At 36.5% G+C, this 144,179-nt stretch overlaps 3 protein-coding genes across 10 annotated transcripts; 2 read left to right on the forward strand and 1 right to left on the reverse strand.

Moving 5' to 3' along the window:
• The first annotated feature begins 24,986 nt into the window (after positions 1-24,986).
• WDR17 (WD repeat domain 17) lies at positions 24,987-66,534 on the forward strand. 5 transcript variants are annotated; one of them, XM_065736077.1, is made up of 30 exons: positions 24,987-25,099; positions 32,867-32,995; positions 33,993-34,176; positions 35,818-36,048; positions 38,888-39,139; positions 39,834-39,956; positions 40,309-40,496; positions 42,766-42,934; positions 44,680-44,771; positions 45,906-45,988; positions 47,239-47,325; positions 48,593-48,757; positions 49,037-49,239; positions 49,322-49,471; positions 49,578-49,708; positions 51,240-51,365; positions 52,849-53,004; positions 53,264-53,328; positions 53,721-53,853; positions 55,341-55,432; positions 56,216-56,315; positions 58,002-58,141; positions 60,051-60,071; positions 61,112-61,250; positions 61,882-62,023; positions 62,106-62,208; positions 62,860-62,961; positions 64,234-64,329; positions 64,513-64,696; positions 66,316-66,534. In XM_065736077.1, the coding sequence occupies exons 1-30, from the start codon at positions 25,034-25,036 to the stop codon at positions 66,433-66,435; spliced, it is 3,972 nt and encodes a 1,323-aa protein (XP_065592149.1). In that variant the 5' UTR covers positions 24,987-25,033; the 3' UTR covers positions 66,436-66,534. The 5 variants fall into 5 exon arrangements, with proteins under 5 accessions (XP_065592149.1, XP_065592150.1, XP_065592151.1 ...); XM_065736078.1 differs by having other exon boundaries at positions 61,139-61,250; XM_065736079.1 differs by lacking the exons at positions 24,987-25,099; positions 60,051-60,071 and having other exon boundaries at positions 32,873-32,995; positions 61,139-61,250.
• Positions 66,535-73,285: 6,751 nt separating this feature from the next.
• Positions 73,286-98,412, reverse strand: ASB5 (ankyrin repeat and SOCS box containing 5). Of its 4 annotated transcripts, none has more exons than XM_065736598.1 (8): positions 98,309-98,412; positions 95,830-96,122; positions 79,373-79,452; positions 78,160-78,267; positions 76,793-76,943; positions 76,546-76,680; positions 74,604-74,795; positions 73,286-73,525 (listed from the first exon to the last, which is right to left on the reverse strand). In XM_065736598.1, the coding sequence occupies exons 2-8, from the start codon at positions 96,023-96,025 to the stop codon at positions 73,398-73,400; spliced, it is 990 nt and encodes a 329-aa protein (XP_065592670.1). In that variant the 5' UTR covers positions 96,026-96,122; positions 98,309-98,412; the 3' UTR covers positions 73,286-73,397. The 4 variants fall into 4 exon arrangements, with proteins under 4 accessions (XP_065592670.1, XP_065592673.1, XP_065592674.1 ...); XM_065736601.1 differs by lacking the exon at positions 98,309-98,412 and adding an exon at positions 81,659-81,726 and having other exon boundaries at positions 95,830-95,914; XM_065736602.1 differs by lacking the exons at positions 95,830-96,122; positions 98,309-98,412 and adding exons at positions 81,659-81,726; positions 85,485-85,569.
• Positions 98,413-103,839: 5,427 nt separating this feature from the next.
• SPCS3 (signal peptidase complex subunit 3) lies at positions 103,840-110,853 on the forward strand. The gene is made up of 5 exons (XM_065736605.1): positions 103,840-103,985; positions 106,047-106,120; positions 108,723-108,799; positions 109,906-110,021; positions 110,414-110,853. Exons 1-5 carry the CDS (start codon positions 103,843-103,845, stop codon positions 110,544-110,546), a joined length of 543 nt encoding a protein of 180 aa, XP_065592677.1. The 5' UTR covers positions 103,840-103,842; the 3' UTR covers positions 110,547-110,853.
• The last annotated feature ends 33,326 nt before the right edge of the window (positions 110,854-144,179 follow it).

The raw sequence follows: 144,179 nt of genomic DNA on the forward strand, positions 1-144,179 counted from the left end.
GATTTATGAGAAAGTGGAACCGACATGAAACAGTCTTAGGGATGTCTCAATATTATATCATATGGCTAGAAACTAAATTTCACAAGAGAAAACATGGTACCCTACCCTCAAGGGAAAAGAAATAATCGTAATTTTAGGCAAAAATGAAACATCTGGAGAGAAACAAACTTAGTGAGAAGGCTGCCTGTAAAGGCAAAGGGACCAATGCAAAGTGGAAAGGACCTCTGGAGAGTTTCAAGTCCAATTCCCATGTTAAAGCAGGCTCCCTACTACAGGTTACACAGCAAACTGTCCAGTCAGGTTTTGCACATCATGAGAAGGAGATTCCATATTCCCTTCTGGACAGCCTGTTCCAGTGCTTTGTAACCCTCAAAGTATACAAGTTTATCCTCATGTTCAAATGGTAAACTTCCTATGTACTGGTTTCTGCTCACTGATCTTTGTTCTGACACTGAGTACCACTGGAAAGAGCCTTGTTCCATCCATTAAGCATTGATAAGACCTCCTCTCAGTCTTTTCCTTTCCAGGCTGAACACCCCCAGATCTCATAACCTTTCTGAACACAGTACTCCAGACTTAGCCTCACCAGGGCAGATGAGAGGGTGAGGATAACCCTCCTTTGACTGTATAGCGGAACTCTTTTACACCCCAGGATGCCACTGGCTTTTTCATGAGGCAGCATGAACCTCAGCAGACCACACTGCTTTACTTCCTCACCACTGCCATCCTTTTTTTTTTTTTAATTTAACCTCCACTACTGAATGCCTATCAGCAACCAGTGCCTTTTTCCAACATCTCTTGCAAGTAGCAGTTAGTGTCAGATTCATGTACTCCTGAGTTTAAAACATCCTGACCAAATACAGCTAGTAATTGCAACAGAGCAAAGCCTGAAGGTTCCATCTCCTGGCAACAGGCTGCCAAACCCATATAACCCCATTAAACTCCAAAATCTGGGCTTTTGACACTCAAATCATACATGCAGAAGGACTTCTGACAAAAATCTTAAGTTCTCAGATCATCCTGTTCAGAATTCTTAGCACAAATATAAAAGTGACATAAACAGATGACATTTGTAGTTCTAACAGGTACAGCACCCAGAAAAGTTCTCCATCAAGGAATGATTAACTTTTGCCAATATTCATGTCAGTCTCTACATCAAAGCATTTGTAACAGATACTTAAAACAGGAAAGTGTGTTGTCACATATTTCCCAACATACATCTATTATTCTTTTAAATCAATGAAGACATATATTAAATGCATATATACAGATACTATAGGATGAAATGCTACATGCTAAAACAATATGGTCTTCTCTGCTAAAACTAGCACAAATATACATGCTTATAAAATACATAAAACCATTTTCAAATATTAGATGATACCCTAAATGTAGTAGAGAGTAAAACTCTTCGCAGACTTGCTTAGGAATCAGAATGCAATGGCAGTAGCAATTAAAATATAGATTCATTATGAAAGAACAACATTATTTTAGATTGCTTGGAAGTAAACATATATTACACTTATAAATCAAAAATAAATTCTATTTTATTCCTGGAATAAACTCAGCAGACTCACTACTTAAAACTAACATGCCTATTCTTCTGAGGCAAGAAGTTTCTGAAGTAGAATTTCTACTGTAAATGCAATTTCAATTAAACAGTTCATGAATTTCACTCAAAGTGAAACAAAACATCTGTAGTTTGAGGCATTCAAAGCAATATACAAATAAGCATACCACTTTAACTTGGAAATTAAACCAACATTTTGACATACACTTTTATTTCCCTTTTATATACTGTAGAAAAGTACATAATATTTAAGAACATTTCCCTGCACATAATAAACCAAAAGAACTCCATTTAGTAACTTAAAAGCAACTCTTGCATTCACAGTCACTTGGCAATATGACTGTATACTAGTAATTAATATTATCAAAAACTTTCTTAAAGAATGAACTGAGACTTTTAAAATCCTCATTAGTCTTAAAAGAAAAAGGTTCATCTGGAAAGAATTCTAGAAAGTCATATTGCTGTTACAATCTTTTCTTTAACTGTCATATTTATACTTGTAACTACTGCCTACACTCCCCTCAAAGTACCCAAACCCTAAGGCGCAGGGGAATTAGACACTGAGAACAGTATCCTTATGAAATGTGGTAGAAAGCATGCCAATGACAGCATAGCAGCAAGGTCGCAGGCTACAGCAAATAATGATTTGCTCAAATCCAACAGCAGGCACAGAAATAAAGAAGCCACTTACCTTCAGAAGGCCTCAGATACCAGTGATCTCCATGGAGATAACCTCCCCTTAAATGAGGACTGGCTGCATCCCTTCCACTCACTCAGGTACATTGCATGCACCTGAGCTCCCCTGGGTTGGCCCTGCCTTCCACCCAGGTTTAAGTTGTGACTTAGTTCAATCCAGAAATACTCACTTGAAAAGGAACCTTCCTTTTTACTACAACTATTTAGAATCAAAACTAGCAATGTTTTTTCTTGTAGACTTGTAAGTCTTTCATGACTGCTGCCAAGCTCATTATGCAAACTATGAGAGATCACCTGAAGTACCATAAAGAGACACATGCTGGGAACAATGATGCAGTATGAATTAATTAACAAGGGGCACATTTTGCAAAAACCTAGACATTTTTTCTGGCCTAACTTTTAATTGCATCTTCCAATACCTAGAATACCACTCATGAACAGAAAGCCTTGTTGAAATTCCACCACTATAGTAAAACAAAGCCACTTAAAACAGTACCAGTAGATCAAACCACAATACTTTACTAGGCCCATAACCCAGCTTTCAAACAGGCTCACTACTGGACACTTTTTAGAAGTAAAATGAAGAATGCATCTTTTATCCAATGCTCAATGTCCTTCAGGCTAAATTTGCTTGTTTTAAGAAATCACCAGAATTTTTCTTGCCCCTGATAACATCAGTGATTTTAATAATGATAACTATAAGTGATACTATTGCATGTATCACTTAAAGTACCAAGGCTAGTTTAAGTTCTAGATGAAACAACACAGCTACCAATTAGTCAATTCCAGGTTTCTTTCAGTATTCTCAGATTAATTCTATTTGATTCTTGTAATTGGTTACTGATTAAACATTTCTTCTACTATATGCAGTGTTCTAGGTCTGGGCCCTATTAGGGTTTTTCTCATCTATACTGAGAAGAAGTTCAGTAGATAATGATCATAATAATTTAGCTTTAAGTCTTATGGTTCTATTTTTCCTGAATTCAGATTTTATACCTCAGTAGTCTATCAGTTTCCACTATGGTAGTATCCTTATGACTTAAGCAAGTTTGTTAAGCAAGTTCATACACATAGGAACTTGCTGCTCTTCTCTCTTATCTTTTGACTTAAAAAAATAATATTCCTGAGCTTTTGTGCTTTTCTCTATCTAGATGCACTGTTTTTGAGAGTGAAAATAGTACTCTACTTCCAACAGGAACCTACTTAGGACTCCTCAACCTTTTGCCCCCCCCGACCCCCCCCCCCCCATGATTATCTTAAAATCATCAGGATGATTTAATTTGGAGAAAACTTCTAAGATCATGAAGTCCAACCATCTACCTACCACCAATGTTGTTCACTGAACTATGTTCCCAAGTACCACATGTACCTTGACCTAACCACATAAGGAAAGACTATTCTGGATTCCTGACAGCCCAGATCATAGATTATTAAAAGATAAAAAGAAAGACATTTCAGTTAAGCAGATTGCTATGAGGCAAAAACTCCAACAGTTCTGATTCTTCTCATCCTACTTTACTTTGCAGGAACATATTTAGGAAAATAATGTTTTAATGTAGCCAGGGCTTGGGAAGGAGAAGAGAGTTGAATAAGGAAATAAAATGTAATTCATTTGAATAATAACATAAGATTGTACACCCATAAGGTTAAATAATAACTGCTTTATTTAATAACTAAAAAACAACAAGTTCTGGCATGGCTTTTGACAGTACTGACCATCAGCTGCCACAAACTTCCCCATTGTTTGTTTAGCATTTCATGCAAAATTCATCATTTAGTTTTGACCTACCTGCAATCACTGAGCTAGTTTCTCACTGAAGTTCACAGCTATTTCACCTGCACTCTGTTGTGGAACCTGAGTCCTGCATATCTTCAGACAGAAGGTATTTGTAATCTGTTCTGTCATTCTGTTAAAAAAAACATGTATTCAAAGAATGCATAGTACAGACTTCACATTGACTAAAAACTTTCAAAACAAGATAGACTGTAATGGATGCTCAGTATTGCAGTATGAAATTAATATATTAGCCTTGGATACAATAAATTCTTTCATCAAATACACTCCTTAGACACAGATCAAAGCAGGCATATATTTAAAGACTTATTTCTAATAAAATTGAACAACTCAAATATGATGTGCTAATGTGCTACTTCTGAATGTGTGGTAATAGAATGCCAAAGAACAAGCTGCAAGCTGTTTGTTACTTAAGATACTCAAAGAATTAATTTTATGCTGGCATATACTGTAATTAGAAATAGCTCTGTGCATCATGATTAAACTAGTAGCCATGGAAACCAAGGCACACTAGAATAAACGTAAAAGGAGAATACTGAATATACCAATCATAACTCTTTTTTTCATCTTTGTCATAACACAAATTGGAACACTAAGGATAGATACTACTTTGTTTTTTCATATCCTTTTTATGTTTGGGTTGAATATTGCTTCTTATCAAACAGATTCTGTTTTCACATTAGTTCCTTAGTCCACACAGCCTTAGATGTTAAAAGCAGATAATTTTAATAAACCATTTTTTATTCTCCAAACTGTCTCTCTCCAACTTGGCTACAAAAGTGCTATGAGAACTCATGTCAAAATACCTTAATTAAGTCAAGATAAACTTCATGCACTTCTCCCCCTTCATCCAGAGACAGCTCCTTCATCACAAAATGTAATCAGGTTAGTCAGGCATGATTTGCTTCTGATAATCCATGCTGGCTGCTCTCAATTACCTTCTCTACTTCCTTGTGCCTGAGAATGGCTTCCAGGAAGAGCTATTCCATAATCTTCCCAGGAATTGAGGCTGGCTTTTACACTGTTCCCCAGGTTTCCTTCCCAACCTTTTTGAAGGTGGTTATGGTATTTGCTTTATCCCTTTGACAGAGAACTCTCATAATGATTACATGCTTTCAGAAAAAAATGGAAAATAGCCTCTCACAATAACAGAAACTTTGAATGCAACTCCAGTAGTCCCATGTTGGTTACATGAATTGCAGCTCACTACTCCATTATAGTTAATACTTTCCTCCCCTAAGCTATCACACAAAGTACAGAGGTTTACTGACCTGAGGCCTAAAGATAACATTTTAACATTTCCAAATCCTATAATGGAAAACCAGTAGGCATATTACAGAATTGCAAATTGTATCTACCTTTTCAGAAGGCCTAATGACAATATATTATATTTTTAGGCCACTAACATATAGAACTAGTAGATTTCTTCAGAGGACAACTAGCCCAAATATATGCTTTTCCCTGGGCTGTTGCAAATGATAAATAAATTTAGACATGCTTATTAATTTGACACTAAAACAGGTATCTGGTAAGAAAAACTGGGCATACAGATAGTCAAAAAAATTCCTTGTTGATAAGGATTATTTTTTAAAATGAAAAAACCTCAATATTTTTTTCTGACCACCAATACATAACCAGTGAATTCCTTACAATTTCAAGTCTTTCCAAGAAAGCAATTTGTTTCTTCACTCTCCAAAAGTGTCTTACAGTGTTTTCCTGGGCTGTTCCATATCTGCCTTTCTTCATTAGAGCAAATATTCATAAAACAAAGTACACAGAGCAACACTTCAAAGGACACAGCCTTTTTATTTTTCCTGTTCCTTCTGCCTGTGTTTTCAGCTTCAACAAGTGCCTGTCCAAATACCAAAACTCCCCTCTACTGTAGGACCTAACATCACTGCATGTCTGTGCCAGAGGGTAGACATATAGCTGAACCCGCAGCTTAAACAAGACCTCATCAACATTCATCACAATGATAGCACTTCAGGATCATATTTTTCCTTACACAACTTTGAATTCAATCTCCATGACCTATACGGTGACTACGTTGAACATTTTTCTGCATTTGAAGTCACACATTCGTCAGTAACAGTAGTTAATCACTTCACAGACTTGCAGGGGTTGGAAGGAACCCCAAGAAACCATCAAGTCCAACCCCCATGCTAAAGCAGACTCCCTATAACAGTTCACACAGGTAAGCATCCAGACGGGTCTTGAATATCACCAGAAAAGGAGACTCCACAGCCTCTGTCACTTTTACTGTAAAGAAGTTCTTCCACACACTTGTATGAAACTTCTTATGTTCAAATTTTCAGTCACTGCTCCTTTTCCTATCACTACACACCACTGAGAAGTGCCTGGCTTCATCCATTCTATGATTTGCCTCCCACCACTCTTTAGATATTTATAAAGCTTATTAGATCCCCTTCCAGTCTTATTTTTCAAAGAATAGACACATGTTCATTTCCAGCAGGTCTTCCCCTAACCTTTCTTATGTATTTATACACGCTATTATTCCTCCCAGGTTCAATACTATGCTTGCTTTTGATAAACCTCATCAGGTTCTTCTCTGTCCAGCTCTCCAGTCATCTTAATTCGGAGGATGGTTAGAAACAAAACTCATTTTGGTTTTGTAACAGTATGCTGACAACTGAGGAAAAATCAAAAGGCTGTGCAAACTTCAGCCACATATTTCTTACAGCTTATGCGGCATCTGCACTGAAAGATGGGAAAACTCCTAAATCACTAACTTTTTTAATGATATTGGAATTATTTCAGTTTTAGCCAGTTGAAAAGGTTTGGTTTTCAGAGCTCAGGTTTGTTGCTACTGAATTTTAAGTGCAGGAAGGAAACAAATGAATCACTAAAATGTATTAGTATCCAAGATAAAGAAAACGCATTTAGCTAAGATACCTTTAAAATTTTAGCATCTTGGTTATCAAAAGCAAGAACTCCTAAACATAAACATCACTAGCAAAATATTCACTTTCTTCCTACACAAGTATCTGTACCTTCATTCATTCATGTTTTTAATCATCCTATCATTCCCCACAGCTACAAGTCCAATACTGATACTGAATGAGACAGCTCAGGCAAAGAAAATCTGACTATTTTCTGACCTGTTTCAATATTAGCAACAGATTCCTCAACAGGGGGAAAAGAATATACCACAAAAATGTTTTTTTGTCACACTCTGGTCATAAATGATATTTTCAGAGATAACTGAAGTGCCGCATAATCCACAAGCAATATTATGGAACCACTCTCCTCCAACACACTCCCTCTAAAATGCTACTAGTAAGATATGCTTTTAAATGCATATATTATTATGCTTGTTGCAAGTCTGTTGAGCTACTGCTTACTCACCTTAGCATCTGAAGCAACTGTTGCACTGCTTCACACATTCGGAAAAACATCCACCAGAACTGAAAAAAACATCTTGGCAAGAATCAGGGTACCTTGGCATAATGCCACTGGCTCCTGCTATCAGTCAGTACTACTTACCTCCAGCAAGATCTGGACCACAACAGCCAACATTAACACTGATGTTTGAGCTCTCATGCCACAGTTCTGCCTCTACTGAGCATAGCTCATACTGCATAGTGGCAGTTTAAAATGAGCTCCTATAATGGATTTATCACTCTATATGCAGAGTACAATGACTGATAATAGAAATATGTACATATTAATGGAACTATGTTCAAGTTCAAAGCACTACACAAATCACCTTTGTATTTTTCAGTCCTGCTTCAACCAAACAGAGCATACATTAGCATTTTGCAGCTTTCAATGCATGATGACTGGCAGCAGCAGAAGCTGACCTACATGAGAGAAATAATTCCATGTAGACTGAGAAGCACAGAATACAGCATGAGGAGATTGTTCTTGAAACTGGAAAGAGCCCAGATATGACATCAGTAACACATTTGCATTTCTGTTATTACAAGGAAAGGATTTTGGAAGATGAAAAACAAGCATGAGAACATTTAAGCTGTTATTCTTAGGGTTCTGTTCATGGAAGCGACAGCTACAGTACCTCAAATCAACACTACAACTAAGAGGAGTCTCTCACAGCTACACCAGATTGCATTATTATATTAATGACTTTCAAGTGCACAGATACTAGAAGTTGATGAAAAAAATTGAGTACTTGAGGTTCTCTACATACTTGACATTGACAAATCACAAATACTTCAATTAAAAAACATACAAAAATACATGATTAATGAGCTTAACTTGTGTTTTTCATCTGGGAATGGCTCATTCTATATTTAAAATAGAACCACTGATATGCATTGTAAGAACAATATTGTAATTACAGTTGCTAAGATTTTTCTAATGACTACATTTTTACTGCAGAACAGTGTGAGAAAACTAATTCATGTCTTCTGAATGTTAAGAGAACAATCTCACAGGCTACATTTAAAAATAATTCCTATAGAAGTGACTTGGAAAGTTAGATATTTTACTTTATTGAGGAGTTGAAGATAAACCTACTTAAAAATTTTCAACAATATGCACATCTAATAATGAATAACAGAGCTGACTGATAAGCTACTAGTCTGTAAAAACTGTGACTCTTCCACAGTTGAAGATAGAAAAGTCCCCAGCTACTACTAATTTAATGCCCTGTTATGCAGTATTTTCTTTACAAAACTAGGGTTTGATGGATCTGACAAACAGGAAATTAGATTTTTCACTGTCTTATACAGGCATATGTATGAGCTAGTCCTCAATAACACAACAGACTACAGTTCCCCAACTCCAAGGGACTGGGGTCAGCAGTACTTTGATTGAAGAAACATCATTAAAATGAGTGAAGATCTCTTGCAATGTATCAGAACTTGGTCTTTTTTACCCAAGTTGATTATCACATTGCAATCAGCACACAGTCTCATATTACATCACAGTTAAAATCTCCTGTAGTAAAAAGGATGTAGCATAGATTCATTATTATTTTTTAATGCCAGCTATGACACTGTAAAGCTTTCCTAAACCTGTATCTGCATATAAGCTTGCTGACCAAAGGACCATGGGAAAAAAGCAATCCATCCCTGAGGTTTTTGGAGAGACTGAGACTGAGAATCTAAAGCACTTGAGAAGACTTGCTGGGAACTAAGGGAAGCTGAATAGAAGAAGCACATAAGATCTTGTCTTATCAAGACAAAACTCCAAATATTGTGAAGTGGACTATTTGCATAACCAAGCTACTTCAGGTCAGCAGTTAACACAAAGCTTCAGTTTGTAGAAGTTTCTCAAAGTTGCTTTTTATAAACAACTCCATAATGTGCTCTCCATGAGATTTTTCTTATCCTCCAGCTCTTCACCAGTTGACAGGCAGGTGCATGCACATGCAGCACGTCCCAAGAAAAACATGATCATCCTGACTTCACTCTTCTCCTCACAGAAAAAAAAGGATTTCCACTCACCTAAAAACCAGATGATATAGTCACTGGTGTTTTGCTTGGGTTTTTGTTTCTTTTTTTTTAAATAGTAACTACCATAAGCTAAAGGAAAATGAAAGAAAAGTAATGAAAAAGCTAGATGGTAAAAAACAAATATCCTAGATAATGTCGCCATTTTCATTTTGTTCTGTTTTTAAATGCTATCTAGAAAATTACACAGTTTATTGTGAATTCTCAGTGAGAGAAAGCTCCCCTTAATTAAGGGGTGACACGAATTAACACGAAACTGAAAGTGTGTGCTATGGATCCGAAGGGCAGGCTTCCAACCCTGGAGCAGAGGGTTCGCAGCGGCTCGCATTGCCCTCTACTGGGTGTGCTGCCCGCTGAGGCTCTGGGAAGCCTGAGCCACAGTCACAGTCTCCTGGAAACAGGCGACGATAACACTGGGATTTGCAGGATGTAGGTGTTTCCTTATTGGTGCTTTAAATATAAAGTCAGCTGTTAAAGAGAAAATAGAGTTGCTTTTGTGGGGATTTTTTTTTTTGTGGTAATGGTTGGATTTTTTTAATTTCTTAATGATGCATGGCTTCGAAGAGCCACACTTAATTTTTGCCAGCTCCTGCTGTAAAAGGGGAGCTTGACATGAGCCTACTAGCCACGCTTCCCTGCTGCTCTACAGGATATCAAAATAGACAGTTCTTAAGACCAGAGAACCCCATCTGTCCTCTTGAGTTCACTACAGAAATGGAGGAGTCTCAAAATCTTAGAGGGACAGACAGCAGCATTTGCAGCATTCCCCTGCTCTCAGGGCCTGTTTCCTTTCCTCAGCTTTACACTGCAGTCACAGCACAGAAGCTTTCATCAGCTAACTTCCATAATGATCAACTGCTTCAGCAAACTTAATCTTTTTGTACAGGTATGAAAAAGCTGCTCAGAAAAAAAAACTGTGTTATTCTCCATTCCATGCTACAGAACCTTACAAAACTGTAAAGAAATCTGAAAGAAATCCTCCACACTGGGCAACAGCCCAATAAATGAACAAGCCTGAACAAGGAATAAATGCACTCATATGCAGCCAGTAATACCACCATTCTTATATGTTTTTATGGGACCAGCTATATCCTGCTGCATAGGCAACAGACAAGTTAAGAAAAACAAAACATATCAAGAAAAACAAACAAACAAATAAAGCAGAACCAGCAAATAGTTCTTGCTGGTGCACTGATTCCTCTGAGAATCAGAGTAAGTCAGAAATTTATGTTCAAGATTCCCAAGGCACTGAAAAAGCACTTCTCCATCCCCCAAATTAATCTTGCTCTCTGCTACATTTCTCAGTAGTGCTGAATGAAGTAGCTAGCCTCAGCAAGCAGAGTTGAAAAGGTTGGGAGATGGGATTTCCCAACAGCAAGGCAAATGCTTTGAATCTGCTTCTGGAAAACAATGTTCCAAAAGCTGCAAGATTCACAGTCCAAGAGGAAAACTCTTCCAGAGCTACAAGTAGAAAAGAGAGCAAAAAAAGGAAAAAAAAAAATGGAGATAGGAAAGGAGGAAGGAAGAAATGGATGGAAAAAAGGAGGGAAAAAGAATAGGGAAACAAAAATACACAAACTGACAATTGCACTAATACCAGTCAATAAATAAGACTGAGTTTGTCAATATGATTAGGAAGAGACAATACTTAAGATCTCTGGATTCTTGGTTTCATGTTAAAGATTGTCCAAATAAAAGCAACATTTCCTTGCAATAGCACAGAAGTCTAAAAGCAGATACATTATTTCTACTCTTAAAAAAACTTTACATACATGAAGGGAGCTATTCTTCCTATGCTTTTGAATGTTTCAGATTTTTTTGTAAGAGCTAGTGGGAAGCTAGCAGCTGATCTTTAACACTAACGATTAACACATCAATCCTAAAATTCATCTTTTATTTCACTTCTGCTTTTTATTTAAGTAATTTAGAATCATACTCTCCAGTGGTTTGGTTTTTTTAACTGCAGTTAAAAAATCAACAACTTGTGATGAGTATATAGAGAAAATTAATATAGCTACATAAAACAATATATTAGCTATTCTTCTAGGTTTGCCATACACAAATGAGGATGTGCTTGTGCACAAATGAATGCTTTCAAAAGGTAAGAAACTGAGCACACAAATAATGTAACAAGCTTATGTCAAACAAATTTTGAACAAATCTTGCTTTTTTCTTGCCTTGCTTTTGTTAAGATATGAAAACTTACATGACATAAATGAGATAAAACCAGTGATACAACAGCAATACATTTGTCTAGATTATTGCAAACCCAAGCTACTGTGATAGTTCTCAAAAGTTGAGTTCATTAATTAGAGCTCAAAAACACGTTTATCTACCACAGTAGTTTTGTCATGCTTCCCTAACAGTATATTTGAGGTTTCAGTAAACCTTGAAGTCACAGTGCCTTCAAAACTGACCTTGCTATTCACTTCCGTGTTTCAATCACCTTCAAGTGAAACCCTGTCCCCATTAAAAATGACAAAAGTTTTGTTTGATGTAATGAAAGGCAGAAATCATTAAGCCAATATCTAAAAACAATTTCTAAAAGGCAAGATTTTATGTACATTGCCTCTATAAAAGCTTTTAGAGTACACTTTATTTAATGTAAATATACCTTTTCCAATTTGAAAGCAACAGTATCTTAGTTCTGGAACTTATTCAAGTTCTGTTTACATTCACTACATTGTTCACCTGAAAAACACTGACTTAGCCTCCAGAAATGAGGAAGCAAGCATGAAGAAATTACACCTGCATGAAAGCACTTGACAAGAAATATAATATCCTATTTTATTCAATGAGTACTGAAGTATTTGAGTGGCACTGAGGTGATGATCCTGACTATCATAGGATAGAGAGCAAGAAAGCAGTTGGAAAGAGGTGTGAATCAAGTGAGACTGTTCTTCAGTATTTCGCTCTCTGTGTGAAGGATTAGTACTTAAAACATTGCACTACACTGAGCTCCAGCTCCTTTTCTGACTCTTCCACAAAACTGTCATAACCTGATACTGCATTACTTGGGGTTGAACGTTATTCCATGCTCCCAAGCTACCAGCTTTTAACCTGTGATCAAGAGAATACATACAATAGAAGGGCAAAAAAAAAAAAAAAAAAAAAAAGTAAGATAACTCCTGCCAAAGAAGGGCCTCAATAAGGTAACAATGGAAAAAGCACAGGAAGGCAAGAGGGCTGGAAACCAATAATTAGCTATGCCCCTGGTCCTTGAAAGACTATTCAAAACAAACAGAAGAGGGCAGGAAAGAAGTAGCAAGTAAACAGAACAGTATGAGATGACTGAAATACAAGGACAGACATGGAATAGTAAAGAGATGATTTCACAGTTGCAGGACAAAGATCACATTCTAGTTCTCTCATGATCTAACATTAGTCAGTGAACTCACAGGGCTACCTCAAAAATAAAGCTCTAGAACAAATGGAAAGTAGACTCCAGCCAACTTCCAGTCTCATTCTCACTAAAGCAGGGAGACTTACCCCTACACGTACCACTAACTGCAATAGAAGAATGGAGCACCACTACACGTCCCCTGCACACTGTATTCCCCAGGAAACTAGAGCCCAGACATGCATCAGTGTTAGCTACAGCAGTGAATCTGAACTCACTAAATGCACCCTGTTGGGATCCAGTTGGGGTTGTTAAAACACAACAGAAAGACTTCATTAAGTAAAGTAGTAACTTTAGTCTTTACGTCTCCAAACTGATGGATCTGGACCTCAGTAGTATTATTACATCCCAGGACATTCTTGACATTAAAACACTTGCAGCTGCAGCCATTAAAAACACATATAAAGAAGCACTAGAAAATGACTGAAATATGAACGCGTGATACAAGCAAGATAGCAAACACAAACAAGTACCTCCATAGTATTTTTAATAACAGGCAGACATTCTATCTTGAGATGAAAACTGATTTTGAGCAAAAGCTATCTTACCACCATACAAGCTGTGGCCTTCAGCAGCCCTCTGAGGGTAGCCATGGTTACAGACAGTAAGGGCATACCCATGCTTGCTCTCTCTTCTCCAAGTCTTTTATAGCAGTGCTGGAACTCTTCATACTTCACTGTATTTTACTACACTTCATACCACCCTGTGGTATCTCACCCTGTCTCATGGCACCTCAAACCTCATTTCTTGTGATCTCAGCATGGGGTTACCCAAGTTCACCATAAGTGAGAAGCATTTGCATCTCAAACAAGAAGAGATTTAAGCCAAGGCATAACAAACATAGCAGAGCTAACAATATTTTCTTCGAACTTCCTAGTAAAAACAAACTACTGAAAGTAAACAAAAAAGAGTATTAATCACAGAAAAGAGTATTGATCAAGACCAAAGATTATTCCTGTTGCCGGCCATTATTGAAAACCAAACAAATCTAAATCAGTAATAACAACAAAAGCAATACAATGAAAAAATGGTACAAAAAATGAAAACAAAAACTCACCTCTCTAAGGACCTAGCCTAGCAAGGAAAAACTCCACAAAAAAAGACACCAGTAAGAGAAACTTCTACAGTTGCAGTCAGCCCTTAAATGAGGTCTAAGAGGAGTGGAGCCAGGCCGAATTGCCTTCACCTGTATTCCCAGGGCTGACCAAGTCTTTTCTCCAGGTGCTCAATCAGTGGTTCAGGCTATGACTCAGCAGTTCCCATACAAGGTCTTAAGCATTATAAAATATAAGCAACTCAGAAAAAGAGCTTCTGATTCAATGTATGCTTTGTAAGTTTCTTTTTCTGTGAATTCACATTAGTGCCAAGCCAGGAAAAAAGAAATTGAGCTTGCAGAGTTTAATTTAATGCTAAACATAAACTGAGAATACTTACCTCAAGTTTAATTTAGAATACATGAAATAAACCATTTGAGAGAAAAGATGATTGATGCCTATGAAATAGGAAATGTTTTTGGTGAAGTTGAGTGGCAGAAAAGTTAATACCTATCTCTCTCACTTTCTTCTTGCAAGCATTAGAAAAAGAAAACAATAAAACAATATTTTTCTATGCTTGGAAAAATCTAGGGCCTTACAATTATTAGTCTGTTTACCTGCAATTTTTAGTGTAACAAAAGTGAAAATGTTTCTTCTAATCTAACTAATCTATTTATCTTTTGTCTTTCTTTCAGAGTACTGGTACATGATGTGGACTTTTCTAATAGTAGTACATGATGTAACAAGATGCTTTAGAAGCAGGTGCTTGCAAGAGCCATCTATGGTTAGCATGGAGATTTGTGTTCTGTGTATGCTTGATTATTTTTTGGATACTTTTCCACATTCTGATTCTGAAGCCTGTAGAACGTGGATAGAAGGCTACAGAAGTTAACAATTGTAGCAGAAATGCTCAGTCATGGCTTGAAGCAGTGATTGAGCACCTGGTGGAAGGCAGGGCCAACCTAGGGGAGCTCATGTGCATGCAATCCACCTGAGTGACCAGAAGAAATGGAGCCAAGATCCACCTCTTCCCAGACTTTATTTAAAGGTTGGCCAGGGAGGGGGAAGGATGTCTTGTTGGGGGTTTCTACGCACCTGAGGCTTTTCAAGGGTAAGCAGATTCTTTCCTTTTTTTCTGTATCTATGGCTGTGATGTTTGGGTATATCCTTGTTCTAGCCTAGAACTTCTATACTGTTATGACTGAGCTTTACAGTGGCTAATATTTCAGATTTCCCAATGACTTGTGAGTCAGTAGTAAGGTTCTTTCTGGATCTCAGTGAGAAATGTAGCTAACGTATATAGAGGATCATATGTTATTTACTGAATAATTAGAAAGTGAGAGTAATGAGTGAATTCTAAGTCCCTTCAGGTATTAAGATGGCAGGTGTGCCAACAACAGATAAGCCTCTTCAAGGAAGCTATGCTATGGAGCACAGAGTTCCAGTTAGAGAGGTTAAGCACACCTTGTTGCTTGCCATACTCTTGTATCCTTTTTCCTTGCCATAAACCATATATTTCTCATCTAAAGATCATCTTGTTCCTTGTGATACAACTGTTAATTTGTTATCTAAAATATGCCAAGTGTCTACAAAGGGCAAGACAAAACATCAGATAGGGCTATCTGTACATCTTTCACAATAACTGTGAGTTAGTGTAACGAGACATGGTGGGAGTTGTTCAGCAGCTACTTAGCTTAATATATGAATGCTAGCTAGGGAGGCTTATTAGTTGGGTCAGCATACCTGCCTTAACTGGAGAAGGGAACAAAATTACCCTTGGCACATTTTAGATTTTAAGGTATTTGTTTTAGTTAGCATCAAGTTATCTTTAAAGTTGTTTTTTTCTTGTAGTAGGCTAAGAATTCCACATATTTCTGAGCAATAAATAACAGTTAAAGAAAAAAAAGAGTGGTGTTTTACAGCCTGGTAAGAGCTACCTGAGGAGTCTGTAAAGTATAGTTAAAAGGTTGTTTATTAGAGATAACAAAATAAATAATAGTATGGACAATCTTATCTCACCTTAGACACTAGGAATCCCAAGTTCCATTAAATGGATCTTTGTCAGCAAGGCAGTACGCTGTACAGAGCCTGTCTGTAGAAAGCTTCTTCATGTTACCACCTGGTGATAAGGTCTTACTACAAGCTGTCTGATCAAGGGGAGGCTGCTGATGAGGCCTTGCTGCAGGAGGTGTTGCACTCACAGGCACTCATCCTGGTGAGGAATCAGGATATATGTATAAAGACTGGAGGAAGAACTCCTTGAGAGTAGTCCTGTGGGGAAGGAGTTGGGGGTCCTGGTGGATGGGAAACCGAACATGAGCCAGCAGTGTATTCTTGCAGCTTGGAAGGCTAATGGTATCCTGAGCTCCATGAGAAGAGGGGTTGTCAACAGGGATTGGGAGGTGATTGTTCCTCTCTACTCTGTCCTTGAGGCCCCATCAAGTATTTTCATTTTTTGACACCTTTCTGTATGAACTTCTCAGCAGTAGTAGAGAAAAATAGTCATCAGCCTGACTCCCATATTAAATACTTTGCATTCAATAATTAACATGAGGAAGAAAAATGCACAATCGCTGCCAGGCAGCAGAATAACAATGTCATATAATCACTTATAGAAATAGAACATTCCTAGTGGAAAACTAAAATAAAATCATGTTTGCTTACTCTCACCAGAGGTCAGTCACATCACAGGAATGGAAGTCACCAAAGTTTTAAGTACTCATTGATTGTAGCATCACGGTGGAAAATGACTCTCCATTTTTGACTCAATTTTATTTCTACTACTTTTATTGTATTATTTGTATCTAGGGTGAGTATTTTGTGTTCTGATTAAACAACACAGGGGAAGGAGAAAATTCAGAGCTCTGGTAAGAGAAAGTATAAGCTGGGGTCTTTTTCAACCTTGGTGATTCTATGAATGAAGCTGTAGTTCCATGATTGGTGGGCTACTGCCTCACTGTTTGTATTGCAGTAATATAAATGACTGTAATGGTGATACGCAAATTGGATCAGGAAACGGTTTGGTCTGAAAGTAATTCAAGGAAAAGCAGTTGTTCAGTTAACAAGTTTGTCAAGTCGCCATCCAATTGCACAAACTGAAGAGTGTTGAGAGTAGAAAACAAGCAGGTGTAAATAAATGTGTCTAGTAAAGATCTGTGGTTTAACAGCTCCTGAGAAATATCTGATAATGGAAGGGTCCAGCAGAGCAAATTTTGTGACTTGCAGATGGGATTATTCTGCGTGTAACGTGGTATCCACAAAGGAAGCGTGGACAGAACTCAATGGCTCGAGATTCCTGTCACCATACAAATGAACGCCTGCAGGTTCCTTCACCTAAAGGCGCGGGGCCTTGGCTCCCGTGAGGTCTCGTTCCCCTGCCGACGCTCGCAGCGCCATGACAGAGCAGCGGAAAGCCGCCTCCCGAGCTCCGAAGCCACCGACCTGAGGCGGCACCCCGCGCTGTGCCGGCCGCGGCTCCAATCGGCGCGCGGCGGGGCGGGCCCGTCGGGTTGCCCGGGCGACGGGGTTGCTTTGCCCCCGCGCTGCGGGAAGGCAGGTGAGGGCTGGCGGCCGTCGGCCGGGTCCTCGTCTCGGTTGTCCGCGAACGGTGTTCCGTTGTCTGCGTGCGGGCTCGCCGGGCTGCTGTCGGAGGTGCGTGGGGTCGCGCTGGGGGGCGGTGGCTGGCAGAGTTCTGTTTTATGTGTGTCGTTCTCGCGTGGATAGGGGCGCTAAAAGCGATGTAAGGGGGTAGCAGTAGAAGTAGTACACCTGGGAAGTATTCGTCCTTTGCAGGCGGAGAGAGCTTTGGGTTTGTGCTTCAGATGCTTAGCGTGCTGGGTGAGGGGGAGCAAAAACAAGTGCAGAGAATTGTGGAATCTTAGAATGCTTTGGGTTGGAAGGGACACTTAAGATCACCTAGTTCCAGCCCCTTGCTATAGGCAGGGACATCTCCCTCTAGTCCAGGCTGCTCACAGCCCCATCCGGCCTGGTCTTGAATGCTTCCAGGAGAGAGCCATCACAGCATCTCTGGGAAACCTGTTCTAGCACCTCACCACCCTCACAGTAAAGCATTTCTTCCTAATATCTAGTCTAGACCTACTGTAACCATTTTTTCAAGTACAAAGGCAATGAACAAACAAGCTCATGAAGATAAGCTCGAGGTAGTTGACACTGTGGGGGGAAAGAAGTATTTGAAGTTAGTTCTGTTAAATAAATTCCTTTAAAGTCTTACGGGTGCTGCTTTATGTAGAAATGGTTGTGTATACAGTTTGTGAGACTGCTTTGGAAGGCTTGGAAATAGCAAGTGTAGAATCTAAATCTGAGGGAGCTCCCGGGTTTCTTGGAGTGCAGTCCTAAGCCTCATAAAACTGGATTTTAAAATCAGTAAGGAGCTTAATAAAACTGTTCTTAATAGTTGTCTAACTACAGCATTATATAAAACATAAATAACTGAAAACTTATTTTCAGCTCCAAGACCAGGTGTTTGAAGAATATATTTTTGAATGTCATCAATTTGGTCTTAAAATACATCACAAAGAATCCATTGTGTCTCTTTATAATTACATGTAAGGTTTAAGTATCTTCTCTGTTACAAGTGTAGAGCTTTCTGGTTATGAATACCTCAGTTAAAAATTTTGTCATGACATCCTGCAGTTTCCTTCTATTTGCAGAGGCATTCAAGGTGAAGAATTCTGACAATGAGCATGTATGGTAAACAATCAGATGTTCTTCCTAACTTAGCATGGTATTATTTTGCCTGTTATTCAGGATAAGTTACAATTCCCATTGTCTTAAATTAAAGTTGGTGACCTTTGCACTTCCTAATTTTGATAGTACTAAAATAATGGAAATACCATTAGGTTGTGGCATGTGCAAATATATTTTCACCTATGTCTTTCTTTCCTGATTAAAGGTGTAGCTGTATAGGTTACAGATATATTCAAAGGTCTGTGTTAGAGAACAAATGTCTTGCATGAATCAGTTGTTAACTTTTGTGTTTGTTTATGTTTTGCAAGTCAGAACTGTTAAAAAATGTCAAGGCCATAGTCAACTCTGGCCAATTATTGTAATCCATCTGGGGGCAGGATGATGTAAAGAACTTGTGAAGAAACATAAGTAATATAAAACATTAATATAACTTGCAGACATTGTCTAACTTACTGATGTATTGCTAAAGTATGTCATGGTTGCTCTCCTTGATGAAGTTGTAGAATCATAGACTGGCTTGAAAAGGGACCCAAGTATCATCTAGTTCCAACCCCTCTTCTGGGTGTAGAGTTGGCAACCACTAGATCAATCTGCCTACGGCCCCATTCAGCCTGGCCTTGAGTACCTCCGGGGCAGAACGTACACAACTTCTGTCCCTTCCTACAACATCTGAATGTTTCTTGAAGGCTTTCAGGAGTGGTGTCTCAACCACCTCCCTGAGCTGCCCATTCCAGTGCCTGACCACTCTTTCAGAGAAGTTTTTCCTAATATCCTACCTGAAACTAACCTCTGCTTGCAGTTTGTTTCTGGAGATGGAGTTTATCCCATCCTTTTGATTTAAGATCCTTAATTTTATTTCTGTCTTGGGTGTAACTGTTTGCATTACTTGCTCATTTTAGACAACATGTGTCTTATACAGTAGCCTCTTAATGAGACGTGAACTATCTCACTGGTAGCCTGGGCCCTAATCTTTCTTTTCTTCAGTTCCTTTTTTAGTTGCTACCAAATCTCTGAAAATATCTTCTTCCATTCCATCCACCGTAAATAAGTGAGATTTCAGAGATAAATTTCATAAATTCACATGCTTAGCTATAAAAAATTAAGATTTACTATATTCGAGTGTGAAGTTAGAGTTGAGCAGAGCTCCAGAATCATTTATTAACCTGTCCCTTTTTTTTGTTCGTAACTTGCTGGTTTTGAACATGCACATAGTTGAATGTCATTCAGCTTTCCAGATAATGGAGTGCAATCTTGTTGCAGATGAAGTGTTTTCTTTTCTGATGATAGGGTTGTTTTGAGGATTTCATGTAGATTGTGGTCATTAAGAGCATGTGGCCCCTTTTGTAAGCTGTTAACTCTGCAAACAAAAAGTTCTGTAAAAATTCTTAGAGCAGAAAGTTTCTATGTTTTAGAAGATGATGGAGGAGATGGGTGCCCCAGTGTTCAGCTGTTTTCCTGATAAAATCACTTTAATATTTTTCTAGCTTTACCTAATTTTCCAAATTTGGTTTATCAATTAGCCATCCATATGTTTTCAACTTAACCTTGCTCAGATAACCGGAATCTCATAACAGCGGTGATGATGAACTGCACAGGGACATTGCTGAACTCTGAGGGCTTTAAAATACTTGCCTTGAGTTTCACTAGTAGACAGGGTTCTTTCTTTTAGTTGTGGCTTTATTTCCAACATGTAAGGGATATTCTGTGTATACTTATTCGTGCTGCTGATGCTGAAAATTGTTTGTTTTTTGCTACATTCTCAATGTGTTGAGATAAATATACTGAGGAAATATTTTTGTTTCTAATTTATATTTCAGTACATTTATATGACAGATATAAACTAAGAAGTACAATTGTCCTAATGTCCAAATCAGAAAAATATAGTTTAAAAAAATGATTTAAATATTTTCTTTCAAAGATGTTCATTATCACTTCACATATTTGCATTTTTATAGTCTGAACTGTTTTGTTGATGTTTTTCTTTGAGAAATGTATTAGAATTGAATATCTTGAATGCTGTCTAGACCATAACAAATCCTATGGGTGTGGTACAACAAATATACATACCATATTTATTTCCATAATGTCAATTTTCTGATAGTCAGAAACAGGGATACTTCAGCTTTGATTACATCCAGATTTGATTTGTGTAGTGATAGAGACTAATACATCAGCATATAATTAGCTTTGGGTAAGGTTATAATTTTTCTCCACACATAAGCGGTGTGCCTTCCTATTTTTGTTTTATTAAGTAACTTAAAAATCAAAGGTATGTAATTTTCCTTTTTCTTTGATGTTGTAACTATTCTTCATTGAATTTGAATAGAAATGTCTGCTAAATTGTAGTAACAGTGATACTGCATATATAATTATGCTCATTTTATATTTTTTTCGTAATAGATGTTGAAGTTACTTTTTTAGAAATATTCAATGAAAATTTCAGTTACTTATTTTTCAAGATTGAATTATGGAATAGCCTTAGGAAGATGTGTGATCAAGTCCAATCCGCTGCTATTGTTGGCAGCTAGAGCCTAATCTCCTTCATAACCTGATAAAGCTTAGTCCTAAAATTAGCTACATTTTTGTCCTTGTACTCTTAGAGAAAGGTTGTTCTAAAGTCTCATGCCAGTGCAGTTCTAGTGGTGATGATGGCATTTCATGGCTGTTACTAATAGTTTGTTCTGATCCAGGTGGCCTGGCTAATCCTGTATGTTATCTTGTCTTGATAAATCCATATAACTTGTTGGAAAGAGCAAATGAGGGTGAGAAGGGAAGGAGAGACAACCTGCTTGCGTTTGTCATCAGTAGTGTGGGAGGAGCGACGGAGAAAGACCTAATTCCTGACTGACCTCATATGACATAGGCTCCCTGAGACCTAGGTGGGTTATGGCTTATTGTACAGCCTTACTGTAGGCATTATATTTTTGGATTTATTTTAGGATATTTACAATCATTACATGCTTCATATTATCACTGTAAGGGTTATTAAAGCATGAATTAGTAAGTAAAACCAGAGGCGTGTTTTTTTACTATAGATACTGATCAAATGAGTTTAAGTAGTCATACATATTACAAAAGAAAAACAGTGGGTTTCTACTTAAAATCCTTAGTTACTATAGTATTTTGTCCTTTAGTGTTTTTTTTCTTTTTTGTCATAGAGACCTCATTAATTGCTATCATGAATTTTGTGGTTTCAAAATATGTGGAAAGAGCTAATATCAACTCATAGTTTATCTTTAAAATGTTGCTAGTTAATAATTTATAGTAATATTATGGACTATATTATTAAATAATACCTATAACTTTGACAGAATAATTCTGTGAGAAAATTCTGAGTGGACTGGGAGATGGACTTAGTAAAATACCAATTTCTGAAGACTAGTTATTTGAAAATTGTTCTTAATTTCAAAATCTGTTGATTAAAGGCAAGACTACATTGAAGTTGCCTGTATTGTTTCTTAAATAGTCAAACATCTAAATACTTCAGAGTAAGATTTTTAAACAGGAAACAAGCAGTTATTAGAAGTCCAGTGGGGAGGGGAAAGAAATAGAAGTAAATAGTTGCTTTGAGTTAAAATTTGGTCACAAGTGATTAATCAAGATAGGGAAGTTGTAACTGCTCATCTGTTCTTGAAGTTATTTTGTCAGAGATGGAATGAATTGCTGACTTCAGAAGTTGTCAGATAATAGGGGAGAGCAGTTTCAGCTTGTTAATTTCAGTATCATTTAGATCTTGATTTTCAGATGTAATCTTCTGTCCTGTGTGCTTTCGATAAAGTGTACATATATGTTATATTTAGGGATATGTTTTAGTGTTTAGAAATTGAGGCCACAACAATCTTCAGTTTATCCTTTCAGGTTCTTTTGAGGTTATGTCTTTGTAAAGAACATAATCTCATAGTGACAAGTTACCTGCAATAAAGTGTCAAAGAAAGATCGATTTTAATATCACAAATACAAGAAAAACATTAGTTTTGTAAATCTTGAGTTTTGTAGCTCTAAACTTCAATGACACATTAGTGTTTTTATGTTAAGATCACAATTTAGTATTGCTTCTATTTATGTCTTTGCTGTTTTTTCTTTTTGTATTTATGTCTAGTCGATTAGACTTTGGGGCCAGTCATTCATCTCCAGTAATGCAAATAAAGCACTTTATATATGCCTTAAAGACATCTATTCTGGTCTAATCTACTCAAATGTCTTATTAATGTCCAAAGCTGTAGCTTTTCTTGTCCTTAAGAGAGAAAATGAAGGAAAAATTGCAGTATGTGTGTAGAGGAAATGCTCAGTCATGGCTTGAAGCAGTGATTGAGCACCTGGTGGAAAGGCAGGGCCAACCCAGAGGACTACAGGTGCATGCCATGTACCTGAGTGATCAGAAGGAGTAGATCCAGGCTCCACCCCTTCCCAGACCTCATCTAAGGGTTGGCAGGGGGGGGCAAGGGTATCTTGCTGGAGATCTCTGCATATCTGAGGCTTTCCATGGGTTAGCAGTTTCTTTCCTTTGTTTCTTTGTCCGTGACTGCTGTGTTTGGGCATATCCTCACTTGCGGCAGTCTGAGGCTTTGCTACCCTGCTATCACTGGTGTGCTTTTCATTGCATTATGATGTACCAAGTGGATTTTTGGTTGACTGTGTGTTATGCTAACATATGAAACATAACTGGAGTAGGCTTTGAACAGCAGCATATCTGTTACTGTTGAACTACATATATAGCTATGTATTATATGGATTCTTGAGCAATGTGCCCTTATCTAGAAGCAGGGAAACCTCAAAAATGTGCTAGTATTAATATAATTTAAGCTGTGGTTTTTAGGTTGTGAAAAGCAGTAATAATGTGCGTAAGTTTATTTTAGTGCATTCTAAAATTTGTTTCCAGGAGTGATACAGCAGCGACTTATTTTTCATTTAGGCATAGACCAACGGTATTGTTAAGAGTTTCTTCAGTTGTCTGAATGAAGCCTGTATTTCTGACATAGCTTGATGTTGCACTGAATTACATGCTTTAGCTTGCTTATGGTTGAGGCAAAGTCTTTTAAGACTGGAAGAGTTTCAGCAGAGTATGGTGGGAGGTTCCTTTTTGTTCTTGTATCTGTTGATCAGGAGAGCTAGGATGGAACTATAGAACAGCAAGGATTTCTTTTTGTTAGGCAGGGAATGTTACTTCCTTTAAATGTACTGTGTATCTCAATTTGATTTTTTTTGTGATTTGATGCTTTTCCCTTGGGTGTCATAGTTCCCAAGTAAGAGGTTGGAAAGTATAAGTATTGTTGCTTCTCTTCTCTGCTGTGTATCTGAACAATTATCTGGTTGCCTTAATGAAAACTGTGTGCTGGAGTAGAACTTGTAATAATACTGGGTTGCATACTGGTGTTAGGAGAGAATTGAGCTTTTTTGAGACAACAGATAATGCTTACCACCAACTCCAGGATAATATTTGGCACTTCAGGCTGTTAATTGTTCTATTAGAAAAAGAAAAGTTATAGCTTTTGCAGTTATTCTGTTAATGGCTTTGGAGAAACAGTTCAGGCTGGAAAGGAATAAGTAAGTTGTCTGGGTTCTGGATTTCTTAAGAAATTGGGATTGTGCAGTTCTCAAGGACCTCTTAATAATGCAAATAATACAGTTTATTTTTTTCCTGTAAGAGTTAAACTGTGTAGTAAAGTCTGACATGAAATATATCTGACTATTCCTTCTGCAGTAAATGAAGCTATCCTGAGGGAGAGGAAAGAAGCAGATGTGTTCTGATGAATTTCTGAAAATTAGGCTTCCTAAATTTCCCAGCCACTGCTGGTGGCTGTAGTTGAGCCCTTCAGGCTCTGCACACTGCAGTGAAGATGCAGTGTTTGCTTTGTTTTAATGTTAAGATATTCAGCATTTGCAATCGTTGTGGCCACTCCTCCCTCTGCTGGCTGAAAGCACTCCCTACGTAACCAAAGCACATCACACCACATGATTCTGGAAGTAATTTATATTTTAATACTAGCTTTTGTGCTTGGAACTACTCTTCTTACAGACCGAATATCTGGGAGGGAAAAAGACAAATTGTTATTGGAGATGAATAAGAATGATTCAAAGAGCACCTCATTTTCAGAGCACCCTAAAATCAAGCTTGAAGCACTAACCTACTTTAATTTAAAATTCTGGAATACACAATCTAATGGTGCTGGTTTCTGTATTTCAGCTCAGAGTCCAATTTATGGGTAGCATTTATGTAGTCTGAAATACTTTTAGCAGCAATATATTTATGAATTTAAAGCTGTACTATTGTGGGACTATGTGACAGCGTTCAGATCTGATCTTTAGTTAGCTTGTAGTTTTCAGTAAATTTTAGCACAGAACTCATTGTACTTGCAGGTATTCAGATTCTGTATTTTTTAATTTCCACATTCAATTATGGCCTGGATGACTTACATTTCCCACTGGTTTCATGAAGATGATTGGTATGAAGGACAGCAACGAGTAAGAATTGTTTAAATTAATATTTTCTCTCTTTAGTTTTATTTCTCTTCCTTAAGCTTCTTCTTATTACATAACTAGTATCAATGTTTCCATGGTGGTGTGAGTTTAAATGGTATTTTATATGATATATAATATCTAAACTGATTTTATTTGAAAATTAATATTTATAGGGGCATAATGATAGTAGAATTTTAGACAGCTATTTATGGTTTTAGTTTGCATAGTTTTCTAGAATTCTTTAATATTTTGAGATGTTTGAATGCTTGATTTCTTTGTTGTATTACAAGGGATTGATATACTGTGCATGGAGTACACTAATTAGAGATGTTAATTGAATAAAACAACAAAACGTTGGGAGATAGGAAATTCACCTGAGGTCATTTCCAAGTTTTACCTTGGATATCTATGCTTTTTTTTTACTAATGTTTTCTGAAGAGGAGGTGTGGTTACTATAGCAACATCTGCTTGGTAGCTTGATTTTTTTTTTTTTTTTTTGTAACTGCATGCCTTGGGCAAGCTTGATCTACATTTACTTTCATAGATTTAGGATGAGAAATGAATATCGAATTTCTTTCACTGTTATTGAGTTGTTTTACATAGCTGTGTGTAATTTCTATTTATTTTAATAGTGTGTTCTCAGATACTGAATCAGAATGTAGGTGATGCTACTGAAACACAAAGGCCAGCAGGTTTTAAAATCATGTTATCACGTATCACATGGTAATGTCATTTATATACTCATGAATATTTAAAAAAATGGCCAATTCTAATTCTATTTGCTCTATTCTAATACTACATCTGACTCTTGGCTTAGAATGTCTCAGATGTGGAATAATCTTTTAATAGCTGCTCATCAGGGACTCAAAGGTGAGATGTATTTAGAGGTAACATTTTATCAAGCAGTTATCCAGCATGAAAGCAATCTTTAGTGATTTTTTGGAAACTTTAGATTGCAAGATGAGAAAAAGTTCTCATGGAAGATGTTAAATGCTTAATACTGAGGTTATATGAAGAAATGCATGTGACAGTGTGTTATAATGTACCAGAAAAATCAAGCTCTGGTACTAGATGAATAATCAATGCCTCTAGTTTTGTTAGCAGTCATGTATGTTAGCTCAGGTTTATTGTATGTCCTTGAAGGTTTTTGGTGACAAATTGTTAGAAGTATGGGACTTAGTCTGTTTCAAACTGTAGTATTTATATTTAGATTGTCTCATCAAAGTTGCATTTTAAAAGATAGTCATCATGTTAAATGTTTTTTAATTTAGCCACCTTGACTGTTTATGAAATGCAGCAACTTCTGTATTGTAATTTTTAATTTCTGAATGCTTTGCCTTGAAATTAGCATTCTGTTACTATAGGTTACTTTGAGTATCATTATGTACCTATGAAGAGAAGCATTTGATTATAAATCTTCAACGTTTATTTTTTTGTTTACTGCATTTCCTTAGAATCATGTCATCTGAGATGGACAAAAATACCAGCCTGCAGAAGGATAATTGTAACAAATTATACACATTATTATGTAATAACCTATAAACGAGGGGCTAGGGGAGCAGGTGAATGGAAGAATCTCCATGTATTTGCTGAGCTGGCACCATTAAGGACCGTAACTTTTTTTCATTCCTCCCTGCCTGGTATGCTGTTTTCCAGGAAGTGGAAATGAGATTTGTGGGGAGGCTTGGATGGTTGGTTCTGTCTTTAAATGGGGTTTCTGATTCCCTTGTTTTATCTTCTAAAGTCACTGCTTGTACCATAGAATCCAATGTTATGAGGCAAAATATGCTTTCAGACTGATTTACATCCAGACTTAACCTGCATCTCAGCCTGAGATGCAGAACATTTCTACGACTTCTTCCCTTAAGAAGTCAGATGCGCTGTAGTTAAATCAGGTCTGCTAGTACTTCAGCTGAGGCTTTTTTGTGGTGGATTAATATAGCTATGAAAACTAGTAGAACATTGTTCTTTTTTTTTCCTCTGTAAGCATTCTTTTGTGAGTCAGTGTCCAGATAATCAAATGCACTCATTTTAAACTTGTTAGTTAATCGTAAGTTAGAAAACTTGCAGTCAGCACTTGTAGATGGTGAGTCTAGCCAGGAGTTCCTGCTGTTCCTGAGAAATGGTGCTGAAATTCAAAGCCTGTCTCAACTGTGGTGCACTGAAACTGGCACTCTATTTGCCTCTGGTTATTCTCCTGATACTACAGGAGCAGCACACGATGTGTGTACACGAATTGTGTACAGAAGTGGAAAGAAACTTGTTTACTTTGTTTACATAGAGAAGCATACAAACTGTCTATGCTGGTTAGTGGTAAGCTAGCAACCAACCTGATACTTCAAGTAGTAGTAGACTAGCTAGGTTAAATCCTGCTGGGAAGTATGAAATGCTTAACTTTTTTTTTTAACATCAGTACATGCATGAAACTACATAATTATTCTGCTTTGTCTCTGTTGAGATTTATGTAGGCAGTTTTAGCTCATCTTTTGCTGAGAAGCATTTACTTTGAAGCAGTGCACGTACATCTTCAGTAAGACTACTTAGAGGCCTACATTAGCAAATGCAGTTTGATTGTAGCAAGAATTAAATGTTCTATAGGATTTTATGGTACTCTCTGAAAAGGAGGAAGGATTTTTGTTTGAAGGTAATAGCTCAACTGATATCAGTTCTGATCTTAAGAACTTACAACTGATAAATAATATTGGCCTCTATTCTTTGTTTTTGACTTTTCCTGTGGGTCTACCGAAATCCATGGAAGGTGATCTTTGATAATATTTATCAATTTTTCATTTTCATAGTGTATGATTTCTTCTACGATCTTTCTTTACATTTGAAAACCTTCACAAGTAATAAATTAACAAACACAACTACACTATAATATTTGGTATATTAAGCTGTAAAATGCTGATGAATGCAGGTAAACACTCACATTTTCCTGCTTAATGAACATAGTATAAAATTGAGAATGTACTAGCTTCTTAAGTGTCCTTTCTGAAACATTAAAGTTCTGGGGAGACTTCATTGTTGTATTTAGTCTTAAATTTAATTTGTCTGACGTTTAAGTTGCATGTGTAATGCAATATTTCAAATTGTTTTATTTGATGGGTCTGGGCAGATTAATAGCCATAACTTAATTGCTTAACATGGCTAGAATTTCCTTGGTATTTTCCAGCCCCTTTGGAGGAGTGCTGGTTAATATTAAGGCAAGCACACATAGGAAGTAGTCGGGTTTCTGCTGTGTCTGCAGACATATGAAGTTATTGTTTTCAAAATCTCCACATTTTTAACCAGAATTCTTTCTGTTCTCTGATGCCTCAAACTGATCTGATCAAATAGGGCATTAGAAGTTAAGCTGTAAGGCTCATGGATCACATTTTCATCTCTAATGTTGTTTTTCTTTCCCACAAATATGCCCAATGTTCCGAAGGAGACTTTTTTTTTCTATCACTAAAGTACATCTTTAATTATTTTGTTGTTGTTGTTGAACTAGGAGCAATAGTATGGATGAAAGACAATACCTGTATTATCAAACCTACAGCTTTGGCAGCAAACTTTTCTCATAAGAAAATGTATGAACTTCACTGGGAGACAGTAACAACAGAAGCAGGAGACACCTAAGACTTTAGTATATATAGCTGTTGAGAAGAAAAGGCTTTTGATATATACAGAAATACATTGGTTAGCATAAAATATTGTATATCTCTGTGTGCATACCACATTGTAAATATACAGCTGCGAATGGTATTGGTGTAGATAGTGGTTGGTGCATGATGGTTATGTGTTTGGGAATACTTAAAACATGCCAGTGCACGTAATAATTAAAGGGTGCTAAATGGCTATTATTAAATAAATATTATGCTACAATCAGGAAAACAGTGAAATAAACTGAGTAGCTGAAGGAGAGAAAAAGAGGTTATGCTGAAATTAAATCTGTGCCTGTTAAAGACCTGCAGTTGCTAGGCTACTGACACTGCCATTGTGTGAGTGTTGTGCAGCACAGTGCTCAGTCTTTGCTCCTGAATTCTTTAACTGCATTGTTACCTGAACATCAATGTTTAATTCCTTCATGGTCAAGTTGAAGTTATTTTATTCTACAACCAGAACAAGATTTTACATTTTGGAAGCAGCAAGGTCTTGGAAGTTCTTAAATGGTTTACAAAATATGTTTCTTAGGCTAAGCTAGGAATTGCTAAGCATTTGTAACTAAGATATTGATATATAGCCATGTCTATGTATTTACTCCATCTGAAGGTTATTTTTAAACATTAATTCTATGATGAGCAGAATTTCAATTTAGTGTTGTTTTTTTTTTTCCCCCTATATTTAGCAACTTAAAATGTTGCTGCTGCTCATGCCAATTGGGAGGAGAAAAAAAGGTTTTTGTTGTTCTTCCTCTTTCCTTCATCTCCTTGGAAACTGAGGGCATCCTTTATTAGATTTCCCAGGGCAGTATGGTTTTTTTTACATGCACAGGTTTTTTAGTGTATACTTGAAAGTCCAATATAACTACTTGTATATCATTTTTATACAAAATGTATTTTTAACAAAGGATACATATTTTCCATTGTTCAAAAAAGCATCATGTGAGAAGTAATATATATATTCATTTAAGTTGCATTTAGTAGTTTTTACCAAATTGCTAAGGAGAATGTTGTTTTTTTTTCCCTCTTGTATTATAAGCTCATTCAGCAGAAATATCTAGTGTCTGAAAATCAATCTCTAGTAAACTGCTTTGGTTCATGATGCTTGTGAGAGACATAGCAGTCAGTGTCACAATTGCAATTTCTTCTTCCAAATACAAAAGCAAAAAAAAAGAAAAATAGTAAGGAACATGTGCTTTGAGAAGTGTAACTGTAAAGGATTATGGAATTAGTTACAAGGTGTTTAAGTGCTTTCTATGACACATCTTAAAACATATGTAATGTAGTTTGTTTTTCTGTGGATTGATATTTTTATATAACTAGGAAAAAAACTGTACCAGGAATCAAGTTTACTAATGCTTCTTAGACATGAACTGTGAAATAATATCAGAAAATAACATTCTTCATTTGCATGGTAATCCTATTTAGCTCTTGTTTGCATATCAGACCTTAAGAAAAAAGTATATGATTGTTCATATGTGAGATGCTCCAGTCACTTAGTCATTTTCATAGCACTATGTCCAGGCCTCTCTTGAACTGGGGAGCTTGGGACTGAATACAGTACTCAAGATGCGTGGCCTCACCAGTGCTGAGTGGAGGGGAAGGATCACCTCTTTTGAGCTGTTGGCAGCACTTCTGATACAGCCTAGGACACCTTTTAGCCTCCTTTGCCACAATGTCCCTTTAACAGTCTTAATATTGATTCACTTCATTGATTGTATGTACAAGAAGAGCTCTAAAATTCTGTTGATATGTAAAATAGTTATACCTTAAGTGAGTATCTCCTTAGTGATATATCTTGATCTATTTGAAGTGTTTTGATTTTATTCTTGTGAACAAGTAGTTGTGTTTAATAAATAATAACAACATTTGTGCCCAAATTATTTCATGTTTCTTTCATATCTAGTAAAAGAAAACTTTGGAATTTTTGCATCATAATGACTATTTACTCCCTGTTTGCTTTCATCTGTAAAGGTAATTGTGGTTGAAATTATGACAGAAAGCAGTTCATCTAGTACCTCGTACCTTCCCTATTGATAACTGTAGCCCAGCTATCCATAGATGGGTGCAAGTGAAGCTTTTAAATAACTGGCTAGGTTTTGTTTTCCATGAGAAAAACAACCACAAGCCCAAATTTATTTTCTAAGCAAGATAATTAAGTCTTGATGAAGAATGTCTATTGATAGGAAATCTTTCCTAATATGTTGTGTCTTTTGTTGGAAGTGTTTATATCACTTCGTTATATTTCATCTTAGTGGTACTTAATACACTGAATGTAATGATGAAAAAGTTTTTGTTTAAAGTTAGTGCTGCGCTTTGTTAACAATCTGTACTCTTACAAGTGAGAATAAAATGGATTATAATGTAAAATTCAGAATAACTATACATTAAAATAATTTACAGGGAGGAGTAAATTTTAGCAAATAATACCTTTGCAGATGTTTGCGTTCTTGGTATGTAAATGGTAATAGATAAATGACCAGGCTCATGCTCTGTCTAGGCAGCCTTTTGATACAATAGCTCAGTATTTGATTAATTATTATATATAGTTGATCTGGCCCTGTACAGTGTTCCTTGTGTTTTTATGTTAGAGACAGTTATCCTTTCATTCTGAACAGAGCAAGTAGTTTGGGATTCCCTTTGTAACATTGTTTCTCATATATTTTTTTTCCTCTAGTATTTTTCTTATTATGCCATTCTTTCAAGGGCCTCTTCTGTTACAGTTTTTACATTTCCTGCAAATGACTATTTCCCTCATATACAGTAGAAAAAATGTGCAGTTTGAGTGATTTTATATGGACTTTTAATGCTGTTAGCAGAGGTGATCTAAGGGAAAATCTTGTGTAAGATACTGGAGTCATAGGTTGTCAGACAGTGATACAGTAACACTAGTAAACTTGCTTTTTCTTTTCCACAACTCACTTCAAATTTTGTTACATGGTAGTTAAGAAAACTTAAACTTCTCCTGAAAGGATGGTGGTGATAAGTAATTCATAGTTGTACTAAGTTAGTGGTATAGAATCATGCAGGTTGGAAAAGACCTCTAAGGTCATCTAGTCTAATCTTGAGTGCATCACCCATGCCCACTAAACCATGTCCTTCAGGGCCACAAGTACACATTTCTTGAATGCCTGTCTGGGCAGCTTGTTCCAATGAATCACCGTGCTTTCTGAGAAGATTTTTTTCCTAATATCCAACCTGATCCTCCCCTGGAACAACTTAAGGCTATTACCTCTTGTCCTATCTGTAGTTATGTGGGATAAGAGGCCAACCTCCATTCAGGAAGTTGTAGAGAGCAATACGGCTTCTCTTGAGCCTCCTTTCTCACTAAGACTAAGTAATTCCAGTTCCCTCACCCACTCCCTGTAAGACTTGTGCTCCAGACACCTCACTGCTGCATTGCCCTTTTCTGGACACCCTGGAGAAGGCCCATGTGTCTTTCTTGTAATGAGGCACCCAAAACTGTACACTGTAGGTGTTCAGTTCAAGTGTTCAAGGTGCAGCCTCACCAATGCTGTGTACAGGGGGTGATTACTTCCCTGCTCCTGCTGGCAGTGCTATTTCTGATATAAGCCAGGGTGTAGTTGGCCTTCTTGGCCACCTGAGCACACTGCTGAGCACACTGCTGGCTCGTGTTCAGCTGGCTGTCAACACCCCCAGATCATTTTCCTCTGTTTGTTGGCATGTTGTTTGACGTACTTAACATGTAAGTACTGCATGTGGTTTTGTCCAGATGCCTTGGTGGAGAATGAAAAGAAGAGGACACAGAAGACATTACATTCTGAATTAGAAAATGTTAAAATCTGACTAAAGAAGACAGTGAAGAACAGCTTCAGCTAGTGCAAATCGAGAACAATTTGGTGGTTTCCTACCTTCCCACATCCCACAGCTCTGAGAGACTATTTTGAGTGATATGAAAGTCTCCTTCTTTTGTAATGCTGATGAAGCCTGTGAACATTCTTCTGGCTTTACTTGTGTTACGTTTACTTATACCTCATAAATACAAGATTGTTTAAAACAAAAGCTAGCTGTATTTTTAAATGAATAAATTTATAGAAACAAAAAGGTAGTGTTCTGTTCTTTAATGTTGCTTTTTCATGTTGCATTTTAATAATTTTCTGTCTTAAAGGCAAAAATGTCACAGGTTAGACAAGTGGGTCTTTTAGCTGCTGGATGTCAGCCATGGAACAAAGATGTTTGCGCTGCTAGCGGGGACAGATTTGCTTACTGTGCTACCCTTGCTATTTATATTTACCAGGTAAGGTTGTTTTTAAGACTAGCTTTTGTTCGTTTTTTACGTTACTGCCTATATCACTTCAAGCCCTTTCAGTATACTTTTTTTTTTGATGTACGATTACTGCTGAGAAGGTAACTATGTAGTACTTAATTCTGAAAAGGTATCCTGAATGGAAGATTATTTTCATCTAGTTAAAATACATGCAAAAAGTTGACATAAACATTGTATTTAAAGTTGTGTGTGTCCAGAAATATTTGCATAAAATATCAGGCTCTCAATCCAGAAAATACCTGAAATGAATGAAGTGCAGTAATAGAACAGGTTTTGGGAGGGAAATAAAGCAATTACAAGATTTCACTTGAAATGTAGAAGTAATCTTTTAAGGCAGCTTTAACCCATTCTGGGGAACTTTGGTCATGGATTTACAGAGTTGTGAACTCATTAACCCACCTTTCTTTTGTTTGGAATGAACTATTACATTCATTGTTTCTGAACTGCAGAGCAGTTGCTGTACACCAACAAATAAATGTAAATGCTGTTATGTGGGATGTTCAGAGTGAGGAATATTGCAGGAAATAAAGGTTAAACTTATTTTAACTGCACAAGCTATACTCTTAATGGGATTTGAATAAAACTGAGTTGAGTTTAGGGATTTTTTAATTCATCTAAGAAAAATAAGAAATGAGAACAATTTCATACTCTTTTTTTGTCAATTGTAGATCACCTATGAAGGATGTAACTTATCCTTATGTGAAAATTGTCTGAGTGCAGTTATTAAATAAATATAATTGTGTATAATTTAAAATAACATACATTAATACTGTTTGAATTGATTGAATACTTGACAACTTTTCAGTGTAAGTTAAAAACATAATTTACTGAGATATCAGGTAGTTAGAACTATTTAAATCCATCACAGTTCTTTCTATAACCATGAACTGTTCCACCACTCAACAGTATTTAAGGTGAATTTTCAAAGTATTTATTTCTAAAATGAATTTTTACTTTTTTTGTTTAGCTGGATTACCAATACAATGAATTCAAGCTCCAAGCTATTATGTCTGAACATAAGAAGACAATCACAGCCATATCTTGGTGTCCACACAATCCTGACATGTTTGCGAGTGCCAGTGCAGATAGTTTAGTAATTGTTTGGAATGTGACTGAACAGAAAGTTGTGGCCAAGCTGGATGATACAAAAGGTATTTCAGACATGGGGATCTGTTTGTTCTGTACAGCTTTGATCATGTTCAGCTATCAGATATTGATATATAGTAAACTTGTAGTGATTAGCGTGCCAGGGGTGTAACAGTTACACAACATGGTATCTATAGTTGTAGTTAATTTTAGAAGATGATGGTAGTCTATTCCAGTAAATTGCTCCAAACTATCCAGTAATTAGTGAACAAGTATAAAGGAAAGAATCAAGTACTTGACCAATTCAGGAGTTTATGTTGCCATTGATTTCTTGTTGAGCAGAAACATTTTTATCATTATAAAAAAGGATAAATAATTAAGATTTAAACCTTGGATCATGCATTTTCATTGTAACCTTATGAAAATGAAAGCAAGCAATGTAGCATCCAGCAGATCCAAGCAGAAAATATCTATGAACTTGAAAAATAGTTTTTACTGAAATATTCTAATGTTTGCCCAACTGGGTAATATCTCAGGACTTAAAACTACTGGATAGGAGACTGCAGTAGAGAATCTAGGGTGTTAAATGTCTATACCTTTCACTTTGGTTCATTCAGTCAAAAACAGCAGGTATACTTCTGTTCTTAAATGGAAAATAGACGCAGCCTGTGAACGGTCCATATCTCAGGTTCTTCTAGGATATTTTGGCATTTGCTACTCTACAGAAGAAAGTATCTAGGATAGCTCTGAATATCTTGTATGTCTTGCTTATGCTGCAAAAGGGAATAAATAAGGAATTGCACAATTATTCAATTTAATCCAAACAGAATGTTGGCTCCAGCTATGCAGTAATGTGAAAATTGATTCTTGGTTTTCAGTGTCACTTGTTACTTCATATGTATTTGTGTTAAAGCAGTTTTTTCAAACATTTTTTTCTGATTATGAACTTATTTTTAAAAATAACTTTATTTCTAGGATTATCTATTTAAGCCTCCTGATTATGCGGCAGTATCAAAGATAGCAAAAGTAGCATTCAGATGTCTGAATTGGGACAGTTACGAATTTTCAGCTCAAGTAGTTTGTCTTCTTGTTCATCCCGTTTATTAAATTACAAGGATAATTAGTGTTGAAGTCTGCAGGTTAAGGATTCAGCCTTAGCAACCCTGAAGATAGATGTTACACAGCTGAATTAAAACTGTCAGATGTCCAGAGATAAACTATCAAGGATCTGCTTTAATTTCCGAACTTTCCAGTTTTCTCACAAATGTCTGTTATGATTATCTCTAAATTTCATTGTGATCTGCAAAAATAGAAATTGTAAGCTAGTATTTACTAATATTACTATTAACTATTGCAAATAGCTTATAAAACGTACTAGTAAATGGAGATGTGAATAAATGAAAGGAATGTTTTACAGGATCAAGCTTGTATTTTGTGTCTGATTGTCCTTGGCACCAATGGAATCAATTACAGCTATCATGAATTGCAGCCTGTCAAGTTATCTTAATGCTAATTTGAGACATTCCTATTTTCTGGATATATATAGTTTACTTTCACACTGTAAAATATTGATATAGTTCTCTAAATTTCAGTCTAATCATTTTTGTGTGTAAGAATAACTGTTCCTACAGGCATTCAAGACAATTGGTGATACTGGACCTGGCAGTAATGCACTGAATTTCAAATCCTTATTCTGTATGTTTCAGGAATTCCTGTGTCACTTAGCTGGTGCTGGAATGAAGCTGACACAGTTGCATTTGTGTCTCACAGAGGTCCCTTGTACATTTGGACTATCTCAGGACCTTTCAGTGTGGTAACTGCACATAAGGGAGCACACAGTTTCTTGTCGGATATCTGTCTATTTAGATGGCATCCAAAAAAGAAAGGAAAAGTAGTCTTTGGGCATACTGATGGAAGTCTGTCTATTTTTCAGCCAGGTAAAAACTTATATGGTAAAACATATACGTGTCTTTCTATTGTTGACAATCTTTGTATATGTATGTAGTTCTGCACCTTTTTTGTTAGATTACACCTATTCAAAATTTATAGTATGTCTACTCCTTGTATATCACAAAAATTACTTAGATGAAAAGCACAGAGCATTTTCTTTGTTGCTTCTTACTTTGGTGGTAACAGTGAAATTTTTGACAAGGATAACAAAGTTTACAGAATGATAACAGCCACAAAATTCTACTGAGCTGTGTTTATTTTCTTATTCTGCGTAGATCAGCTTGAATTTTTCAGTAGTCTCTTACTTCTGTATTGTTCTAGAGTCTTTTTGTCAGGCTTTCTATAAGCCCAATCTTGAAAATTCTCTTTTCTCAGACTGTTTGGGGAAGAATTTCTCTTTGTCTGTAATTCACCCTACACAACTATGCCTATTTATACATAGTCCAGTGATCTGCCAGTAAAAGTGCCTTGTTGAATAAGGACCTGTCTTTCTAAGATAAAATGTAGGTCAATATTTTTCTCTGAAGACAGGTATCTGTATGCAATAGTCAATTTGATTTTTTTTTCCTAGCTGCTACTTTTTCCTCCACTGAAAACTGATTTTTCAACTTTGAAGAAAATTGTTCTTTAAACGATGTATTGATTTTTTTCACACAGTGTTATACTCCAACAACTGCTGGGAATAAAAAACATTCTCTTTCAGTTCACTGTACTAAATGTCACTTGCTTCAGCTGTTCTTTACTGAGTCAGGACTGGCATAGAGAAATGAGTCTTGTAATATTACATCTAAATGTGTATTGGACTGAGACTGAGTTTTTTTTTCTATATTTCAATATGAAAATAGAGAAGCAAATAAAAATAATTGCAAAAGAGGTTTTTGTCATACAGAGGGAGCACTGGCACTGATGGAGATCAGTGACAAGTGATTTCCCCCAGGGGTCAGTGGTGGCACTGATCCTCTTCAGTATATTCATCAATTACATTGACAGTGGGATTGAGTTTCATTTATTCAGAGAGTAAGTACAGCCTACTTAAATCACCTTTGAGTCAATCCTATGATTCACAGTACTGATGCCTTCTTTTACTGGAAAGTAGAACTAAACAGTTAGGTTTTCCATTAGCTTTGTTCCTATACTTTTTTTTATAGCAGAGATAAAACTGAATACCTCCTAAGTGTCAGTACTCCCTAATCAGTTGGTTGTGCTTCCTATAAACTCAGGTGCTTGAACATGACTGGCATTGTTCATTCAAGAGGGCTTTTGGTGGGAATCTTGAAGTCCTGATTAATTGAAGTCAGTCATTTAATGATATTTTTGAAGATGTTCCTGATGCTTTAGAAGAGACAACTGCACCTTTGTAGTTTTCCTATTTACAAACATAAGTGGAATGAAGGAGTCAATTTATGCAGCTGTGAGTTGTACTGCAGTTTTAAATTCATTGCCCCATTTCTGGTAATTGATTTATGAAGTTAACACCAGATACAAGGTGAAATAAAATAATTATTTTTCTAGTGAAAATTCTATTAATATTAAAGATGTTCTCCAGTAAACAGGATATTTTTCTGCATTTTTTGTACTGATTTGGGTAGGCATATTCTACATCAGTCATTAAGTACACTTAAGTCTGTTTGTCAGAATTCAATATTTCTCATTATCAAATGAAAAACAGATTAAAAATTGAGTAACTGAAAATTTTAATAATGGCTAAAAAGTGATTTAAAACTACTTCTGTAGGTTTTTTTCTTAGTACAAGGGCACAACTTCAAGAATACAGATTTCTTTTTGTTCATTCTTCAGGACTGTTATAAACCCAAGAGCCAGCTCTCCATGTAACAACACATGGGAAGTAGACATGATGTTACTGAGAGCCACCATTTTTAATATGGATTATTAAGTGAAATAGGCAATCTGTTTAATTAGATATTTAATCACAGGATTGTAGGGGTTGGAAGGGAACTATAGAGATCATCAAATAAAAACCTGCTGATAAAGCATGTTTCCTAGAGTAGATTGCACAGGAAGTTGTTTATAACCTTTCTGGGCAACCTGTTCAGTGCCGTGTCACTGACAGTAAAGAAGTACTTTCATATGTTTGTATGGAAGTTCCCGTGTTCCAGTTTTACTTGTTGACGCTTGATCAATTGCTGCATACCACCGAAAAGAGTCTGCTCCTATCCACTTGACTCCTGTCCTTTATTTATTAACTGTGATAAGATCCCTTCTCACCCTTCTCTGAACTGAAGAGTCCCTCAACCTTTCCTCATAAGGGAGATGTTCCAGACCCCTAATCATCGTTGTGGCCCTAATGAGCTGTTTTGTCTTCAAAATCTATAAGAGTATTTGATAGTTGTACATACAGTTTTGGAGAGTAAAAATTTCAGGTGGCAGTTGTTTTGTAACAGTTGCTTTGACTGCTACAAACTTTCTCTTGTTCATATTGCTTTTTTTCTGTATTTTGTGTTGTGTACTGACTTTTTAGTAAAGTAACTTGTATCTTCAGCTGTGATGAATACCTCTTTACTCATGGGAGTTATTGGGACAATTTGTATTTTTTTCCATTATGAATTGGTTAATCAAGCTGACAGCTATTTCTGTTTTCTGCTGTATTAGAAAATAGTCATCTGTAGGGACTACTTTAGATCAAATATTGTAAAGTCAGCTTCCTTGAAATCCTTGAAATCCTTGAATCCTTGAAATTCCTTGGAAAAAAATAGAAGAGCAGTCTACAAACAATTTCAGGGAGAGACAAAAGTGAGATCTGAAAAACTATTCAGAGGATATATTTGATATCACTTTAAAATAATCTGTATTCTCATGCTCTTGAAGGTTCTAAAAATCAGAAACATGTCTTAAGACCAGAGTCTCTTAAAGGAACAGATGAAGAAGATCCAGTTACAGCACTGGAGTGGGACCCTTTGTCAACTGACTACCTTCTTGTTGCCAATTTACATAATGGCATTCAACTAGTAGATTCAGAATCTCTGTCATGTATCACAAAGTTTACTTTTCCAAGTGCAGCAGCATCTGTTCAGTGTTTAGCCTGGGTTCATAGTGCACCTGGAATGTTCATAACTGGAGGTAAGCATTTTATTTCCTGGTTTATGGAAAATTGATAAATAATAGTGTTTAGTCTTCAAAATTGATTTCGAAAGTTTGATCTCAGTTTCTTAACACTTCTATAAATGGAAGTATATATGCCCTGTATGAATAAAGCCCCTCAAACCTTTGTGTGGAAAAGACCAGAAAATGACATTGAACAGTTTTACATATTTATATGAAAATGGCATCTAACTATCTTTGCTAGGTAATGTTTTCCTTATGCAGACTTCTTCAATGATATTGAAGTTAACTTGGGAATGAGAAATGTTGTGCTAGTGCGTACCACTTGCTCCTCCACTTTCTCTTTTTTTGGGGAGTTTATCATTTTTAAAACCATTTCCTGCCTCTTTCTTACACCTTAGATATTAGTGTCAAGGTTGGCGAACCAGTGAACAAGGAAAGTTAGACTTTGAGACCATTTTATAACAGGAATTCTGTAGAGTATATTTGCTGAATTTTAAATAACTAATATGGTTAATTACTGTTCTTAATAGTTAAATTACTGTGGAGGTGTCTGTGCTTGCCTATAAGGTCTTATAGGGTTCTAAGTTTTAATTCCTTGGGTTGTCTTTGGTTTGTTTGGTTGTTTTTTTTTGCATCTTTTAGTCCTTGAATAGTATATGTGTAGTAAAACAGAGTAATTAAAAACATGTTTTTATATTTGTAACTTCAGATTCTCAAGCTGGTGTGTTGCGTATTTGGAATGTATCACATACAACACCTGTAGATAATATTAAGTTGAAGAATTCTGGTTTCCATAGTTTGCATGTGCTAAGTTCTCCTCCAAAGAAAAAGTGTAAGTGTACTTCTGATTGTTATTCGTTACAATGCATGCAAGTTAAATGAATATATTTTTCAATCTTGGTATAGTCAGTTCTATCTCTGAAAACTTGTGTTTGCTCTGTGGTTCTTAATCAGTGTCCTCTGGTGCCAGTGAATGAATGTGTAAGGAATCAAGTCCTTTATAACATCCTTTTTTAGTAGGCCAGGTTTTGTACTCCCCTTTTTGTGTGTGTGTGTTTGTGTGTATATAAACAAACTGTCTGGAATACAAAGCATTTTTCTCAATGTAACTGTTCTTATCATATAAACTGTTATTATATAGTATCTTAAAAATTATCATTTGTCTCTATTTTTCTTCTATTAAGCATTTTCATTTTCGTCTCCTATTAAATATCCTCATACATCTTCAACAAGTGAGGCTGTTCCTCCTCCAACTTTAACACAAAAACAAGCATTTTCTCTTCCTCCTGGCCATGTTGTCTGTTGTTTCATGGATGGTGGTGTTGGGCTTTATGACATGGGAGCCAAGAAGTGGGATTTCCTCAGAGATTTGGTAGGTCTTTTCTTTTTTCCTGTTTTGGAATTAGTTTGGCTTATTCAGCTTTTTCTTCCAACAATAAGTCTGTTGTCATTCAGAAATAAAGATTTAAGAGTTTTCTGGTTGATGGTGATGAGGTTTTTTTTTTTTTTCTTTTAACTGAAATTTTATTGATTCTTCATGGTCTTCTAAGAAATGCTACCTGGATTGTTTTTCATAATCTGGAATGAAAGCTGTGATTTAATGAGGGAGGAGAAATGTGCCACTCCAAGTGGTGACATTCTCTCACTTCAAAATGACAAAGACTAAATTCTATAGGTAACTCTAAAAGTAATGCCTCCTATTTATTTCCACAAAAACTGCATGAGATGCAACAAGCAGTAAAGCTATTTGATAGAGCAAGTTCTCAGCTACAAATTATTCTTTTTCAACATTGACACCACTATTACCTTATGTGTTTTTGTGGGCAGTAAACAAGAGCCCGTGTGCTATGCTTATAAAAATGCACACCAGCAGATGTGATCTACTGTTCCACAGTCTTCAAACTTGCATGAAGCTTGGCATTACCATGTTGCAAGACAAAAGTTGTCATCTTTTCTGGCCTGTTTCTGAAAGTTTGAGTCTTCTGCTTAGTTAGAAATGCTATGTAGTGGTCCTTGTTGATGGTTTCTCCAGTTTTTAGAAAATCCAGAACAATCATGCCTATTCTATCCCAAAATACAGTGCACATCACTTTACCTACTGAGAGCTGCTTTTGGAACTTTTTCTTTGAGGGGGAAATTTGTCACCACTCTGTGGATGTGGACTTCCGTTTTCAAGTTTCAGTTCTTCCTGTTCAAAGTGGGGACACTGCATCTCATTTTTGGCTATTATGTGATCCAGAAAGCTTTAACCTTCAGACCTGTATTGGTTCAGTAGGTCCTGACAAACTTGCATGTAGTATTCTTTCATTTCCACTGTGAGCATTCATGGGACCCACCTGGTGTTATTCCAATGTTGCCACCACTGTTTCCAACACACTGAAGCTGGTATTCAGTTCCACACTTGTTGTAATCCACTGATTTGAGTGGATAAGCTGATTGAGGTGCTCTTCGTTTTGTGGTGAGGCAGCTGTGTGTGGCTGTCTGGAACTTGGCATGTCTTTCATGTTGCTGTCACCACAGCTGAAACACACCACCCACTGCCTCGCTGTGCTTCTATGTCTCTGTAAATGTTCTGCAAGTGTCAGTGAATTTTAGCAGGTATAACTTTTTTTTATACATGGAGGAATGCAGTGTCTCACCTTTACTTTGTAAACACTCCTATGTCAGGTGTCATTTTGTCAGTGTCCTTTTGTTGAAGTCTCTCATGCAGCAATAAAATGTCACAGAATATTGTTGGGATGGTTCAACCTCTGCTGCCATACTACCAACATCCACCTCTAACACTGTAGGCCTTGGTAATAAAATAGGAGGCATTACTTTCGGAGCATCCCTTGTATTAGCTTGTTTTGAGACAGGAGTTCATAATTGGGTTTATCACATATTAAGTGAGCCTGCCTGTTGGTTATTCAAAAGGGCTTTTCTTCTTTCTCTACTCCATTTTCCTTGAGAAGCTTAAAATAGTTCACAGGTATACTCCAGTATGCGTTTGAGTAGAGGTTTATGTTCTGTTTTCATTTTTAATTGATCTTTTTCTGTAAATCAACTGAAATTAAAAAAAAAAAAATTCTTGCATATTGCTTGTAATTCAAGTTCTTGTTAAATTTAATTCCACAAGACTGTTTTGATCAATTAGGATGGGAAAGTTCTGAATGGTTGAAGTATAAATTGCAATATAGCAGAAAGTGGTTTTAGCACACAGAAAAAACTTACAGGAATATTAGAAGATGTTTCAGAATATAATCAACAGGGCTTTATTTCAGTCAGATACTTTTTAACCTAAAAGGTGTTTTACTGTTTTCTTTTTCTTGCTTTTGTTTAGATTTTTATATTTTTTATTATATTGTCATCTGAACTCCAATGGGCGATGCTAAGGTATCCCTGGTATTATATCATCCTGTTGTTTTATGGCAGCATTTTTCTGTTTAAAAATGTTCTTAAAAGGATGAAGTGTTATAGTCCAAGCTGTTTTAATACCTTTTGATTTTTGACTGAATAGTCATAATGTTCAGGGCTTTTTGAACTCATAATTTATCTAAATAGCTTTTAATAGAGCAGATTTTAGAGTTTACCTACAGCTGGACTTCTGGAGGAAAGAAACTTTAAATGTAATAAAAATTGATTTAATTTTTTTTCCCTTTAAGGGGCATGTTGAGACCATCTTTGACTGTGAATTCAAACCTGATAACCCTGATCTTCTTGCTACAGCATCATTTGATGGCACGATAAAAGTTTGGGACATAAATACTTTAACAGCAGTTTACACATCTCCTGGTAATGAGGGGGTTATTTATTCCATTTCTTGGGCTCCAGGTAAGAATATTTTGCCTCAGGTGCATGTGTTCTTGAGTCAGTGTTGACTAGCAGCACTTTGTTATAAAAGTATTCATTTTAGACAGAAGGTTGTCTTAGAAGTTAGTAAACGTAACTGAACTAATCCCTTAATTCTTATACAGTCCAGTGTTTTAGCATCTGTTGAGACTTATGCTTGTGAGGAATATCTGTATTTCATATTAAGTCTCGAGGAAGGAAACTCTCAAGTTTTTCTGGCATTACATGACAGAGACGATGAAAAAGCTTTCTTTGCATAGGAATTCAAATCCACACTCTATTTTATGCAAAAGGTGGAATATGTGTGTTTGGTTCTGGCTCATCCTTATTTGTTTGGTACTGTAATCACAGAGCTCTATGTTTCTCAGAATACAGCCTATCTTCATTACAATGTACATACACTTAGAAAAGGCACCAAAGTTGGTGGGAAATTTTCTGGTTGGAACTGTTCTGCAGCCCATTTAGCTAAACTTGAGAACACATTTATGGTAAAATTACTATTGTCAGTACTTGTTAAGTAGGGTTCTTGCGGCTGAGTTCTTTGCATTGCAGATATGATTTTACTCCTTTTATTTCCTCAAGTCTAAATTCAACTGATTGACTTTCCTGTGATTGTCTCTTGCAATTCTATGAGTGTCTTCTTCATAGATTATTTGTATTGCTCTGTGGAAATTATGACAATATGAAAAATGATGTTTCATCTTTTGGATTGTTTTGAAATTCAAACTGTATTAATATCTTACATTAAGAAAATAACTTGTTTGTGAGGAGGAGGAGAATTGGTGTCTCAAGACTTCAATTCTGAATTTTTAAAAAAGTAAACTATTAAATTTATGCAAATTGAAAGCATGTCCTCTAGACTGTGTACTCTTAACTTCAGTTCCTTATACTTCATTGTTGTTCATCCCAGACTGAACTTTTCTTCTTTCACATCCCTTACTCCCAGCAAGTTTCTCTCAAACTCTGTGCAATTGTTCAGCTTCATTCATAAAATGTACACTGATATTTGTTGTCATTTGGATTTGGACTCAAAAGAACTCTCTTTTTACATCTTTGTCCCACCAGAATCTCCTTCCGTTCTGTATGTGTACCTTTTATCTACAGTCCCCTTGTACATGTTGCCTTTTTTGGACTAATCACAATATAAAATAATGGTACACACATCTGTGCCATATGGTTGTTAAAGAAAATTGTAGCTACGTTGGGTGCAGACAGTCACTGCAATGAGAAGAATCTTGATTTTTGCATTCTCACACTAGAGTCCTATGTTATTATTTCTCACTTTGTAGAGTATAATTACAGACTCAAGTATGTTCTTGTTAGCTCAGGTGTTGCCTGGTGCAAGATTTAGGAAAAGCAAAAAACTGTAGCATTCTGCCTGGTTTGTATTGGTATACGGGGAACTTTAACAGCAAGTGATTGACTTCAAGCTTGAAGCACTGAAGTTGTATGTGTTTCTCAGTTTGAGTCATGTGCAAAATTAACATTATTTTCTTGTAACTTTAACTGGAAAACTTTAGCAGGCATTGAGAATACTTCTTTCAACTATATAGTTTTAGTTCACTCTTTGTACAAAATAGGAATGTAGGAAAATGGATGAAACTGTTATTTAACACTTAATATCGAATGCTGGCCTTAAACTGTGAAAAACTGCTGTTTTTGTACCACTGTTGACTTCTGTTCATATTGCATTTGCTGTGATAGCTTAAAAATGTCTTTCTCTAAAGGAGATCTGAACTGCATAGCAGGTGCAACATCCAGAAATGGTGGCTTCATCTGGGATGTCCCTAGAGGCAAAATAATAACCCGATTCAGTGAGGTAAGATGAGATTTTCTTTTTTGTCTATCGTATGTAAACTAGCTGTTCCCTCTGGTACAAAATAAATGTAGCATTAAAAAAAAAAAAAGACAACATGTGAACAATGACCTATAACAATCTATAGGAAGAAAAGTATGAGTGCTAGTTTATCTGTGAGACAGATGGAGTATTTTTTTTTACTTCCTCTGAGGTTTGCAACCTGAGAATAGTGAAGAACCAGCTAGTTTCCAATATCTTAAAAGTGGTTCTGTATTGATGCACAACAAAAGCAAAATTGTTTATTTCTTACAAGTGTAAATATATATATGGATGTAGACTCCAAAACTGAGGATCAAAACATAAAATATGTTTGAAAATAGGGGACATAATTTCACTAAGACCTAGGAAAGAACTTCATTCTCTGAAGTCTAGACCAAAAAAGCTGTCTTTTGCAGCATGCTAAAACACGTGGTTTATTTAGAATCTTGCCTTACAGCACCAGTAATCTGTGCAGACTTCTGCATGTACTAGGATGGTAGCATAATTATTATTGACGGTAGGAGCATGCATGCAGGCAGCATGCATGGTTTTGTAGTATTCTCTATGTATTCTCAATACTTACCTTTAGACTTCGTGTTACTCATAGTTACATGTGGCTACAACTGTATCAGGGGAAGAGGCTGCTCTTTAATACAGATATAGAGAAGAATCTCTTTAATAAAATAAAGCAAGAAAACACCCATCCATGAGTTCTAATGCATCAGAAGGTTGGCACATTGCTACTAATAAAAATCTAGTTTTGACCATTGGTCCTGATGCACATCTCACTTAAGTTTTCACAGTTACTCATTCTCACTAATTTCATTATTTGATCAAGTAGCTACCATTTATTAAAGCTTCAGATTCATGAGTTGCTTATTGTTCCTCTTAATCCAGTTTTGTCTCGTATTCGGGAGACTATGGCAGTTTTACTACTGTCTGTGTCCCTCATTACAACTTTACACTCCTGGGACCTCATTTGGTTTTGTCCATTATACTTTACTGGGATAAAAGGGCTGAAGCCTATAGGAGAAGAAAAAAACACAGAAGAGTCAATAGATAAGAGAAAAAGGGGTGAGTTATTTCTTATTGATAGGTATTTTGCATTTTTTGAAGCATGGAAAGAATGGAATCTTCTGCATTGCCTGGAGTCATAAAGATTCCAAAAGAATAGCAACCTGCAGCGATGATGGATTTTGGTGAGTGTTACTGGAAGAAAAAAAAAAAAAAAAACAGCAAATGCACATCTCAAGCCAGTAGACTTTGACAGCACCATCAGTGATTAATTTTAAAACCATGCTCACTGGACAAAATTTGGAATATAATAATCTTCTGTATTTGCTAGGATATATTTTTCATGATTTATAAAATAATAATAAAGGAACTGTTTCCAAAAGGAATAGTCTTTATGGCATACTGATATTGAAAGCTGTTCATAAATTTTATTTAGCAGAAAATATTCTTTTTTGCTTTTTTTTATCTGTAGACAGAGCAGACAATGTTCAAAATCTATTTCTCTTTAATTGTCTTCAGTATTTTGTGTTTTGGTGTGTTTGGCTTCTGTCATGGTTTTGAGGTTTTTGTTGTGTTGTTGATATTCCACATCATAACATCATGTGGTATGTTAGGTGTTGAAGAGTTAATGCTCCAGCTGGATTCTGGGTGTACATGACCGGGAATCAAACCCGGGCTGTGGCAGTGAGAGTGCTGGCTCCTAACCACTAGCTCGAGCATTAGCTTTCAAAAACAGCACTAGAAAGATAAAAAAAAAAAAAACCTGTCTGTGGTCACAGGACTGTGCCTCTTCCCTTCAGGTTTGAGCTCAGCAGTGGGTGTTTGTTGCAGCCATCCACCTTCAGCATTTCAGATCCCAACACACCACATGATGTCATGATGTGAAATATCAGCAACACAACAAAAACCACAAAACCATGACAGTTTCCTGTTGGGAATTACTATTATAGAACAAAATAGTATTTCCAATTTTCTTAATATAGAAGGATAATAGTTTGTTTGAAAAAATTATCAAATAACAAGGAAGAATTTTGTGTGTAGTGTGTTTCAGTACCTTTAAAAAATCTTTTTCCTTTCAGCTCTTTCAAGTGTTTTTCTTTCAATTAGAGGAGGAATTTTATACTCAAGACAAAAATAAAACAAATTTTGTTTAGAAATCTGTTCCTATTCTATCATCATGACTTAGATTTTTGGGCTGTAAGAATTCTTTAGGGAGGAAGGTACTGCAGTGTAAACATTTTACAGCTCCTCTGGAGGAATGATTTATAGATGAGTCCAATTAAATGTTTTGCTGGTAAATACATAGTACTATAGCTAAGTGTTAGGAATAAAGGCTTCTTTCTGTATATTTTTGTTGCTGTCTAGCTTATTTGTATAAAATAAAGCTTGACTTTTGGATAGCCTGCCCATAATATTCTATTGTAATTGGTTTCAGTATTATTCGAACCATCGATGGCAAGATTCTTCACAAGTACAAACATCCAGCTGCAGTGTTTGGTTGTGACTGGAGTCAAAACAACAAGTGAGTGAAAAATAACCCTAATTAATGTTATATGCTGTTGTAATGGTTTCCCAGCAGCTCTACATTCATGGAAAGCTTCTATGATATTGCATTATATAGTAGAATCGTGCTGTTAGACTATTAAATCCTTCTCACAAAAATGTTAATATAACAAATTTAATGCACTTCTAATACGTGTCTAATTCTTGCCAGTTGTCCAGTTCTGAGAATACTTTAAGCTACTTTGATAGTGATAAATAGTCTTAAGTAGCTATGATGAAATTTGCATCTAGAGAAAGAGAAGTGGCCATTCTTTAAAGCCTCATTAGAAGGAGCCCAATATGTGTCTGCACTTTGAGGAATAGTTGATAATGATTCTTTGACTCTATAAATAATAAATATAGTTGAATAAGAGCCATATAAATATATATTAGGGTTCTTAAATTATTCTATTACTTAACATATTCAATTTGAACACAACTGCCTGAAGATGAATCAAAGCATAATGTGAAGGAACTCTAAAATTTTAAATGTTTGTACATCAGATAATCTTATCAACTGATAATAAGCATTGAAAAACAATGTATGGCAGTATTTTTCCCTAATGACAAAAGAAAACAATATCTGAAAAACTGAATATGTTACTATGAGACTTTAAAATGACTTTGTAAAAAGTTCTTTGTGAGTAGCCAAGATTCTAATAAATGTTGGAATTTGCATGAATGATTCCTAAAATAATGCCATAGTCAGGCTGTTCTTCACCTCTCCCCTGAATTTTGCCAGCTTGTGAGTTTACTAACATGTAGTTTGTTCTAATAGTGTCTATGAAATCTGAAAAGAGACAAAAAAAAGGTTCTGTTTTAGGCCTTACCCTCTTTGAATACTTGTTTCACTCTCCTATAGTTTATATGTAGAAATAAAACGTTGAAACCTGGGTATCGAGATAAATATAAACTCATAGTCTGTAGATATTTCACATTTTCTTTTTTTCTCTATTTCATTAAATCATAAAACAGTAGTAATTCAGACTAGTAACAGTACTGCTGAGTTGAATTTTGAATATTCAGAAATGCTTGATTAGGCTCCAGTACAAACACTATTCTTCATCCTTTTTTTCTCTTGATTTCACCTATTTCATGTGGTTATTGATAAAGATAATATGAAGACAAATACAAGCAAAATTATTTTTCAAATAAGTTGCAAAGTATGAATCATTTATTTTTAAACTCCAAAACCATAAGTACTTATGATGATTCCAGTGACTAATTGTTTACTCTTTATTTTGTAGAGATATGATAGCTACCGGTTGTGAGGATAAAAATGTGCGTGTTTATTACTTGGCAACTAGCTCTGATCAGCCACTGAAAGTTTTTACTGGACATACTGCAAAGGTGTTTCATGTACGGTGGTCTCCTCTGAGAGAAGGAATCCTCTGCAGTGGCTCTGATGATGGGTGTGTATTTCTGAATTTATAGAAGATCCCAAGCCACTGGGCTATTAGAGTGACTTTTGAGATCTGTACTCTTACTGCCACTGGCTCTTTAATAATACAGTAATACAGTCATTCAAATCCCTATGTAGGTCAGATTCAGAATGCTGGGCATTGGCTCCAGCCTCTTTTATAGTTACTTTTGTAAACATATTACAAATAAATATTCTGAAGCTTATAATATTGCTAAAGTAGACTCCATAGGTGATTTAATGAACACAGGTATTTTGTATCCTGTTTCAGTACTGTTCGAATATGGGATTATACACAGGATGCTTGTATAAATATTCTTAGTGGACATAGAGCTCCAGTACGAGGACTGATGTGGAATCCTGAAATTCCATACCTTCTGGTATCTGGCAGTTGGGATTATTCAATTCAAGTCTGGGACACAAGAGATGGAACTTGCTTGGACACTGTTTATGATCATGGTGCAGATGTATATGGTAATATTTAAAATATATTTTATTTCTGTATTAAAATGAATTATAAATATTTGACCACACTTTTAAATTCCATCTCTGCTAGGGTTAACATGTCATCCCAGTCGACCATTTACTATGGCATCTTGCTCTCGTGACTCTACTGTGAGACTTTGGTCATTGACACCACTTATAAATCCTCTACCGATAAATATACTGGCAGACAGATGTTGGGATGAGGTTATTGGTAATATAGGTAAGTAAATGGCATATGTAGTTTTGAGTTTTTATGTGTTACTATACTTCAAAAAAAAAAAAACTTCTGTATGCATATATAATTTCTAAATGCTTTTGGGTTTTAGATCGTGCTGTAGAATCTGGAGCTCCGCCTTTGCTGTGTGGTAAAGTTTCCAGAGATATTAAGCAAGAAGTGGAAAAAATGATAGAAAATCCTCGAGGAGAAAAACTAAGGTGGTTTTCAGAATGTTTTTCAGTAAGTATTCTCCAAAAAAGGGTCATTGTGACACCTTAAGGATGTTAGACAACATTAAGTTGACAGTTTGTCCTGCTTTCTCCTTGGAAGTCAACATCCAAAACATTTTTTTCTTCTACTATTCTTTTCTCTTTTGAAGGGGAACTAAAAAAAAAAAAATATGCAGAGGTGAAATCTTAACAATTCTGTATGTAAAAATGTCTGTGACTGTACTGTTTGTCAGTTGAGAAGACCAAGTTTTCTTAAAGGGAAATAGGTGGAATAGCTTGATTTTTTTTTTTTTTTTTCATAAGGATAGAGATTAGGATTTTCTATTGAAGAAAATGTTTTATGTCAAATGACATTGAATTTTCTTATTTTAATCTGTCAGAGGCTTACTGGATAAAGTTTAAACTACCCAAGTGTCTATGTAATAACAAACTGCTGTATTGCCTCCTGGCAGCTGTAGAAGTGGGACTACTTTTGTTCCAGTGTCTGTCTGTTGACTTTTTTTTTTTTGCTGCAAAGTAAGATTTCTTTTAAATCACTGCAGCTTTTTGGTGCAGTTGAGTTAAAATTATCAACTCTCTGATCCCTATGAGTGCTCTCCTGGAGTCCAAATCCTCAAATTTCCTGACTGTTCCTTTACACTGTTCTTATGCAATTCCTCATTTTATGAAAGTGCTACATTTTGATGTTCTATGTTAATTTTAGAGTACAACTATTACAAAACATTAGAATTTTGAGAGAACAAATTTTTCTCATCAGCTGTGTTCGGTGCTTTTTGAGTCCAGCACCTCCTTAAACTATTGTGAGTAGATTTTTCTGCTTTTTACCAGCTCAGAAATAACTGGGTTTCTAAACGTGCCATTTTGTTATTCTTAGAAAAGTTCTTTCAGGTCAGAGGCTTAATGATTTTTTTTATAAGCCTTTAATTACTTTAATTCCCTTCAGGAACTAATTGAATGTTAAGCCATCATTCTCCCTTTTACAGAGGGAAAGATTCAGATACTAGACCAGTGTAAATGCTTAAAATTTTAGAAACACCCACAAAATATCACTGCATCCTCTAGTATCTGTACTGATAACACCATATGTGTCTCAAAGGATTTTAGTGAGATTTAATGTAGTAAACTGGATTTTCTATTGAACTTTAATTTTTTTAACCTGACTCATGCCTTTCTTGACAAAAGACAGTAAACAACTTCTAGGATAGCTGTTGCAACCCAACACATTGTTTTATGCCTGCACTAACTGCAAAATAGCTTGTATGCACTTGGGAGCAAAAGGGGAAGCTCTAATGGTGAACCTTCAACTATGGCTACACATAAGCAAATACTTAAGAAACAGTAAAATTCATGAATCTAAGTCTTCAGAAATAGAGTGCTATTATCTTGAGTGTTGTCTTTATAGTAAATTGTCTAATATTCAAATGGTCTGCAATTTTATTTCTAGGAATTAACTGACAAGCGTTTTCTGAGGTCTTTACAAGTTTCATTTCTCTTGAATGTTATTGTAATACAACTTTCTTTTTCATCCATAACAATTTCAGCCTCCAGGAGGCAGCAAAAATTTGTGGGATTTAGTTGCTGTAATAAAAGGACAGGATGATAGTCTGCTTCCACAAAATTACTGCAAAGGAATTATGCATATCAAACATCTTGTTAGATTTAGAATGGTAAGTGAAACTAAATGTTATTGTGAAAATTGTTAATAATCTATTTATTTTACTCCTTTAAAAATAGCAAGTAATGTTTTATGAATGAGTCACAGCTTAGTGTTTGAAAAATTTGTGCTATATCAGCTCACTATGTAATACTGATGTTAGAACAATGGCTTCTGAGTCTGTAATGATAAATACTATATTAGAATTCTGTTGTGTATGTATATTTTATAGTCAGGAAAATAAAAATATTTTGTTATATAAACCTAAAGTTTGTAATTGTGTCCAGATAAGGGACAGGGGTATTCATGTGTGAAAATGGAGAAAAAACAGCAGAAATATGCTGTCTGGAAGGAGTGGAAAAGCAAGAACCTATTATTAATGGAGATACACAGCTTTAGACTGACTCAGAGATGAATGTGAAATTCTGGAACCAGGCCACAAATTTTATTTGTAGGTACATATATGAATATGCAATCAGAATGTGCTATTTTTACAGCATATGTAGATATATGGCTCTTTGAGGGACTTCTCAGGGTAACTAAACAATCTCATGTTCTAATGACTGAGATGGAAATTAGAGGGAAGTGACGTATTGGTGTGAATCTGGTCATGCTTAACTGCCATCTCAAAGGACTAAATACCTACTGGGTGTTATGTGACATTAGCTATTGTTGCTGTCTCTTTTGCATAAGTCACAAGACTCTTATTAAAGAGTTGCCTTACATATCTTATGGCTCTTTGGTGATAGATTTTTCTTATTGAAGATATTATCTGTAGTTATAGCAGCTACATAATAACAAAAAGATTGTTTGGTTTCGAAACAGAACAACAAACAAATAGTTGGCCTTTCTCAGCAGATGACATTACCACAGTAAACTGCAATGTAGACAAAGAGCTGCAACTGCAAAGGATGTTCAGAGTTCATTCAATACTGTATATGTTGAATTATGAACATATAAAGAGCACTCGTGCATTTCTGGTAGGAAGAGTTTAAGAACTGAGAATTAATGAAATGTGAAGTTTTTTTTTGTTTGTTTTAATATTAGATGTGATCCTTTTGCAGCTCGTTTCTCAGACTGCCAGGTGGAGAAGTTTGTTCATACTTAAACTAATGTAGAAATTGCAGTTGTTAGAAATATGAGTTACTTGTTTATCATATGGTCAGTGGGGTATGACAGAACATTAAGCCTACTGTCTTTATTCTTTCACTAGAAGAGTAATAAGTATAATTTCCAGGGATGTTTTAGTTTCAAATGTGGAGAGATTTTTATAATGGCCCTTTTGGGTGAATATGAGAGAATGGTTGAGAAGAAAACAAAAATATGGAAGAGATTAAAGGAGACAACAAGGAAAATCTACTATTCTGAGAAGGATTTCTATCTGAATTTATATTTTTTTATTCTATTGTAATGCTTAACTATAATCCATTCTTAAAAGTTGTTTTTGTCGTAGCAAGCTAACTGGATTTTTCTTTTTCTCTAATTTTTTTAATCAGTCTGAAGCACACGAACTGACAGCAGTAAAAATGTCCAAGTTTGGAGGTGGTATTGGTGCACCAAGTAAAAAGGAAAGACTTAAAGAAGCTGCAGAAATACATTTAAGATTAGGACAAATTCAGCGATATTGTGAACTGATGGTAGAGCTTGGAGAGGTAAAATATTAGAACATAGCTGAAAAAAATTAAATACAGAGGATTATGAAAACCAGGTGGTATAACAACAACAGGAAAAATAAATGTAAAGTGATCTTGCTCCAGTTATGTTGCTTTTAATACACAAAGACTAATCAATTGCTTGTTAATATTTTTTAAGTTTTGACAGATTTATTTTTATGAGAGAAATATGTAAGTAATATACAGCTCTTTTTGAAAGTAAAATCATCAGGAAAAACATATTGTTGCTTTCTTCTAGTGGGATAAAGCTCTCTCAGTTGCACCTGGTGTATCGATGAAATACTGGAGGAAGTTAATGCAAAGGTAAAGTGCTAAAATACAGTACTGAGTTGTAGCTTTCGTTCATAAAGTAACACAAACAAGTAGTAAGATTAATTACTTGTATCAATAGTAATTGGCTTTGCTTACAGCACTCCATCAGTGTTGCATTTTTGTCAGTTAGCTTTGGCCTGAAACTGGGTTTCAATAACAAATGTGGATGTGGAAATAAACTTAAACAGTTAAGCATAAAGTACAAGTTTAACTGGAAGCTTTGTCTGGTAGAGTGCAGTATCCTTAAAGCTTGCATCTTCTGAGACTTGGAAATGCAGATGGGTTTCAGTGGACTTCATATAGCTTCATCTAGCACCTATACCATAAAGTTTAGTGGTCAATTATGTATGTAGATCTTTCTTGTTATTCGTTTGTTTAATTAGGAGAGCTGATCAGTTAATTCAGGAAGAAAATGATGATGTCATCCCATACTGTATAGCTATTGGAGATGTGAAGAAACTAGTTTCATTCTTTACTTCAAGAGGCCAGCTTAAAGAGGCTCTGCTTGTTGCGCAGGTATTATTATGTATACCCCTGTACGTAATAACATTTAGCTATCCATTTCTGACTCTGAAGATGACTAGCATATTTAAAAGGCTACTCCTGTTCAATTTTGCAGAATTGCTACATAATGAAGCTCTACTGTCATTCTCTATTGGTCGATATTTACTAAGAAATCGTAAAAATATATCTCATAGTGATTTTAAGCCTGATTCTTCTAAATTGTTATGAGACCATTATAATAAAAATCAATTATTATTGCGAGGTTAAAGTAAAAAAACAAACAAACAAAAAAAAACAGCCATTACCTGATTTTATCAGTCTGGTTTTTTTTTTTGTTGTTGTTGTTTTTAAGTTTTTAGAATTTCTCATGTTTTCCTATCAAAGCTGTAGTTATACTTCCTCCAGAATCTTTGGGTGAAATTGTTCAGCTGCAGTAGTAATAAATATAGGAAATGAGCACTTGTACTGCTTTACTGCAATAATTTAAAAGCTTACCTGAAGAGGCATACAAGTATGTGTGTATATGGAAGACAGAGGATATGCAAAACATGCAAGACTGGTTATTAATTTCCCTTTCTCCCTTATTTTGAGTAATTTTTGCCTGCTTAATACCGCTTCTCAAACTGTCAACATTCATCCCTGTTCCATCTTCTCATACCTGCCTAACCTCAAATGTTTAATTGGTTCATACTTGTGAACTTGAATGTGTATAAGTTGGTCCTTTGAAAAGCGTCTATCTGAATGTTGTTAAATTTAACAAATTATACTGTATGACCCTTAAAGCACCTTAAAACTTTAGAAAAATCTTCTCTTTTTTTGTAAGAGAGCATTATAAATGTTGCATTTGTTAGAATTAGTTGTCTTTGTCTCAAAAGTTTAAACACATAAAAGGAAAAATATACCGTGACATTTTTACTTTATTTTTTTAATATTAACTTGTCTCAGCTGCATCCTAAAGGATAGAAAATTTCATTTTGAGAGACATTGGTCTCTATATTTAATGTTTTCTTATTGTCAAATGTCAATAATGAATAATTAAAAAAAAAAAAAAGAAATACTTTGACCAAAACAAGAGACTTTTTTTTTATGCTGCTTTGGCTTTATTAGATTTGCTGGTACACCTACTATAGTATATACATGGAGTTCAGTCTCCAGTTACAGCCACTTGGTCTTCTAGGTCTTCTTGGTCTACTTCCTAGGGGAGTAAGAAATGAAGCTTGCAGCTCTCACTGTCCATTTGAAGCTGATTTAAAAGGCTGAAAAAATTTTCTACAAACTCATAGGAAGTAAGACATCTCTTGCTTCTGTAGAATTTCATATGTAGCTGAATAAAAACAGGCTAAAATTTAGCTATGATTAGCTTTGTTCATTTAAACATTTCTTTTGCTATATGTGGGCTTTAGAAGAATTTCTAGAGATCTCAGATTTGTTCTTATTGAACATCACATTATTGCTTATGAATGACATTTTAATGAATCTGTCACTTTATTCTCTTCTAGGCAGCTTGTGAGGGAAATATACAAACATCATCGCTCTCCACCGTGAGTGGATCTTCAAATTCTGATTTAAACAATACAGATGATTATAATATGTAAGTTGTTCTAGTTTATTACTAAAAACGTCAAGGGGAATAAACCTTAGTAGTTTAATTTGGAACCAGCAGTGAAGAATTTGACAACAAAAATATTACATCTTGTACTTATCTCATGGAGCCAGTTGTCCACTAACTGAGGCTACGCTGTATAACCTCCCCCATATTGCACTTTTCTGGCATTTTTTTGTTGTTATATACATGTATTACAATTGCAAGGAGCATTCTTATGTGCTTAAATACATCTTTAAGTATTTAGCTTTATTTCATTAGAACTTTTGTAAAGTGTAGAGTAAGCTTTATCATTAAGTAGTAAATAAGAGAGACCATATGTTTCATGCTTCTTCTGAAATCTTTGGTGTTTTTCCTTAGAAGCCATGTATTTTTCCTTTATCACATTATCAAGTGATATGTTTATTAACTAAGGTAGCTTGAAGTCTGTATAGTTACTTCACATACATTCATAGGTTTTGAGCAATTGGAGATAAACTTATGCAGTGTTCAGAGGCACAGAAGGAATATCATGCATTTTATTTCTTTCCTCAGTCTGAGCTGTTTCCATACTAGTGCAGATTTTTTGAAACTGATCCACTTGAACATGCATTAGCAGAGATGGATTTGGTTCAAACCAGTAGTGTTTTTTTACTACAGTGTCATTATTTGTAATTCAAATATAGAAATTTCAGGATTTAGAAGCAAACTTGGAGAGTTGTATTTAAATTCAGAGCCAAATGACTCTGACCTTAAAGTGATTTTACTGAGTTCACATGTTGTTAACTGTAGGCTTCTTCAGAAGGTCAATGAAGAACTGGCAGAATGGTATTTCCAAGATGGACGTGCAGTGCTTGCCGCATGTTGCCATCTGGCTATTGAAAACATAGAGGTAACTTATTTCTTCTTTCTGTTTTTAATTTTAACTCTGTATTTGTAGAAAGGCCAGCGTTGACTTCCTTCTCATATCACTGCATTAATGATTTGGATTATGTTTTTCCAAATGTGTGTGCCACATTTGAAATTCTACTAGATAAATTTGGTTTTTGCTTTGTATTTCTTTATATGCAGAGCTTGATCTTTATAATATTGAAGGTGGTGTCAAAATTCCCTGTTAATTTTTTTATTCAAGATTTCTCTCATGAACACAAAGGTTGCTCCAAAAGTAATGCTTCCTGTTTATTTCCGTGGAAACAACAACAGATACAAAGAACACAGTAACACTGTTTGATAAGAGCACATTCTCAGCTACAGAATGCTTTTTGTTGCTACCACTAGCTATGCATTTTCTCCGGTGATTAACAAGAACCTGCATGCCATGCTTGTAACAGTCTGTGCTAGTGGAGGTGAGCTGCTGTTTCCACTGCTTCAAAGCCCCACCCAGCTCCTCACTGTGCTAATATCTGCTGTCTGATCTTCAAAAACATGCAGCAAGCATCAGTGAATGTCATTGGGTGTGCTTTTTTCCACATGGATGAATTAAATGGCACATATTTGCTTCATATGAAATTCCATGTCAAATGCCATTTTATCAGACTACCTCCATGCTGCCATCTGTTACACAGAAATAACATTTAATGCGATACTGGTAGGAACATCGAGCCTCTACTGTTGTATCACCAATATGTGCCTCTGACGTCATAGGGCAATGTAATAAAATAGGTGACATTGCTTTAAGAGCAGCCCTCATAGTAAGTTGATGTTTAATTGAATTTTAATAAAGGCAGTGTATTTTTATAACAGGGAATACGCTGTACCTCGATATCTTGCATATATACATATTCACAGCATTATTGTTTACCATTTTTGTGACCCAAAATTCTTACTCAGAATTGGAGCTTCATTATACTGTGAAGAATGTAATCTCCACCAACTTTGAGATACAAACAAAGTCAATAGAAAAAAAAACTCCCGTTGGCCCCCCAAAATTGTACAATTTTCATTTTGTTTGTAGTTTTTATGAATTACTGATTTTTCCTTGTTCTCTTTGGTCTTTGTTGTTTCTGATCCAACATGTTCTTATGTTTCTGTTCCCATGAATGAGTAAAATTCAATCTTTACTTCTTTCTCTGAAGAGCAGAGTATCAGTTAATATCTACATTTCAAAATGTACATGTTTGAAGTTTTGTACAGTCTTAACTGTTTAATGTTCTACTATCCCTATCAGCAACTCCAGTTACCCAGAAAATATGTACGGGAGAGACATCCCTGTTTTTGAGTCCCATTTCACCAAAAAAGAGGGTGAAATATTTATTCCAAATACTACTGTTCTTGCCTAGGACTTAAGGAATCACTACCATGTTTATTTATGTATTAAGATTAATCTCTTTAAAGAAATTAAGGAAGTATCTGCAAAAGGAATGTATTAGATTATTTGAAAACCAATTAACACATGGTACACAATTATTGACTTGTTCAGGAGGCCTAAATTTTATATAGAAAGTTTATTTAATTGATGCGTATTTTTTAAATATCTGTTTGTAAAAAGGCATCTTGTAAATGAATGTCATGTGCTGAACATGGTGAATCCACAAAAATGATTGTGTCCTTTAATGATACAATTTTTTCATTGAGCAAGCTTGCAATGGCAAACCTGATTCGTGGAAATGAACTGGAGTTGGCAATCAGTGTGGGTACTGTCTTAGGAGAAAGTGCAGCGCAAGCAACACATTATGCCCTAGAATTACTAGCAAGAAAATGTATGACAATAACAACATGGTAAGAATTTTTTACTCCAAAGAAGATTTATTCCCCTCCCTTGAAAAAATAATGGTGTGTCTCATACTGAAACTTATGTACACCAGGCCTTGTGAGTAGGTAGATTTCTGCTTGAATAAAAATTACATCTATGACATCTATGAAGCAAAGGGAAATGTGATCATTCTACTTTAACCTCAAAATATTTTATATGTGAACTTTAAGTGAGACACAAATCATTGTCATTTAGAGTATGAAATGCACTGAAAAAACTAGGTATCTATTTGGCTACTAATTAGCATAGTAAGTCCTAGTCTGTACTGAGTAAATGTGACTGCTTTGGACAGAGTAAGGCTAATATTGAATTATAAAGTCAAAATGCACCAAAGTTTAAGCAGGATCTGCAAAGTGATTTTAAGTTCTTACTTGACAATTTACAATTACAAGAGATTGAGGAATTACCTTATACTGGCGTTGGGTATACAGGTTAGCTTACGAGATTTAAAGATGAAACAGGATTTCTGTTTAATGCTGGAGGAGTAGGTTATTTCTCTGTTGCATACTGGGGGAACTTCATCTCTGCTAGATTTTTCTTCTCCCTTATAGGGGCTTTACTTTGAAAGATGTGGTTTTGATTTGTTCTCTACCAATAAAAAAAAAATGTTGCCAAGATATATTTGGCAGCTGTATGGTATTTTAGAATTAACTTTCAATAGTCCATGTACTTAAACAGATGTGATTGGGCCTTAGTTTTGCTTCTAAACTTAGTATTTGTTTAAGCAAATAAAAAGTTAGAGAGTAATGAGTCTTTTCATATTTCCTATATTTCATATTTTCATATATTTTTCTATTTCATGTAGAGATATTGACAGCATAGCATAGGATCCATTTGGTTTTCTGTATTCATGTGATCATGCATAGGGAAGCTTAAAAGCCTCTCAGCTTATTTGAAGGACTCACTTCTTTATACAGATTCTTGTTCTAAAAGATATCCACCAACTGTGAACATCTCATTGCAGAGACCTCAAGGAAAATGTAAAGGTTGATTAATGAAATAAATTTCTTACAGAATGTTTTACAGAAATACTTGAGAATATGAAGTACAAATAAAAACAACAAAACTAGACATGCATTCCTTTTCCCAATTCACAGTCCAAGAAGAATATCCAAGTGTTTGGAGAAAGAGTGACAGCTTATTAACACCATTTTTATTTTGTGTTTAGCACCTAAATACTGCTAAAATGAACTTTAGAAGGCTAGTGATACTTCAATACTGAATTCTCCATAGCTTGATTCAGCCACCTTTTTTCTTCATACTAAATATTTTTTTCTATTTGATTCTTAAAAAACATTGTGTATAACACCATTTGAGGTGATTACATGGCTGTTTCTTTGAATTTTTTAATTAACTGATTTCAGTTATCAGCTGAGCAGTTTCTAATCGCTTAAAAAAAAAATAATTGCTTGTAAAGGTGATTAATTTTCCCAACTGCCCTGCTGCAGGCAGGGTTGTCACACACTAGGTTAGGCTGCCCAAGGTCCCATTTAACCCAGCCCTTGAATGCCTACAGGGATGGGGCATCCACAGCTTCTTTGAGCAACCTGTTCCAGTGCCTCACCACCCTCTGAGATCTAAAATTTGTGGAATATACTATATTCTCACAGAGTCTTTTTGTATCCTGGAAAGGTGGCTATTTCATAGTAATAGTATTTCATTTTCCAAAGATCTTTTGGTATTAGGTTTGTCAGGTTTGTCAAAAAGGTGTTGGAAATTTTTTTTGTTATTCAAGTAGGCTTACCTGGGTCTTGGATTTGCTGCTGTTGTTTAGTTTTTTTTTTTATTAGAAATTTCCTCTGTATTTGAAGTAAGAATACAAAACAAAAATTTGTTCAAGATATGTTCATCACTATTTCAATGTCTTCCTTTTAGCTTTCCATCACTTGGATACAGGTATTTTGCTTCTTTCTAGAAAGAGAGATAAGTGTGTAAGTTTACTGATGGTGAAAATAAGTCCCATGGTCCTCATTACTTAATCATAGTCCACTCTGGAATCTGGGATAAGAAGCAATTATAAGTATTGGACAGGAACTTAACATTTTTAAGCCAAGGACTGCATTCTGAAAAACCAAGGGAGCTCAGTGAGAGTTTGTCTTACAGTCAGTCTTTGGGTTACAGGAGAAATGATGTTTGCATGAACAAGAGAGCCACAGAACAACCAGAATAATCAGCTCAGTCTAATATTTTTTCAAAGTAATTGATAAATATCTTTTTACGTGCTCCTTCCTGTTGTTTCTTGTTAGAATCTACAAGAAGTAGAGACCGTGTTAGAAGTGTTAGCATCCAGTTCCTTTGTTGCATCATCTCTTTAACACTGCAGAAGCTGTAGCCATTCCAAATGACTGAGTGATGCTTTATGCTGATGTCATGGTGCTCTAGAAGGTTTTTATCCTTCTAACTTTGCAAAGCTTGACAAAGGATGTTTTTTCATGACAAAGCAATGCTAACATCTTTTTTAAAAACTGGAATGATCCTACTCTCCCTTCCCATCCCTGCTCATGAATTTCTGCATCTCAGTTTGAGGTGGTTTTGACACAGGTGTTAAATTCAACCAACTAAAGAATAATATATGCCTTCTCCCCAAAAAGTGAATAGACATTTATTTATTGCAAAGCAGTGACCTGAATCTTCCTATCTTCTGGTGATAAGAGTATCAGAGGAAGGGGTGATGGTCACGTGAGAGACAGGAAATCAGGAGCAGAAAGATAAAGGAATGGGAAGGGAGATGGAAGGGAAGGAAGAAGTAGAACCTGCCTTTTTAGTATCCTTTTTAGTATGTTGCTGATTGGAATCTTAAGCCTCATTTATTGCACCGAAAATAGACTTAATTGCTTTGTTGCTTCTGCCCTCATTTGAAAGTAGCTGTATTTTTTGTTTCCTTCCATAAACTAGGAAGAACGTGAAAGAGAAAAGTTTCCACAAATCATTAGGAGTAACTGTATGCTGTCTTGTTTCTGCAGGGACTTAGCAGCTGATCTGCTTATGATGATTCCTGATAATAAACTGCAGCTGGTAAAACTTTGTGCTTTTTATCCTGGATGCATAGCTGAAAGAAATGACCTACATGAAAAGGTATGGTGAAAAAGAATTCATCTGAATGCTAACAAGAACTTATGTATTGATTTGTTTCTTTATTTGAGAACAAATAAGGCCAATGCTGAATAAATATGTAAGATGATTTTGTCACTGACAGTCTTAAGTTATACACTTAATCTTTTTTCTATTTTTTGTGGCATTTCTATGGCACTAATTACTTCCACAAGTAGTTTATGATCATCAGAATTACTTGTCTGTAGGATTTGTAACCTCCTCACCACTTGTGTAGTGTAACCAGATCTTGGTAGAGCATGTTTACCTACTACCCTAAATTGTTTTATATCTTACATAAGTAATTTCCTTAAACCCCTCCTTTCCCTCTTTTCAGCAGCAAATGCATCAGCTCCACTAACTCCCTTAATATTTGACATCTATTAAGCAGTAGTAACTTTTATAAAACCATTATCAACAGAAACAGATACTGATTAAAGAACCATCTCTGTTGTTCTCTGGTCTAAGTGGCTTTGTTAATGCCCAGTGCATGGAGGCATAACTTTTCAAACAACAATTCTTTAGAGAGAGTTTGATCTTAATGTTATGTATTTCTGTGCATCTTAGATAATTCTTTGAGTTTATAATAATCTTCAGCAAAATCATTATTTTCCAGTGTAACCTTCCCAATGTAGAAGAATGTATGAGATTGGCAGAGACAACTGAGGCAGATGGGGATATATTTGAAACTATAAAGTACTATCTGCTAAGCAGTGAACCAGAAAAAGCTCTCCCTATTGGCATTCAGTATGTGAAAGGTACTTAAATGAAGAAACTTTTTTAAGCGCAATTAATTTGTATAGCTTATCTCTTCAGTTAATTATTTCTATTTTTCAACAGAACAACTCTGTGGTTCAGACTGGACTTTAGATTCAGTCTGTCCATACCTTGACCTTCTAAGCTACATTCGCACTGAACAATTAATGTTGAATAACTGTACACAGTGAGTATGTTTTCCAATTTTATAACAGTAGAAGTTTCACTAAAGGAAACGTTTGGAATTAAAAAAAACAAAAAACTATAGGTGCCAACTGTTGGTATCATTTTTGTTGACCAAAAGAATGGTACAAACAGATGGTAACCAGTAGGTTAATTCCCAACATGGAGAACTGAATGTGGGATTTTCCTAAATGTTATAGGTTTAGCAAAAATAAAAAAAAAATATTTTCCTGCTATAGATTTTCTCAGGAATTTACAATGGGGGAGTCAGTACTGCTCTTTCTGGAGAAGCTCACTTTGATTCATTCTTGTTTTAATTTCTCGAAGAAAAAAGAGCAGTAATACCACGCACTGTGTTCACGTCAAAGTGTTAAGGAAATTCAAGCTGTCAGTCATAAATTTAACTCTAAGATACTTGGATTGCTGTTTTCCAGCCTTGGTCATTCTATGATTCTGTGATTCTGTATCAGTATAAAGCAGATGAAATGTAGTAACAATTACATACACAAAGTAAACATAAATAGCAGACATGTATTCCCCACAAAAGATGGACTGATAAGATTTTAGAATTATTTATTTGAATGTGAGTTTAATGATTTAGTTTTCAAATGCTTGAAATTGTTACTGTTCAGGATTAATACTTGTTCATTTATAGGTTTCGGAATGAGTTGCTAATTTTGTGTGGTTACATTGGTGCTTTACTTGCTATCAGAAGACAGTACAATAGCATTGTACCTGCACTTTATGAATATACAAGGTAATATACTTTTAGTAACACTTTGAAATCTCAGTTCTTTTTACGGTATGTGCTATAGGTAGACCACATTTCTCTGTAAAAAAATGAGGTCACTGTTCTGTGATAAAGGTATAGCGGTGTACCTGTACCTGCTGTGCAGCCTTCTTTACTTTTCTTGTGCATTACAAAAATACAGATTTCAGTTAGTTAACTAAGTTCTGAATTAATAATTTCAGTCAAGCACTTTGTTGTGTAAGAAAAAAACAGTTTTTAGATGACCATTCAGCTTTACTTCCACACATGATTGTATGTTGTTCTAACTTTGTATCTGTGTAGACCTCTTGTGCAGACTTGCTCAGTAGCATTGATGACTGTGTGACTTTAGAGCTTGTGACTTGTGTGCTTGCACCCTTTCCCACCATGAAACTTTCTGGTAGCCAGTGAGCTAATATTCCCAACCTGCAAGTTTTCTGCATGGTCTAGCCTACTTGACTCCGCTTGGCCCTGATCAACCCAGCCATGATTTAGCCTTTCCTGCTGTTCTTGACCTCATCAAGTTGACCTGAGTTGACTTGGTGCACTTGATCTGATATGACTTGGACTGAACCACTTAACCCATTCCAAGTTGTCTTTACTTGACTCGCTTGAATTTGACTGAATTAAGCCAATCCACTTGACTTGAATGGGTTGAGATCAATAATCTCTGTTAATCTGCTAAATAAAATGCTTATATTCAGAACTTCAATACTCCTTCAAAATATAACCGCTTTCACTTAGTCTTCCTCTCTGCCACCCCGTTAACTAGTTGCCATTTATAGCAATAACATCTCCCTCATAATTTGGTGCACTCAAATTCTTGTTGATTTTATTTTTGCTGGGTAACAAAGCCAGGTCCAGGATGTCACTGATTCTGTAATGCCATTTGCTTTGCCATTACTCCAGATGATATTGCTTTACATCAGTTATATATGTGCACTTAGTTTTAGTCAACTTGTCATTACTTGGAAATAAAAGCCTTAAAGTGCAGAAGGGCCTCTTAAAGAGAGGGGGAAAAAATGAAGGTAATTATAGATAAGCTTAAATAAGATATAAATTAGGATAACTGAAGACGAGTTTAAAGGAAAAAGTGTATCTTACACATCTAGTAACAATATTTCTGTGGCTTCATTCTGGTGACGATCGTGATGGACCAACTGCTGAAGCTGTATCAGAAGTAGTTTATTATGTCTTTTTTCTTTCAAGAAAATATTCATTGTTAGAATTAATTTGGACTTCATTTTCTTTCATTTTCAGTCAGCTTTTAAAAAGACGGAAAGTGTCCGTACCACTGAAAATTGAACAGCTCTCTGAGGAATTAGGTGCATGGAGAGCCTTCACTCAATTAACCAGGTAGGTTAAAATACGAAATTAGTATGAAGGGTCTGCTAGCATTTAATATTTTGTTATGAATACTGTGTTTATCTCATTTATAAGATCAGTCTATGAATGTTTTTAAAAAGTAGTATTTTCTGGATGATAGTTTCTAAAACAAATTATGATGTGTGGCCAGAAAGTGTTGTTTTTTTCCCACAGATCTACCAATGAATTGCCATGCACCCCACCATCTGAGTCACAGAAAAAGATGTATTCGATACTGGTATCACGAATACAAGAGGAGCCTCTAAAAGGAATGATTGGGCCTGACTATGTCACTGGATCTAATCTTCCTAGTCATTCAGATGTTCATGTCTCTTGTTTGACAGGGCTAAGGATACAGGTACAGTTCCAGAGAGCCGAGGTAACCAGTCTTGGTGTTAGCACTGAATATTGATGAGGTTACCATAAGTCTGAGGTCTGTACCATCATGTAGAAAGAATGTCTTCCCTATCATCTCAGTAGCAGAGTTTAAAGATAAGGACAAATGCTGACATTTGCTATATAAATAAGGCCATATAACAAATTGTCCAGCCAAATAATTGCCCAGTTTACCAATCCAGAACTTCTTAGTTTTTATGGAAAAAAACACACCTTTATTTGCCTAATGTTCTGTCTTCCTACATATTTATTTTACCTTCAACTCTGTCTCCTTACAGCTTGAGTAAAAAAAAACAAAAACAAAAACATCATGTCCTGCCACATCCTGACATGATTCTGTTTTTATTATTAACTGTGATGGAAACACATAGTGTAAAACTTAATTAATGAAAGAAAGATATTAAAAATTCAAATATTTTTTTTTTCATTTGCATATGGTTTTAAGATCAAAATATGCTCGCCCTCACAATACATTTTCTTTTATTTTTGGGAAAAAAATCTGATGGGGCCTGAAAACACTTTGGGTGCTTTCTCCAACTACTGCCTCAGTGTGAAATTATGCTCTTATATGAGGCTATCTGTTTTCTCTGTCCAGTGCCAGATGCCACCCTAAAGAGTAACAGGGTTGTTCAGGGATTAAGAGGGATAGTTTTGCATTGGAAACTGGAGATCACAAAATACTAGTAAGATCCTTAAGGTAAACAAAATTAACAACAGCCAAGTCTAAAGGACTTGCTGCCAGTATTTCTGCATGAGACCAGTGATCTTTGTTGTGGCTTAGTGGAAAACACGTGCCACGTGTTAGTGGTTGCTAACAGACACAGAAAGCTGCTGTTGTTACACTGTTTGACAAGAACAGCAAATGTGTCACCAGTCTGTCATCTACAATATCTTAATCCCTGGATTAGAGAATAATATGCTAATCCCTGGATTAGTGAATATTAGGAGTCTTTACTTTAGGCATGCAGATCAGCTCAGACATCAATGAGTAAGTGCTAAGGTATAATAACCTAATTGCTTGGTCTTACAGTTTTAAGTGGCAAGTTCAGAGAACGTGCCATTGTAAAAAATACACTTAAAATTGAGTTACAGCTTTGAGACTGTATTTCATCAAATGAAAATAATTGGAAGATACCTTTTCTCTCATTATATAAATCAGTGCTTTGTCCTTTAAGTTTTCATAGTGAGCAGTGGATATTGTTTGAAAACATGGGAGTCTACTGAGCTATTCATGGAGTCCCATTTTGTTTGGTTTTTAAGGTGGAGACATCCAAAACATTGCATCATGCAAAATTTAAGTCTCAAATAACTGAGAAGCATACAGAATACAACGATTATTAAAATTTTCTAAAAACTGACGGCCATGAAACTTTGAGCCTCCAGATTTTAGAAACTGTTCACTTAACAGCTTCATATTATTAAAGGTTTGAGTTGACTAAGTAATATTTTCACATGAGTTTAGATGATGGATACACAAAAATTCAGTTTTCATATCCTTCTCAGATATAACAAAATGTGGTAGTATTTACACAATACATGTGTATTGTCTTTTTCTTTCTCTCTCCAAATATGTTGTTCCAGGGTCCAGTGTTCTTCCTTGAAGATGGGAAATCTGCGATTTCATTGAATGATGCTTTGATGTGGGCCAAAGTGAATCCCTTTTCACCACTAGGAACAGGAATACGACTTAACCCATTTTGATGTGGTATTTTCCTCTTAAAATAACTGATTGTTAAAGGACAAAAAGATGGCAGTCAAACTCTCTAGGGAGGCAATTACATGGACTTATAAAGTTGTAAAATGAGAACAAAAAAGACTTTTCCAAGAAATGTTTGTTGATTATCCAAAGAAGAAATTATTTGAGAATCCAAAGAAAAAAAAACTAATTTAATTGACAGCCATGTATTTTTTTAATTATTGTCAGACAGTGCAGACGTATTTCAGCTAAATTTGTGTAAACAAATGCCTTTTAAAGTGTGTAGGCCCTACGAATCATCAAAATGCAGATAAACTGTGAAATCCATAAACACACTTTCAAATACATAGGATTAATGACTTTATGAACAGCTACTGCAATGTGTTTTTAGAATTGCTGGAATCCTGCAGCTGTTTCACACAATGAACACTTTTTCAATTTTAACTAGTTTTTACACAGGATTCTAAAGCAAAAGTAACATTTCAGAAGTGCATAGATGACTTCTGCATTTATTAGTTATGTGTTTCATTAGCAGCAGTACAAAGATGCTCGTTAATGTTTTGTTTAGATAGATTTGAATGTCTAGATTGTTATAGTCTGTTTTCTAATACGTTCATCTTTGGCACCTTGTCCCCCATATACTCACTGAAAGCTAAAGATGTATTAAGTTTTTTTTAACAAAGGCTTTGTAAGGAGCAAACAGAAAACATAATGAAGTTATTAAAATACTTTGTGTACATTTAAAATGCTTTCTTTCTACATTTTATATTCGTTATAAATGTATACATAGTATGGTGGACCAGAAACAAACACTTGTGCTTGGATTTTTATTTACTGACTGTCATGGCTTTGTGGTTTATTGGTATCCCACATCGTAAAATGATGCGGTGCACTGGGAGTTAAAGAGTTAATGCTGCAGCTCCAGTTTTGGAAGAGAAGAATGAACCACAATTCCCACATAACTGTTTGGTTTTTTTATTTCTTTTCCATTAAGAGGGAAAGATAAAACTGACTATAAGTCACTACACTGTCCTTCTTTTTCCCTGCCTTGGTTCTGTGAGCTTGCTGGCCATCTTGCCCGCAGCTTCAGAGAAGGGGCTTTAGTTTGTAGACACTCTTGTTTATTTATTAACTTCAATTCCAATTATATTGTATTATCTTGCATTCCATTATCATATTTAGTAAATCAGCTTTCTCCTTTAACTTGATGCCACTGTTATTTTTTTATTTTTCCCAACTAGGCCCATTTCCATACTGTTTCCTTACCCTCCTTCTCTTTTTTTCTAGAGCATGGCCCATGGGTCTCTCCCCCCTATTAGTCACAGAATTCCCAGTTCCCAGACTGGAATCATGGCACTAATTCTGTGCTCAAGTGTAAAGTTATGGCAGTAGAATACTAGTATTTAAAGATTAAAATTGTGTATAGTATGCAATTTAGCCATAGAAGAAATCCTATGACTGGAATTACTAATCTGTAGGGAAGATGCTTTGGTTATATTCTTTCTTTAGCTTGATGGCACACAAGCAGAAAATCTACCTGACCTTTCTTTTAGCACATTAATCATACAACTTTGATTATAATATCTGTTTGTACAAAATTGGTGAGTGAAACTAAAATTTGCAGCCCCATATCTGATGACAGGAGCTGAAGAACTGGCTCAACTGACACTCTGCTATATTACCAATTTTTTGCTATGTTTTAAGGATTTTTATTGATTTTTCGTAACTTAAGTATCTTAACAATATGTAGTTTAATTGCATCAATTTGTTGCAAGTAAGTTGTGCCTTAACACATAATCTTAGGTATATTTTATTCCCTCTTCAAACTAGAGAGGGAGGGTTAATTATTGTTTCATTGTTGAAATAAAATAAGTCATTGTGAATAAAATGGTTGTTTTCTTTACTGCAATTGTAACCTCATGTGGTGACAGAAGGGAATGTGCAAAAAAAGTTCTTCATTATCCAGCACAGCTAGTCAAATACAGGTATTTTCCCTTAATATTTAAGAATCCTTGGTCTTCAAGTCGCTGTTTAATTCTTCTGTAATAATGAGCACTTGCTTGACTGAATGAAGTTAGAAAGCTCTGTAATAGTGTTTTTTAATTACTATTAAATATCAGAATAGCTTAGATGTTAATGTCATTTTATCCTTACAATATCAAACTCATCTGTTTGAAAGAATCTGATCATTACATTGTTAAATCCAGAATTACAGCAATTTAACATTACATTAATGCAAGAAAGTACTTGCCTTCTCTAAAGAGTGAAGTTAAGTTACTAAGTGTGTAAACACCTTTTTCAGATAAGTTTTTTTTATTTTAATTTGAAGCTTTTACCATTATGTAGAAATAAAAATCCAGAATCTTTGCTCTTGATTAAAAAGGCAGAAAAAAAGGAAGAAAAAAAGGCACTTGTGAAGACTTGGTCTTTCTGTGGTTGGAAGGGGCCTCCCAGAGATCATGGAGTCCAACCCCCTGCCACAGCAGCTCCCTAGCCCAGGTTGCACAGGTAGGTGTCCAGGCGGGTCTGGAACGTCTCCAGAGAAGGAGACTCCACCACCTCTCTGTGCAGCTGTGCCACTGCTCCGTCACTGCACTGGGAAGAAGTTTTTGTGCACATTTGTGTGAATCTTCCTATGCAACAGTTTGTGGCCATTTCCCCTCGCCTTATCAGCAAAGTTGAAATGGATGCTTGGCAATATTGTATGAACAAATAAATTATAGTACTGTAGAAATAAATAACAATCTATATTGTAGAGCGTGTAAAACATGATGATATAAAATAGACTTTTTATTTATTTGGTTTTAAGTGAATTAATGCCTAAATAACAGTAAACTTAGATTTGTTATTAATTATGCAGTCAACAGAATTCTAATTGAGACGGGTTTATATTTAAAGTTCCATATCTCTCTGGTTAATCCTTTCAGCATTATCTAAGAAGGTTCCAAGTATCTGTTGTGAGAGAAGAGCTGTCAGCTATTTTCTCCTGAAGTTCTTTAGAATGAACATATTTTGTCTGTGGTTTCTGATGAATCTATATGCAAAGAGGTAGGAAAAAAAATCATGACATTATTTAAAGAAATGTTTTAATAATATTTAAATTAGGATGAGACTTTTATGGTTAAACTCTGAAATGAGTGTCTCATCTTCCCTTGTGAAGAAACCATTTTAGCCTGCATATAAAGACAGTGCAGTGTCATTTTTGACGGTGCTACTATTTAAACCAACACAGATTCACCTTGATGGTGAAAATGGAAGAAATACAACTAAGATGAAAGTTAATTAATCAGATCAATTTGTAGCTGTTGCCATCAGTGCCTAAAAGAGCCAAACAGAATTCCAGTGTAGAGAATGTACCTGAATTAAATCAAAGTGCTGAGAAAGGTAAGGAAAGAATTTTTAACTATTAGAATAATTGCTGCAAAAAAAAAAAAAAAAAAGAAACAAAAAAAACCCACTCAAATCAATCTGATCTTAAAAGATGAATTAACACTGCTGACCCTCTCCAAGTCTACTATTTTGTAAGAAGGCATAGCTTCAAAGTTTTTAAACACATCTCTTGGTTGTCTGTATAGAAAAAGTAAAAATGTTTAACACCTACATGATCCAAGAAGCAAACTTATGTGGGGTAACAGCAGGATACAATAAACTCACAGGAGTGCAGCAGCAGGCTCCAAAAAGAAAACAAACCAGAGAAAACTCAGTTTAAATCTGGACACCACAGTGGTGTGGTCAAGGTGTTTTTTACTGGAAATGGAGCATCGTCCATAAAAGGGCACGCTGAAGTTAACATTGGTTACAAAGCTGAATGTAAGGGAATTCAAGTGAAATAAGGTGGATCAAAGCACTGAGGAGATCTGAGTAGACAAGCTAATGATCTGTACAGACTGAAAAGCATGTGAACTGGCTGTAGTGGGACTGATTCATGAGAAAACATCTGCCTGCAAGACTGGGGGAATTTTAAATGTCATAGTATGCCTTGTGTTAAAATGAACAGAAGTATAATCATTGATTTAATGTCTATCACTCTAAGATCGTGTGATAGTATCAGTGAGAGAGGACAACTGATCCAACTCCTAATACTCAAGTAAGTTAATTTAACCTAATAAGTAAAGGAAGTGATCAGCTTTTATGTTGTCCCTTCACCTTATTTTCTTAAAGCAGAAGCAACCTGGTTCTTTTCCACTGCTCATACATCACATATACCAGCCCTCTTGCCACCTCGGTGGCCCTTCCGCCATTGTGTTAATGTGCGTTTGTAGTGGGTAGTTCAAAACAAGAGTATTCCAGATGTAGTCTCTAAATTGCCATAACGGGGCTAAAAGCATCACTTCCAAGAGCTGGTGCAGTATTGTGTGAACGCCAACTCACAATGCTGCTGGCTGCCTCTGCTGCAAGCAGAGGTCTGGAACAACCTACAGCATTTCTGCAGCTCTCTGCCGCTCCGGGCTTACTTGGCGCAGAAGGAAGAAAGCAATCACAATCGGAAGGCCGGGGAAGGTGGACGGGCCGTGCGGGGCCAGAGCCGGGCCGCCACGGCGGACCCGCGGTAGTTCCGGGCTTCCACCCGAGCAGGGGGCGACGCAGCGCCATAGCGCCGCCGGGCTCCGCTCGCCGCTTCCCGGCACGGCCGCCATGAGGCAGCGGGCGGGGCCGGGCTCGGGGCCTGCGCTCGGCTCCCGCGCTGTGTCAGCGAGCCTGCGTGGTGTCACACTTGGGAGTTCAGGGCGGAATTGAGATGTTGCGCAGTGTATTTTAGAAGCTGTAAGCTGCTCTAAAAGTAACTTTCTTCTGTTGGTGAACGTCAGTGGGTGCCGTTTTTTTTCTGCGTGGTGGAATTTATGGACGTGCTTCTGCTTCACTTGCATAGCAGACCTCATATCGGAGTGGCCCTCTGGTGCTGTCTGTCACACAGCAGCAGTGTGTCATTGGATGTTGGTTTGTAGGTTCAGCCTCTACTGCTGTACCACCAACATCCATGAGCCAAAATTATGGAATTGTAGGGGTTGGAAGGGACCTCTAGAGATCATGGAGTCCAACCCCCTGCCAGCGCAGCTCCCTAGCCCAGGCTGCACAGGTAGGCGTCCAGGTCTCCAGAGAAGGAGACTCCGCCACCTCTCTGTGCAGCAGTGCCAGTGCTCCGTCACTGCACTGTGAAGAAGTTTTTGTGCACATTTATGCAGAACTTCCTATGCTTCAGTTTGTGGCCATTTCTCCACATTCTATTGCCACACTTTGCTGAGAAGAGTCCAGCCTCATCACTTGCCTACCTCTCCTTAGGTGTTTATAGGTGTGGAATCAGATCCCCTCTGGGTCTTCTTTTCTCAAGGCTGAACAGACCCAAGTCTCAGCATTTCCTCATAAGGGAGGTGTTCCACAGCCTTTATCATCTTTGTAGCCCTCTGCTGGACTCTTTCCAAGAGATCTCTGACTTTTTTGTACCCAGGAGCCCATAAATAGGAGGCACTGCTTTCAGAGCATTCTTTCTGCGAGAACCCCATTGTATCAACACACAGTGAGACCAAAACCAGGCCTGTTTTATTAAATTTCTGACTAAGCAAGGCATCATGCTTTTTGGAAGAACTTTACCAAAAACGTCACCTATGTTGTTAGCACATACTTTTGGTACATGGCATGAGAATGGGCTGATCTGCACAATGTAATCCTGCCACAGCAACAGCCTACATTCCTGATTTTGTTTGTTCCCATCCAACCTCCCTCAGTTTGCTGAAGGGATTCTATTTTCATATTATCTTCTGTTAGCAGAAGATTTAAGATTTAGAAGTGAGTATTACCCGAGGTTGAAGTCACAAAAATACCACTGCAAGCTGGATCTGGGTTAATCTGCTTGTCTACTGCTCCTTAGAATTAAGGAGAAAGTAGCACCCAGTAGCTTGCATCACTTAAGAGGATCTTGTTTGCTCTTTAGGTGACTTCTGGAATCAGCAGGGATAGTGCAAGTGCATGACAGTGCAAATCCACCTGGATGATGACAGACAGCAGGGACTCTAAAGCCAAACCAACATCCTCTTTGTTTGTTTTTTTTTGTCATGCAGCTTTGCCCAAGTCAAGTTTGGAAAGCACTGTGCACAGTGTGATTCAATGGTATGATGCAGTAGCCTTCAAAAACCTTGCAGGTATCATGCAGTAATTTATGTCTTTCTCTGAGGCAGATAATTAATATGTCCCTAAGTTACAACACAGCACCGTTATGAAAACATAAGGAAAGAGTCCAAAGAATAATCTTTACAAGAAGGCGTCAGAAAGTATATAATCATTAAGGCTTCTGAGGAATATTTCCCTATAATTTCTAAACTTGAATCTCTATCAATTGTAACTTTTTAAATTAGAACATCTGCACAGTGGGTATGGCTGAAAAAAAGAAAAGCTCGAAGCACAAAAGTCCAGTTCACAGCGCAGGCAGTGAGGAAGAGTAAAGGAAGTTTCTCACTGTCATTAATTGAATGTATAAAGAAAAGGAAGAAAAATGGCTGTTTAATTTTTATTGTTTTTTTTTAATCAGTGTCTATAGTGCACCTACCACCAAGTATTTTTAGGTACACAAACAACGGAAATTTAAAAACACATAAAATAATGACTCCAAATGGACAAACTTAACAAATAAAAATGAAGAAACGCTACAGTTCCCATGTGCCAAACAGATTTCAAAGTATAAATACAAATAAAATTAACAGCACAAAAGCTAATTAGTAAATGTTAAGCTAAACCTACGCAATAATTTCCCAGAGTATCAGCTCTCTTATTCAATTCAGCCTTGTTAGCACCTTGGTACCAGTTGCTGAATGGCTCCCAGTTATGATTACATACCAACAAAGGGTGTCAAAGATTGGTGGGTTTTGTTAAAGTAATACACAAAAGGCTTTATTCTCCGCCCAGCAGTTCTTCAGGTAAAATTTACAATAAACAGAAGACTTGTTATTCAGCTTTCTAAAGGCTAATTACTACGTTATCTATACTGTAAGAAATTCTTCAGTATTGTTGGCAACTGGAGTTGTGGGACAAGATGCAGTCTTGCTCTTCCTATGTAATTTCGGATACGTAGTCGGCAGAGCTGACAAAGGGAAGATGGTGTGGCTGCAAAAGAAAAAGAACCACGGGAGTTTAATTACATAAGAGAGTTTTTCCTGCCAATAAAAAAAGATTTTGGCATATTTCCTATGGCCTCTAAAAATCCTTCAGCTTTTGATGGCCTCTGTATAGCCAGTTGAGACAACCAGTTGGTTTTTATGTGGGTTTTTCATTTTCTCTTGTTTGTTTTTATGGCAGACAGTTTTTGGAGAACACATTGAAATAGTGTCAGTTCACCTCTAACGAGATGTCCATTAGCTATTAAAGTAAATTCATTGCTTTCCACCTGTGCCTCCACCTGTGTCTTGTGGCTTATGTGGCCTAACATTTTTATCCTTACATAAGACATATTGAACAAATCCAGATCCCTTTGGGTTATATTCATTTCTTCCCTCTTCCAGACCTTTAAAAGTTATAAGAGACTATTTATATCAAGCTCTATTTCTCAGGTACTTACAAAGTAAACAATGTTTTCTAAACTTCATTTAAAGGAAGAAAAAACTTTAAGGTCTTTGTCATATATATTACTATAAAGCATTTTATATCAAACAACTCATTATTATTTGTTTGTAAAAATTCCTTGCTTTTACACTGGGAATAGACTGGAACAGTTTATAATGGTACTCAGTAAAATCTGACAAGACTTTCAAACTACAAATAAATACTTCCAATATTTACATATTTCTTGCCTACACTCAGAGAGCTTTCCATGTGTATTAGAAACATATATATTTTTTAATTTTGGGATGGCTGGCAAAAACTAAATACATATTTGATTTGAAATTGAAGCGCCCTGTTTCTTCATAGTGAGATTTGATGCAGCCAATAAAAATGCAGTTTTGCTGTAGTTTAACACCTAATAGACATAAAAGGATGTTTTTTCAGCTTGTATAAATTCTGATGCTGCTTGGTAAACTAGCTGTGGCCTGAGAGTAAATATTACTAGTTACTTCTATAGCTAAAAAAAAATTAGCTGAACATAAACATATTCAGATGCTATTGGTTTTTTTTTTTCTGTTGTTGTTGTTGCTTGTTTGTTTATAAAGATATAAACTATACTTGCAAAAACATATGTAAAGCTTACCTTCGTGGAGGAGCAGCACTCTCTCTACTAAACTGCGTGGAGCAGCTAAATCAACGGGCCTCTCAAAATCTGTGTTTTTGGCATTTATGTCTGCCCCAAATTCAAGGAGCAAGTTTACAATCTCTGTACTTGAATGCTGGGCAGCAGCATGCAGTGGAGTTTCCAAATGCTTTCCTTTCTGCACATTGGCACCTGGAATGGATACAAAGAGATGGAAAGAAGAGATTAATTACAATTGTCTTTGAGTAGAGATCCATACTATCTGGGAATGCAACAGTGAATGTAGCCACCTCACTGATGTTATTGCATACTACTGTAGCCAATCCTATTGCTGAATCTTTTGATCATATATGGTTATCCTAGATGTTTTTACAAAGCACAACAAAATTTTAAAGGAAAATACTGCACAAAAAGAAGAAAAAAAAAAATCAAACTAAGTCATGGGAGCATCATAGTTGCCCTAGTGATAAAAAATGTGTTTAAAAAAATTGCTGCAGGTAAACTACACTTTCATTAGTGAAGTCTTTACAAACAATAGCTAGAACAGAGTTTTTAAACTCTGAATGGACTCAAGTTTTTAAACATAAAATGGACTAAAATAATTTGCAGTACTACACTTATATTCATGAAAAAAATGTTCATACAAGAGTTAAACAAAAATGGTTAGTATGGAAGAACTTGTGTAAGCAAGCTGTTAACCTTTCCCCTTGAACAGGATTTCTCTAACAGTCTTCTAGAGTGTCTTAATGAAAAAGAAACTTATTAAGAGAACTATACTGCTCTTTTGAGAACAAAAATTGGCTTCTGTACCAAATTTCATCACGGAATAAATGTTTTTAGCCTTTTAAATTCCTACTTGAGCTTTTTAATATCAGAAGCCTTGCAATTTGATTCAGTCTAAATAGGTCAATTTACCAGCATGAGCAATTTGAGAATGCTTCCACAGCATCATTCTGTTGCCTATTTCATTGTCTGTTAGCTTTTCACCTCCTAATACACTCTGAATAACTGATCAAGCAAAAAATTCAGTTAACATCAGTAGCTAGTTGTGTTCTGTTTACATATGCCTTTCTGCTTTGTGACAACAACAAATGTAGAATATCCTTTTACTGCCTTCAGTACGTGGCAGTATATGAATCTCAAAACATGCCAGTTATATTCCTAGATTTCTTAAACATCGAAATCATGAAAAAGAAAACTGATTTCAAGATAAATATTTTAATGGCTTATTTATTTTCTTGATAACCTGCAATTAATTAGAAAAACAACCCAAGCTCAATTATAACAATGCTGTAATTATTCAGATATAATTTTTCTTTTATTATTCTGCAGGACACCAAAGTCCTGTATCTCATTTCCTGAAACATAGTGAACAATCCTGTATGCAGATAGTGTCACTGACTTATGGTGACACAGAATGAATATACAACTTCTATTTTTGTTGATTATCTAAGTAAAACAAGGTTTAGGATCAAGTACCTTCTGCCTTGCCTCTTCTCTTTGCAGCTCAGCCTCTATGCTTTGTAAAAAGATCAGAGTACACTGAAGAGTGAAAAAGAATGGGACTATACTGCTAAAAAAGATCTGTTGAAAGCACAGTGGTTAATGTATAAAAAGAATAAACACCTTTCTCAAAGCTAATTTTAGCTTTTTTTTTTTTTTCTACAGAAAATGTTAACCTAAGTATCTACAGAGCTGAGGTAGGTGCTGAATATTTTGAAGGCCCATTCTTTTTAGTATTGGTCCCTTTTCTCCTCATGTGTTTGTTATGCCAAAAAAAAAAAAGAGTAAGTTGATGTAAGCAAACATGCATCACAGTAAAGCTACAAGAGTCCTGCAAGCAAGGGTTCTTCTTGTTGTCTGAGCACAGATTATTTCAAAGGTGAGCACAGTATGCTTAAATGTACAAACTAGCAGTAGCTTTATTTAAATAATGACATACCTGCATAAAGAAGTTTTCGAATACAGTGGATCTGCTGTGACACACATGCCACATATAGAGGTGTTCCTAAATGAGGAAGATCTTGGTCAACATCTATACCCCAGGATATCAGTACCTCCAGACATTCACTGTGTCCTGTCAGTACAAAGCATAGCAGTTGGTTGACTTCAGGAAGCTGGCTCAGACAAAACACTGCATTATTGAGATATTTGTCAACTGCTTGTCTGTTGAGCAGTTAACTTCTTACCTCTGCTGGCTGCTTCATGAGTTGGTGATGGAAGACAGGACTCCCACTGAGCTTTGGCACCATACTCTAACAAGAGCTCAGCGCATGCTGCGCTGCCTCTTGAACATGCGTTAAATAAAGGTGTCACTCCATCAATTGTAGTAGCATTTACCTAAAAGATATAAAATCCAGGCCACAAAAGAATTAAGAAAAAAGGTAGTTTTGAACAGAATATAGAATTGAACAGAAAACTGCATGAAAATACAAAAAAAAATTTCACTGATAAGCTGTTGTAGTAATGGGAACCTTCTCTCTGTAGCTTTATCAGATTGCAAGCTTCATATTAAATGTGGGAATTTTAAATGTGTTTTTAATCTCCTTGATGAAGTGGTATTTCATGGTATTAGACAAGGTAAACAGGGAGAATGATAAGAACCAAAAATTGTGAAAATGATGAAGGAAGGAACACAGGTATTTGGAGAGGGGAATCTTGCCTGTCCTCTTGCATCCCCTAAACCCACTCCAACCATTAAATGCACTACAAAAATTGAGATATGAAAATAAACTCGTTACAGATTTGTATATAGTCTCTATAGAATCCTTGTGTTAGCTGAAGTGGACAGAAATTGCTTTTTGGAATACGTCTATGTATTTTTTTTCTATTACTTACACGTATTCCAGATGATTTTCAAAAGTAAGTTGTAAGGAGGACAAAAAATATTCAATCACCAAAATAGTGAAACTATAACTGGGAAGTGGTAACTGTTGGGGAATGTGATGTCAGTGCAGATTGTAGTAAAAATGGTCTGTAAATTCTCGCTTTCTGTTTCAGATAACAGGTACATACTCTGCATCATGAATACAGAAAAGAACCGGTGCTCTTTTGCACTCAGACCAAAGAACCTTAAGAGCATTTAGGCACAGTGTGACTAAAGTTAGTCTAGAGATTAAAAGAACAGTCTCTTAGAAGCCACATATTGGAAGAGGAAACCAGAAAAGGAGAGATGTGTTCAGAAATGTAAAAGATAAATAATGAAATGAAATTCTGGTAACACCGCGAGCAGATTCTCTCCAATTGACTCTGTATCAGTTCCTTCCCAACTCCTGTCTGTTCTCCCTGCTACTGTTCTGTTTGAGATCTACACTTACATACACACTTAAGTAGTCTTTGTTTCTTTTTTTTTTCATTTAACCTTTCGTCTCTATAATGATGCTTCTTTGACCCATAACTTTCTTTTGCTAGCTTTCAGATGGCAGCTTATTGTAATTAAATTGATGTCATCAACAGAGTACAGAGAATTACTGATGTAAAAAAATAAATCAAGGAATATATCCTTCTCAGTTAAACCAAAGTTAGCATTGGACTTCATGTACAAAAACACCCTTACATTTGCTCCTGCTTCAAGAAGGATTCTTGCACATCCTACATGATCTCCCAGGCAGGCTTCATGAAGTGGAGTTACTTGGTCAATAGTTAGTGTGTCTACATTGTAACCCTAAACAAGATATGAATGACATATAAAGATCATAAGAAAGCTGTTATGTCACACTACTTAATATTCAAAGGAATAATTCATAATACTCTAACTAGTCTTAAAACTCTACTTGCAATAAATACATCTTTAGTGAGCATATAAAAAATTGTTATCAATCAACATAGATAGCAGAATCAAAGTTGTTGGCTCTTCTTTTGTAAAGATCAGAAATATTAGATCCCCGAGTAGGATATAAGGGGGTGTAAAGATGACAGAGCCTGACTTTGGAGATGCACCATAATCAGACAAAAGGCAACAGGAACAAGTTGGAATGCAGTGAAATCTAATTAGTTATAGAGGAAAATGTAATAATTCAGTGTGGGGATGGTGAAACTCTGGAACGGGTCTAGGTTGGGGCATCTTTAGGCTTGGTAACCTTTAAAACCAAGGAGGCTCTGAGTTTAAATGGCACTAAGATTCTCTGACTTAAGGTCTGAAATATCCAGACACATGAGATGAATATTAGCAAGGAGAATACTTTTGATAAAAACATCAGGTACTTGAATTTCTTGCAGTAGGTGTTTGATTCTTAGAAGCTAATAATTGTATTCATCAATTTTATTCTTTATTGTAGGAGCTAATAGGATAAACTAATATTAACACACAATGGTTTATAGTCTCTCCCTTTGCTGTTAATAAAATAGTTTTTATTCACAACTATGCAAAGAGACAGAATTTTTCAGTGCTTTTCCCCTAAACAAGTATCTTCCTGGCCCCTGAGTGGAGCAGAGCATTTGGTCTCTGTGATCCTTGTGGGTCCCTTCCAATGCAGGATGTTCAATGATTTTATGAAACATTGATTCACACCACACAGGAGGGGAAGACTGATAGACATGTAGTTACAACTTTGGTAAAAATTAATTTTACAAAGTTTAAAACATAAAGATAAAATACTTTAAATAACACTTTGTATCTTACTATAAGAAAAATTTGTAAATGTCTCTTGTTCTCCAAAATTCTGATAAAAGACAAAGAAAGCAAAACATACTAAATCTGCATTAATAATCTATGCTGAAAGATTAAGTAACATTAAAAAGTTAAGCAATTTTAAGAACACAGTCTTCACCTGTGACAATAAAGTCTTTAGAGAAAGAAGACGTCCTTGACTGGCTGCCTCATGCAGAGGTGAGCGATCTGCCCAAGAACCTATGTAATAACAACATTCATTGAGTAAACCATGTGAATAAGAATGCTTATGGAATGCATAGAGCAAAGCAAGAAATATAATGAACAGAATGAATTGAAAAGTCCTGTGAAAAAATCCTTCCCCTTTAGAGACCATATTTCAATTGACTCATATATAGATACAACCGTTGTATTATTAACTGTAAGCATCTGTAATAAATGATTACGTAGCACATAAAACAAAATACTGATATATCAATTTCAATATCATGATGTAATAGATGCATTTCTCACCATATTTCTAGCTCTATTTTTCATTATTTATTTTTAAATATTATTTTAGCAGCTGGCAAGTAAGTTTACAGGCTTCAACAAAATTGGTATTTAAACCTATAACAGACATAAGCCTGCCTGAAAAAGTGCTGATAGAGCTGAGGTATATGATGTTCAGTTTGAAAATATCTATGTACAACTAGATTAATTTTAAGCTAGTGCACACGTACAAGAGCAAAACAGTGAGAATCATAGTACGAAAGGTTGCTATAGAAGAAACAAAATATTAAGTTCTCATCTTGTAGCCTATTAGTACTAAGAATAGGTAGCTAACCGTAATGCAAAGGCATTGCAATGTATTTATTGTCAGGACTCGCCACCCTTAAGATAGGAAAAAAGAAAAAAGAAAACCCACAGTGATCTCTCTACCTCACGCTCTTCCCAACCCTTAACTCCAAGCCAAGCCCCAGAGTCAGCCAGTGGTTCCTGTCCTTTCCTGTAGAAGATTTGCTACTGATAGGGTCACAGGCAAAGCTGATACGCATTTTTTGTATTAATTTTGCAAACTGAGTTTTGAGACTGAGTAGGAAAGATTCATCTTTGAAGTATATTATGAATTACTGACACTTAACACTTATAAGAAGAAATTACCTGAATATAAAGAAGCTAATACATAACTCATGTGAAACTTGTGGCTCTCTGAATCTTTCTGTCACTGACAAGCTTTTTTCTTGTCTAGCTCTCTGGAATGAATGTTGGGGTTTGGACTAGGACTTCTTTTTCTACTACTATTATGTTGAAATCATACAAAATATATGGTTGTTAAATAGTATGGTTTCCCCCTCAGTTCTTTTTTCCTACACCAGTTCTTTCTCTGTTCTTCTAATATTTCATCAGAGTTATTCACAGCGAGCTCTGATAAACTGTTTGTGTATGTACACTCTGTGTATCTGCACAAACATTGTTCTCTATGTTTTTTATTTCTAGTGGGAATAACTAAGCTAAAAAAAACACGCAAATTGTTCATAATTTTCAGAGATTTTGTACAATAACTGAGCTCAGAAATCATACTGACCCAATTTTTACAAAATCACAATAGTTTTTCTGTGCCATCTACTGCAGAACCAGTGCTCGTGTTGTTCTAATTCAGACACAATAGGACTCGTTAAGTTCTCCTGCTGGCAGTTGCAAAATTCCTCAAAAATAATTGAAGGCTGCATTAAAGGCTCCCTTCGAAATTTCTTTGCTGTTTCCATAGATGAGATTTTTTCTCAGTGGTTTAGCCTACTCACAAACTAACAGGAGGAAAACAAAAAAATAAAAGCCCTGACACTTAACCATTGTACCGAAAAACATCTAGTAATACTGTAAATATCATCAATTCTTTACATTCATTAAAAATAAATATACTTTGGACGTTTTTTGGTGTCCACGCATAACTATCAGAACAAAGATACAGACAGAATGTGAAATCAACTTTGTTTCAACCTTTCATTCCACTGTCTCCTTTTCCCACAGAATGCTCTGAAGAGCATGTGTTAATATAATTATTAAAATGACATCTGAAATTCAGCATTAATAAACATCCAAGTGCTGCCTTCTGCTATTCTACAAGCTTGCTATGTCTCCTTTTTAAAAAGCATTAACAAGAATGTAAATGAAGAACTGTTTTAATTCAGCATCGTCTGTGACAGCAGAATTAGTAATATAGTCCATTCCAAAACTGTTCATTGATTAAGTACCTACTGATGGAGTTTCTGACAGATGCTGAATATGCTGAACACAAAGCATCTCTAACTACATTTAGAAGCCACCCCAGTCCCAAGTTCTCTGGCATTCATTCAGGAAGGACAGCCTACATTTCTTTGTAAACTCTAATAAGAAAGAATAAGTAGACTAATTCTATTAATGGGCAAAGTTAAAAATAAGCAAATTACAAATTATCATACAGTACCTAAATCTCCATCTCCCCATGGTACTTCCAAACAATTGCAATTATAAATCCTACTCATTTCTTTCAATCTGAAAAAAATAAAAGTAAAAAAATAAAATAAATCAACCCGTTCTTCTATCTGGGCCTGTTCTTAATACACTCCAGCTATGTTTGGAAGGAGATCAGCAACCAACTGTAACATGAACTTTCACCCTGCCGTAAACACAGCTCTGAAGATAGGAGCATATGGAGTTGCCAGTTTCTTTTCTTATACCAAAGGAGAGTGACCTCCTTTTCTTTTTTCCCCCCCACATTTCTTTTTTTAATGTAGCAACTTTGAAAAGTGCCAACATCTGTGTGTTTGCCTTTGGGTACTGCTTAACTGGAATTTCAACTCCAGAGAAACCGATAGTGAAGAGAACCTTGAGCTGAACAAGAGATGCAAAATGAATTCCTCCTTTTTTAACATCAGGCAGTTGTTTAGGATCCTCAAAAATCTGTACGATATTTTAGTAAAAGCCATCAGTTGCAGTCATTTCATCCCTTTATTTCTAAAGATCTGTGCAGCCTTTGGGAAAAAAGGTAGAAAAAAGAAATGAAAACAGGAACTTTCTCACAGTTCATCACTGAGATGAAAACCACTGACTATTTGGAAACTCCTGCTGATAATATTTATTTCTACAAAACTAACAAAGATTAACTATTTATTAAGCTCATCCCTATTACCTTTCATTTTGCGGAAACGTCTACAGATATGATCAATATCTACACTGAAAATATGACTAGATCTGACCAGCTGAATGGCAACTATTTCTTTTTAATAAATTAAATTCCAACAATCAACACTGAGATGTTAGAGCTAAAATATATTTGAGCGAGAATATAAAGCTCAAGCATCATTTAAGCCTTTCATTTCAATATTTTAAACCATCTTTGCTTTAATTTGACTTTTTTGTTGCAATAACATATAAATACACATAAGCATGTAAATACACACACACACAAAAAAAAAACCTTGACTGATTCAAACCAGTATTCTTTCCAGTGTTTATCATCACCATAGACTTTCCCAACTGTAGAGATTTAATTCCAGAAGCAAATTCCAGCAGTACCCCACTCCTGAAAACTATGAATGAGTTATATCTCCATATCCAGTAGGATATGTTAACCTATTTTGGTTATAATATGTTAACAATATTTGGTAATTTTGTATTTCCTTTTTCTTAGTATTCTCTCAATATCATACAGATATTTCGAAACCCTCATGTAATCTATCTTCAAAGCATCATCCACTCATGTTATTTTATAACTAAGGAACCAAGAGACAGAATCTTAAGGCTCATTTTGTAAAACTGATCTAACAGCCTATTTTTTTTTTCCTGAGTACTTTGGCACTGGAGCATGCATTGGAAGTTTGGTTTAGTTATGCCTATAAGAACACTGAAGTGCTGCAGTTTCAGGCTTAGATAATAATAACCATGATCCACAAAGAAACTTTCAGTTTTGATTAATGGCCTTCAAACATACAGTGACCATAGCAAAGAAATGAATAGCATTTTCTTTTAGAAATAGGGCACAGAGATGTTAGCCCTTTTTTTCTTGTGGATTCCTCCCGTTCACTACATGCTTTCTAACCTTTGGAACCTACAAGAATATATTTCCATATATAAAACTAACACATTCTCACAACACCATCCATCTTGCACATCACAGAAGGAGCTCTGTGAAAAAGCACAGCAGGTGACTGTATCAAGCATTAGAAGACTGTTATCATGCATTAGAAGATCAAATCAGCATGGCACAAGCCACACTGCTTTTAGCAGTTCCTAATTGAGTGCTTGGCATTGCAATTTGACAAACTTTACGCAAAGAAACATGAGCCACTAAACTGTCTTAAAATCCTATTGGAAAAAAAAAAATAAAAAAGGTGCCAACAGAAGCAACGTTATGCTACGTGAAGGCAGTGGTAGTGATGATGGCAGTGGCAGCAGCAGTTGTTGCTGCAGGCTCTGTGCCAGGCCTTGCACACAGAGGAAGAAGAGTCAAGCCCCTTCTCCTGTCACATGAGAGCACAGCAACAACTCCCCTGTCCGTTACTCATGCACAGTTCGTTTTTTTTCTGTCTTCTTGGAGGATCAGCAGCTGGCTGGATATTTTTCTATTCCTAAGTAACTCGCAAACTCTGTGTGCCACAGCTACAGCACCGAGATCTAAAACCACATTAACCTCTAGAAGGGTAATCTTTGGGTATTGTTAGACCCACATCAGACTTGATTTAAATGTGTGGAGCAGCTGGTAGCACTCTAAGACTGCTAGTATTTCCTCAGACTAAAAACAAGAGTTTTGCAGAGTCTGCTCTAAGAGCTGGCAGGGGAGGAATGCTGACAACCTGAGCTGACCTGTGGCTTTGGAGGATTTCTGCCTGGAGTAATTTTGCTCCTCATACACAGTCTCAGCCTTATTCCAGGCTGACATACTTCAAGATGTCAGTCAATCAATACATACATACATACATACATACATACGTACGTACATAGTCCTAGTTTGTCAGTCACAAAGGGGCTTAAAGTAGCTGGACCACATTCAGATGGTATCTTCAGAAAATTTTGCTTTCCATATTTTGCTGCACTTCTGAATTTTTCAAAACTGAGCCAGGAACATCTATGGCCAACATTTTACATAAAACATTCGTAAAATTTCTTTTCAGTCTTGTGAAGAATGTCCTTGTATCTCTGGAAACCGGTAACTAGATGAATTATTCATAAACAACACGTACAATAGATTGGGAAACCTTCACATACATGGTAAACAATAAGAGAGTAAATGGTATACTGCATATTAAAACCAATCAGTAACTGTAACAGTACCATTGCACTCAAACAGCTACTTGGGAAGCTGTGGTAATTGTTTTTTTAATTCTTGAGTATTCCTTATTTCAGAACTGACAGTTCTGGAAAGGTATTCTGATATCTATGTTTTAAATGGTAATTTCATAGTTATTTTTATGTGTAATATAATCAAATTTGTCTTTCCTGTATCCTGTGCCTTTAATACTCTCTTTTTTCCTTGACTAATTTAACATTTCCACTTTTGAAACACTTTGATATCAACAAAATCACTCAGCCTTGGGTTATGGTCAATGTTAATTAGGACTGTGATCACTTTAAAAAAAAAAAAAAGCCCTGTTAGGCTCTGGGCTGTCACAGTTATTCAGAGATCCCTTTTACACACTAGTAATATGAAAAAAATAGGAAAATACAGCTCAGATAATAGCAGTCCAAAGCAAGTCTTTTATAACACAGGTTGTTTTGCATTTCTCAAAATGCCTGTGTCCAGAAATTTAATTTCTTTGTAAGTACCCCCCTGTGCAAACCCTTACAGTTCTAACTCTGTCCTTAGTACCTCAGTACAGGACACATTAATTTTGTCCCCTGTAGTTCTTCCATTGTCTCCTATTTCATTTACCTATAAACTGTTCTTTATATTATATATAAAGTTACTCCTCCCCCTTTCATTCTCTTTCTCCCTTGTAAACAATTAGCGTTCAGTATCCAGTTACACTGTGGCAGGAGAGCAAAAGTCAAGCCTTAAACGCTCACATAAAACAAATAGGGCAGATAAACATGAAAAGGTATTTTAGATCAGCTGATAAGAGTGCAGAAAGAACAAAAATAGCTTCAACACCTTTGTGTTAACCCATGCAAGACAACAGAGTGCCGGTAACATAGACACGCATTTATATTACAGCTAGAAAGAAAAAGCAGAGAACAGTTTAGAGCAAGAATATTATAAATTGGGTCAGTTTAGCATATTTCAGTACAGTTTCTGAAATGGCTGCTGTACTAACCTTGGCTGGTCAGAATACCCCAGCTAGCTTTTCGTTTCGCAGGACACTCCCCTATACTTTCTAGGCGTCTTTTGGGGAGATTCTGGCTCCTCTGAACAGCAGTGTTTGTTGTCATTATTTGTTTCTGGAGGAAAGCCTGTCTGTCATTGGTGCAGGTGCTCTGGTCTGACGAACGTTCACGGATGGATTTCTACTACCTTTTTTTCTCCTCTCGGTTTTTCACAAAGGCTCTTCTTGTACTTACTGTAGAATGGCTACAACACTGAAATCCATTCAGTAACATTTACTAGCTTGGACTAGTGAGAACATAGTGGGGGAAGGGAAGGATTGCTCTAGCATTTTCTATTTTTAAAGCAGAGAAAGAATCAGCTTAGCTACAGCATGAGTCTTAACTATTTACACAATTTAAATGGAAAGAATGTGTTATTTTTTCAGTAATTAAATGAAAAAAGAAACCGATTCTTAAAGCATAAGTATTCAATATTTTGTGGCATGAATAACAAGCAACCTAAAACAGGAAAAAATGGGTTTTTATCTTCCAGATAAAGGGGTTTTTATCAGACTGGTAGTTTTTATAATAAAAGAAAAAAACAATAATTATTACTGCACATTATTTTCAGTTAAGGGAGAGATTATGGAATCCAAAAGAATCCATGAAATCATGAAACATTTCTGTTTTTTCTTCTGTTTTTCTTAAACAGGGAGAAGGTATCCCATAGATATCAACTAGAAACTACACCCTGAATAATAATAAAAATAACTTAGCTTGCCTACTTTCCTGGTTAATTTGAAAGTCTGATCCCATTACAAAAGAAAGGCTGTGATCTTGTTATACGAAGCCTAAGTCACTAAACAAGAGCAACTATCTGCTAGCAGAATTTTCTGTTTGTTTTTATGTATCATATGGGTACTAAAGAACAGAACCACAGAGATCTGCATGGAGAAGCAAACGACAATAAAGTTCCAGCACGGATAAAGAGAACAGTGATTTCTTTGTTAACGTGCTGCCTTTACTCCCTGCCTCCTTTCCTTCTAGTATTTTTTAACTATCCTTTATGATATAAAAATTAGCCATCTGTAATTTTTTTAAAGGAAATTGATATTACTGGATTTTATTAGTACTATTCTTTTCAAGTACTTAACACAAATTAATAATTAACTGAAATAACACACATTTATTTCATGGAATATTTCTAGATTTCCCCATTTCTCTTTAACAGAAAATCAGAGGCAAGTTTATAAGTAGGGGGGTTAAGAGAACGAAGGACGAGCAGCCAGTTTTTCACCTTGAAATTACAGCACGTGGGAACTGCCCTATGGAACAGGCTGCTTATAGGAAAGAAATAGGTGGGCTACCTCTATCTAAGAAGAGAGAAGGAAACTGCGTTCTCCCAGAGGTTGCACTGCTTTCAGAAAGCCATTTTCTTCAGATTTTATCTGGCTGAATAAGTCACGCATACAGCACTTCTATACATCCAGCAACCAGACTCTGCAAGTAAAAGCTGGAAGAGACATTTTGCAAAATGCCATGCACATCATAAGCGATGAATCAACAAGAAACCTTATCAAGCAAATGTATACACATGCCTGTATCAGGAAAATATCAGCACTATTTTCCAGGTATGAAACAACTGATGACAGTCTCTATACTTGCCAGGGTGTGGGGGCTCAACTCAGTTTTACTTTTCTTTTCCATTTGGAATGGAATCCCAGGACTTTCAGGAGAAGGTGGTGAGGATTAGGATCAAGCACAGCATCTTGTGCTGCTGGGTGGGTATTGACAGTGGGCTGAGAAGACCTGCATGTTTTTGTAGGACTTCTGTGGGTGAGGCTGTCAGCTGAGAATGAAGCTGGGTCTTTCCAGTGGAGCGGCATTGACAGCATAAAAGGAGTTCATAGTACTTCTTCCCACAGATTCCAGCCCCCACATTATTATTATTCTCACTATCCACACAAGTGTGACCATGCAGCAGCAAGGAGGACAGCAGATACAATGACAGCTGCCATGGCCTGAGAGAGAAAGACTCCCAGGAGGGTCAGCAACACGTCATTCTGCTTCTTCTGCCCCCAAAAGCAGCAGTCAGAAATCAGTGAAGATAGACTACCCCAAAAACCTGACACCTCATAGGCAAGAGTACTGGGAAAAGTATCTCTAGTCCATAGATACTTGCCACCCATTAACTTAGTTTGAATACTCTGGAAGACATCAAAACAGAATGTACAAAAATATTTATTTGTTTATGCTTTAAAGCAGGCAAAGGTTATCCCATTCAATACTCTAGATTCAGCTTCACACTAAATTCTGCCAGATACAACTCTTCATGTTCTGGACAGAAGTCGTGTTTTTTTTCTCTCCCTTTGTGATGTCTCTCTCTCATAAATTTGACTTAGAATTCACCATTCAAATCTGTCAAGCTCCTAAAAATTGGTCCCCAGTCCACAATACTGAGTCGTAAATATATTTTTATTTAATGTGAAAGCTAGATTATCATAATAAGTTAACTTGAAATGTATTAAAATATCACTGAGATGCTGATGGAGATACAGTTAAAAAGGTGTAGCAAGAGTGAAGAATTCATTACTTCATTTCCACCTATGACATGGAATTTCCATCTGGTCTTGCTCCAGTCAGCCATCCATGCAAGGTGTAGCATCAACTTCAAAATAAAAACTAGTACCTCCCTATCTCGTTAGGTAACAACACTGTTAGTATTCAAAACTACTGAGGCTCAGTACTCAGATTCTGTTCTTCACATTTTGTTTTATTTTTTAACAGATGACGCTTAATCACTTCCAATATCCAAAAGAAAACCTGTCACAGAAATCTCAGTAGATACTTAAGTATGTAGAAAATACGGTAGACCAATATTTTGCTGTCCTGGTACACAGGCAAATACAGATAATATTCACATGACATATATGCTCATTCACATATTCAGCATTGCAGAAAATCAGCCAAAAAAAAATAAAAATCCCACAAGAGGATCTGGATTTCATCCAGATCTTTATTTAAAACAAAGCAACAACAACAGAAAGTACAATTTCAACATTTCTATGCCAGCAAATAGCTCCAAGTTTACTCTACTGAGGCAACTGTTCTAACAAGTGGGAATGAAAATGAAAGACATTTTTGTTCCTCCCTTTCCATGGGGAACTTGTTCTGTTTTGAAGGCTGTTCTTAAGGCTACAGAGATGCAATTGCACTAACAGACAAAAAAGTCTTTAATGGGAATAACAACCAAAATAAATAAATAAACACATGATGAAGCTCAATGCAATACAGTCTAAGCTCTAATAACACTGATTTATCTTAAGGAGAATAGAACAAAACTGCACTATTTTCAAACAGCCCAGATCAGTATCTTTTTGTGTGAGCATGCAGCCCCCATCAAGTTAGCCAACTGATGTAGCATCGAGCTTCCCAAACTGTTTTGTACAGAAACTCTTCTTAGGTGCATGTGCTTGCATACTTTGTGGCCAATTCAATGATATAAATAGCAGACAAGCAGAAATGTAGGCATTACCCAGGCATCACCTAGCAGTCCTCTGTCTTTGTATCTTGACAAATGCCTGCACATATGTATAGAATAATTAAATGGTGATTAATTATTTAAGCAAGAAATACTAATTGTCTATGCCACCATAAAAATAATAGAAGTCCTACTACAGACTGCTGCTCATTAATCAGTATCTCCTAGTTGGAAATGTAAGCTATTATTAAAATAGCAACAGTGTATAGACAGCTACTATTTCTTCTACCTCTTCTGCTGAGACTGTTACCATTTGTTAGGCTGCCTTACGTGCTTGGATGCTGGGAATCGCAAGGGAAGGTTTAGAAAAGGCTTACAATTGTGATGTTATCAATGATCTGTCATCCCAGAGTTCCAACATGGAACACTGGTCCATTTATTACATTTCTTGCCTCAAGGATTTCCCATACACCTGCTAGGTCTCCCCATGCAGATAAGCACTGGTAACTCAGAATATTTTCCAATACGTGGATCAAGTTAAAACGAGTCAAAGTCATAATGCTCATTAAGCTAGCCAAATCAGATACCAAACAAGCCTGGGCTTCAGATATTGACACTGCACAAAGAGACATGGCCAAGAGACCAACAGTCCACATGGGAATCGTACAGAGAATCACAGAGTTAATCTTCAACCAAGTACAATGAGAGAACACAGCCATAAAGAAGGAGATCAGACCTATTGCCAGAAAAACTCCAGACATAGCAAAAAGTATCAACCACTAGTGCAACAGATGGAGCATGCCATAATGGATTTATGACCAGCCAGGCAGTATTGCTGCAGTCACAAATAAAGCTCAGCACTTAGGCACGTAATGCATTCCCCTAAAGCCATCACCATCAAACCCTGGCAGAAGTTCACTCGCTGTATGCTTGCATTGCAAATGTTTGAGAACATCTCCTACAACAGAAGAATGTGAATAGCAGAACTCTGGCTATCACAAGTCTATTGGTGAGGGAAGGAACATCACCTTCATGGTGTTAGGCTATTTTGGTATTCCCCTGGTGCCTTGTGCCCCACAGCTGCATAAATGACCACTGCAGTTGGTACATTTGGGTCTGCTCCAATCCATTGCTGGGGCTTCCTACTGACTTTTGAAATTTTTTTAAAACACTTATCTGTATGGCTTTCCATGTAGGCTGCTCTGTGCTTTCTTTACTCCAGGGTTGTCCTTAAGTCTTAACTGCTAGGCACCTTTAAAACTCAGGTTTTAAGCAAGCTACATCAGTGTTCACAATGTTTCATTTGTACTGTCTGTGGTTTGAAAGCCTGTTATTCATTCCACCCTCCCCCCCCAGAAAAAATAAAATAAAATTAACTGATGAAGGGAATTTCAATATGAGTTAAATCAAAGTACAGAAATCAAGCATGCCAATAGCATCAATGTTTGTGACAACTTAATGTCCACCTTCCGCAAAGTCACGTATTGAGATGTCACAGATGAACATAGCACATGTAGTCCTCTGTAGGACTCTGGCTTCATGAATTTCCATGCCAGTCTAATTGCATCATGTAGCCCTCACCAAAATGCCTTTAAGGTAACTTATGTTCTTCAGGGGAGAACAGTTCTGGTATCCTGTTGATACTCAGTGTGATTTGCTCCATTCTAAGCAAACATCTAGAATACTGAGACTGATTTTTAAGTATGGCTCTTTCTTAGCAGATATTGTTCATATGAGACAAAGTTATTCAGCATGTAAGAGGGAGTGACAAGCTCCATCATAAAAAAAAACAAACCCTTCTGAACTTTTCAAAAAGAACATTCACACTATCTTAAGCATTTTTACACATTTAGCTTACGTGCTGCATATGAAATACAAATGCTAAATATGGCGCCTTACACTGAGTGGTATGGTGAATAGGTATGCCATACAATATTCCTATCATTACTAAATGAATCTCTATTGTATCCAGGAAGCAAGTAGAGGTCTTATATGGCTTTTATTAATAGAACTGTGATCTCGGTGGAACGCAAGTTGAGAAAATGCCTCATGCCTTTCTTCCCTACCTAACAACTGTTGCTGAGTGACATTATCAATTGCAACTTGTTAGAATAGAATAAAAAGTCTTCTGTAATCACTCACTGCACTTAAAAATGTAATCAAGCTTTCTTTATCAGTGTAACGTAGCATTATTTCCAATTTTTGAGTTACACTCAGTGAACCTGGTTTCTTGAGTCCACCCAGGCAGTGATCAGTGTAAAAGAAAAAATGGGGAACAGAAGACCTAAACTATTTGCCAGTCTCATAAAACCAAAAGATGGGGGCTTCAGTCTTAAGCAGCACGCACTTGTGAGCCATGAATGGCTTTATTTGGGGTAACTAGGAATAACTAAAGTACTGGGCATTTCTACCATGCTTGGCCAATGAAGACAAAGCAAAGAAGGGCTGCTATGTTCATTCAAGTGCCAAGATGTCTTAAAGAAAAATAGGCAGGAGGGTTGGATCTAAGTGATCTTAAAGGTACCTTCCAACCAAATCCATTTTATGATTCTATAATCTCCATTTCTGGGAAAAAAAAAAAGAAAGAAAAGAAGAAGAAAAAGAAAAAGAAAATTGTAGATTCAGAAAATGGCTTAGGATGAAAGGGACCTTAAAAAAACAGCTTGCAGCTACAAGCATTCTGGTAGTTACTGAGTATCAGTTTTAATTTTCTTAAAATATTTTGCCCAGTACACATTTATGGGAACTATAACTCCAGATTCTGTTAAATTATCTGCACTATCAACCTCCTACCTCATCTTAATGCAAAGGAAATACAAATATCAGCTGAACCTTCAGCTCAGCACTTATATACGTAGAGTACTTTCATGCTATGTCCAGCTGGTTGATATAGTAGGAATAGTCTAAAGGTTGCTTTTGATCTTTCAGTTTATATCAAGCAGCAGCTGCACAAAAGCCTGAGTCATTAACTCTTCATATGTCTGGAAATACAGGATGAGAATTAACCTTACTGTGCATGTCTCTGTCACTGAAGATAGCCTATTAAGGAGCTAATTATACCCCAAATCAATCTGCAAGTAAGTTCATTTTGTAGATCGGTTTGTAGGGTGCAGAACTTTAGAAGTGGATAAATATATATATGCTATGACTTTTTTCCATAAAAGAAATTAATTATGTGTTGACTCTCATGATTATTTTAGAATAATAAATAAAAACATCTTCACTTCAACACAAGAAAAAAGAAAAGCTAAGTATCATAATTATTTACAACATGGCATTAAGTCTGCAAAGGACTTCACTCTGAATAACAAATCAGTCCCTTTCATTTCAGTGGGGGGAGTATGTTTATATGAGTAAGTGTTTACAAGACCAGTGCCAAAGTTAAAAGTGATCCAGTAAATGAAACCTTTGCAATAGAATGGATTCCTTTTTCATTTAATAATTTTTTTGCAATAATACTACGACTTCACTTAAAAAAAGAAATAATTCTGATAGCTTATTAAGACACAGTCTTTAATGCACTTTAAACAAATCTAAGAGCCTGCAGAGTTCTCTCTTGCATTTGGTGCTATTCAGCATTTTAATACTGTAGATGATAGGCTAGTGCTTTTTATTTTTTTCTAAAATGTGTATATGACACTGAACTGCAGGTGCTCCAACTGCTCAGAGGGAAACAGTTCAAAATAGATTTGAGTGCAATGGAGAAATTGTGTGCATGAAGTCAGCTCCAGGCAAGTATAAAGGAAAAGGCAAATGCATGTGACACTGTTATAACATCAGGTTTATAGTTGTCTACAGACTGAATTTATAATATATATTTATAATACTATACTGTTGGAAAAAAAAGAAAAACAAAAAAACAAAAGCATCCCTCCAGGAGGCATTACATAAGTAATACATATCATACGTGCCATAACTGTAAAACTTTTATACAACTGATCTTTTCACAGATTACACTAATAAAGCTGGAGCACTCTGTTTAACATGGGAAACCAGACATCAATAAAAATGTCTGTGAACAGTATTTGAACTGGCACAAGTCCAAACAAGGCAACCACAGTAATTCCAGGTCTAGAAAACAAAAGTAGGAGCACAGGCCAAGTGAAATCCCATCTTCTTTACTCCAGAAAAGACAAAAAGTATAGAGGTGGGATAGCACATGCTAATAGTCTTTAAACTGATCACTTTTCCTATTTGGAGAAAAATTTCTAACTACTCTAATTGCACTGTATATACGTAGTTCACAGAAATAAAAATGTAGGTAGATCTTGGGATAAGTGGGATGATGAGAACAGTAAAATCAGCACTGGTTGCATAAGGATACTGCAGAAATCACTGTTACTGGGCATTTTAGAAACAAGTTAGACAAACGTTTGACAGGCAATGCAAGTATGTTTGGTACTGGAGGGTCCAAATTACCTCTCAAGGTTCCTTTTAGCTCTAATCAGGCGTTATTCAGATTTCATATACAAATTATAGGATTTATAATAAGTAGAGATTTTATATGTATATTTCTGGACTTACCTAATGCTGAACACTGATCTAATTCTTATATTTCAATGCCACATACGCATTAGCAATTAACTATGGGCACTGAGATTTAAAGGATAAATTTAACATAGTAGTCTGGTGACTATCCAAACTAGAGAGAAAATATTTCCGAATTATTAAGGAAGAAAATAAAAAAACAAACTGTTTCACTACTTCTATCTAGCAACAAGACTGCATAGGCCTCAGATCCTGTACTAACCCATACACCTTCAGTATGATAAAAGGAATTCCATCAAGTGCTGCTACTCGGTACTTAAAATGTCCTCAGTTACACAGGCTTTGTAAAAAGAAAAGTTTATTTTAGTTCAAGAACTGAGGCTGGTAAAATCAAAATAACACCTGTGGCTACTAGCACATTTTCAAAGGATCTTTCCTTCTTCAATACCATAGCACTCTATCGTAGCCAAATTATTTTAACAGTAAAAAGTAATTCTGCAGTATTAAAAGGAAACTGAAAATACCAGCAGTAAATGGATTTTAAGAGTATGTAATTACATTAAAGCTAGAAAATGAAAACTAACATATCCTCTAATGGGAGTTGCTTTTAAGATACTATAAACTTCAATTAGGCAATGATAGGATATGTTTTTGTTTTGTGGGGAGGTTTCCTGCTGAGGATTCTCTGTGCTTAATAAAAATACATAACAAGATCACTAATTAAGTGGATATTCAATATCTAATTTTACCACTTAATAGTAGAAGCTGTGGCTTCACATAACTTACTGAACATCTTCTAGACATCAGAGAAGGATTTTTTTGTTACGTGGTACTGTACAGTCCATACTGAGGCATCTCCAAACTGTACTTCCCAAAATAAACAAACCCTATGCCACAAGGTGCTGTGAACTGAGGCAGTGTCATGACCCCTTCTACAAACATAAGCAAAGGTGCAGACTGCCAGATAAGGGAAGACTCTATGCTGTCCAAATTGAAGCATTTTATTCTTTTTCTCTCTACTTTTCTTACTCAGATTTTTGTGTCAGACTTCCCAGACTGATCCACTTTAGAGCGAGCGTGAAGTTTCTGACAAAAAGTTCTTCTCAACTTCAGTCAGAGACTAACATGTTCTCTATGAGTGTTTTTGCCAGTGGGACAGATGGTCATTCTTTGCCATCCCACTCTAGTGAATACGTCCACACATACAGCTATACAATTATTCACACAAAGCACACACGCAGTAATGAAATAGTTTAAATGTTCTGATTAACATACTCAGATGTAAAAGCCACAAGCCAGAATTTTCTAAATCATGCAGTGAAGGCACGATATAAATCCACCTCAAGTAAACATGCAGTGTAAGCTAATTTCTGCTTTGTCCCAGTATAGAAGAATTAAAAGATCTTCAGATGTGTAACTGTTTCTGGCATATTTCTACATTTCCCACTTTGCATTAAACTCGGGTTATTTCTTGTTTTTTATGGTACGTACAGATGAGTGGTGAATGTGGTAAGAGATGAGACAACCCTTCCTGTTATGTTGTCTAACTTCTAAGTTTCTGTCATCTCGGAACATAAGGAATCACAGGAGACAAGCAAGGCAGCAAGGACCCTGTACTGAGAAAAAGCATGTCTCAGTTGTACTCTAGTTGTACAAGAGAAGAGTTTTGTGTGTTCTGTGACCCAGAAGAAAAATTAAATGAAAATAGCATTGGCTCAGCAGAGATGAGCTTGTGGAAACAGCAATACACAGCTCTGCCAAAGTTATGCTCGAGCAAACAGAATAAGGAATTTTACAAGAGTCTTCAACCCAGTAAAATGCACACAGACACCCAAAAGCTCAACTTGCCAAGCAGTAAGCTTCCTGATACCTGCCAAGATGCAAATTCAAAGGAAGTAGAAAGACTATATAATCTCAAATAAATAACAAGAAACCCCTAATGAAGAAATAATTCTCCTTAATACGTGGATTAGTTTCAGTGGATTGTTACAAAATAATAACATAAAAATGTGGAAAATTTCACCCATGTATGGCTAAAGTGGGATCCATTTTAAAAGCAATTAGGAATTAAAAAAATTGTACTAGAGTGGAAATATATGTCAATCTTAAGTACACTCATAAGGAAGTATAGGCCTCTCTCCTAACAAGACACTGACTATGGTACTTCACTATCATTCTGAACATGACATTTTCCTGCAAAAAATACTACTATTAATAATTTGCTTAAAAAAAATCCAACAGTGACACTTCAGATTTTTGTTAAAAATAACAGAGAACTATGGAAAAATCTCCTGCAGAAAAGCAACTGCCTGAAAAAATAAAATCAGAAAATACACAACAACAAAAAAACTCAAATGGTCGTGATTAGATAGTAAATATAAACATACCTTGTCCTTGAGGAACTCCATAAAATTCAGCAGCTATCCTTGCTGCTTCCTTACGGTTCCCTTTCACAATGTAGAAATGACTAAGTATAGCAAGGCTGATCTTCACAAAAAGTTTAAAACAAAAAAGAGAAAGTATAGTAAAATAGACATTGGATAGTTGCTGGGCAAAAGGGCGACTTTCCTCTATGACAGTCATTGCTGCACGAAAATCTGTCTCAGTGTTTGGGTAGGGCTCTCAAATGTGTTGATAAGATCATATGGCTGCAGCCACGCACTCTTGGGAACAACTGGTCCTGAGGAAAGAAAATATCAGCTGGTCATGATGCTTGCTACTCAAAATATGAGGATTATTTATACTGTACATAGTATTGAGTTCACTAGCACTCCTGCTAGCCTGGCAATAGCAAGTGGGACAGAATATAACAGACAGAGGTTCCAAGACCCTGGATTGTACTTGTTCCTCTTATAAAGTCTGTTTCATTCCAAATCATGCATTCCTAATTCATTTATTTATCCTACTTATACTTGGTTTAAAAGATTCTGCCCAAAATATTATTATTTTAAACGACAGTTTCATGTTCTGAAGCAGCTAACTCAGGTAAATAAATCAGTTTTTACTAAAATAAGTTACCCTGCTTAAGTACAACTGCTCTTTTATGTGTAATCAATTTATGTCAGGACAGTATCTTTCTTACAAAACAAGAACCACACCACTAAATATTTGAAATACAATCTAATAAAGAAACATAGATTTAAAATAGACCGCCTCTTGTTCCTCTGTTCAGGTTCAGTAAAAATAGCTTGTATACGTGGCTTTTAGCATTATACAAAAATGGCATTTGAAGCACATGATAGGAATCCAACACCAATATATTTTTTATAAACATGATCACTATAAATGTAAAATTAACCCATAAAGCCACCATTAAATATATAGCCTGGAAATTTTTTTATGCTTGTGATGCACATTTCATTGTGCAGTTTTGTATTATTTTAAACCAATGACGTAACAGGCTTAATTTCTTGGCCAGTTTTAGAGAAAGGAATCAAAGTTCCTCAGATTCTTTATGAATTAATTAGCCTATATACCAGGAGCTTATTACTCACAGCTATCGGAAGTTACACACAAATTGTTCCACTAGTGACTAATAAGCAAATACTGCTGTCACAACGTGACACAAACTGAGGAGCCACAGGACAGGACTAGATTCCTCATTAAGCTATATCCCTAAAATAAAGGATTGTGGCAGCGTAAGTTAGGGTCCTGTTCTAATTTCATGGCACTTCCTTTTAATTACAAAAGAAATAGTCTATTTACTCATAATTTTAAACATTCTACCCGTAGTAATCTTAAACTAAAACAACCTTTCTGTTCTTCTCTGGATTCTCTTGTTCAGTTGTCCAAACAAAACATTTTAGAATGTTGGCAACTGTCCATGGGCATGATCCAAATGTCACTGCATCCGAAGATCCCCCTGACTTTAACGAACAGCGTAACAGATCTGATACAAAAACATATTTCTAAAGAAAATGTGGCAAAATATAAACCCTCTTATCACCTGGATCCAGGAGTGATTTATTATAGTAAGAACTAATATTTTCTGCATATTACACTGAAATAAACATATATAAAAAGAACAAATGACAATGATTTAAAAAAGAAAATATGCTTAGAAAAAAAATCATGATTTATTAACAGGCGGGATCTAAATTGGGCTTATCTTGAGAGAAGCAGACATTTAGTCTTTATTTTTGGGAGGAAAAAAAGAACAACTGCATAGAAAACAGTGACAACAAAAGGCAATAGCAAAGTAGTGTGCAGTGTAAACTCTGTTGGTCTGTGAACAAAATGTGTCAGTTTTCTCCTAAATTTCAGTTATAGGTATTTTCTCATCCAGCTAGAATAGGAACTGCTCTACTTGTACCATAGTTAGAAGTAGAAGTGAGTACTTAAAATGCCAAATGAAAATCCTTTTTTATATTTGGCACATTGTTATCTGACACTGAATTGAGGTGTCATGTTTTCCATAAGGATAAATAGGCATTATGCTCTGAGCCAGCACTGCCAATTTCCGTTTTAAGCATTAGCAGAAATGATATTTCCCTTAATAACATCTTCAGCATAGGAATTCCATTTGTCTTCCATATTTCTAAGTCTTCCATGTTTCTCGCAATTGCCAAACCACCTGAAGTACCTGCTTTTGCAAATCTGCCATGAAGAATAAGGAAGAATCAATTATCTAATGGAAACTTTTATTTTTATTTTTATTTTTATTTTATTTATTATTTTTATTTTATTTTTTTCTAACTTAACTGCATAGTGTTCAATCTAATAGGCGTTCTTTCTCATCTGGACTTCTTGCATGTTTTGTTAAATAACAGAAGACAAGAGCCTTTCTTTGTAGAGGCAGAAATCCAATTAGCAATTACTATAAATAACAGAGTTAACAGCAGCATTCAGAGTTAATCTTCCACTTACAATACTGTTTTCATGCTTCTTTTAACTGCAGCAGATGAATCACTGAACAGAGAAATCTTTCAGTTGTTTGGTGTCTCCTCCAGGTTGAATTTTTCTGTAAAGAGCAAAAAATAATGACAGCCTTTAGAAAAATAAGGTTATAGACGCATGTAATATTTATAAGTGATTTTTGAAATAGCAAAAAGAACAAAAAAGAGCAGGACTATTCCTGTATCAAAGTTCTGTACTCCTAATGTTCTCTCCATGGCTATAAACAGCATACTGAAGAAATGAATTCTGAATTTTCTGAGAATTTCAGTTCATACACAGAAAGAAGCTGGCAAAGCAACAAAACTGGTGAGGGGTCTGGAGCACAAGCCCTACGAGGAACAGCTGAGGGAGCTGGGATTGTTCAGTCTGGAGAAGGCTGAGGGGAGACCTTATTGCTCTCCGTAATTACCTGAAAGGAGGTTGTAGTGAGCTGGGGTCGGAGTCTTCACTCTTGTAATTAGTGATAAGACTAGAGGGAATGGCTTCAAGTTTCACCGGGGGAAGTTCATACTGGATGCAAGGAAATACTTATTCTCCATAAGAGTGGTCAGGCACTGGAATGGGCTACCCAGGGAGGTGGTGGAGTCACCAACCCTGGAGGTATTTAAAGAATGTTTAGACGTTGTGTTGAGGGACGTGGTACAGAGAGAACTATTAGTGATAGGTAGATGGTTGGACTGGATGATCTTACAGGTCCTTGTTGATTCTATGATTCTGTGAAAAGTACTCTCCTAGTAATATATTTTATTTTTTTTCTAGCCTCATAACTCTCTCACATGAAAACAGCCATGAAAACAGAATGACTGTTTACATGTTAATGCTCATAGGGTATTTTGGAAGAATCAACAATGTGAAGAATGAGACTTGAATGCAAAATAGCTGAGAGCAAACCCATGCAGACTGAGAAAATAGAAAAGGAAAGCAACAGATGTTAGAACTGACATCAGAAAGCAGAAGTCTAAGTAAATATAACAGGGAATTGACAATTGGTGTGACTGTCAGTGTAACTGAACATAACCAAACGGCAATGGTAAATGTTCCAAATTTTGTATTGGATGGCAATCTGAAGCAATTGGAGTCTGATCTGCAGCACTGCAGAATAGTGATAGCTTCCAAATAGAGTTCAGTATGCAACATTATCAAAATATGAAAGTACTTAAAACAGCACTGACTCAATCTGGAAATTCAGATTTCCTCAATAATTTTGACATCTGAGAAAGAAAATTATTTGTGCCTCACTTTGTCACTTCAAAAATGAGTTTAATCGGACCACTCCATAGCAGTATTCTGAAGATTACTTCATTGCTGTAAACATAACACTCAGAGTGAAAACACTAGGTGAGTAGTAAAAACAGTTGTTTTTAATTTTTTCTTTTAATGCAAAATTTGGAAAAGATTAATAAAATGAAATACCGAATGATAATTTATTTAATGGTTGCAAAAAGGATAGTGTGTAGAATTATTCTAATATTTGAAGGGTTTACCATACCACAACAGACAATACACACATACAATAAAACCTTTAAAAATATTACGTGTTCTTTTGAGCTATATCCTTAATAAGTTACACATTCCAGCTTAAGAACAGAAAAACAAGCAAACTATATTTCCCTGATAACCGGGAGTTCAGAAATTGGAATTGTGTTACAGCAAGAGGAAATCAAAATAAGCACCATAAAACATATTCCTCTCCTCTCAGTAGACACGCTCTGATTTCTGACATTCATTCAACCCAAGGACTTTGTATTTTGACATCATTTCTCCTCTCTCATAAGGCTATGAAAGACATCAGTTCATTTTAAAAGCTTTAATGCACAAAGGCTTGCCTTCAGTTTTGTTAGATACCTACCTTCTCTATATATTTTGCTACAGAACTTCATTTTGACCAGTTCTTGAATTGATCAAGAAACTACAAACCCATGCCTTCAAGTGCATATTTTCTTTCCCCCCATTGTATTAAAATTACTACTCTGATAGAATTTAAGTTCTATATAAACCAATCTCTTCCAGTATTGGACCACATGAATGATGCAACTTTGCATTTGTAACATCTTGAAACTTTTCTTTAATCTATTGCTAAATTTTAATGAATTTAAACTGATTTTATTCTGGTGTTTGGTCTTTCCTTTCTGTTGAAAATACCACACTTGTCTTTGGAAAATAGTTCGCACATACAGACATGCAAATCTGGATTTACAGAGGATGGAATTACTGTCCTGGGATTTAAACATCAATCAATATCTTTTTACATTCCAGATGCTCTCCACATCATATTTACTTAAAACAATACGAAGTAATTGAGATATTTAAATGATTATGTAATTCCAGTATTCTAACTCTCAATCCTTTGAAAGAATATGCAGAAATTGTAAAGCCATCTCATTTTGTTACACACCCACTATAGAGCTGCTTGTCACAATGGTGACAGATTCCGCTTCAAGTATAAGTCTAATATCAAACAATCTCTGCTATCAGCAACATTATTTTGGGCACCACAATATATGAAGGACATGAAACTATTAAAGACTGTCCAAAGGATGGCTGCAAAGATGCTGTGAGACTTATAGGGTAAGACACCTGAGGGACAGCTGACATTCCTTGGCTTGATCGGCCCAAAGAGGAGAGTGAGAGGAGGCATCATGGCAGCCTATGGCTTCTTCATGAGGGAAGCAAAGGGACAGTTGCTGGTCTCTCTCTCTGATGACAGTGACAGGACCCAAGGGAATGGAAAGAAATTCTGAAGGATCAGGATAAGTGTCAGGAATATATTCTTCCACAAGAAGATGGTGGGCAGTCGACAGGCCCCCGAGGGCAGCGGGCACGGCACCAAGCAGAGTTTATGGAGCATTTGGACAGTGCACTCAGATATAGGGTTTAAATTCTGGGTGATGCTGTGTGGAGCCAGGGGTTGGACTCCATTATCCCTGTGGGGCCATTCCAACTCAGGATATTCTATAATTATCCTATGAGCATGTTTGAACTCCTTAATCATTCCATCTACTCACTGACTGTAAAGCTGATAGCTACACTATAAAGTGTGTATAACTGACCTGCTTACAGATAAATTCAATCTGAATTCTGCTGAGAAGCATTTTATGTGGGTTCCATAGTATTCATTTCAGTCCTTTTGGACATCTGAATTATTAAGAGTACTGCAGCAGAAGATTCCAATAGAAGTCATGTAGCTACTTGGAGACATTACTAAAACCAGAAACATGTCAGACAGCAGGCACACGCTGACTGTTGACAGATAAAAGTCTTGCCCTGTAGAAATTTAAAAAGTTAGCACATCCAGCTGCCCATTCCATTCCTCTGCTCTAAGTTCTTGCCCCTCTTTCTCCCTTCCTGGAAATCAACAGGAAGGAATGTGAATTGGCACTTAGCCACTTCAGTTCAAAATCCGGCAATTTAATTTTAACTTCTCAATAAACTAACCTACTGGACAGTACACTGAAAAGCACTTACAACCCTTATCACCCATTCTGCTACAAAGACAGCAACCTTCTGTTGAAGTGTAGTGGACAATAATGTCAAAATTCATGTACAAACTGCCTACTAATAAGAAGTTTAGCTGTATTTTTTTGACAGCTGGATGTAGTGATATAGTGTATTAATTAATTTTGAAGAGTCTCCTCATTTTGTATATCTTTCCCTTTTTCATAGTACCTTCTTTTGGGTCCAAAACAAATTTTTTCAGTACCAACTGCATGTCTATATAACTTCACAGCTTGCTTCTTCTGCAGCTAATTTTCCTCCTTCCGTAGCTATGTGGTACTACAGCTAATATCTGAGCTCCCTTGACAGAACTAACTTTGCTGTTTCTCAAGTAGACAGCACAGCAACCTGAATTCATGTAATTTAGTCTGGTATTCTGCAGTTTTTACAGTCAATCTTTTCTGTAATAACAGCATATTGTCAACAATGTAAACAAGTCAGAAGCGTTTGTTAAAATGTCTGCCTCAGTTGCCTGTTTTGCCCAACAGCAGAGCTTTCAAATTTCTAATTAAAAAAAAAAAAGCTTTAAATGGCAACTATAAGAACTACAGATAAGAGAAAATAATCCTGTTATTATTTGGAGCTATCTTTTCCATTCTAGCAATATTTTGTTACTTCTGAAATATTTAACTTCCCCAGTTTGCAGCAAGTTTCCTTTTTGCTGCTAAGTCTACAAATATTTTGGTGGAAAATATCCACTTTCCAGTAACAGTTATCCAAGGTTTCAGTAACCCTCAATTCTGAAGCATAAACCAAAAATCTCTTCCTCCCAACAACTGATGTTTTGAATAGCTAAACCAAAATATCAAACAATAACAAGTTGATATAAACCTTTACACAAGAATGTCTAGGCTCTGTATTTCTGGAATTCTTTTGGAACACAAGGAAAATGCAGAATTATGACATCCAAACTGGCAAAGAATTTAACAACAGCAAAGAGACTGTTTGGGTCTGCAACTTATTTCATTATGGGGATGCACAGACACATGGTAAACAACAGCACATCCCCACCGATACTTTTCACATCTTCAAGTTAATTATCTGTAGCACAAATCTGCTGATCTGTTGTAATTAAGCTGTGCATGAACAGAGATTGTTTTATCTGCAAACGTTTCTTTTCTGCCCTGAATCTCAGACTTGACTCTTGAGTTACAGGGGAAGGAAAGAAACAGGACCACAATATTCTTATTTTGGAAGGGCCTGACAGTTTGCACCTTCTTCCCAGCATCCCTGCAGTTGTCATGAGGCCTTCCACCTTTTCAGACCCATGCGTGCTGGCGCATGTGCCAACTCCTAGCACTCAGTGTGCTGAAATAGCAGCGTTGGGAAGTTAAACATAAGTGAACCGCTGCTGACACCTGTTGTGCACACTGAGGAACTGGTATTAATCAGGCCTAGCGTATGTAATGGAGTTAGACACATAAATACCGCTGTACAGACTTCATAAAAACAAAAGCATTTATCACTCAGGCTTTCTGCACAGTGTTTTAGGAAGAAACACAGAAAACGATACACACTCTCCCTTTTCTGAGACCTGCAAACGGCCGCGGGGCAGGAGCGGGCCCTGAGCAGTGCTGCGCAGAGACGGCTAACGACCCATTGTGCTGGCAGCGATTCGCAGTGACACGCCGCCCAGTCAGCTTCACTTCCGATCCAGATCAGGGGGCGTGACCGACGCCTGAATGAAGCGCGGCGTCCGCGGGCGCAGGCGCGTTGCGAGCACTGGGCGTGCTCTCGGCGAGGCTGCACCTCTCCGTGCCGACGGCGCGCCCCTTCCTCCGCGGCCCCGCGAACGGCGTTGCCGCCGCTGCCCCGAGCAGCGGCCGCAGCCCGGGAGCCCGCTCGTCTGCCGCCGCCGCCGCCGCCCCGAGCAGCGGCCGCAGCCCGGGAGCCCGCTCGTCTGCCGCCGCCCCGAGCAGCGGCCGCAGCCCGGGAGCCCGCTCGTCTGCCGCCGCCCCGAGCAGCGGCCGCACCCGGGAGCCTGCTTTGCGGGCCGAGCTGGGGGGGAGATGAACACGGTGCTGTCCCGGGCCAATTCGCTCTTCGCCTTCTCGCTGAGCGTGATGGCGGCGCTCACCTTCGGCTGCTTCATCACGACCGCCTTCAAGGAGCGCAGCGTGCCCGTCAGCATCGCCGTGTCCCGGGTAACGCTGTGAGTAGGGGGTCCGGCGGCGGGGCGGGACGGCGCGGCCAGGCTCTTCCGTTCGGCTCCTCCTCGTTGATCCCCGCTCCCCGCCCGGCGGCTGATGCGGCCGAGGCCGCGGGGGGCCCCGCTTCCCCCGGCGGGGCCAATGACGGAGCCCCACGACGGCGTTTCGCCGCCTCCCGCCCCGCCGGGCGGAGCTGCCGGGCCGTGTCCCGCGGGTTGTGCCGGGGCCCCGCGCTTCGGAGCTGCTCGAGGGTGGCTTGGATGGGGCGCCGGCAGCGAGGTCGGCCGGGTGGGTGGGGGCCTTTTTTCCTTTTTTTGAGGGTTTGTCACAGGAAGCTTGCAACCGTTCGCTGCGTGCAACATGGAGGGCTGCGCTTTCACCAGCAGCCGAGTTCCTGCCGCAACTCGAGGCCCCAACTGCTGCTTCTGCTGGAGAGGTTCTGTAGCAGAGTTACACCTGAGAATGTGACTCGCTGCATACAGTTCTGAACTGCTTCAACTTACCTTCGAGTCAAAATGTGCCTTCTTTTTTATTTTTTTCCCTTGTTGGGCTTGGTTTTGGCCTGGTCAGTGAGTTAAAGCAGCTGTCAGAACTGTACAGCCACCCCAAGGCGTGTGGATGGCTGGCAGCAGCCTTGGGAGGGCAAAATGATCCCCAAGTGAGTGGGTGCTGCAGTCACCTTTTGCATTGCTTTAACACCTCTAGCAAACAGACTCTGTAGGTATATTGAGTAGAGGATTACAAAAAGCTTAGAGTTGGCACAAAGAAAAAGTTAGAGTGTTCTGCTGAACTCCAAGGATGCAATGTAGCACACTAATTCCTATCCTAGATGAAATGTATTCTGCCCGTCCTTTCAGTGGTGCATGGATCTACTAGTAATGAAAGAAGAGGCATTATACCCGAGCTGTTTCTGAAATTCTTAGTTCTGCAGGCCCCCCAGCTTCAGGCCCATTACCCCAGTAGATTGACAGGCAGTTATTTGGAAATCATGTCAAGTGCTTGACAAGAATTATTACTTTCAAAGATATTTGGGTAGGAATGGAAATTCTTAACAAGTCTTAAATTGCTAAGTTTGGGTGGTGGTGTTTTTGTTTGTTTTTTTAATTACTGTATCCAGGAGTGTGTTTTTTACTGGTAGATACCTTTTCCCTCTGAATTTAGTTTATATGGAGTTACATTTTAACAGACTAATTTTAACAGCTGAATATATGTAACTGCTAAGATCATAATTCCCTAGATCTTTGTTACACAGTGAATTAGGGCTCGTGGTTCATTGCCGGCCTGCTTTCTGTTGCAGCATAAGTTTAGTAGGCTGATGCGGCTAAGTTTTGACAATATATATGAAAATACCTACTGTGTTATTTTCTTGTTTCTTTGTTTTAAACACTATGGCAACGTTCTTTGTTTTAAACACTATGGCAACGTTCTTTGTTTTAAACACTATGGCAACGTCAGATATTCTCAAAAAGTGGACCTATAGCAAAGTCTTCCAAAACTTTTGTATGATTTTCACTGTGTAGGAGAAAGTGTTTTCCTTCTACTGTTCCTTGCTCACTGAACTTGCCAAGGAGAAATTCTCTAAGCTGTGTCACTGCAAATGTAATGATGGTTTATCAGAATGGTTGGAGCGTCTTGTATGAGACTGAGCACAAGAGGCCTTCTAGTGTAAAGTCATTAAATGTTATTTAAAATGATTGCCAGCTACATCACCAGCCTTCCAGTCAGCTTTACATATCTGGGGATGGGGATATGTAATGCATGCTTTGCTAAAAATGTAATGTGGTTTAGGTTCAGAGAACTGCAAATTCTTCTTAACTGAAAAATAATTAAGGGTTTTTTGTATATTTGACATGGACTTCTGTGGAGGTAAAAACCTTTGAGACTGAGGCTCTAAACCTTGTGGAAGGCAGGCTTTATTGTCTAATGTGGTTACACTTCAGCCAAATACTTTACTAAGGAAGTACAGGGAACGCATGGAGAAAGTAGACAGTGAAAATAATAATTTGTGTAAAGTGTGAGAGAGAAATAAAGAGAAGATAATCTTGTGTTTTGTTTTATCTTAGGAAACATGTGGAAGATTTCACTGGACCTAGAGAAAGAAGTGATCTGGCATTCGTCACGTTTGACATTACTGCAGATATCCTTAATGGAAAAAGTGGTTTGAGAACGTTTTGCAATAAGATCTTGACACTGATTTTTGTTACCTTATAATCCTGATATTTAGGACATGAGGGAATCCAGAAATTCGTCCTAAAATCTAAAGTGTAAAGCAGTGAAAAATAGTATTTTGCGCATCTAGGGCATGAAAACAGAACCTGGAATAGTTCTGTAGATGGCACTGGGTGAGCTTTTTCCTGTGCTTTTTTTATGCCTGCTCTTGAAATAAAGCTCAGTGGAGAAGTACAGTGCATCTAATGAAGTGCATTTTAGTGCTGGGATGGTGTTAGTGTTAAGTGAAGATGGTGTTTGTGTTTTGAGGTGTGAACTAGTTGCAGAGTTTATATAATACAGGATCTAGGCTGTCATACTGAATCTAGGAACTCTCATGTAATTTTGAAGCTTATTCTGTGCTAAGATATTTAAAATTCCATCTGCATAGTAGCTGTATACAAGTACCTGTCCTCCTTTAAAAAGAAGTGGTATTTGTTTACTTTCTTAGTTATTAAACTGTCAAATCTCTTAACATTTAGTACCATTCAATTCATTGGGAAGCATACAAGATACTGCAAAATTTACTGTATTAATTTTTGCCCTCTTGTTTATTGCTGATGCCTTTATTCAGCTTTTTGTGTCTGTGTGTGTTTCTCTTTTTGTCATTCCTGTTAGTCTGTATTTTATTGAGAACAGGAGTGAGTTGTGCGTGTTCTTTGTTTCTTTCAGTGAAATCATTCTTGGATTGAATGGACCCCTTTCTGGGATGAGGATTAAAGATCTTGGTATAAAAATCCTATTTTTCTGCAGAAATCAATACCAAATATAAGGTCACATATTTTAGCTCAAGTGACTACACAAAGCTTTGCTTTGGAACTGGGCTGAAGTTCCTGCAACTTTTCCCAGTCAGTTGCTTTTTTGTCTCTGTGTTAGACAAGACACAGATTTCCTCTGTGCTTCAGAGGAGTTTGGTACACTGAGTAGTCAAATCAAATATGGTTCTTGAGTGGATGTAAAAGCTGGATAAGCAGGTAATCTGGATTTTTGCCTGTGTTTCTTGCAAGGGAGTGAGAAGGCTTTGTTTTATCAGCTGGAAGCAGGAAAGGTGAACTCTGAGTCTATCTTTTATCTCTGAAATGCTCATAGTTATTAAATCCACAGGCTAAAATGCTTCTAAAGTGCTTTAATAGAATTATATATGGGAAGGGGGCATGGCAGGACCCCTGGAGGAGGTTTCTCAAAGTGTCTGCAGTGTGCAGGTGGTAAAGACTCCATGTTCTATTAAAGTTTTTAACAATAGCAGTAGGTTCATATTTACTTTTAAAAAAATAAAAATTCTGACTTAGTCTTCCAGGCTTGACATAAATGAATCTCACAGTGTGTGGAGTTGTAAGATATAACTTTCTGATAGGTTTCTTTGGATAAAATCTTTAAAAACATTGACTCTCTACTAATGGATGTGATTTGTTAGTCCCAATGAGAATTAAATACATTGACTGTTAGAAGATGACTCTAGGGAAAGGAGAGGGGAGGAGGCAGTTTTCAAAAACTTTTAGGTGTAATTAATCAATGGCTGGCTTTAGGAATTATTCTGAAAATCTGTTCTGTGGGATTTCTTAACCTTGTGGTTTTGAGTTAGCTGGAGCTATTTCACCTGAATGTTTTAGCCACCGTTCTTGTAATAACAGCTGCTAATTATTTCTTTCCTCCCTTTCCTTCTGAACTAGTCTTAAAGTGATTCAGAGTTGGGTTGAGTGGGATGAGAGAGATTCTCCGAGCAGTGTCAAAACTTGTTCTATTTTCATTTATGTTACAGGAGAATAGAATAAAAAGGATGGCATTCTTGTAGGCTGGGGAAATAGAATGATACTGTTAATCTTCACTGTTAGTAAAAAGGTATTTTCTTTAGCAACTATAGTGCATTTCATTGCTAAATGAACAACCAGCACTATCAGCTTTGTTATACTGGTTGTTTCAAATGGCAGTTACGAATATTTCACTGTTGAGCAGAAGTTTTGGGCAGAGTTCTCTAGGTTGAATAAGCTGATGTTCCTGTGGAAAGTAGACAAATTTGTCATTCCAGGTGTCCCTTACTCCTGACTTTTCTAATGCAAATATTGTAGGCACTTTGAGCTCTCTGCAGTATGTAAACTTTGTCTTTTATATTGATTATTTCTGTATCTTCATCCACAGTTAGATGCTAGTGTTCTTTGATAATATCATAGTTTAGAGAGTTGCTGAAGAATTTTGCCTTGCTTTACATTTAACATTTTATAATAGACTGACTAGCAATGGGTCGTAGTTACTGACTTGTAATGTGTCGTGGTTTTGTGGTTTTTGTTGTGTTGTTGATATTCCACATGACATGATGTCAATTATAGAACTCCTAAATCAATAAGCAAAATAAGTGTTCTTTGATTTATGAAATCTGAGGCTTGAAAGCGATTGAAGAGTATCATGGAACTCTTGGAAAAGCTCTGATTTGTAAATAAAATAAGGTGCAGTGTCATGTAAGAAGTTGCTGTAATCATAGTCTAGATAGATCTCATGAAAAAAGTTTACAATAACCTTTTCCTTAATGTGCATACATTTGCAGAATGTATTTGACTGGAATGTTAAACAATTGTTTCTGTATTTGTCTGCAGAATATTCAACAAAAAATAATGTAAGTATGAAAAAGAACGTTGAAGTCACTACCCATTTTACTGTGTTGATTTTTTAATGCTTTGAAATACTGCTGGGAAGAGTTAAGGCACCAGTTTCCTACTAGCTTGGACCATTTTCACTGGCTTTCGTGGTTGCTTTCTTGTCAGTTTAACAGTTGATACGTGCCTAGTGCACAGAAAGAAAAGTAATTAGAATGGAATTATTTTCACCTGTTTGTGCTCTCTGATGTAATTCTCCCTAACTTTCTGCAATTGATTGCTGTTAGTTTGGTTTGGGCAGGTGTTGTGTTTTCTGTTCATTGATTGCATTACTAATGTTTGCCCACATCAGCAAGGATGAAGTGAAGGCTTTTTTTTTTCCTTTTACTACATAAAATTATTTCCAGACTTTTTTAAAATGTTATTTTATAAATACTATGGATATTGCATTTGCTTAAGAGCAGATTTTAGATTTCTTTATTAGGGACTAGGAATTCATTGCCATGTTTTATCTTATAGTTTTGTTTGTGTAAATCTCCAGTTCTCACTTTAGGCAGATATTGGCTAAATTATGCTGTATCGTACTGTGTAAGACTTTAACTGCATGCCATTCTTAATGCTTCACTACTTAGAGCAGTATATTGTTTCAAATACTTAAGATTTTGAGATCCATCTTTTTAAAGTCCAATAACTCTTGTAATTATGCTTGCAATTGAAGTAGGGGTTTTTTTTCTCCCATTGAAGTTGGGGGAAAAAATTAAATACCTGAGCAATGCAGCTTAATTTGTCTTTTGCTTGAAATTATGTCTAAATTCTTCTCTTAAAAACAACTTCTGCAATTCCAAAGGAACACCTGTAATACTTATTAAGTCTTTGAAATCATCTGGCCTGTGAAGATAGCGTTGTGGTGTTGCATTCAGCTTTTCTGTGTTCTTCTTTGTACTGTGCCACACTTCAGTTTTCCTGGTGCAAAGCATTATATTTATTGAACTGGTACAGGTTTGTAACACACACAACTTCAGGTTTTTAGTGGATATGCTTTGTAACTTCAGTGACTGCATACGCTTTGAAATTTATTTTTATCACAGAGGATATCTTGCTAATTTGGTTATAATTGTATTTTTAGGCTCTGAACCAAGTGGTCCTTTGGGACAAGATCATTTTGAGAGGAGATAATCCAAGGCTGTTCTTAAAAGACATGAAGTCAAAGTACTTTTTCTTTGATGATGGAAATGGTCTCAAGTAAGCAAATGGCCTTTTTTGTTATTGGCTTTGTGTAGTTTTTTATTTTTTTTTTAATTCCTGACTGTATTGCTGTGATAAGGTGTGTATATATTCCATTAGTCTACAGTGTGTTTGTACATGTATCCCAAGGTCATGCTTCTAGTATCTTTCTTATATGGAGTGGATTCTGTGCTGCACTCAACTCCAGAAGAGTAAAATAATTAAAAAATAAATTCTTACCTGTAAAACAGGGAATATTTCATGAAGTAACTATGTGAAACTTAAATTCCCTTTTTGTTTTTCCTGGATCAGGAGAATTCTTCTCATCCTATATTAGTTAATGTTAGTATTTGTTACAGAAATTGGTTAATTTCAGTACTTACTCTGATTTTAATTTCATGTTTTTGCAGGGGAAACAGGAATGTCACTTTGACGCTTTCCTGGAATGTTGTACCAAATGCTGGCCTTCTACCTCTTGTGACAGGATCTGGACATATGTCTGTATCTTTCCCGGATACCTATGAAACAACAAAAAGTTATTAAATTATAATAATAAGCAACGTATTTTTATACTTGTATATTGTGAATACATTTTATTGCGGTTTCTTCACACATCCCACACAACCCTCCCATGAAAGGTACTTAATTTCCTCAGGTTCAAAATCATTGAAAAAGGAAGAGTCAGTTTTTTTAAATAAAACATTGAAACTGAAACCTAAAGGAAAGGTAAATTGTGGAGTACTGTTTTTTGGTGTTTGGGGAGGGGGTGGGGAAGGGGGGAGCTTTTGTGTTGTTTTTTTTTGTTTCCTTTTTTGGCCATCAGGGTATGGATCTACCTTTCTTTTAAATAAACATTTTTACACCAGAAATTAGTCTTCCTGTTTTTAAGTTACTCTGGGAGTTATTTAATATGTGTAGAATGCAAATGCAGAGCTCAAATCTAAATGAAATTTGTGTGTACCTGGAAGAAATGGATATTCTGAGTAATGGTATTTCTGCTGAATGCATGCTTAGCTTGTTGCAGCAAGGTAACTGATCCTTTCTAATGCTGCCAAGTGCTACTCATAATCCACTGTGGTCATCCTGTAGATCTTCTGATCTTCTTTTGTGTGTTGCTGATGTGTGGAATATCACAGAACCACAAAATTGTAAGGGTTGGAAGGGATCTCTAGGGATCAAGTCCAACCCCCTGTGAAAGCAGCTCCCTAGCCCAGCTTGTGCATGTAGGTGTCCAGGTGGTCCTTGAATGTCTCCAGAGAAGGAGACTCCACAAACTCTCTGTACAGCCTGTGCCAGTGCTCTGTCACCCTATATCCTCAATTGTGTATTATAAAACACTTCAATAATTACTTATAATACAGATGATGCACTTGATTAGAACAGTGAAAAGGAGTCTTTTCCATATGTTAAGTCAGTGAGTAAAGTAGAAGCTTTCATTAAAGAATGAGCATTTTGTTTATTTTCTTTTGCTATCTGCTCAGTGAGGAAAAAACACACTGGTTTCCGAGGGGCCTGGAGCAGCTGTATTAGGGGTGCCCTTCATCATGAGGAATGAGACATGTTGTGCAACACTGTCCGTGAGAACATCTAAGAAATACAGTTTCCAATAGGAACAGGGGAATTCAGGGCAGATTAATACCAGCTGGTATTAATATAGTGTATCTGTAAGTTTTCCTGATCTTACACCAATCAGGAAAGTGAGTAGCAGTTTCAGCACCTCTGCTGGATCCATTGTGGTTACAAATTCTGCTCTTCCCTTTTACTGCTACAGGCACAAATCTTGTAGCCACAAAAATAGAAAGGAAAAAACAGTGTTGAAATTATCTCATACCGTGCTTTATAAGAATGGCTTATAACAGTTGCAGGGGGACTGTTAGGTCGTGGCTTGAACTGGTAATTGAGCAGCTGGTGAAGGGCTGTGGCTGGCTGAGGGAGCACAGGGACATTGTTTGCACCTGTGCTCCCCAGGTGGCCAGGAGGGGTTGAGCCACCCTGGGGTCATATAAGGGCCAACCACCGAAGGGAGAGTACCTCTTAGGCCTCAGCTGCTTTCTGGGAAGGAGTATTCTGAAGCTGGAAAGCCTGTTCAGCAGTTGGGTGAGTTCAACTTTTCTTTCTATGTGTAACTACTGGCTTGCTTGGGAATGTTTTGCTTGGCATTGCCAAGAGTCTGTCAGAAGCAATTTTGGTTCTTTTGTGTGCAGAACGCCTATCAAATGGTATTACTTACTCATCATGTAACCAGGAGGAGGAGCGTGTGCTTTTATTGCTTTTCTGATGTAGTTATTAATGTATGTATTCAGTGTATGGTGTAAATTTACATGCTGCAAAACTTTGAGTCCTCTCAGTGTGCTGAGGGTTTATAAAAAGGGCAAGCAGAGATTGAAGTTGTGAAGGACTTTATTTTACTTTTTTTAGATTGTTTAGAGTGGTAGCGTGACAGACTTTTGAAAGGAAGAGGTGCAAGTATTTGAAAGAAAAGGAAGCAAAAGAAAGGAAAATCAATAATGGAAAAGTATGAATGCTGATAGGTGGAAAACTGGATATTGACTTTGATTTGCTTAACGTTTTAAACACTGAAGTTGGAAGACTTAAAAGCTACACCTGTGTTTTGAATTGCAATTTATATATAAGCTGTGTAGATGTAAAACTGCATGTAAGTTGTCTTTTAACGGTAAACTGAACTGTGATGGGACAGCTGCAAGTAATGAGAAGTAGTCCCATAGGAGAGGGAATTCTGCGTGATCTGCTGTTCTATTGCATTGATTTTAATCTGGAAGATGTGATGTCCATCATCAGAAGGGTAACTGAATAGAAAGAGACTTTTCATCTATAACCATTAAAGTGTGTTAATTGTGTCTCTTTTCCCCATATGTAATACCTTATCTGCAAGGGGGGTTGATACCAAAAACAACTCAGGACGTGTGTCTCTGGTATGCGAAGGTCATACAGTATTGTTGATTTAGGGTACATATGCTGTTGCTCAGTGGCCCTGTTAGAAACAGGGACCCTGGGATGGCTGTGGTGCTGTCGGTTTGGATTGACTTCAGTTAGTGGCTGGATGAGCTTGGATCTAGTTTGAACTTCAAAATCTAACAGAGGGGTTGGGTGCATGCTTCTGAGACCTCAACTTTAGTTTTATACTGTGGGAACTATATTGCTGCTATTAAGCTAGCTAATTCTGCTAACCTAGCTAATTCTACCTGCTAGCCTCAGGACACTGCTGGCGTGTGGTTACTACATGGGTAATTTCTGTGGAAAACAGTATTTTGAGATCAGTGTGATGTACGAAGGAGAGAAGGTTAGAGTGATAGGGATAGTGCAGTGCTAACAGTATGCTCTAGGTAAAGGGTAACTCCTAACTGGGGCAGAGCCAGAAGCATGGTCTCATGCCTTCCTTCCTAGAGGAACTGCAGATAATCCTTCATATGAGGACGAGTGAACTGTAATGTGTTGTTACAACTTTCAGAGAAAGTTGTGTTTGTACTGAAAGTAACACATCTTTTATTTGTCCCCTGCATGCTTAGGAAAGTTTCACTTCCCTGAGCCTGTGCTGTTTTCCACAGCTTGACATAATCAGCACTCTGCAATGCATCCTGTTTTCTCTGTGCTTCAGTAGGTAATCAAATAAGTGCTTTAGGGGCATGAATAAGAAGCCACCGTTCCTGAGTTTGTGTTCAAGTTCTTAGAGGGAGGAACTTGGGTTTATCCTGAGGGAAAGGTCACCCTAAATGAGTACTTAAATGGTACTATAATTACTTCTCAGCTTCAGAGAGGAACAGGATCTTTTGTTCTATTTTTGGTCTGGGGAGGTAAATTTGTTGGCTGATCCCTTTAAAATCTTTCGAAAAGTAAAATGTCTGCTGTATTTTCTTGTGGAATAAGAACACTCTTTCATGGAAACAAGTGTCGTGTAGCTCATCATGTCTCTTAGGATGCATCTTATAAAAACTGCTGATGCTAGCAGCTGTTTGCATTCTTAGATTTGTTACTAACTAATGCTGCTCATGTTGTGATGCGTACAGAAGATATATTCCTTAGCAACTGATTTGCTTCGTGGGAAGGGGCTTGAAAACATTTTGTAGGACGTCTGAACCAAAAGCACTTCTGATACATTTCAGATAGTTAATAGAGGCACTGGAGGTGGGAGCTCTTGTCAAAGGATTAAAAAAAAATACACTCTTAAAGCATCTTGGGTTTCCACTTACTGATTAGAGTATGCAGTACGAAATGGGAAATACTATGGGTATGAAAGGAAAACTACTATTTAAAATCTCTGTTTAAACTTCTATTCCCCTGCATATTCAGCCTTTATGGATTAGCACAAGAGATACTGAACACAGGAGGTCATGTAGAATACTAATTACTATTCCTTTTTAGTTTCTATTATTATAAAAAGAAGTTGAAAATACATCTGTCATTTCTATGAAGTGAAAGCAATTTAAACTGAAAATTCTGGAGTTGAGGGAGCAGTCATTCCATGTTTGGATCAAAAATACATAGAAAACAACTGAAAAATCTTGAATTTAAAGGATGCTACTCATCTGAAAACTGAAGTGTAGATATACGGCATTGGTCTGGAGCTGTTACAGACATGGGTTTGTGGTTGGACTAAATGATCTTAGTGGTCTTTCCAAGCTTAATGAATCTACGAATTCTTTAGATATCTATAGCAGATATGACTTTGTGAAACACTTCAGTAATATAGTCTCAATTAAAACACACAATCTTTGGAACATAGAGCTGGTAGCAGCAGCTCTATACTCTGAGAAAGTGTTCTGAGAAATAAATCTCTAATCAAAGTATTGTTACTTTTTAATTTGGGGATAGCTAGTGGAGAAGGATAGTGGCGTTTTTAGATTGCTTTCTGGATTTAAAAATTGTATAAACATGTTAAAACAATGTAATATCAGATAACAAAAGTAAGTTGTTTTATGAAGTACTTGTGACTGAGCATTTATCCTTTATTTCCCCCATCCTATTCAATTAATCCTTATTAGAAATTTAAGTACTGATGTCTTGAACAGCTGATTAAAGGAATGTCTTACGGGTGGTACTGGATGTTTTTTAGCCTTTCTGGTAAACTGATAATGTATTGCTCAGTAGGATTATGTGATATTTATTTATGCAAAGTTCTTTTTTTTGTATTTAATTTAGCCTTGTTGCTTAAGTCTGTGCAGTTAAGTACGCAAGCAATTATATCTGCATAATCTAAAGTACAGATCAGAAACTGGATTTCTATTGAACAAGTTAGTGAGGTAATTAGCCTGGACTAAGTAGGAAGTGTTATGAATACTGCTTTTGAAAGATGTTGAAGTCCTCATTGACAGTAATTATACTCAGTGAGAACTTTCTGATCTCAAGCTTAAAGTGTTTGAGGAGTTCGTTATGTACGATTTTTAGCATAAGTCACCAAAACAGTTTGTTCACTACAGGCAGGAGTTCATGTAAATAAGTCCATTACATATTTTACACTTTTTGTGATGGTGGTATTTCACCATTGCGGTTGGATCTACAAAGTGCATTTCTTATGGTAGGAATCCACAAAGGCAGATGGGATAACAGTTTTGAGTAGCTTCTAGTGAAACAGCCTAGTGAAACTCTTGGAAAAGGGGCATTACAGTCAATGGTTTTGGCATCTATAAGTCTCCTTTCTGTCAAAAGAAGAATAGAAAAATCTCAGATCTAGAAAATAACCTAGGCCCATGACGCTATGCAACATCTGTAATCAGTCTATTTGTGGAATAACTGTGTGACAGGGTAATGTTAATTTTGCATGAAAGCAAAATGTGTTTCTCACGTGTGGTTGGACAGTCTAGAATCAGAAGTCTGTGCTGCTTCAAGAGTGTGGTGCCACTTAGATTGAGAATTGAAAATAACGTCTTTAACTGAGATAAAGGAAATGTTTGGCTTTTAACATTTTCTCCAAGTTTATTTTTCATGAATTTCCTTTTATCTAAATAAACAACCTCATCCTTATTTACTGGATGAGTATGAAATGTGTAACGAATGAGTTAAAGAAACCTTAACAAATCAGAAACACTGGCAAAGCAACTCTCTACCACACTATTCCAGATAAACGTTAAGCTATGCTATGAGTTGTTTAATTTGGAAGCTTTTATTTTTGTCCTTTCCCACCATCTTAGCTTTTTCAGATATGGCATTTTATTTTCTTAGACTGTATTAAAGATTCCAAAAAAATAATTAACAATACTCCTTTTTTTCATGTGTACGCTCTTCCTGATTCTTCTATTTTCTATCTACTGACTTCTTCCTACACATAATTAGTTAGTAAATTTCATTTTAGCAAGAAATATTGTTATATAGTTGCTTCCTAAACTCAGAAGGGATCAGATATTGTAAAGAGTCATATTGATATTCTTGAAACAGAACTTTGCAAATCATTAATGAGGAAATACAGAAAGTTTTCACTTCATCAGTTTGGGGATGTTTCTCTTTTGTGATATTTTCTGCTGCAGTATTCCTCATTTTCTTCTGCATTTGCCAACTCCTAAGATGTTTCTCTCAATAAAGACACTCTGTAGTTACTGTCACAGATGGGATTTTTCTAGGCCAGTGTCTTAGTAGTGGGCATTGCTACGGTCTTGCTGGCTCTGTTAACAAATATAAAGATAGGAGTTGATCACTCCCACAGGAAAATGTTGGATTATTATAAATGTTGTTTAGTCTGGAGAAGAGGAGGCTCAGAGGAGACTTTATTGCACTCTACCACTTCCTGAAGGGAGGTTGTGATGAGGAGGGGGTCGGCTTCTTTCCCAGATAACTAATGACAGGACGAGAGGGAATGGCCATGAGTTGCATCGGGGAAGATTTAGATTAGACCTGAGGAAACATTTTTTCTCTGAAAGAGTGGTCAGGCACTGGAATGGCCTGCCTAGGGAGGTGGTTGAGGCACAATCCCTAGCGCTGTTCAAGAAGCGTTTAGATGAGGTGCTAAGGGATTGGATTTAGTAGTTGGGTAGGGGTAGTGGTAGGAGGATGGTTGGACTAGATGATCTTGTAGGTCCTTTCCAACCTAATGTACCTATGAATCTATTTAACAATTGGAAGTAATTTTGATGCAGTTGAGCTTTGAAACCACATTATGTCATGACAGTAATAATTTAAATGTCATCTTTTTTTAATCACTTATGTATTCCAAAACATCTCACTCTGTCTGAAAGTTGACAGTTTGATTCTGCAATCCAGTTTACCAGCAGATGTCAGGGATTTGCTTTACAAAACAGCTGAGCTTTGTGAGTGTCCACATTCACGGAAGGGTATATGAAGCTTTCATTTTCAAATTAGGCTCATAGCAGTAGTATCCTTCTTCTTACCTATTAGTTGTGAGAGTGTTTAAGAATGGCTTTTCAAAGTTGTCTGTTTGATTTGTTATCAAACTGAGGTAAACTCAATTTTCATTTGACATTTCTGAATGTCTGGCATATATATGGTATTATAAATAATATATAAAATCCACTGTGTTATATATGCCATATATAAGCTATGTGTGTATGTGAATAAATGACATTCTTGTGTTAATCTTCTCTAGCCGCTGAATGTCTGGTGAAATTTAGGATGGTACTTCTTAGTTTAACCCTGGATCTTAACCAGGAATCTGGTGCAAATGAAAGAATCTTTACAGTTTAAGTCCATGCCAGGGGTACAAATAAATAAATAAATGAAGGAGTATTATTCCTGGCTTTTGCAACCATCATTCACAGACCAAAGAGAGGCACTAGTTGGTTACCTTGTGAACATCTTGAGATCTAACTAATTGTGAATAAAAGCCAGATTTATCAACTTAGAATTGTACGAGTTGAGGGTTGCTGTGCAGAGTGACAAGGCAGGAAAACATCTGTCATCTTGTTCATCTGGTGGTCTCCTGTCCTTGCAAATAGCTTTAAGGCAATTTTCAACGTATTTTAACTGCCTGTTAAATGTTTCCTAGAAGAAACAAAGATACTTTTTTCCTAACTGTTTGCATAGTCAAGCACAAATAGCTGCCTTTTTTGAAGCGGGGTGGTATTTTTGTACTGGTAACCATAGTGAACCCTGCTCCTTAAGATAAACTTCTGTGCCGAGCATCTACCCGTGTTAAGTGGGAACAGCTGCTCCCCTTAAAGACAAAACTCAAGTCAGTTGTGAATGGTGCAGCAGTGAGAGTCAAAGTGGCCCTGGTTAAAAGCACCAGGAAGGTTTCAGTATGAAATGAGAACTGCTTTTGGTAGTTCCCTCTATATTAAAAATAAATCACTATTTTTATCTGCACTCTACCCAATTTTAGCAACTTGGGGGAGGGAAGACCTAAATAATTGTCCTAAGGCAATACAATATTGTATGTATGTTGAAAGAAAGAGGGAGAACTATGCATATTGGGCATAGCTGTAGCTATTCTAGAAAGCTGAGCTTTTATTTCACAAGCACAAGAAAGACTTTTTGATTCAAAACAAAATGGGAAGATGAAGACTAGCTCTGATATGAGTAGGGATTAAAAGTATTTGTAATCATTGAATCAGAGAATGGCCTGGGTTGACAAGGACCTCAAAAATAATCTAGTTTCAACCCCCCTGCTGTGAACAGGGTCGCCAACCACTAGAGCAGGCTGCCCAGAGCCACCTCCAGCCTTGCTTTGAATGCCTCCAGGGATGGGGCATCCACAGCCTCTCTGAGCAACCTGTTCCAGTTTGTCACCACTCTCTCCTTTGCAAGTGCAGCATTAGAATTAAGCTCAGATATGATATAGGATGATCTCCTGTAGATGTTGCAGACTTGTAAGGAAACCATACACAATTCCTCCACATGATGCATCTAGGCTCGAGAGCAGATGCTCCTCTGGAATCCAGTAAATGTTGGGGAAGAACTTACGGAAAACACACCATTTTGCTCTGAATGAAAAAAGTAGCTGCTCTTCAATCATGCAAAGAGAATCAATTAGTGTCTTCTTAAAAAGGTACTTTACAGAATCACTGTTGAGGTTGGTGAGACCTCTGGACTGTCCTGTCCTGTCCCACCCGTTTTCCATCCGGGCCAGAGAAGGGCCTCCCTGGGCAGTCTGTGCCAGTGCTCCATCACCTTCACAGCACTGAAGTGCTGCCTGAGATGCATAGTGCCTGATGGCAAAATAGGGCTGGTTTCTGCCCAGGAGCAAGGCTGTGACCCAGCAGTGGCACTGATCTGCAGCCTCTCAGGCTTTATGTTTAGAATTCTATGAGCATCTATTACTGATCATGGTGACAACATATGAAGAGATGCATCAGAAGTTTCACTTTTAGATGGAATATGTGTAGGAATACATGCAGCTGTGCAGAGCACTATCAGCATGATATGCAGCCATAGAAATAGTCCTTTAAATTGTCTTTCTAAGGTGAATATACTAGCTCCTGCTTCCCTATGATATAAAGGTATTTCTCATTATAAATATTACAGCACATCAATGGCACTACAGAAGAACTAATCTTGAAAACACAATCACACGGTAGAAAGTACTTGATCAGTTCTAGAATAATAATATTTCCCATGTTATTAACTTACGTTAATAGTTCTAATAATCATTTATTAACACCTTCTACTGATAAACTGAACGAAGTTTATTTTAAAAAATGATTGAGAATCGGTTGTCTGCAGAAAATATCCTTGCAGAGTGTCACTAGGTGGCACTCTTACATAGAGCTCCGGGAAGTTAGTGCTAAAGCTGGTTTTTAACTTCGAGAGAAATCAGCTTTTTGAGAGCTTTCATAGGTAGAAGTGGAGCAAACAAGTGAGCAGTTAATCCTCTCTCAGCGTTGTTCCCTAAAAACTGTGTATTTAAGGTCCTGAAAACAGACGAGTGTTAGTGATGCTTGTGGTCGGTTGTGTTTGAGGACCATTGGTGCATAATAGAAGTTACACTAGGTGTCTGTGCAGAGCTGGCGTTACAGTGCTCCATCACGGAGAGGTAAATTGAAAGGTATTGGCCTCTGCTGCTGCTTGTAGCTGAGCAACACTGTGTCCAGTGCTTGCAACGTGTTGAAGTGCGTAAGGCCATTTTGTTACTGCTCCTTTCTTTGTTGTGGTTTTGTTTTTGAACTTCCAGACCCACTTTTAAGAGGATCACTGAAAAAGTTAGAAAACAGCCCTTGACGGAGCTCGATGTGAGGATATTGCAATGGTGTCATGCTCAGAAATTACACTGGCATCAAAGAGAGCTCCACAGACAAAAGTGTGTGGAGGGCCCACCAGGCAAAGATTGCGTGTAATGAATTACAGAGAAGAAACTGATCTCTGCAATCTCCTTCATTTATCCCAGTGTGACACTCTATTGCACAACAGATGGGGTCAAGTGACCTAATGCACATACAGGCCAGTACCCATTAATCTTGAAGAGAGTTAAGATTCCATGGTATGTAGGGATGATTTTTTTCTTCTTGTGCTGAAATACTAATACGCTATGGGGGACTGGAGCCCTGATGGTGCATTCACTTTGCATAAATGTTATATTATTTTAAGATTAAAATCATATTGTTTCCTTTTTATTGTAATGAATCATAAAACAGAGTTGCACAAGATGGGTGCATTTTTATCTGCTGCTATGAGGTCACTTCACCACAATGTTTAAATAAGCTTGTATCCAACAAGGAAAAAATTTTTTAATTCATGCCTACAATCCAAAACATTAGCAACTAATATTAAACATATACTTCGTCAGCAGGACGTTTGAAAATCTACTGCAATAGTGTTCTCAGTCTTTGTTATCAATAGATTTGTTGCCGTTACTATTGCTCATTCATGAGAACAGGGGAAATGGTGCAGGATGAGCTGGTGAGAAAATTTAGAGGAAACAATAGTAATGACTCACAACTGAAGCCTGTGCTTTAGAAATTCCCACCTTTCAAAGAAGATCTGCTGAGGAAAACTCAAAGTAATGTTCCAGCAGAGTCAAAATTATACTGAAGAAATGCTGTGGCATGCAAAGCATTGTTTTCAAAGAGGCAAACCAATCTGCTTGCCTCTTTGCTTTTGAACTTTTTTTAGATTGATGGGATGCTAAAAAATTGTTTGCCTGGTGCATTGTCTTCAGAGACAATCTTTCTTTGAAGACTTACAGGAGCGGAGTTCCACAAATAGCAGGCTGCTTTCTCTGAGGTGAAGTTTTGAAGTGTTGCAGAATAGATGTTTAGATCTTTACATGGTTACATTCAGCACAACAGCATTACAAAATGTAATGCTAAATGTAAACACAGTGGACAAAGAAGTATGCATTTCAACATGATAAGCAATGGCTGGTGACGGGTTTTTGTGTTCTAGTTGTCACGTGCTTTATGCATTTGTGACCAAGGAGAGTTTTTCAAGCACCGTTCTCCACTTTTTTTTCTGACTCCTTCTCCCCCCATATTCTTCTGCAAAAGTCTTTTCCTAGCTAGTGTGCACAGTTCCTCTGGGGTTTCCCTAACACCCCCCATTTTGGCTACACTTGGGAACAAGCTAAGTTGCACATTTTGTTACACCAGTGACAAATGAATGATTGTTCTTTTGTGTTGGAAAATGGGATGGTGTCATATCTGGGGGAAATCAAGTTCAATGTAACAAGATTTTTATCTGCTGTTGGTATGTGCCTCTGCATATGGCTTCTGTTACGTGACTGCTTGGAGGACGTATTTTCTCATGAGTGCTTCTAGCTGTCACGTTAAAAAGAGTCTTCTGTTTATGTGAAAGTTGAAGTTAGAATTACAGAAGTAGTATTTTTAGTGGTGACTTGATGTGTATATAGCAGGGGGAACACTACTAGGTTAAAGTTGTCAGTTAATCCACAAAACAGAAAACATACCATGTTGCACACAGTCATTTCCATGTTAATTTATCAGTGCTCCTTAACTGTGTCTGGCAAACTCTTGAAACTGCCATCTGGATGAGTTACTTCTAAAGTGTATGTGTTCCTTTTAATTTTACAGTAAAAGCCATAGTGAGCCTTTTACTTTGTACAGGTACATAAATGTTACCAAGTTAACAAATATTTCTGTTTACCTACTTAAAATAGCTGAGTATGTTGTGGGGTAACAATAACAATACAGCCTCAGACCATGTATGTGTATCTATTTTTAATAAATAAACTGTATGAGAACATTCAAATGGATAGTTATAATTAAGTCAGAGTGCTACATCATTCTTAGTTAAGCTGCTTAACTGTGAAGAAACAATGTAGAAAACACACAACTCCTCATATGCCAATTTTAAGGAAATTTTGGAAAGAAAATATCTTAAAATGCATCCTTGATAATGTAGGGCTATTCAAATTCTAATGCATTAGAGCACTGCAATGTTGAATACAGAAATCCTAATGACAGTTAGAAATGAGACTTCCTATTGTTTAAAGGAATGGAAGTACAAGTGATGCATACAGTCATGGAAGGAGACATTTATTTATTTTCTGAATTCAGAAATAAGAAAAAAATTATTGCAAAAAAATGAGAGAAGATAACCTTCGGTCGAGCTTCTACCCATTCTTATTGTGCTGCCAAAAATAAATGAATAATAATAAAGAAAAAAGAACTTTGAAATGGCCACATAGATATTTGATTCTAAATAAGTGATCTTCAGAAACAAAAGTAACAGTAAGAGGACCAAGCGTCACCCATTTTTTTTGTATTTAAAGAAGAGACCTTCATTTCCATCTCTATATGCCACACTTCATATTGTGCAGTGTCTGGTGATTCCATCGTGCTCTTTTAACTGGTCATTTCTTTTTCTGTGATCTACCTCAAGTAAATAAAATGATGTTTGCTATCTGCTTGGTCACTGTTTGTTGCTGAGAGATGTACTCTTTCTCAAATACATTGTTTTATGTTGCCGCCTTTTGTGCTGTTGATCTTTAATAACCTGAAATACAAAGCTTTCAGCTTTTATCTCCAGAAGAGTAGTGGTTGCACCAAGGTTTCAGTTCCTACATAGTACCACAGAGTGTAAATTCTGTAACGGCAGCTCAGGTAGTGGCTCTTACTAGCTCCCCACATAGTGTGGTAGTCTTAAACAAGATTAAATAAGCAGTTGATCTGCAGCCTGTGCTGAGCGTCTGGGTGCAGTTTGACAGCATAAAACACACACAGAGAATCACAGAGTTTTAGGGGTTGGAAGGGACCTCTAGCGATTAAGTCCGATCCCCAATTTGTCCCAGCTTACGTTATCTACCAGGCAGTATACTGCTGGAGACTAAAACACTTAGGTTGAAATTGTGTTATATGGTTAGGTGTCAAACTCAAAATGACTTCTTGCCTGTAGCAGGTAGTAGAGTGTTGTGGGGAGATGCATTGCAAATGTGAAGGCTGATGTTACGGCCTAGAAATTTACTGCAGTAAGTCACCCCAATACGGATAACTGTCCTGGACCCAGCTCAAGGATTTCTCCACTGCATTATACTGTATAATGTGTACATTCTGTTCCCTTGTGAGATTTGTCTGTGAATCTGTGTTAAGTGTGCTAGCTGAAAGCAGGAAGAGTCTAATCTATAATTTCTACTGAGTGGGATAGAAGGCCTTAGAAGGGAACACATAGTCATGGAAACTGTTATTCTGTTTCTGGAACTACTGAAGTCTCTTTAGGATTTTGGACTAGTAATGTATTGACATTTATTTACACATTCGTGAAAGAAGGATGATAATTATTTACCTATTTTGTGGTGGTTCATTAGCTTGTTTCCCAAGAGCTTCGTGACATCTGGAGCTGACCAGCACACATACACATAAATCTCCTGTAGCCAGGGCCTAGCAACTCAGTTATTCTGATCTTTGCCTAGGCAGCTGTCTCCACTTCTGTAAGAAAGCTAAGGCTGACTTTTAGCTGGACACCTCTTACACCTCTTATCTTTTTTTTGTTGAAGTCGTTGCTTTTGTTTTGTTTTTTGTTTTCCCCCATAAACATGCTAGATTTATTTTTTATTTCTATGTATGTTTTCCTACAGAACCTGACACTGTGGTGTCTTCTGTCTGTGTTCCCCAAAAACCTAATTGAGTTAAACAGATTGCTATAGGAAAATGGCCCTGTATAAATGACTTTTAAAGCCATTAAAGAACTGGAGTTTTCAAGAAACATGATTCATTTGTAGTGGAAACATGGCAGTTTAATCTTCTGGCAGGGAAAGGTAGAAGTACCAGTGATACCAGTGATGGTAGAAGATGGTAAACAGGGAGATCACCAGAGCAGTGAAGTTAATAGAATATAAATAATATCATCGTTCTTTGAGGAGGAGTAGAGTATCAAAAAAAGGTCCAAGTGGAGCATATTTCATTGGCACAGTAAATAAAAACATAAGAGCACTTGATTAGCAAACTGGGTAGGGTTTGCCCAGCCATTTGGAAATGCAGTTTTCTGTGTAAGAAATGTAAGTTCTTCTGATGATGCCACACTGCCACACCTGCCCACCACAGAAACCTGCTCTGGGCCTGTCAAAGATTACAAAGAACAGAAAGCTTGAAATTATCATATTCAAATTACCTTTTCTTACCAAATTATATATATATACATAGAAATATAGAAATCATGCATTATATCTCAAAATATGTAAGCTTACACATGTGAAATTCAGCTCCATCTGTTTTTGAAGTACTTGCTATTTGTCTGTTTTTTTCTCTTTTGCATATGGGACTTCAGACTATAAATAAATAATATTTTTATTATTTTGTCTCATTATAAAAAAAAAATCAACCAGACCAGGAAACTTTTTTTCTATTTTCCCCACAAATCTGCTTTATTTTCACCAGTTGACTTCAAAAATTTGCTTCATGGTATTAAATTACCTTATATATAGAAAAATTACATCCCACAGTAAGCAATAATTGATGATTTCTAAAAGTCATAATTTTAGGTGAGAATGCAGTATTGATTAAATTTTGGTAGCCAAGTCAAGCTGATTTGAGATAAATATTAAAAGAAAAAAATAATAAAAAAGCAATTGTTACTCTTTGTTGGTGTAATACACCGCAGATATTTGTTTGTCCCATACTTCAGATTACCTAATGAAATAGTTGTGGTTACAAATAAGCTGAAAGTTGCTGAAATGTTATTATACAAAGAGTAGTGATTGATTTTTTTATATATTCTCATGTTCCATAGAAGCAGACCTTAGGTTCTTTCAGATATGAGAAACTGGTGAGACAGTACTGCAAATTCTCACAGCTGTAAGTGCTTCCATTATTTTTCGTACGTTAGTTAAATATTACCTTGTACTTCTGTAATCTTTAAGGCAATTGCTTTAGGTAAAGTGACATGAGGTCCTGTTCTCCCCTGCCCTTCTATCCCTTTGGATTTTAAGGTCGTAGAATTACTTCAAATATAGGTGAAAGTAATTGTGCCTTGGGATCAGTTCTGTTATTGCAGACCTTGACCTCCTATGTGACTTGTCAGCACTGAAGTGTCTTAAATGTACTTATATATTCTTGACAACTGTAATAGGAAGAAAAAATCAAGTAAAAAACTATTAAATCTGTATTTTATGTCATGAGGTTTTTACCGGCAGTGCTTTTGTATATTTTGCTTAACTTCCACAGGACAAGTTTTTGACTGCCACTGCTGTGTGGAGTAGGCTTAAGCTATTATCAGCCATTTACACTTCATGAAAGTTTAGTAACAACATGCACTTTTGAAATAACAGAATCTTTGGGTTGAAAGGCAACTGATAGCAGTCTGGTAACTGTTTATGAACATTTCTCTCTAAGAGCAAATTTTGACTTCTCCTTGCCTTTGTATGCAAGCTTTTTAGGCTTTTAGGCTTTTCATAGACATATTTTAGAGTTATTTTCACCTTATAATACGACTTTTAGAAGTCATTCTCTTATGCTTTACTATTTTTAGAACACTGAATCCTTTGTTTTCAGAGAGATTAATTCTCTGTAATTTCAGAGCCTGATGCTTTATAGATGTTTCAGCTGTAAGCTCTTTCCAGAACTATTTGCAGAATAAGGACTATGCTCATGAAGGACATGAAAAAGTATTTGCTTGAGTTCATGAGGTGATGGATAAGTAGTTTAAAAAGATTTGTACATATGGTAGCTAAATGAAAAAAAAAATAGATCAACCTTGAGATATATGTTGAGATTAAAATAATTGAGAGGGCTTTTGTCTGCTCAAGCTCATGTAAATCTGCTCTGTTCTCATTTGTTTTTCAACCATAGAAGATCAAGGTACTTGTCTATGTGGACACTTGGTCTCACCTCATTCTGTGCTTTGCTTGTTACATTACAGAACATGATTTTATTATCACATTTTGTTTACGTTTACTCAAGTAATTAAGAATTTAATCATAGAATCACAAAATCATTATGGTTGGAAAAAGCATCTCAGATCATCAAGTTCAACTGTCAACCCATCCCCATTGTGCCCACTGACTGTGTCCCTCAGTGGCACGTCTACACATTTCTTGAACACCTCCAGGGATGGTGACTTCACCACTCCCTGGGCAGCCAGTGCCAGTGCACCACTACTCTTTCTGAGAAAAAAATGGTCCTAATATCCAGCCTGAACCTCCCCTGGTGTCACTTGAAGACATTCCGTCTTCTATACTGTTACGTGGGAGCAGAAGCTGACCACAACCTTGTTTCAGGGAGTTGTAGGGGACCACAAGGTCTCCCTGAGCCTTCTCCAGACTGAACAATGATTTGGTGAAAACAGAAGAAATTCATGAAACCATTGCAAAATCTGCAGCTACAGGCCTTTCAAGCAAATGCATATTCTGTTATTTAAAATTATGTACCTGTCATAGGTATATATGCGTATATAACTTTCTGAAAATATTCATTTGCTTTATGAAATATTAACTGCATCATTAAAATTTGGATAACTATTCTTTCAACTTAAAGAATTTTAATCTTAAGGAACTTAATCTCTTCCAGTTCTCCTGCATAGAGACATTCATTAAAAATATGCGCCGACAAATATGTTTTATAATAGAAATTAGAATTGATTTGCCTGGAATATGCTGTAGTAATGCAAAGTAGCAAATTTAGAAGGGGAGCAGGAAAGTGTATTAGTGAAATACCTCCTTCTCTTAATCCCTGAAAGATACTTCTATGGCTGAGATGTTTTCACTACTGGACTTGTTACTGAGAAGACATATAAATGGACATTTTGGAGGGCAATTATCAGCTGTGAAATTTCAGAACTTCTGGATGAATACACACTTTGTAAGGGGAAACCTAAAAGTGCTCTTGCATGTGACTGTGAATTACTGAATACAGTCTCAGACCAGTTTGGAAACCATTACTAAATATAGCATCCATTGTTTCTCCTTGCATAGGAGGATGTGAAATAGGCAGAGAAAAACTGAAATCTCTAAAATTTATCTACCTGTAAAATGAGTCAATGACACTTCCTTCCTCTTTTTTTTTTTTTTTTTAAGTACTTTGAGATCTTGATGAAAAATAATGTATGGGAATAGAATGGTAGTGTTACGAGTTACTAAAATGTTAATCAGAATTATAATTTGCTCAACTTCCATTGGCTTTAAAATCTCATTTCTGTAGATAAACAAGACAAAGCAAAACCAACAAATTTTTCTAATACAAGTAACTGCTCAGACTGTTCCCTTTGTAATGAAATAAGCACAAGCCCATGGGTTAACTACAATTTTCCTACCAAAATCTCAAGTTGTAAAAGCCATCATTTAAAAATCTGTTTTAGATATGATCTTCCTTGAGTTAGATTTCTTTCTTTCCTGAGTATTTGGAAGTTCACAGCTTTAACCTGAAACACAATATTTTCTGATGGGAAGGTTTGATGCTGGATGCTGTTTTCTTCCTTTTAAAGGCAAATGGATTTAGCAGATAACCAGATGAGGATTTACTTATTTAAGAAATATATTTACTGTAAGATGTTAATATGTTTGCATAATTTCTTTAACCCATATTAATTGTACCTTAGGAACTTTATATGATATGGAGGCTGCTTCAAAAGTAATACCTCCTATTCTGTGGTGTTGGACCACAAGATGTCAGAGGTAGATGTTGTTGGTACAGCAGTAGAGGCTGAACCTTCCCACCAGTATTCCATGATGTGTTGCTGCTGTATGACAGGTGGAAGCAGAGGGGCACTCTGACACAATGGTATCTGACACAGAAGCACATATGAAGCAGAAGTGTGTCTTCAAATTCCTCCATGTAGAAAAATTGACATCCATTGACATTCACTGATGCTTGCTGAACGTTTCTGGAGACCAAACAGTGGGATGTGAGCACAGGGAGGCAGTGAGTGGTGCATTTAAGCAGTGGTGACAATGTTCACCTATGGTGCAGGTTGTTCTGAAGGGAGCATGCATTTTCTATCGGTGGTGGCTATGTTGACAGGTAGTGTTTTGCAGCTGAGAATTTGCCCTATCAAATAGTGTCATTTTGCTCTTCAAATCTGTTGTAGTCTCCATGAAAATAAATAGAGGCCTTACTTTCCGAGTCACCTACATAAAATATGCTGTCTTAATTAAGTCATGGAATAATTCCAGGGGAAGGAGATTCAAGAAGCCTCAAACTTCCTATCTAAGAAGAACCATGTTTAGCATTAGGTCAGGTGATTTGTGATGTTTCATGTCAGGGCAGGGATGTATCACCACCCTATCTATCTAGGGAGTAGAGCAGCCAGGGATAGCCCTGGGCACCGGTCACCTTACTGGGAACAGACACCTGTCAGCCTGCAGATAACGGTGAGGATCATGCTCTGTGAGGAAAACCAGTGTCAGACACTGCTGCACGACTGTGGGGCAGGGCCATGGGGTCAGGGCCCATAGGCAGGCATGGTTTGATGGCAGCAGACATTTAGACAGGCCCGGGCCCAGTGTGGCTGACAAAGGCTGGGGCCTGGCCGGTTGCAGCTTTCCCTTAGCTGTTCTTGGCTGTGTACTCTGTGTTGGCAGCCCGGGGTGAGGCGCACAGGGCCTTTGTGATTGACTTGCCCAGTCTGCCCATTAACGGCTACATTCAAGGAGGCCCCACAGCTCTTGTTGCACCTCCTGTCTGCGTGCCTCTGTCTTGTTTTAAGACATGATACTTCTCAAATGTCTTTTTAATGCATTAAAGTCTTTATGCTGCAACATATTGGTGAGTTGTAGGCACAGTAATGCTGAAGATGATATTTAACACAATACTATGATCTAAGTAAAGGAGCAATAGCTCAGTTGATTTTAAAATCCAAAGTCTTCACATTAAAAAAAAAAAGTGTAGTTCTGCCTTGCTTGTATTTGAGCTGGTTTTCTTGAAACTGATGTAGGTCTAAAGGTGAAATCTGTTCATGGTAAAATTACAGTAGTAATAATTGTATATGCTATATCTCCTATCTCTGACAGGCTGAGATAACTTTAATTTGGACTGTAATACTCTGTTTAAGATGTTGTTGTAGTGGATATAGACCCCGTTACCTTGGGGCCCATATTTGTGAACAAAGTGAGAAATGTATATTTACTCCAGGAGATGGTTTCCTGCGTTTTCTTGTACCTGCTGTGGATTTAATCTCCTGTTGAATTTAACTTCATACAGCTATGAGTCCACGCAGGGTGGAGTAGGTAGCATTGGTCCATAGAACCATCCAACATACTGCTGATACGTATGAGTTACTAGTGCGTGGTCCATGGTTCCAGGTGTGAGACTGGGATGTTATTTTCTAGGAAGCTTTCAGAAGAGACAATGCCAGAAAGTACTTGCTCTTTTTGCTATCTTCAATGTCTGATTGCTGTGGTTTTGTGATGTGTTATCTGTGTAGTTTTCCACTGTATTCTAGGTATAATTTGATGTGCTTATGCTAGGTGGTTTTTCTCCATGAGTTTTGTTGAACTCTGAATTTTAGTCTTGAAGTTAAAAATATGTGCAAGTTACTTTGTTTTGCCAAGGCAGGTAACCTGTATTTCTCACTTGGACTGAGGATTATTTTTTCTTTTTATGCTAATCCTTACACTGGAGAAAGGTTTGATAAAGTCATGAAGGCTATGTGCCAATTCAGGCAAGCAAAGGAAAATATGCTTGCACAGGTATATTTTTGGTCTGCATTTTGACAAATACACGCTAGTATCATTAAATGTGCATAAAAGCTACAGCATCTAAGCTGAATTTTACATTTTATGTGAATTGTAGGGTTAAATATTACTGTTCTTTGTTTCAGTGTGAACTGTACTTCTGATGTTAAAATTAAAAAAAAAAACACTAGAGATTTCTAAAAGTAGTGAAATTATTTTTAAGCATATTTGTTCTGCAAGTTAATTTAAAAATATCAATTATTTTAAACATAAACATCAGTGGAGTACAACTTGTCTAACTAAAACTGCTAAAATTCATTTTAGTGTGGTTTGCAGTGCTGAAGTTTAACGTGTTTTGTTTCTACCTGCAAACAATACACATGATATGGAAAACAGTTTTCTTTTTTAAGATCATTAACATCTTTAAGATATCCAGGATAGTTTTCAGAATGTTTGTGCCAATTCAGCTTAGTGTTCTTTCCTTTTAAATCTGAGGTAGAGGAATATAATATGCTCATACAACAGTTTTTGGATCTTTTAATATCTGTATTCAGTCCATTCGTAATATAGAAGGGTAAAAGCTTCCTCGTGTTTGCTTAAACATTTTTAATATAGCTAAGGTGCAGCCTTCAGTGATTAGCATGGTATTTCTTGTTTCCTAGAGACCAAGTGCTAAGTCTATTAGACATTTCCTGCTATTCTTTTGAATTGTAAATACTATTCTTCTAAATTGAAAAGGCCAGCGTGGGGAGATACTCATGCAATTTCCCATCTATTGAAGGTGTAGATTTGAGAATGGAGAAACAATAAAATGCAGTTTTTCATCGAAATTAAGGCACACTACAGATGGAATTCCCACTCTGAGCATTCACAGGAAGCAAATATTTGGAATGCCAGCATCGATTATTTTCCTTTTCTCGTGATTTGTTTGAAGCAAATATCAGCGCTCTATTAAAGTAAATGGTCTAATGCTGACCTCGGCTACCCTGGAGGAAAGTCTGTAGCAACTCTTTTTAGCGTCAGTAAAATTATTCAGTGACATAAGTGAGATCAGAATTTGGCCTCCTGCTTTATCTTTTTAGAAAGTCCTTCAGTATACAAATGCAGATGTTGTAATTCTTAAATTATGTGATGTGGATGGCATTTGGAATAACAGCCAGTGAGAACACAGAGAACTTACCACCCAACAAACACTGTTGGTAAGAATTAATGTTTATAGCCAGATACAGCTGATCTGAAGGCAGAAGAGAATGGAGGGAAAGGAGGAGGAAAAAAGCCGATTGGGGTGGGGGAGAAAAAAAAGAAAGTCCATAGAGGGAGAGAGAAGGGAGAATGACACTGAGAACCAACTGAATGCTAGCTGTGGGTCTCAGGCTGAGAGGAGGAGGACCACCCATGAGGAGGACAAGTGAGCCTAACCTTTGCTTGGAATCCTGCCTTCTTCCACATGCAGGGTCCTGCAGAGCAGCTACAGCAAAAATTGTTAACTGGCTTTAAATGCAGGTATAAACTTCACGTTGTCCAGACTTAAAATGCATCCTGTCAGCTGTATTTATATCTGTTGATCTCATTCACATGACATTTATTGGGTGCAGTTAATCTGTACTGATGTAGGAGAGCTCAGACCTACGTGTTCCCGCTGCATTACTTCTTTTTTTGAGGATTCTGCCAGAAAGGAATGGGATTATGTTACATCTTAGATTCCCAGTAAGTGTTTATGAATATTTAAAGTATTTTCTGAATTGACCTACTTCTTGAACATTGAGTCCAAGAGACTCGGACACTAGTGTTTTCAGTTAGGATTTGTATCAGCTCTAGTCTGATGTTCTTTCAAAGTCTTCCCTTTCCTAAACAGAGTTATTTTACCTTTTTGAGAATACAGAACTAAAACAACTTATTGCCAGGAAACTTAGGCAATGTACAGGATCTAGCTACACACTGGGGGGCCATGACTATAGCATAAGGACAGAGTGGGCAGGACTGTAGTTGTTTTCCTGTCATAGCTCCTTCATTATAATAAATGCTAAATAACTCACTTCAGTCTGGATCATTTTTCTGCTGCCTCAAGGCATGTTATAAATGGCCTATATATTTTTTTTACGCCTATCTGAAACAAAGCAAATTGAGATGGCAGCAGCATTCTCGTCCAGAATTCTCCACATCAATTACAAAAGGCAAAGTGAACTGTAATGAAAGAATAAGGGCAGCATTTCATTTTCTCGTGGACAAGATTTCAGTTTATTTTGTACCTCTAGCTTTCAGGCATTCCTTAAGAAAGCTTTGGGGCAATGCTTATGCTGCAGGAGAGAAAGCTTGCAGGTGCAGCTGTGTTTTCTTTTCAAAGTTTTGATTGTGAAAGCAACCCCTTTCTTTCTCTTATTCACAATGGATATACTTTGTTCTTAAAAATAAATGTTGTCAAGTTTACAGGATAAGACTGTTTAATTTCTTTTTCCAGTTTTTTTTTTTTTGTTTTGTTTTGGTTTTTTGGTTTTTTTTTGTCCCCCAGACTAGCTGTGAGACCTGGTTGTGACGATGCCAATATTTCTGTCTCCGTTTGGACTTTCATTTCTGAAAGTGGTGAAGCAGTATCTTGTAGATCCCCACTGATGGGAAGAGAGAGGGACTGAAAAACCTAAGAGATCACATTTTCATTGACAGGAGTTCTTTGTTATCTGACTAATAGAAGCCCTCTACACAAGCCTGCAGGCTTCAGCTCAGGCTCTTTTTTCACTTGTGCAGTAAGGCATAGTTCAAAATAATAATATGCTTTGCATTTATTACTGATATAGTATCTGAACATTCAGTATAGCTTAAAAGCTGCACGTGCCTGAACCCTTACCACGGCTGGCCTTGATGAGTGATGAGTAAAGATTGGAGGCACTAGAGTAAAACAAATGTCATACTTCCAGTGTGTACTTATGTACATAATTTGAAAGATGACTATAGGTCTGCAATTGCTACACTTTCTTTTTAATGATAAAAATCCACATAGGGTGAAGAATAGGCTGGCTAAGTTCACTCAGGAAAAAACTGTTGAGGACAGAGATGATGTGAGGAAGTCACTACATTGCAATTTAGTTAGAGGCTGGGAGGGAATTCAAAGAAAGTATCGTTATACCCTTGTATTGTACTATTATACACTTACCATTTCCAGTCAAGTTGGCCACTCACTGAGAAAGAGGGTGCTTGTCCTGATGACCCTTTGCTTTGAGTCTGCACCCTTTTGTCTCCAGAACCAGAATAGAAGCATCATGTGCATCAACAAGAGATAGTCCTGTTTGTACTACTGATGGAGAAATCTATCTATTTGAGTGGCAGATTTTTGTTTTCATTTTATTACATTTTATTTTTCAAGACTACAAGCTTTGTTTTGTAAAGTCTAATAATTATGAGTCTGCAAGAGAATGCTTTTATTATGAAATGTTTTAAAAAGTGGATGAATAAACACTGTTACATGTGCTGTATTCTTGTAAACGTTTGGGGCAATATGTGAAGTGGAAAGCATAGTAGAGTCTTGAATTGGCGCTTACAGCATATCTAGCCCTAATAAATCAGTGCTGGGAGTGATGCATACTTCCAAACCTGAACAGTTGGATGTGCTCTGTTATATTATATGTCACAGCTTATTTTTAAGTAAAGAGACTCTTTCCTTTTTTCCTAACAAAACCCTTTTTTTTATTCAGGAAAATGGGAGCAGTACTTTTGGGCTATTTAAACAATGCCACGGAGATAGGTAGTTAAGAACAAAATGCAAACCTTATTTCAATGGAAAAACAGAATAGTTTTTTCCTCAGTCTGAAAAAATACTCCTACTGTGTTTTTTGGTTGCAACCCCTTAAAAGCCTTTCTACCTCTTGGCACTGGATGTATTGAGAGCAACTGTGCTACGTATTACTGTATTGCACTGGGATATCCTGGCATTAAAAACATTCTCCTTTTCCTTTTGATACCACAAATCCATGCTGGGGGCAGAAGTTATTGTAAAATGAAAATTATCATCTACTGTGCTCCATAGCTGTTATTGGTGTTTGCTAATAGCTTCTTTCTGAAAGTGGTTGCCTATCAAGGAATTGTTCACAAACCTGACATATTTCAAACGTATAACACTACTCAGGCCAAACGCTTGTGATTTGATGCTCCATACTGACCCTGGTGACTGCAGGAAGTTATCATTTGTGTGATTAGGAATTTGAATGACACAGCTCTGGGTAGAGGTGTCCAACTTCTGGAAGTGGCGAGGTAGTCTGCAAAGTGTTGTGGAAGAGGGATAAAACAAGACCAGCCTAACCTGAACTGTTAGCAGCATGATATAAAAGTCAGTTATGTTACAGTAACTATGTTCTAATATCCTTTTCCAAAGATACCCCATAGTAATAAATATGTAATGTCTATGCTGGTTACATAAACAATGGCCTATGCAGAACAGTGCAAAATAATCAGTCTTAGGAATGGCTAAGCTGCTTCTGATAAGAGGTTGAGTGATAAGTAAATCATAATATGAGAGTCATGGAAGAAAGCCAATGTAAAGGAATAGGAGGCCGAAAAGTTCATCTCCTTTCCAGCAAGAAGAGGATAGACAGGAATAAGAGGTTTAGCCGCTGCTGGCAGATGATGAATAAAACATTTTGCTGCCACAGTATCAGTTAGTTAAATGGGGAGGCTGCATGAAATATGTGAAACAAGAGCCACTGAAACAGCTTTTCCTCTCCAAGTGTTATAAACAGACCACTGAGAAAATAAAATACCTAGGTTATACAGTATGCCTATCCTGTCCCTAGCATTACTGTTGTCTGTTTGGATGTAATTGCATTGCTTATTTATTAATTATCGTTAGCTTAAGCTAAATAAGACAAGATTGACTTTTTTTTTTTAACTAAAGTCTTTTGTTTTGGTCAGTGGTTTTCTATAGGATAAACAAGTTGTTACTATATATTAACTATATTCTTACAATGCAAATGCTCGTTTAGGTATTATTCACATGAGTATGTTGCAGTAAATAAGTATGAATTTTTATCTTTTAAGCAAACTGAGGTTTCTAGTTTCAAAAGGGAGCTAGGACAGTCTAATCCCTTAATGAGTAACAGAAAAAATTGCAGGAAATACTTAAATAGTGTAAAGTAATAACATTATTTAGAGTTCAGAGTTCTAATTGTTACAACCTTGCATTGTTAGGAGCCTGAAGGGAAATCTTATGAAGCTTGTTCCAGTGTGTGCTTCAGTAGTGAACTTTGCTGCTTAGGGCAAGATGTTAAAGCAGGTTTGTTGGATTGCCTGCAATTTTAGTTCCAAGATTATTTTTCTCTTCAACCAACTGCCTCTGCAAGAGCTGGCAATTTTTTGAGGCCGCTATTGTCTTGCACTGCTTTTCAAATTTGTCATTTGCTTTGATAGCTTTAAGCACGTCCATTTATTTGTAGTTCAAAACTTTCTCATGGAGGACAATAGCAGGTCTGCTTAGAGGAAGAGCACTAGCAGCTATTTGTAACAGATTTTATTTTTTTAATAGGCAATGACAAATGGCTATTTCTAATCCTGAGGAGATGAGCAGCCGTAACCAATTTACTTTCAAGAAAATTTCTGTAAATGGGAGCTATATGGACAACTTTATTTTCCATTTCCTTCAAGAAAATAGATTTCTCTTTTACTGATTGTGGTGCAGTTATGCAGTTCTTGTTTTTGCAAAGTCTACCTGTTTGCTCCCAAAATGTTTTTAAGTCTAAGTGAAATAGTGGTTTAGATCTTAATATAACATGGTCCCAACATCAGAAGGGCTGTGGCTGGCTTCAGCTGGTACAGAGATCTGCAAACTTCAGCTCTGTGCTGTGCCTCTGCCACAGGTGTTTGTTTTCATTCTGTATTTGGTAGCTGCTTTGAGATGAAGGGGCACAATTAATAAATTGCTTCTGACATCTGCAGAATGCAGTAGCAGTAACTCATGAAAGAGGTCACTGGTGGGACAGGAGGTTTGCATTGTGTCCTTTTCCTGCTGCCAGTCATTTACTTTTTATAGGCATTAAATACTAAAATAAAAATGACTGTACATTATAAGCACTTCCTTTGATGAAGTATACAAATGTCGTTTGAAACAAAGTGAATTAATTCTATGACTGATTTAGATTCATTTGCATCTCAGTTGAGGCTGCCACTTTGTCTGATTTTTCTGCTATTAAAACCCAAACAATAGTGCCCAGGCTAGCTTATAGAAGAGTTCTGAGCATTTGAATGGCTTCATTTCTTACCTGGCTATCAACAGAACCCAGTGGTGTAGATAGAGCAATAGAGAGATAATTCTCAATGGAAGTTGTAGCTTAGCTTTGAACATTATTGAGACAAATGCTGTCAATTTATTTTTTTAAGTTTGGATTTTGTTACTTTTTCTTGCTCACATTTACTATTTTTCCTGGGTGCGGTGAGATGGAGTTAATTTTCTTCTTAGCAGCCTGTCTGGCACTGTGTTTTAGGTTTCTGACAAGAAGAGTATTGATAAAATCATGTTTTAGCTCTGGCTGAGCAGCATTAGCATGGGCTAAAGGCCTCCCCTCTCCCTCCTCACAGCTTGGGATGGGCAAGGAGTTGGGAGGGGACACAGCCAGGACAGCTGGTCCCAGCCAACCAACGGGGTAGGCCATGCTGTGTAAGATCATACCTGACAATAAATAAATAAAAGTGGTGGAAGTGGGTTTTTCAGAGGTACCTGTTGCTTGGAAGTTGGCTGGGCATTGTTCTGCTGATGGATGGTGCCTCACTTGTGTTTTTCTTGGTGGTTTTTTTATTATCAGTTATGTTTTTCTTTTACTTATTCAATGGCCTTTGTATTGACCTATGAGTTAGTCTTACTTCTGTCGTGGGAGGGTGCAAGCTGAGAGCTTAGCTGCTGTCCATTCAGTCCTTTTCTAAGGTCACTATAATTTTGACATTACAACTTAAAACTTATATTTATGAGCTTTGTACATATGGTGAGACAGCCCAAGTATAGAGATGAATGCAAATACTATTTTCTTGTGCTAAATCTGAAATCTGTTGATAAGGGAAATTTCTTTAAATGCATAGACAGAAGTAGTGTCAGCTGCAAAAACAATGAAGCTTTCCAACAAACAGGGCCCTCCCATATGAAACCTCAGTAGTTTTAGGAGAAAATTGTTGCTTGTGATCTGAAATATCCATAGGACGTACTTTATTTCTTCATTAATGAATATGCACTCATTGACCTAAGTCAAAATTAGTGCCACTCGTCAGTTGGCTTGGATTTAGTGTAAAACAAACACAGGCATAGAAACTACTCATAGAGCCTATGCTTTCACACTGTATTAAGTCAGCCAAATATTTTCAAACTTTAGATCAAAGTAATCATACATGAGAGGTGTTTGAGATACTAATCCAAATTAATTCTTGGTTCCTGATCCCTCTGCTTTAGAGCTTGGAGGAAAATGTAGCATAATAAGAAAAATGAGCTGTATTGGTTAACAGAAGCAGGAACTTTGGGGAAACCTCCAAAGAATTCAGGTTAGAGCAGAACTTTCTAAGCTGTGGCATGTGTATCCCCAGCAGAATGTAATCATGAAGCAGTGCAGGGCAAGGTAAAGAGTTAAGGGTATTAACTTGTCATGTTGGTGGTTGTTGCAAATCCTGCTGCTATTACTGGATGGATTTTGCCAACTCCTGAATTGAAAAATAGAACTACAAAATACCTTCAGCAAAAATTGCAGGGCAGATTGAAAGACAAATTGGCCTGGGAGAATGAGAAGTGTTTAAAAATAAATAAAAGCCAACGGCAGACCCCATACCTAAAACTGGTGCATGTGGCTTGGGCTACAGTTGAGTAAATTACACAGGCTCTTATTAAAAATAAGCTTGTAACAATGAATAAAAATATCAGGGTAAGCATAACGTCTCAAAAAAGCAGAGGTGTAGGTGACTTTCTCTCTGCCAACAAACAAAGAAACAAAAACGATGATGTAATCTACGACATAATTTCTTCTGTGACAAATTATCATTGAAATTCACTCAAGATTTTCCAGATCCTTTCTTTGGAGGTCCTTTGAGCACCGCTTCAGGCTATTGATTGTGCGAACTCATTGACAGACAAACTGTTCAATTGAGATCAGATACCTGAATTATCTAAAGAATAAGCTATAAAATGCCTTCCATTTTCAGTGGTTGGGAGGAGGATGTTTCCAGTTAATTATTTTGCCTTTACCTCAAAATATATGCATAGTGCTCTCCTAAAGCCCAAAGATGAATCAGATATCTACTATAAGTCACATATATTGGCTTTTCTCCTTTGATTTGATCTCAGGCTGTGAAACTGAACTCCTTATGTGTTACACATAGGGCTCTGTAGTTTGGAAAAACTAGAAAATGCTTATACCTTTCCTCAGAAGTCAATTTTTATGTATGTTGTGTTGTTTTATTGTGATAACACAAGGTTTGTAGTTTTAAGCATCTAACATATATTATCTGTTTTAGAATCAGGCTTATAATCCCTAATAATTTTGAGGTGTAACTGGGTTTCTCACCAGGGGATGGGTTTGTGTATATTTTATCCAGTATCAGTTTCTTTCTGTTCGTTCTTCATGCTGTATTGCTTTCTTGTAAGTTTTTTTAACCACATCAATGAATTGTTATGTGTTAGAGAGCTATTTAGTTTGTGTGTGTGTGTGTGTGTGTATACATTCAGTTTAGAGCACATGTATGAAAGAATCAGGATTTAATTATTAACAGATTAGGAAACTCTGGTCACAGTGAAGTTATCTAGGAAAAAAATTGTTTTTGTTTTCATCTGGGGGAAAATCTAATTAGGAATGATGCTCCTATATTACTTTATGTAACACTTGAAGAACAAAAGAAAACTAATTTATCACTGAAAACCAACTAATCTGTTTGTACACTGATTTATTTTTTTATTGATATTGTAGTTTAGTTCCTTTCGTTCGTTGCATATGAATTGGTTTCTTTTTACTGGACACTGACTTGGCTTCTAGGTAAAATAGCTGATTTTTTCTCCCAATTAGTCTTCTTTATTTATTTATTTATTTTCCCATGAGAGCTTCCTATACCAAAGACTAGAAACACAACAAAATCTGTATCATAAAGGACGTTTACAAGTAGCATGATACAAATTACTTCTACAAATTTAAGAACAAGGTTCTGTATCAGGCAGTCTGTGTTGTAAGTGATTGAGTGTCATGCAAAGCAGACACCTAGTAGAATAAGTTTGTTCTGATGGTTTGTTCTAAGTAATCAAAAACGTGACCGTATAAAATTTCACTATGGTATACCTGTTCATCTTTCTGTGGGTGATACAAATCTTAATTCTCAAATCTTAGAAACATTCCTCTGTTTCTTGTTTAAATGAATATACAGAAAATATAATGGGACATCATGTAGTCTTAACCTGCAGGTTTCATTGTGCGCTGTTGAGGACAGTAGGACTTCAGTTTCATTTGTGCTGTGGTGTTCACTGATTCGCCATCAAGCCAATCTTTGTCATGGGTTATGTGGCATGTGATGTCTTTTGTACTGGATTCTAAAGAAAAAAACAAGGTTTCCAATCAATGAAAGCCTTAAGGGGATTCTTTCTAGTTATTAGAAATAATAGACAAGTGAGAAAGTAAGGCATATAAAAATGTATCACTGGTTTCACTGTACTTTATATGCCGTGTGGAATATGCTTATTATGATCTCTTGACCTCCATTAGAAAAATATGCTCTAGAGATATTAAAAACTCATCTGAAAAACAAATCCACAGCATAATCATATTCTTTACACGTACTTAAGGTAGAATGTATTTTTCAGAAATATTTGGAAGGTTTTTTTTCATTTGTTTTGTTATACAAGGAGGGGTATGTTGTACTCACAGCTTGTTTGTGCTATCAGAGAATTCTTCCGTGCATCTAATCTAAATCTACTCTTTTTGTTTACCCCAGAAAACTGGGGTAAATGGTAGCCAGTATGTCCTTTAGAGATCACATTCAGTATTTCTTAGTTACAGATGATGACAAGAAGTGTGGATGAGTTAGGAATTTGGCTTCAGATTATTTTCAGTTCTCATATGCCATGTTTACTTCCCTGTCCAGACATCTCATATTATTGAGAAGTGCTCTCTACTTCTTTTTATGTTTTAATAAATAATAGCAATATAGTATATTGTATATGTGATCCCAAACAATTCTTCTTCTCTCAGTGGGGGGCCAGACTAGCTAAAAGGTTGGAAAGCCATGACATAAAAAATTTCCAAAGACAAAAAAGTGAATAGGTCACAAGGATAAAAAGAGAGTTGGCTTTAAAATAATGAAATAAAAAATGATTTATGTTCTGAAGCATGCCTGAAAAATGTTGGTGTGTTGTTTTAAAGAATGGGAGTGACTGAAAATTGTAAAACGTTATAGACATGTGAGTTACAGTAGCTAAGAGAAGCTGGTGCTTTGAGTCCAATTGATTAAAAAATCACTCATTGCTTTTCTCCCTGCTTTTTGGCACAAAGTCTTTATTAGTAGTCTAAAATAAGTTTTCAAAATTAAATCTAAGAACATGCTGAGAGTAATTGTATTGAGGTGAGTTACGGTAGCCAAGAAGAATGGAAATAATGTTTAGTATGTGCAAGTCTGGAAGGAGGCACAAGCTGTTAATCCATGAAGTCACAGGTAGGTAGGTTAATGTTTAGATAAAGGAGGAAATAGGTGATATGAGGGTGTTTGTACTGGACACTATGCATTTTCCTTGTACATCCTTTGGTGGTTGTACATGGTAATGAGACTATTCAGAATGAAGATATCAACATTTCTCGCTTGAATTGCAATTAACTTCATAACAAAAGTGAAGCTTATGAAAAGTTATGTTTCCCTAGGCCTTTTATATAAATAAACCTGTAAGGAAACCCATAAATCCATCAAATATTTTATTTTAAGGGGATAGTTGCAGTTAAGGAGTGACTGTCCTATCTACTTTGGGTTCTTTTCTTATCCTCATGAAAATCTGAATTGCCATGTTGAAATCAGAGAAAGTTGAAGATGTTGCCATTTGTAAGTTAGACCAATATTATGTGGCAAGCTGCTTTCAGCAAGTTAAACATCGTTCTGGTATTTGTAACACAAACTATAATATGATCCTCTGTCAGGAATATCTAAACACAGAGTACATTATTTTTTTAAAAAGCATCTTCTTTTAAGTGAACTTTTAAGACTATTTGCAGTTTAATGAATTTATTCATAAACTAATATAAAACATTTTTGTATCATTGACAAAGAACCTTAAGATATCCAGAAAGCTGGGTTTTTTTTTGGTTTTTTTTTGGTTTTTTCAAAAAAAGTATCCTGACAAAGCAGAGCTTTTAACACAATGCTACAATTAACTTTTAGTACTAATCTGCCTCTCTTGTAATTGAATTATATACAAAAGTGAGGTACTGTAGAGATAATTTAAAAAAGGAGTTTGCTTGAAGTGCTTAATGGATGTGAATATGGTCTAAATTGGCAGCCATAGCTAAAAGAAACAGCCTTCCAACTTTGTTCCTCCTTCTTCTCCGCCAAACGTGACTAAGGAGGAGTGTTTTATTCTTCACAATAAGAGGAAATTTCATTTGTTACTTGGCAACTTTTAATGTTATCTCTGTAAGCACTGTTTAAAGGCAAATTACAATACCTAACAGGTTTAATGTAAAAAACGTGTATCGAGCATGGGAAAAATGTATAGTTTGGTCCTGTGAAAATTACTCAGTTTATTTCTAGGTAACCTGTTCTATACTAAAAAGAAAGAAAATGAGGAAACTGTTCTTTCAATCTAGTGTCTCCAAATTCAACAGATGTTTCATGTTTCATCTTGTAAGCAATAAAAGCTATCCGTGTTACCGTAAGGGATAAAGATAGTGACAGAAAATTAAAGCCTTCATTTAACAATTTCAAAGTTAAAGAAATGGATCTAATCCTGATATCTGTGTGAGTGATCCAAGAACAATTTGCTTTTATGATTAATAAGTCCTGGATGAAACCTTGAGTCTCTAGTCAGCGCATCCAAACCTCACTTAGTTCTAACATCGGAAGTTTAAGGGAAATTAAATTGTGTAATTCTTCCTGAACTCCAGAGCTAATATACTATTTCAGTTTTTAGCTTTTTTTTTTATTTTATTTTTTACATAAGAAATGATACTGAGTGATACAGCAAGTAGGAGTAGTCAGCACAGAATCCTGCTCTAACGGTGATGTCTAATTATGTTTTTATTGGAGTTTTCTGATTTCATATGAACATGCTGAAATAGCTGAATAATTAAATAGTATGTTGTAATTAATTTTCTTTTGGATTAGTTAATTTAAATGGCTTATTGATAATAAATTCTTAATTGATAAAATTAGTATTAAAGAAAAAAAAATAGTCATTATCAGAGTAGGTCGGTACAATTGTGAAAGTAAGTAAACCAGAAATAAGCAACTCCTAGTTCTACTTTTTTGGGGGGTAGGTTGTGTGTTCTGCCACAGATAAGTCATTTAGTTTCTGTATAGCTCAGGTTCCTATTCTATAATATGAAGCATATTGTTCAAATGTTAAAAGTAATGTTTTTATAAATATTAATTTATTCACACTCTTATCGGATAGTTTTGCATGCAATTAAAAATACTATTTTCAGCTTCTTTTTGACCTTATTCAAAGGAAAGATCCTAACTTTCCATACATTTAACAACATAGATCACAAATCATTTTAACAATTCTGTTAAAATGAATTATGATTGAGAAATCACGTAAAATTGTAGACATTAAGTCTTCAAAGGAAGGCAAGAGGTTGTGTAGATTATTCTCTTGCTTCCAAAGGAGTAAGATTTGTATGTTTGTATTTCTAAAAAAATATTTAAGATCCAACTGTGTGTGCATCTCCAGCGTCCCTCAATAAATTGTGCCAGTGTTTCGCTGTTCTTAACACTATACAAGATCTTTGTGAAATTGAAGTCATGATGACTAATGTCTTTCCATGCTTCTAAAAAAATGTTGTTGTGATTTATTTGATCAAGTGCTCACCCAGATTTTCTAAGATATCTCAAAGGCAGTTGCTCTTATGTATTTTATGAATATTTTGTTGGCTAAACAAGGTTTTTTGTTCTGGTTTGTGAGTAGAACACAGAGTAAAATAATATCCCTCTATAAAACCAACCAAGATTTTATGTATTTATTTTCTCTAAGTTGTTCAGCAGAATTGAGATATCAGGAAAAATACAAATTCATGCAATGTGGTATTAGTAGTGGTGGTGGTGGATGTGGAACAAAATAGCAGTTTGCTATGGACTGGCATCATGTTATTTAGCTAGATAGGAATGTTTAAGTATCTTATGGGTTCAAATATGATTATGTTCAGCAACATAGTTCATGTGAATACAGAAGACACTACTGGGCAGCTTTTCTGAAGGATGTCTTTGCTAAGAATTTCTTGTTTTCCTAAGTGGTCAAAATTCATTGTTTGGATTGAACAATACAAATAAGGTAGTCTTGTCCCTAAAGTCTCCTTTTACAACAACAGATAGGTAGATGAGAAGGTATTTCTTGTGTACTTCACAGTAAGTCTTCCTTAAACTTCAATTTATATCTGTTTCATTAGGAAAGTTCTGGAAAACCATGACTGTCAAATACTTGTTTTATTGGATCATGCCAAACATGATTGTCACTAATTGTCTATAGTCAACTAATTGTCACTATAGTCTTCAGCACCTTGGCTTTAAGACAACATTTATTGATTCTAAACTAAATGTTTTTGTTCTGAAAGAAGTGTTTTTGTTGCATGGATTTTTTTTTTCCATAATGTCTAATTAGTTGTGTTACTCTCTGTTCTATAATAGTTTTTATTTTTATTCTCTAAAGTCAGTCTGAGGAATAGTTCTTATTTTTCCATTTTTTTTAATAATAGATTGACTAATGTGCTCTAAATTAGTGGTTTACAGAAACTGATTTCTATAGAAATTGTATTTTCATTAGTGAATGAATCATTAAGAAAATTCAAAAAGGTTGGACAAATATTCTTGTGAAATGGGAAGAGAATATGAAAACGGCTTGTCAGGGTTAGATTGTTTCAAACTGCAGAATTACAGGGTTTGGAAGGGACCTCTGGAAACTTGACTCCACCTATCCTGACAAAGAACGTTCCCTATGATAGATCTCACAGATAGGTGTCCAGACAGGTCTTGTTCATCTCCAGAGATAGTCTTTCACCTCTCTCAGCAGCCTGTTCCTGTGC

Source organism: Cyrtonyx montezumae, unplaced genomic scaffold (genome assembly GCF_038088225.1).
Source record: "Cyrtonyx montezumae isolate F1298 unplaced genomic scaffold, pur_monq_1.0 scaffold_2, whole genome shotgun sequence".
Taxonomy (NCBI): Eukaryota; Metazoa; Chordata; class Aves; order Galliformes; family Odontophoridae; genus Cyrtonyx; species Cyrtonyx montezumae.

Bases quoted from the DNA above. Each gene is read 5' to 3' on its own strand.
- WDR17 (XM_065736077.1), top strand. From the start codon at position 25,034: ATGGCCTGGATGACTTACATTTCCCACTGGTTTCATGAAGATGATTGG. The intron at 44,772-45,905 runs GTAAGATGAGAT...CATTTTTTGAAG, and splicing joins TAATAACCCGATTCAGTGAG to CATGGAAAGAATGGAATCTT. The intron at 53,005-53,263 runs GTAAAATATTAG...GCTTTCTTCTAG, and splicing joins TGATGGTAGAGCTTGGAGAG to TGGGATAAAGCTCTCTCAGT.
- ASB5 (XM_065736598.1), bottom strand. From the start codon at position 96,025: ATGACTGTCATAGAGGAAAGTCGCCCTTTTGCCCAGCAACTATCCAAT. The intron at 74,796-76,545 runs GTATGTCATTAT...TATCCATTCCAG, and splicing joins TCGAAAACTTCTTTATGCAG to GTGCCAATGTGCAGAAAGGA. The intron at 73,526-74,603 runs GTAAGCTTTACA...TTTCTTTTGCAG, and splicing joins AGTGCTGCTCCTCCACGAAG to CCACACCATCTTCCCTTTGT.
- SPCS3 (XM_065736605.1), top strand. From the start codon at position 103,843: ATGAACACGGTGCTGTCCCGGGCCAATTCGCTCTTCGCCTTCTCGCTG. The intron at 103,986-106,046 runs GTGAGTAGGGGG...GTTTTATCTTAG, and splicing joins GCCGTGTCCCGGGTAACGCT to GAAACATGTGGAAGATTTCA. The intron at 108,800-109,905 runs GTAAGTATGAAA...TTGTATTTTTAG, and splicing joins AATATTCAACAAAAAATAAT to GCTCTGAACCAAGTGGTCCT.